General features: G+C 45.7%; 1 protein-coding gene across 5 annotated transcripts; it reads left to right on the top strand.

The window, feature by feature from the left end:
* The first annotated feature begins 34,887 nt into the window (after nucleotides 1-34,887).
* ETV1 (ETS variant transcription factor 1) lies at nucleotides 34,888-132,153 on the top strand. Of its 5 annotated transcripts, none has more exons than XM_078150645.1 (13): nucleotides 34,888-34,967; nucleotides 36,490-36,670; nucleotides 37,642-37,729; nucleotides 39,505-39,552; nucleotides 49,414-49,467; nucleotides 81,554-81,683; nucleotides 84,894-85,082; nucleotides 89,883-90,130; nucleotides 112,368-112,436; nucleotides 114,239-114,307; nucleotides 118,038-118,207; nucleotides 127,662-127,763; nucleotides 129,315-132,153. In XM_078150645.1, the coding sequence occupies exons 2-13, from the start codon at nucleotides 36,626-36,628 to the stop codon at nucleotides 129,534-129,536; spliced, it is 1,434 nt and encodes a 477-aa protein (XP_078006771.1). In that variant the 5' UTR covers nucleotides 34,888-34,967; nucleotides 36,490-36,625; the 3' UTR covers nucleotides 129,537-132,153. The 5 variants fall into 5 exon arrangements, with proteins under 5 accessions (XP_078006771.1, XP_020855653.1, XP_078006770.1 ...); XM_020999994.2 differs by lacking the exon at nucleotides 34,888-34,967 and adding an exon at nucleotides 35,877-36,034; XM_078150644.1 differs by lacking the exon at nucleotides 34,888-34,967 and adding an exon at nucleotides 36,111-36,359.
* The last annotated feature ends 12,026 nt before the right edge of the window (nucleotides 132,154-144,179 follow it).

Genomic DNA, 144,179 nt, shown 5'->3' with positions numbered 1-144,179 from the left:
ATGGCTTCTCTCCTATATGTCCCCTTCTCTCCTTTCGTACAGCCACTATCACAGTTTCAGCCCCCATCCCCTCTCACTTACACTATTGCAGTGACAAAGTCCCAAGTTTCTGCCGTCTCCAACTCATCATTCACTTCCCAGTCAATGTGATTTACCCAAAGTGAGGGTCAGAGCATTCACACCATGCTAACAAACTCAGTGGCTCCCTGTTACTTCTAGGATCAAATAAATGTACTGTTCTTTAACCTTAAAGCCCTTCCTACACTGGCCACCTTTCTAAACTTCTTCCATTCTAGCCCCCTTCCCCCTCACTCTCTGGCCCTGTTAAAGTGGACAACTAACTGTTCCTTCCACATCTCCCACCTTTATGCCTTTGCCCAGCTTTCCTCCTTCCTGGAACGTTCTCTTTCTCAGCCTCTGACTTTAGAGCCCCTGTCTTTATTAAGACTTGGCTCCAAGCCTCCTCCAAAAGGCCTTTCCTGGTCCTCCAGGTAGTGGGGCCTTCCCATCTAAGGCGACCTTCCCTCTGTACATTTACCCTGTGTGTTCTGATGATATATGCTGACTATTAGAACAAGCATGGGAAGTGGGTGCTATTATCATCCCCATTTTGAAGTTGAGGAAACTGGTGCAAACAGAGGTCAGATTTGAACCTGGGTCTTCCTGACTCTCGGCCAGGTGCTTTTGTCCAGTACACCACCTTGCTACGCCACCTTGCTATTTAGGGGGAAAGATGGTGAATTTGGTTATAGACATGTTGAGACTGAGGTTTGTTCATTCATTCATTCAAGATTGCAGTTTATTTAGTCAACAACAAAGCCCCATACTGGAATGGATGAGTGTGAATGGATGGGCAATTGGAAATTGGAAATATGGAGTGGGCATGAAAATGTATTTGAGACCCCAGGTCTAGAAATGTCAACAGATTGTAGAGCCATTTACTTAAAGGTGAGTTGATCCCATAAGGATGGATGAACTCATTAAAGGCCTATGTGTTAAGCAAAGATATTACAAGGTAAAAAAAAAAAAAATTAAGAAAGAGTCTGCAAGAGTGCGAAAAGCAGAGGAGCCAGCAGAAGGGAAAGAGAAGTAGAAGGAGCTGCTGGAGATGTGGGCAGGATACCAGGGAGGTTGGCCTGACTCCCCAGGGTGGCACATCTTGTCTGCCTGAGTAAAAATATACATCTAGAAGAAATAGGGGAAAATAGATATTCTGAGCACAGAACAAATCTATTTTTCATTTGAAATTCCTATTTGTGAAGTTATTACTTATTTTAGAGTTATTCAAGCTGAAATGGCTCCCTCCTCTCAGACTTCTCTCCATTTATAACGGTAGCTTACTAGTACATCTTTCTTGGGAGAATTACAGCAGTTGTGCGGATGTAATCTATGGTTCCCTTCCAGGGTTCTACATTTTAACTGGGCTTATTTTCCAGCCCTTTAGAAAGAGAAATGAGAGACGGAAGAGGTTACTGCCTTCCCTAATCTGATGTATGTTGTAGAGAAATAGACGAATCCTAGGTGGACAAAGCAAACAGGATACATTGAAAACCTTTTCCTCCTTTCTCCCTCTCCCCGCTGCATTCTAGTTCCCTTGCTGAGCCTGGATGGAGAAATTCATGAAACAAAGTTAATTTTACTCACTACAAATATATTAATTGCATAACCTCGGTGAGGTCCTGAAGATGGCTGGACAATCTTTACTGGGGGGTTGGGGGCAGGTACAAGAGAGCAGTAATTCTTTCACCATCATGAATACAGAAGAAAAGGAACTTAGTATCTTTCATTCCTCATACCCTGCTCACAGGGTCTAGATCCAGATCATGGGGAGCTTCAGAAAAATGAAAGCTACCATGTGAGAACAAAGCAAACTTTTATTGAGTAGAGATAAGCTCACATCCCTAGCAGCAAAGACACCAGTGAAACTGACTACTGCTTACTTAATTAGGGTGGTCTCTTTTATTCCGATCCCCCCTGTGCATCCGCCCTAGAGAGTCCCATCGGTCTCCAGGGCAGTTATTGCATTAGGGGGTTCCAAAGTCTTGATGGGTTCAAGCTAGAGTCACTCCCTGGCTGAGCAGATGTTGATAAGCCTTGTTTTGTGACTGAGTTCAGACAGCAATTGTAGTTGTTGCTGAAACCTACCTTGTGCTCACTCTGTGTTTCTATATAAAGTTTCTTCAGATTCCTTGTCTCCTACCTCCCACCAAAGGCCATTCTTGCTAAGCAGAACCGACCAGTTCTTTATAAAAACTGAGATAAGAATCGGAAGTTTAATAGGAATTAAACAGAACTTTCACACCTTAACTGGAGAAGTGCCCCTGAGGAGCTGGGTGCCTCAAGGCTTCTATGGGTGAGGGTCTGAATCACAAAGGCAATTCTGAAAAGATGGAAGGCTGTGGATGGTTCCAGTCTTCCTTGGTGGATGGAATTTCGACCTGGGAGGTCCCCACCCTGATGACATCGCAGGTCTGGATCAGAAACACTCACTCCAACATATATTCCACACCTGCTATGTAGAAAGCGCTCTTCTTGGCTCCAGGGAGACAGGGAACAGCCATGGAACAGTCCCTGTCCTCATGCGGTTGCCATTCTATTGAGTAGGGCATGAAATGTGCACAGATTTTATTATTGATTTTTAGTGATCTGTTTTGTTTCTAGATCACCTTGACATCTCAATATAGCCATCCTCTCCCAATCCTCCTTTCAGAGCCACTGCCTGTAACAAAAAAGATCAGCAGAATTAACCAGCGTCTCCCCAGCTCTGCCCTTTCATGTAGTGTTCTGCACCAGTAGCCCCCCACCCCATTCCTATCTCTTCCTTGGGGCCAGGTCTGCACATGAGAATCTGCCTGTTTCGCTTCAATTTCTCTTATTGTTCTGTTGCTCTTTCCATCTCTGTTATGGTCATTGCACAAATGAATTTCTTAGCTTCACTTACTTCCCTTTCTGCCAGCCGATAGGTCCACATGCTTCTCTGTACTCTTCACAGTCATCATTTCTTGTAGTACTGTGATATTCATCACAGCCACGTGACCCCATTTGTTTAGCCATCCTCCAGCTGCTGGGCATCTCCTTTGTGTCCCATTCTTTGCTCCCACAAAAACGGTGGATATGACCACCTGAAGTGCCCAGATGTGAAAATTCTCTGGCTGCTGTTTTGGGTGTTGATTTCACTCGGCTCAAGTCAGAGGTAACATCGAGCTGACAGACCATGGACACCCTTACCTTGTTAGCCAAACTGTGTTGGGTTTAGAGTGACCCTAAACAGGTCCTCGGGCTTGAGAAAAAGTCCTCAGGCCAGGGTGGACTCCAACACCTGGGAACATACTTGAGAAAGCAAACATTTCCATGCAACATGACATGTTGAGGCCCAGAGAGCTTAGATCACTTCTGAAGGTCATACAGCTATGAAGTGACCGAGTCAGGGTTTGAAATGAGACCTTTCTGATGCCCATGCAGGTTTCTAGCCACCATGCAAACCTGCTTATTGCTATGTATTATTACTGTGCCCACTCATGAGCTCAGTTCTTAAGACCTCATTTTCCCACCTGGGGTAGGACTTGGGCTTCTCTCTAATGGACTAACTCATCTTTTCTAAACTGTTTCAACAGCTCTGTGCCACCCAGACCATAGAAGGCTCAGTGTTTCTTGTCATTGAGGTGAGCAAGCAAGGACAACCTTCAAACAAACAGGTCATGGGGCCACTCCACGCCAACCACAACAACAAAGGTGCAGACCAGGGGCTAGGAAACAGCCAGCGTTGGACAGCTTGGCAAAGGTACCACATGAAAGTCCCCTCTCGTCCCCTGGATTAGGTTACTCTGGCTGCCCACTGATCGTCCCAACACATGGTGAATGGACAGCCCCTTCTCCCTGCAGAGTGGAATGGCCTCTGAGGAAGGGGCTGCTCATCCCTGCTCTTGGGCCTCCCTGGGTCTGATTCATTAGGGACTTCAACTGCTTGCCTTCATGAGAAGGCTTCTCACCTTAGAGTCAAGAAGACCTCAGTGGCACACTTATGGTCACAGAGCTGAGCTGTAAGGAAGCTCAGAGGCCTCCTTGTTCGATCCCCTCATTTTACCAGTGAGGGAACTGAGGCACAGAAAAATGAACCAAAGTCGCACTGGTAGTGCCCCTCTCTTAAGCTGTGAACCAAGGTCCTCCTCCTCTATCTAATATACAGATTCTTAACCTAGGAACTTGTTTACTCTTGTTGTTTTGACATTTTGATATTTCAATATGATTGGTTTCCTTCATAATGTGAGGTATCTAGTTGGTGCAATGGATAGAGTGGGAACTCGGAGCAAGGAAGAGCTATATTCAAATCCTGCTTCAGTCACAGACTAGCTGTGTGACCCCAAGCAAGTCACTTAAATTCTCTGTAACTCAGTTCCTCACTTGTAAAATTAGTATCCAAATAGCCTCTACAAGGATCAGATGAGTCAGCATATGGAAAACAAACCTTTCAGCACCATCCAGATTCTAGCTGCTGTTTTTGTGGGTTGTGGTTGTTGTGGTTGTGTGCATTTACAAGCTTGATTGTGAGAAGAGATCGGTCCATAGTATTCATCAGACCATAGCCAAGAGGGGTCCAGGACATCCCAAAGGTAAAGAATCCCTGCCCCCTCCACCCACGTGTAGTACCATTCCCACTGTGTTACACAATACCACTACAGACAATGAACAGCTAGGTGACCTTCAGCCAGTAACCTTCATTGTCCGCCTTAACCTTTGTCAGTCTTCATTTCCTCATCTGCAAAATGGTCACAAAAATAAGTGTTTACCCACTTCCCAGGACTACGGTATGGATCAAATGAGGTCACAGACAAGACTGACCCATGTTCCAATTTCTCTGTGGGTCTGTGTCCACTCAAAGTCATAGCTCTCAATCCCCAACCTGAGCTCCCTGGGTGAGTTTGGGATCTGTGGACTGAAGGACCTTCCTGGCGTTTCATATGTATATGTAAAGGCCACAATTTTTCTTGGTGTAATGGGAAAATTTGGAGCCAGAGGACTTGACTTCAAATACTGACTGTGCCCCTTATTCCCTGGGTAACCTCAGTCACTGCCCCTCTCTGGCCCTCAGCTTCTCAACTGTAAAAAACGACCTAGATGGCCTCAGAGTCTTTCCTGCTGTAAATCACTGGATCCTCCAAGCCCACCCTGCATCTAAAGTGCTCTGCAAAGCTTATAGGATTATAAAAACATCCCTTATTATATTATAATATTATATTATTATATCCCTAGTCATTTTTTAAAGGCTCACAGACCAGTCTGTGGGGGAATAGAGAAGCCCAGGTATATGTGCTCATCTGCTCTTCCTTTCCAGCCTTAGACAAATGACTCCTAGCATCTTTACTCCAGTTTCCTTTTCTCTAAAGCAAAAATCTAGGCAACTAGGCTTCCAAAATCACTATTCCATTTTGCAAAGATACTAGGATGAGACTGAAAGAAAGGTATGACATAAATATCAACTCTTAAGAAATATAAATTCTGTGATCACAGAATTTTTAAAAATAGTGCAGGGCAAAGCCCTTTAAAACATTGAATATTGCTTGCAAATTAATGTTAAATTTTACATAGTCCATATTTATTTGTGGAGAAAATGAGATATTCTGCACCGTAGACAAGTCTTCTGAGATAACGCTACCATGTAATATCAGTGTGAGGTTTCCCAGTGGAGAAATGTTGCTTCATGAATAGTAATGGGAGAGAAATTTGAATGGTATATCATCCTCAAGGGCAGCTGGTTCCATGAAACTGTCCCTGCGGACAACACTCTGTACCCTACTACCCCCAATGGGAAGTGCTGCCTTCGCAGGTGGAGCACAGCAGTAGAAGCAAGTCTTGTAAGGCACCTGCAAACTCAGGTAAACAAGATCCAGTAGGCAGGACTCAGAACGTGGTGGATGGGTGCATGGGTGCTACAGATCTAAAGAATTACCATTTCTGCCTTTATCTGCAATCTCCTCACACTTCCTGCTATGCAGAACCCGGCAAGTGCAAAGGTTGGATCTGAGACATTTTAATCATCTGGTTTGACACTGTGTCATTCTCTTTAAATTTCTCACTTGAAGTCGCCAGGGACTAACTGTTGTTTATTTAGTCTAACCAGGATCTTGAGAAACAGGCTCCTTTACCAAGGACCCAACAAAGCTTCATCCAGCCGGTGCTTGAACGTAGAGCTCCAGGGACAGAATCGCCCTCTGGCTAGGTCACAATGCAGCAGTGTGACTGCTCAGCTTCAGAGTTACCAAGAGCTTCCTTATTTACATAAAACCTTTTTTTTTCTTTTGAAAACTTCCATCCGTCACTTCTGGTTCTGCCCCTGGGGTTGATGGGAACCAGTCCAACGAGCTGCCGCAGTCTTCTTTTCTCCCCTCTAAAGTCTCCCCTGTCCTTCTACCAGTTTTCACATCCCGTGATCTCAAGTCCCTTCCCCATCTTGGCTGCCCTCTTTTGGACACTTTCCAGCTGTCCATTGTCCTTCCTAAAAGGTGGTGCCCAGTAGTGAAGACAGTACTCCGATTGTGGTCTGACCAGGACAGAGGAAAGAGGACAGAAAAATACACTCCTGGGCACTCTGCCTCCCTTAATGCAACCTTAAATCAACTTAGGCATGTTGTTGTTTTTGCTGCTGCCATATCACTGTTGGCTCAAGTTTCTCTTCCGACCCACTCGGCCCCCACCCCCAACTCTGTTTTTTTAGATCCACCGCTGTCTGGCTATGCCTCGCCATATTGTATTTGTGAAAATGATTTTTGAACCCAAGTGTAAGACTACATTTATCCCTATCAAGCAGGAGAGGAAACATTTATTAAGAACCTGTACTGTCTGTCAGACACCATACATAGCATTAGAAACACAAATGCAGAACACACCATTTCTGCTCTCAAACCACTTATAATGCATAGGGAAAGTGACATGCGTACATAAACACATAACTGTATGAGCAAGTATGTGCACTTATTAACACACACACACACAAGATCAGCTCTGTGAGAAGCCATTTGAAGCTAAGTGGAGGAGGTGCTGTGAGAGGAAACATACTTCTTCAGCTAAGTTTTGGAGGACGTTAGGTGGGAGACTCTAACAGGCAGGGAGCCGGAGGAGCTAGCCATGTAAAGTCATGGAAATGGGAAGGGAACACTGTAGGTGACTCATGACGGGCCATGATGCACCTGGAACCAGATTAAAATATGATTTGGGAATAATGAACAAAATTAAATAAAGGTACAGTAGAATATAGATATGTGGTTTTCTAAGTCAGTGTGCTGCCTGGCTAATGGTTTCTACTTGCATTCTGTACCACTGGGCTAAATTGTACAGAATGTGAGGAGGGACTGACAGATGATTGGTCTGGAAAGACAGCCCTGTGAAGTGCTTTCAATTCCCAACAGGGAAAGGAATTGGTATCTTATTCTGGAGGCAATGGGAAGTCACAGAAGCTTCTTAACATGGTTAGAACTGCATTTTGGGAAAATGGCTTTGGTCGCTTTGGAGAAGAAGCCATTGCAAAAGTCCAAGTGAGAAGGAAGGAGGGTCTGAACTTGAGTGATGTAGAGAACCAAGTGAGTGGAGAGGAAATGAACATACTCAGGGGATGTTTGATCAGACTTCTGTAGAGCATGAGGGTTCACAAGGAGGCAGCCTGAGCCCTGCTCTTACAGCTGTGGTGTGTACAAAGACTTGGGGAAAAGCCACCAGCATGTTGGTAAATCTTCTCCGGAGGAAGGAGAGAAGGATGTGGACAAGAAGGTCACAAGGTGAGAAAGTGTGGCAGATTGCAATCTATCTTGTCTGAAGGGTTCTTGTATGGCTGAGAACGTGGATGGGTCTGTTGGGAGAATTACAATGCTGTCCATGACTTGTTTGCACTTGAACCCCTTCACAACATGACCTCAGCCCATGTTTCTGGCCTTATCTCTCTTACTTAACTTCCTGAACTCCATGCTCTACAAAAACCATGCTCCTTCCTCCTCCTTATTCATGACACCACGTTCCCTGACTCCTTTCCTTTGCATGGGCCTGTCCCCACACCTGACATGCACTCCCTTCTCACTGTTACCTCTTAGCAGCCCTCATTTGGGTAGATGTTTTTATAAGACGTAGTTCAGATGTCACTGTCAATATGAAGATTTTCCTGATGCCCCCCAACTGTTAGTGCTCTCCAATGAATAATAACAAGGTGAAATTTAAATGGAACATCACACCCTTATGGTCAATTCCACAGGACTATCCCAAAGGGCAATACTTTCTGCCTTTCTTCATCCAGCGAGAAACTCTCCTTCACAGGTGGAGTATAGCATCAGAAGCATGTCATAAAGCACCCCATATATATATTTCGTATAGATTCATCTTTGTCAATGTTGTTCCAACGTCTACCACCCCCAACAGAATGCATATTCCTTGAAAGCAGGAGCCATTTTAGTTTTGTCTTTACATATCTGGCATCTAGCACAGTACCTGGCACACAGTAGGTATTTAATATATCTACAGCCATTTAATATTGTCTATAGTCATGTCACCCTGAATAAGCCCAATCTCATCTGACCTTGAAAGCTAAGTAGGGTCTGGTCTGGTCAGTACTTGGATGGAAGACTGCCTTGGAATACTGGGTACTGTAGGCTTATATTTGGGGGGTCTACAGAGCCACTTGCTGACCTCATTGCCGTATGCCTGTGAAACCTGGACAGCAAACCAGTGCCATGCCAGGAAACTGAATTGCTTCCGTTTGAATTGTCTTAGGGACGATTCTGAAGATCACTTGGCAAGATAAAGTACTGGATGTCGAGGTCCTTTCTTGAGCTGAACTGCCAAGCGAAAGTGCAACTCCAATGGACTGGCCATGTTGTTTGAATGCCAAACATATGTTTGCCTAAAAGACTATTTTATGGAAAACTCATTCAAGGCAATCACTCATGTGGTAGTCAGAAGAAGCAATACAAGGACACTCTCAAGGTCTCTCTGAAGAACTTTCAAATCAACTGTGAGACATGGGAGACACTGGCACAGACTGCCCAGCATGGTGTGCCTTTTTCAAAGAAGATGCTATGCTCTGAGCAAAGCAGAATTGTAATAGCTCAAAAGAAACTTGAGATGCTCGGATTCAGAGAAATCTCCTCCCCAAATGTTCATGCAGACTGTTTGTGCTTGCCCTGTGGTAGACCCTTCCAAACCCATACTGGTCTGATCAGGTACAGCAGGACATACTGTGCCTTGACTCCAACGTGGTGATGTCATTTTGGCCCTCGTTAAGCACAAAGGACAACAACCAATATGTCCATTTTCAATTTGATTGAAAATATTCAAAGGAAAGTCTATTTCAGAATGTGTCATGGAACTCTTTTAACTACTATGTAAGTTTTATTTTTATTTTTTGCCCCATCATCCTTTCCTGCCCATCGACAATTTTTTATGAACAACTGAAAACACCAGGACAGTCGGCTCCATTGATCCAAGCACAACTTGGTCCTGCTGTCCTGGTCTTCCTTTATCACGATGGCTGGACTCACATATATCCCATCATTCCAGGTTTTTTGGCTTCCTTTCCAGAAATTCCCTCTGCTTCTTACAACCCACTTTTTGCATCCCTGGGAGAATCCATCTGCTAGCCTTTTTATTTGTCATTTGTATCTGTCATGTTTAGTTCATTCTGAATGCTTTTCTTCTTTGATGGTATATCTTTTCTTCCTGTTCAACACTTCCCCTCGGACCAGCCTGAGTATTGTTACCGCCATGATTTTCTTTTGCACGTTAATGAGCCAGCCATGAGGTACTCAGAAAAACATCACCAACCTGTTAGTAAATTGTAGCTGAGCAACAGAGCCTCCAAGTTCACAAAGCCTTCCTAGTAGGACTCTTGGGCTACTTTCCATCAGGCATGCTGCTATAAATTCAGGATAATTTGTTATGCCTCCTATTCTCAACAAAAAGTACTGGAGGTAGGAAACCAACTGCTGACCAACAAATGGACACCCACAAAGCCAGCATGAAATCTCCCCAATCTAAATCATGCATTTTCTTTGAATTCAGGCAAAGCTCTTTAAAGATCCAAAACCTGCCTGAGATTGCAAACTCTGTGCTCGAGGCATCATCCCCCAGCTCAGATAATAGCAACTCTCCCCCCCAACACAAACACTCCCCGAAATAAAAGCCTTCAAAAAGAACCCACAATAGCAAACATCATTTCAAATTTTCAGCAGAATCAACATGTGGTCATCTATTTTGCCTTATTAATAAAAATATGGTGAACGTCTTCCCTTCTGTTATGAACATCTCTAGGCATAAGGGGGTTACACAGCAGTATGTTTTAGAAAGAATTTGTATTTCATCCAGTCTCCAAAACTTTGGCCACCAACAGATGATTCTGGCTAAAGTGGCTCATAGACACTACCAGCTAAGATGGGAAGGCCCTTGGCACCTACGCGGCTGAATGCCACGGCCACCCAGAGATCATATCACAGACATTATTAGACACCAACTCATTTAAGGTCTAATTTCATTTTTATGTGAAAACAAAATACCTCCACGTCCTATCCTTGAAGAAAACCCCACAGAGGAGATAGAAGCCAATGACTCTGATTGAGAGTATGGTGAGTACAATTGTCTCTGAAAGCCTCATATTCTCAGCATTTAAGCACAATTTACTCGATATTCATATTTCTATTATACCCAGGCATGTTCATGTCCATCACTTTAGTGTGGCCCAACACACAGGGGAAACTAACAATCTCCCATTGCAGAATACAACACGGATTCCACGGGTGTGTCTCTCACTTCAGAGGAATATTGACAAAAGCAAACCATGCCCTTTGGATCCTGTTAGAGTCTACTGAGGCTGGAGAGGACAATGAACTTATTTTTATTATATATACATATATGTGTATGCATATATATGTATGTGTGTATGTGTGTGTGTACACACACACACACACACACACACACACACACACACACACACACATCTGTATTTTTAGTAAAAACAAAAAAGACCTAGCCAAGGAGGAGGAGGGGAGGAGAAAGAAGAGGTGGTGATGATCAGAGAAGGCTTTATATAGGATGAAGAGGTGGAGTTGAGCTTTGAAAAAAAACAAGGATTTCTAAGAGGTGGAAGGGAGAGTGTTCCAGACCTGGGGGCCAGACTTGGTGCAAAGACTCAGAGGTGGGAGATGGGGTGCCATGTATGAGAAACTGCAAGTTAGCCAGCTTACTTTAATCTTTAGATCTGCAGATGTATATAGTATGAACTCATCAAAAGATGCCCAGAGAAATTTACTCACAGAACCAAGTAATTTTCAAAGTGCTTAAATTTTCTTTACAAATCGAAGTTCATTTGTTGAATATAAATGGATATCAGGGAACCAAACCACCAAACAGGAGTGACAGGAGGGCCAAGCCATGGAACATTTTCCATTTTATTGTGAGAATGGAAGAGGCGGGGATTGTAATTTGCTCTCTGTGTGGGGAAGGGAGCAGGCTTGGGTGGAGAACAGGCTTCAAAATTCTCATAACTATTTAATATACTTGTGCCTTTGCACAATTTTCCACAGCTTCTATGAATACAAGAGAAAAGTAATAATGTTTGTCCTTACAAAGGTTGAAACCCTATCTGTGCCCTTATTTACCTTTTTCTCCTTAGTTTGTTGCACCTTTACTAAGAGAGGATTAGAAAGTTTGCCAGAATGCTTCCCCTCTATGTTGTAAGTGAGTAATTTATAGTATTAGTTCACCAGATATTCTGAGAGAATTATCCTATTCAGAAATAAACTATGTCCCCTAATTGTCATTCTCTTTTCCAATTTGTCTGCATCTGACTTACAGACTTTTCATTAGCTCTTCTACCAGAAGGGAAGCTCATATACATTATTTTTTCAATTTGTTCCCTGAGTCTTTTATCTTTTAGATCCTCAGACCTCATGTGTTGGCAAATTGTGTGGCTGCCTCTACAATGACATGGAAAACACAATATGATCCCTTTTCCAAATAGATATTTTAACCATCTTATCACCAGGTCCTGAACACTCTCCCCAAGATTACCAATGATCTCCCAAACCATTCCTCTTCCAAACCCCCCATTTCTGTAGATGGCACCATCATCCTTCCAGGCCCCCAAGTTCCCAACCTTGGAGTCAGCTTTGATGCTTTCCTCATTTTCAGCTATCTATCTAGCCAGATCTATAGATAGATATGCAAACATATGTATTTTAACTGATATATTGGTTTTTTATACACCAACATTTCTCCTAGCATTCCTTTCTTTCCCTCCTTTCAGAAAAGTATCCAATATTATAAGTAATATTTTAATGGGAGAAAAAAGAAAAGGGAAAAGAGAGAAGAAAGAAAAACTTTGTCAAACTAATCAATATATTGAAAAAGTCTGGAAAAATAAATGCACCCTGCCACCCCTATGTAGCTCTCATCTACAGGAAGGAGGACGTCAGGAGTGGGTAGTCATTTCTCTTCTTGGGATCCCTGATCGTTCTTTGATGTTTCACAACATTCACTTCAAATTGTTGGGTTGTTCTTGCTCTTGCCATTTAAACTGCTTATAATGTGGCTTCTATTGTTTTCTTGGCTCTCACTTCACTATGCATCAGATTATATAGATTGTTCCTGGCCTGTCTGGATTCATCACATTTGTCATTTCTTACAGCAGAGTAAAACTCCATCACACCCATGTGCCACATTTTGTTTAGCCATTCTCTAATCTGTGGGTATCTACTTTGTTTCTATTTCTTTGCTACCACAAAAAGTATTATTATCGATATCTTGATACATATGGGGACTTCTTTTGATCAGTGACCTGCTTGGGGAATCAACCTAGTAGAGGAAGGTCTAAGTGTGGACATTTTAGTCACTTTATTTTCATAACTCCAAACTGCTTTCCAAAGTGGTTGCAGTGATTCTCAGTTCAGAGCTATGATTCACTAAGGCACAGTAATGCACCACTGTGCCCACCTTCTCACAAGCCCTCCAGCGCTGACCACCCCCTTCTTTTGTCATTTTTAACAATTTGTTGGGTATAAAGTGAGTGCTCCAGGCTTTGTTTTATGCATCTCTTTTTATTAGTGATTTGGAGCACTCCTTCATCTGGTTCTTAATAGTTCACACTTCTTTTGAGAACCGCTTGTTCCTAATCTTTGACCTCTTACCTATTGGGGAATGGCTTTCCATTTCTTGTTGACTTCCCCTCCCCCCTCCCCACATCTCTCACAGCTGTCACTTTCTGTTTTCTCACATGGCCCTCTTCCTAGTTCAGGTCCTCAATGTCTCTCTCTTGGACTATTACAACAGCCTCCTAATTAGTCTCCCTGGCTCCAGCCTCTTCCCTTTTCAGTCCATCCTCTATACCTGCCCAATGATAGTCCTAAATCATGGATTTAACTATGCCACCTCCTTACCCAAAATCTCCAATCATTACCTTTTACCTCTGGGATCATGTAAAAATTTCTAAGCCTGGAAATTAAAATCATCCACAATCTGCCTCCCACTTATCTTTCTAGTCTTATCTCACATTAGTCCCCTTCACACATGATCTGTTCCAATTAAACTCGTCTGCAAACTATTCCTGGGACCTAATATCCCATCTCCCGCAGTCTCATCTTTGCACAAGTGCCTCATGTCAAAAAATGTTCTTTCCTTCCTTACATCCACCTTTTAGAATTCCTCATGTTCTTCAAATGGTGTTCATATGCCCCCTTCTCTGTGAGTCCTTGCTGTATTTCCTCACTTCTTGGGACTCTACCTCTTGAACTGACTTTGATGTACCTCAGATGCATATATATACCCTGTGTTTACTTGTGTCCATATTGTATCCTCCCGCTCCCCCCCACCCCATTGACTACAGATGCCCAGAGGGCAGAAACAATGTCATTCCAGCACCTGGTGTAGGCCCTTGATCATGCTAGGCATTGTTGATTTAAGTTGAAATTCTACCATTAAAGTCATTCTTTTTGGTTAAGGCAGAATTCCCTCATTAGAATACAAACTCCAATAGAAAGCTTATGGACTTTCTTTCTGGGTTGTCTGAGTTCATCTAATCTACCCTCTGTCATTTTACTGATGAAAACACTGAGGCCAGGAAAAGTTGTGACTTGCTCAAGGCAACATGGTTACTTGTTCACTGGGACAGATCTGCTCACTGTGTAGTGGATGAATCCCCTTGACTCCATTCCAATGAGTGGTCATCTATCCCTGCTCCAGAGGAACAACTGGACTAAATAGGAACTCACTCAAGGGTGAGGTCATAGGCCCTATTGACAACTAACATGAGTCTGGATTAGTTCACCTTGAAAATTCAGGTCTTTTACCAGGAAGATTCTGGCTGTACACATTGAGAAATCCAGGAACGTATCCAATTACAAAGTGCAGGAATGAACTCCTCCAGACAAGAAGACATTCTGAAAAAAGGATAGCTGAGGGATCCAGCACCATGTTCAGCTCAGCTAATGCATCTGCTATATTTAAGAAATAAGAAAGAAATATTTGAAGGGCAGAGGTGGCAGGGGCCATTCTTCACAGCACCATGAAGAGTGACAAATGGGAGTCTAGAGTTAGTGAAGATACATGAAAGACACTCCACATGCCTACATCAACCATGCTTCTTTCACCTGTATCAATCATTGAAATCAATTGGAAATGACTCTATGCCTGGGGTGGAGCCATGATGGAGGTCAGAGGCAGGAAGGGTGTCCAGAAATTGAGGTTCCCAACCATGGAGTCTGTATGGGAAATCTTTTTGTAGTTATAGTGGAAAATGTGCTGGGGTCTCAGAAGACCTGGGTTCAAATCAAACTTCTTGGATAAAACATTATCTTTGTGTGCCTTATCTTCTTTATCTACAAATTGAGCAATTGAACACTGGCTTCCAAGGTCCATTTCAGTTCCAAATCTATACTCTAAAATGGGTGGTGCTATTGAAAGATAACCATTAGAACCTTGAAGCTGAGCTAAAGGAAGGGAGAATCTCTGTTCTGTAGAGGGCAAGCTACTTGAAGGCAGGGGCAGGTTTTCATTTTGTCTATTCATTCTCAACACCTAACACAGTGCTGGGCATGTAGAAGGTATCTAATGCACATTAATTGAATTAAATTGAGTAGATTTCTATCGGAAAGGCATAGAGCAGTTTAATTGGTCAAGACACAGCTATAGCTTAGGTGAAACATTATGAGGTGGGGGACCAGGCAGCTAGAACAAACTTGAGGGACCCTGACTGCCCGCATGAGAGGAATAGCATCACATCATAGGAGAGGACTCTGATAGCGCAGGTGGTAAGATATCAAAGACAAGTTCTGCTAGCTTCAGAATAAGTCAGTATCTTAGAGGCCACCTGACTAGGAATCTGGAAGATCTTGGTTCAAATAACATCTCCGATATTTATTAGCTATATGATACTGAGCAAGTCACTTAGCCTCTCTCTGCCTCAGTTTCTATATCTATGAAATAAGAAGTTTGATTCAATGGCCTCTAAGGTACCTTTAGGTCCATGATTCTAGGCCTAACTCCACCCAATCCTCTATGGCAGGCAGGGTAAGGGAATGTTTGAATTACATAGATTATGGCCCTTAATTATGTAGTAGGATTTAGAAGGATCTTAGAACCTCTCTTACTGAATCATATGATTTCAAAAATGGAGAAACTGAGGGCCCAAGAGGGAAAATGAATTTTTTGAGATTATACAGGCAGTCAGTAGTAGAGCCAGGATTCTACCCAGGTCCTCTGAATCTGTCTGCTCTGTCCCACTGTACCACATTGTAACAAGGCAGAGGAATTTGAGCCCCTTCCTTCATCTCTGGTTCTACCCTGTGTAATTTCAATATTTGCTCTACGGTTGGTGACATATTTTTAAAATGCGCATTCTAAATTTATAGCTAAACAGCTTTTTTTGTGGAATTATTAACTCATGTGTTGAATTGATCAGAAGATACATATTAGTTTGATGGCATGCGAGTCTGCATCATGGATTGAGGCTCCTACCCTCACTTGACATCATGATAATGTCCTCATGTAGACGGGATGGAAATGAGCCTTATTCAGCTTAGCTGTGGGCTTCCCATTTAGGGTCTCCAGAAAAACAACATTTACAGTATCCATGGAGCCATCAGATTGCTGGGTGAGGTGATGTTTATGTTATGGTGGGAAGACCACTGACTCAAAAACAAGAAGATCTGAGTTCAAAACCTTCTCCTAAAGCTTCCTTCCTGTGTGACCTTGAGCAAAGTTACTTCATCTAATCTCCCTGGTCCTCAGTTTCCACATTTGTAAAATGATTGAGTTAGACTCAAGACCTTCTTGTCCAGCTCTAGATCTAGAATCCAGGGACATTAGGCATGGAGCACAAGCCTTGGCAGTTTCTACCAGTCAGGAAGCGTAAAGAGTAGTTGGCCTAGCAATAAGGGGTCTGAGCACCAACCTAGCTAAGAGTTAATTGATGGTTTTTGGATGTGTCTGTCTCTCCCCGTCTCTCTCCACCCCGCTCCATGCCTCTCTCCCCCTCTGTTGATGGTGATCACGGAGACAGATATGGTTCATGTCTTTGTCCCTTGTCCTGAATATCCCCAAACACTCCCTTTGGCAATGAGGATGGCCAACAAAGGAAAATAGATGTAGAGATGGAAGGGCCTTGAGCATCCATGTAGTCTACCCCACAACGGATGCATGGAAGGTCATGAGTGCCTTGGATAAAAGCTCACATTTATACAGTACTTTAAGATTTGCAGGTCACTTTACATGTATGATCCTCACAACAAGCCAGTAAAATAAAGGTTATTACCCCCCATTTTACAGATGAGGAAACTGAGGTTCAGAAGATTTATGAGACCTGCCCAGAGTCCTGAGGTGGTATTTGAATACAAATCTTCCTGTCTCCAGATCTAGGGGTCCACTGCCTTGACTACACTGCCCTTCACTAGAGAATTTACAGAAAGACACGGATGAGAATCCCACAAGGGAAGAAGACATAAGGCAATTGCTCTTGGCACTGGTGAAGTGCATCCACACAGATCTGAAATCAGAAATCCAGCTAAACTTCTTTAGCTAATACTTCCACACTGATTCCTGGATCTCATCTATCAACAAGAAAAGGACATCAAGTGTTTCAACACCAGCACAGGTGCCAAACAGAAAGTTGAGTGTTGGGAAGGGACTGGGGTTTTAAAGTCACATATAAGCAAAAGAGAACCATCGTGGACAACAAGGCACCTGAAGGAAGTTAAGTAGACCCTTAGAAGTCCCAGGGCTATCAGGAAAAAAAAAAAGATCACTAGCTCCAATCAGAGAATCCTTGGAATGATCAAAGAACTTTTTTTTTAAAGTGACTCTGGTTCAAAGTCTTGATACAGTTCATTTTTCTTGTATCCTTCCCAAGCCCCCTATAACCAACTGGTCTCCAAATCCCATGGGTTTTTCATTCATAGCTTTTCTCTCATCATCTTCCTTTCTAAACTCTATGCCACCATCTCAGCTCATCCATCATTGTCTCATTCTCAAACAAAACCTCTTAGCCAGTCTCCCAGCTCCAGAGTTATGACTTGGCATCACCCCCACCCATATATCTGTTGGCTATGATGACCCAGAAGCATGACTGCTTGGGATAGCAAGGTTGTTGTTTATTAATTGTTGTTAATTAATTTACCTTTAGTTTTCAACATTCACTTCCATAAGATTTTGAGTTCTAAATTTTCTCCCCCTCCTTTCCGTTTCCCTCCCCAAGACCTTACAATCTGATACAGGCTATACATATGAATTCATATGAAACATATTTTCAGATTAGGCATGTAGCAAAGAAGAATTGGAACCAATGGGAGAAACCAAGAGAAAGAAGAAATGAGAGAGAGAGAGAATGGTATGATTGATCTGCATTCAGACTCTGTAGCTGTTTTTCTGGATGTGGATGGCATTTTCCATCATGAGTCTTTTTGAGCTGTCTTGGATCCTTGCATTGCCAAGAAGAGTGGAGTCTATCAAAATTAGTCATTGCATAATGTTGCTGTTACTGTGTATGGTATTCTCCTGGTTCTGCTCACTTCACTCTGCATCAGTTCATGTAAGTCTTTCCAGGTTTTTCTGAAGTCTGCCTGCTCATTTCTTATGGCAAAAATAGTACATGTACAAACACATTTATAGCAGATCTTTTTGTGGTGGCGAAGAATTGGAAGTTGAGAGGATGCCCATCAACTGGCAAATGACTGAACAAGTTGTGGCATAGGAATGTAATGGAATACTATTGTGCTATAAGAAATGATGAGCAGGCTGACTTCAGAAAAACCTGGAAAGACCTGTATGGTCTGATGCTGAGTGAAGTGAGCAGAACCAGGAGAACGTTGTACGCAATAATAGCCACGTTGTGCGATGACTAATATTGATAAAATTAAACCTTGTCAGCAATATAAGGATCTAAGACATGTCCAGAGGCCTCGTGATGGAAAATGCTGTCCACATCCAAAGAAAGAACTATGGAGTTGGAATGCAGATCTAAGCATACTATTTGCTATTTTTTTCTTCTGTTGAGTTTTGTTTCCTCTTTCTGGTGGTTCCTTCTATTGGTTCTAATTCTTGCTTACAACATTACTAATGTGAAAATATGTTTAATAGGAATGTATATGTATAGCCTATATCAGATTGTGCGCCATCTTGGGGAGGAAGGTGGGAAAAAGGAGAAAAAATTTAAACTCAAAAGCATATGGAAGTGATTGATAAATCAAAATACATTAATTTTTAAAAAGTGATTTAGAGCATTTTTTTCTTTTTTTAAATGCTTTTCTTTTTTTCTTTTTTAAAAATTTTATTATTTAATTTATTTTTGGTGAGGCAATTGAGATTACGTGACTTATTCAGGGTCACACAACTGGTCAGTGTCAAGTGTCAGAGGTCAGATTTGAATTCATGTCCTCCAGACTCCAAGGCCAGAGCTCTATACACTGTGCCACCTAGTTGCCCCTAGAGCATTTTTTTCATATGACTATAGATAGCTTTAATTTCTTCATCTGAAAACAACCTGTTCATATCCTTTGATCATTTCTCAATTGGGAATGACTTGCAGTCTTATAAATTTGACTCAGTTCTCAACATATTTTAGAAGTGAGGCCTTGATCAGAGATACTGGTTGTAAAAATTGTTTCCCAGCTTTCTGCTTCCCTTCTAATCTTGGTGGCATTGAACTTGTTCATGCAAAAACTTTTCAATTTAATGTAATCAAAATTACCCAATTTGCATTTTATAATATTCTCTATCTCTTGTTTGGTCATAAATTCTTCCATTCTCCATAAATCTGACAGGTAAACTATTCCTTGTTCTCCTAATTTGCTTATAGTTTCAGCTCAAAATTGTGTACCCATTTGGATTTTCTTTTGGTGTATGGTGTAAGGTGTTGGTCTATGCTTAATTTCTGCCATACTGTTTTCCAATTTTCCCAGCAGTTTTTGTCAAATAGTGATTTCCTATCCCAGAAGCCGGAGTCATTGGGTTTATCAAACAATAGATTACTATAGTCATTGACTACTGTGTCTTGCTTACCTAACCTATTCCACTGATCCACCACTCTATTTCTTAGCTAGTACAAAGTAGTTTTGATGATTGCTGCTTTGTAATACAATTTAAGATCTAGAACAGGTAGGCCACCTTTCCCTGCTTTTTTTTTTATCAGCTCCCTTGATATTCTGGACCTTTTGTTATTCCAAATGAATCTTGTTATTATTTTTTCTAGCTCTATAAAATATTTTTGGTCATTTGATTAGTATGGCACTGAATAAGTAAATTAATTTAAATAGACTTTTCATTTTTTATCATATTAGCTTAGCCTACCCATGAGCAACTGATATTTTTCTAATTATTTAGATCTGACTTTATTTGTGTGAAAAGTGTTTTGTAATTGTTTTAAAGAGTTCCTGGGTTTGTCTAGTGAGGTAGACTCTCAGATACTTTATATTGTCTATAGTAACTTTAAGTGGAATTTCTCTTTCTGGGTCTTGCTGTTGGGCATTGTTGGTAATATATAGAAATGCCAATGATTTATGTGGGTTTATTTTCTAGCCTGCATTGTCTTTCTTTTTTGAAGAGAACCAACAACATCATGGGTGGTCTTTTGACTTGTGGGTGAATTGGATTTAAGTGAGGCAGAGCTGCACAAAGTCATCAGCTTCACTCTCTCTTCTAGAGTCATTGAAGTCCAATAGCAAGACAAAAGTCAAGATGACAGGTGATGGCCCAGGATGCAGCAGATGACCTTGGTGTCTTCAGTGTCTGACCAAGCTCTAAGTGCTCCACATGGGGATGCCAGTCACTGTGAAGAGGAAGCACACTTCCCTCTGAAAGGAAATATGCCCTATTATCCCAGGTTCATCATTTTGGGAATAAGCACTAGTCCCATACTCTAATGACAATTCTATACCAGACCAACTCATGGGAGAAGTCAACAGTACAATGGAAAGCATGCTGGCTCTGGAATCAAAGGATTCCGGTTCAAATCCGGTCTCTGTTTTATTCTGCCTTTGCGATCTTGAGTAAGCTTTTTAACCTCCCTAAAACTCAATATCACAATCTCTCACATGAAGAGCTCGGAGTAAGATGGCATCTGATGTCTCTGCCAGCTCTACAATCTGTGGACATTCAGTCAGTCAATCAATAGTTATTATTAAGTGTTTGCTATGTGTGAAAGACTAAAGACACAAAGAAAGGCAGAACCATCCCTGCCCTCAAGGATCTCACCTTCTAAAGGGGATACACCGTGTAAACAATTATGTACGTATATACAGGCTGATATACAAGATAGATACAGGAAAATGTGGAGGGGATCTCAGAGAGAAGACACTAGCAATAAGCTGGACTAAGACGGGCTTCTCGCAGGTGTTCACCAAGCTTCTCCCCTAGTTCCTTCCTTTTCTCTTATATTCTCACTGTGACATCATCAGCTCCCATGGGTTAAATGATCATTTTTATGTCAATAACTCCCCAGATCTAGTTTCTCTCTGGAGCTTCAGTTCCACATACCAACTGGCCTGTTGGCCATTTCCACCTGGATGTTCCATAAGCATCTCAAACATGATATATCTTAAACTGAACTCATTCTCTTTCCTCCTCAAATTCTCCCCTCTTTCAACCTTCTCTCTTTCTTATAAAGATCCCATCATTCTTCTAGCCTTCTGGGTTCAATATTATACTTATATTCTCACTCTCTCTCAATTCACATATCTAATCATTTGCCACATTTCTCCATTTCCCCCCACAATATCTCTTACATGTTATCTGCACCAGTAAAGGGGGTCCACACAACCATGGGATCCCAGACCCAGTGAGCTATATAACAGCAAAGACTTACTTAAGGAGCTCAGGTAGTAGTAGATAGAGTGCTGGGCCTGGATGTCAGATTTGAACTCCAAGAAGATGAGCCTTCCTGACTCCAGGCCCAGCATTCTGTTCACTGTACCACCTAGCTGCCTTTAACTCACCCCACAATGGTTTAATGTGTGATCCTTTCCCCTCCAGGCATGAAGAAGGGGACAAGGGAAGATGGGTCAAGGAAATCTCTGGATCCTAGTCACTGGAGAGACATAGGGCCATTCAGATGTCTAACAGAGCAAGGGACAACTACTAGCCTACTCTCAGATGACCCTAGAGGCTGATCCATTGGCTGGCAGCCATATTCTTGCTACCCTCACCACATGCAGGGCTGCTCCAGGAGATGGGTGAGGGCCAGGGTTCGGGGTAAGGGAAGAGAGCTAGGGTCTCACTCAGGCAAATCTGACTCTTCTCACTTTTGAAGTCAGGAAAGGTAACAAGGATGGATTAACACCTCTCCCCACTCCCCACCTCCAGTCAAAGTGGGGCTAGAAGTTCTCAGCAGGAAAAATTTCATCTATAGAAGATTCTAGTGAGGGGAAAGTATGCTACAGAGGTGGAATTGTAGATGGAATCCTGTTACAAGCAAAGCTGGCCCCTGAAAAACAAAAACAGAGGGTCTTAAAACTACCTCAGTACTATAAGCACTGTCATTTCCATTTTACAGATTGGGGGTGGGAGTGAAGTTAAAGTGCAGAGAAGGCATGAAATTGGCCAAAGGTCACATATACAATATGAATGGGAGTCCAATCTGGTACACAGTTCTATTCATTGTTCTGTGTCCTCACAAACTAGGAAAGTTTGACATAAATGAATGGATTGAATACAAGATAAACTTGCCACTTTTCCATAAATAAACCTTTACCCTGCACTAAAATACCATGATTTTTAAAAATCTTGGCCATTTTCTTTATAAACAATGAAAATTTGTCAAATTCTATGGTTGCTATGGAGAAACAAAAGCTTTGCCACGGGACATAAGCTCCATACACAATTAGTGGTCTTGTGTTGCTATCCATCTGTCTTTCATCCAATTCATCAGAGATGAAATCAGAGAGAGAAGGAAGCCAGTGGGACCTTCAAGTTGTCATCCTTCTTCAATGCTCCTTCATTTCCCTTAAAGACACGACCTTATGGTCAAATCTATACAACTGAGGGGGGCATTGTCTATGCAGCCTAGACTAGCCAGTGTATGTATGTATGTGCAGTGCACATGTATGTGCATGTGTGTCAGCACACGGGTGTGTGCCATATATATGATTCTGTGTGCTCATTGACACCACTCTTCCAGCCCAGTTCTTTGACCACCAAAGGTTTTGTGTAAGACATGGGGACAGGAAGAGGAAGATAACTTACAAGTGATGATGATGTGATTTTTATGTTTTGTTCTATATAATTGGAAGGACCAGGAAAGTGCTGAAATCCCAGCTCATTCTTAGTTTTCCTTGCACAATTGAGTTTTTTTTTTCAGTGAGAGAAATTATTGTATTCCCAGCCTAGAGATCATAGAATGGAGATACTGAGGGAGGAAAGTGAAACAAAGATGAAAGGGGGTTAAGGAATGTTCCCCATCCCTTTCCTCTCCCACCCCAGCAAGGGGTGAGCAAGTCCTTTAATTTAATACTTTGTCTTGGCAAGGATAATTCATTCCTCTTAGAGAATCTTCCTGGAAACAGAGGAAAACAAGCAAACAAGTCAAGGGGGGGAGGGTAGAGAGAGCTGGATATTATGATGTGGCAACACTTTTGTGCCCAAAAGAATGTTAAGGAGTAGGAAAAATGAGACCTAAGGAATAAGTAAAGAACTAGCACATTTGGACTGTAATACTGTAGCTCATTTCCTAGAAAGGGAGCTTGCTCATGAACACTTTCACCCTCCATCCATCCATCACAAATCCTCTTCTGCAGTTCCAGGCACCACCTTTCCCTCTTTACTCCTGGCAGAAAACTTTGCTAACTACTTCACTGGGAAATCTAAGCTCTTCTGCCAGGAGCTCTCTCTTCTCTTCTTCTGCACTACAACCTCCTTCGACAGCGCCGCCATTTTCTCCTCATTTGCTCCATTCTCTGTGGAAGAGGTGACTCTTCTCCTTGCCCAGGCTTCTCACCAGCACCTCTGCTTGTGTTCCCCATTCCATCTTCCTCCATTATACCCTGAGGATCTCTCTCTTCGGCCATCCCTGCTCTCTAGTCTTCAATGTCTATCGATTGACTTCTTGCATGCTGCCTCCAAATGTGTCCAGGTCTCACCTTTCCTTAAAGGACAGTCTTCACTAGGTCATGACGTTCTGCACATTATTACCTAATATTTCTCATTTTCTCAGCAAGATGCCTAGAAACAGATGCTTAAACTCCTTGCTTCCACTCTCCCCCTCCCCCCATCATCTAGCTTCCATCCTTACCACTCGGCTGCATTTCCTCTCCCCAAGCTCACCTAAGCACCTGAACTGCTTGATGCAACAGCCTTTTCTTGGTCCTCCTCAAACCTGACTTCTCTGTAGCTTTGGATGCTGTGGACTACCACCTTCTCCAGGCCACTCTCTCCACCCTCAGCTTCTGTGACATTGTTTTATTCTCCCAGTTGTCTTCCTTCTCCATTTCCTTTTCTGGATCAACATTCAGAGCCCATTGCTGAACCAACAGTGTTCCCCTAAAGCTCTGTCTTGAGTCTTCTCCTTTCCACTTCCCCTTTCCCTCTTCCCCTATCCCCTCCACCATATCATCAACTCCCATGAGTTCAATTGCCTTCCAGTTCAACTTATCCAGCCTTAAATTCCCTCCTGAACTCTGGTTCCTCATCGCCAACTGCTTGCTGGAGATTTCTACCCTGACAGTTCAATAACATCTCAAACATGGTGCATCTGATACAGAAATCATTATCTTGCCCCTAGAGCTGCACGTCTTCCATGCTTCTCTCCTTATGCAAGGAAGACTTTGGAGTCCCCTTCAACTCTCCTCTCCCTCACTCCACATGTCTAACCAGGAGCCAAGCTCTGTCTGCTCTGCTGCTCCAGATCTCCCTCCTCTATCTCCATTCTGATACTCCCACATCCCCCATGTTGGTTCCAGTCCTCATCACCTCTCTGCTGGATGATTTACCACAGCCTCCCGACTGCTTTCTCTCTTCCTACTCTCTCCCTTGTCCAACTCACCGCCCACACAGACGCCAAAATAATCTCGATAAATCCTATGTGGGATCAAATCACTCCCCTGCTCTCTGGTGGCTCCCTGTGACTTAGGCTAAAATTCACATTCCTCAGCATCACCCATGAAGCCCTTCACAGTCTGGCACCATGTCTGCCTTTCTAGGCTGATCACATTCTGAAACACAGCCAAACTGGGCTCCTGGCTATTCTGGACATCTGTGCTCTGTCTCTAGCTATGTACCAGAGCAGAGACTGGCCTCCTGCCTCAGCTCCAGCTCTCATCATTCTTAGCTTCCTTCAAGTCTTAGCCTAAGGGAGCTGTCCCCAGAGTGGTTCCTGCAATCTCTGTCCTCCCATTTTCTTGTAATTACTCCTGTCTTTACATGTTATGCATTCCCTTGGAAATGGAAATTTCCATTTAATTTGGACAGTTTCATATGCAGCCCCTAACCGAGCAATACTCCCATTGGTGACACTTAGAACTGAACTCTATAAGGCAACATCGATGACCAAGCCAATTCTCTGATCAGATACTGTGTTAGACTCCATGACCCATAAGCACTGGAAGTACCATAGGGAGATGGGGGTAGGTGCAGAGAGGAGCCACAAAGGTAGTAAGAGACTAGAAAAAAGACCATGGGAAGATCAAGTAGTCAAGCTGGATTTTCCCTGCTGGTTAGAGATTCAGAGCTGGAAGGACCTTCAATGGTCTCCTCATCTAATACTGTCTTGTCATAGATGGGGAACCTGAGACCCAGTGAATGAGAGACAGGCCTAGGAAGTGAGTATCAAAGGATAAATTTCAACCCAGGTCTTCCTGACTATGAGTCTTGTACCTCTACAGGATTGAATACAAGTGTAGTCCAGTCTGGTAAAGGGGTAACTCACTGTTCCTGGTGGCTAGAAGGCCTTTTCTCCCACTTGTAGAACACTTAAGGAGGTCCGTTAGGTAGAATGTAGTTTTTTTGCTGGTCTCCTTGTAAGGCCTTGAATCATATCAATTTTGTTTTTTACTGTAATTACAGACACTGCTAACAGATAATCCAAGGATGCCACTGGGACACCAATGGGAAGATGAGAAGTTCAACATCTTCTGGACCCTGGGAAGTTCACCATGTCCTCCTGTAGCTAAGAGGCAAGGGAGGGGGAAGGAGCCCTTCTCCAAGTCTGAGGTCAATGTCAAGGTCTTTCCTCCCGTTCCCTTGCCCCAGCCATTTCCTTTTCATGGGTTTTACTGAAATTCTACTCTTGTTCCAACTTCTAGGATGACTACCTTCTCAACCTACTAGATAATTAAATGAACAGCACCTTGGGGAGGCAGGATCAAGTTTCCACAGTGTATCTAAACCTTCTTCACTCTAGTTCTAGGTACTTTTTATACTTTTTTTAAATCCTGTGATTGTTTTGAACTAAATCCTGTGACTGAGATTGATTGTTTTCAACTGGTAAATATACCAGGGCAACTTGTCACTGGGATGAGGTGACTTGATGGGGTAGATCAATCTAAACCATGCTCACAAATGGGAGCTTGGAGGATTTCAATCAGAAGGAAGCTGTGAAAGGAGCCAAATCTGCCTTGTAATCTAAGCTAGATTTTCCATAAAAAGGTATTGAAAGTGACTTAATCGGCTTACATTCATGAACTAAGGCTCAGACTATTGACATACCCCAGGTAAAGGCAGCAATGGTTCTCTGTTGGCTGGACCACTCCAACACTGAATATGTACTGTGTTCTCACTGACGATCTCTGCTCTGTTACTGATGAGCAAACTTCATTTGGTTTGGGTTTAATCTTAAAGTATATCATTTCATAGTGATTCTGAACCTGCTGGAGATCTCAACCAGGATACCAGCCCAAATCAGGCCCCTCCTACAAAAGAGACATTGTTAGACTATGGAAGGGCTGGTGTCCTCCAAAATGGCAGGGTGAGGGACTGGGACGAGGTACAAAGAAAGGTTATGGAATCCTCTTCTCTATAGATCTTTATATATAGGAGAGATTTAGATAGTGTCTTTGTGAGGCCCTGGGGAGGAGGGGGGGTGACCTGCTTGGTATATAGACCTCCCAGAAATACTTTCCATCACTTGGCTAGAATCCATATTTCCTGACTTCCCATCCAATGCTCTTTGAACACCCCCATGCTGCCTCCAAAAAGAGGCCAGTGGGAATCCAAAAGGCAGTGACCATCATCCCTCCATCAGGATTGCTTACACTTTTTTGTGTTCTGATCCCCTTTGGCAGGCTGGCAAAGCCTATGGGGATCTTCTCAGAATGATGTTCCTAAATACAGAAAATAAGATACATAGGATTACAAAGGAAAACAACTATATGGAAATACAGTTAACAGAATATGTTTTAAACAAGCTCCCAGGCCCCAGGCTAAGAACCTCAGCCTTAGAGCTTTTCCAAAGTGCAGACACTCCTTTCTGTGGTGTGGACAGACTTCTTGTTTAAGAAATCTATGTCTAAGGAAAGAAAGAGAGGTCCCATATATATGAAAGTATTTATAATAGCACTTTGTGTGGCAGCAAGACTGGAAACAACGTGGGTGCTCATCAGTTTGGGGCATGGTGGAATCCAGTGTGGTATCTGAATATAATGGAATACTAGCACACTCTAAGAAATGGAGAATATGAGAGTAGTGGGTCTTACAGTAGTTCCCGGCTGCCTAGCATGGAAGCATGCTACATCCTGTGTTCTCCTTCCATACAGTGGAAATAGCCTTTCTCGATGGGCTATGTGGCTGGAACAGGCTTCTTCTTTAAAAGCTGCCAACCTGGGGACAGGAGGCAGTCTCTCTCTCCTCTCTCTGTCTCTGTCCCTGGAGAGTGAGAGTCAAACACAGTTTACCCACCCATGGCATGGGTGCAATAAACTGAACTGGGGGGAGGAGGCACTTCCTCCTCCCCCTACCATTTTTTCCCCATGGCTCCAAATGAGCTTAGGGTCACCTTCTTTACTGTTTGTTCTTCTCAGTTTCAGGTGCAGGCTGCAGTCCCCACCTGACCAGAGAGCTCAAACTAAGGAGACCATGGACTTAGGACTCCAGGCAGAATGTTTAAGCCAGCACAGGAATCTTGAGAAGGAAGGGTACCTGGGACTCAAGCCTAAGTGGGGGGAGGGGACCGGACTTTAACTCAGGCCTAAGCTCCAGAAGAATGGACTTAACTGTGAACTTAATCCCCTTTTCTTTCCCAGAGTATGATGTGGCATAGAATAAGTTTGTATGCTAGTGAGTCTACCTATGAAGTAAACATTCTTTGTAAAAGTTCACCTGCCTGTTAGATAGAGCTGGAGTGCAGGGCACCATCCCCTACAATGGGGGAACCCCATCGATGAGAGTGGGGCCCAATTACAGAGCCTAGAACCGCCCCCTTCTTAAGGGAATCAGAGCACCCTGTGGAAGGCTGAAATATAATACACCTGGTCTTCAGATATATTACCTGGAAATACCCTTCTGGCTAGTGAAGACGATGTAGAAGCAAAGGGACAATTTCTCCTGGATTCAATGACATATTGGAGGCCATAGGACTGAGATGGAGGAAATCTCTACCTCAGGAATTGCAGCGAAGCCCCCTCCCTCCTCTTAGCAGAGAACTTGTGGGCTACAGCTGCAGAAAGAGGCCTGTTTTGTCGCATAGGGGTGAATACTGGGGTTGGCCCACTTCCTGTCCTTTGTTGTGAAGGATGAAGGCCTCAGAATTGACTGCAGCACAAGGGGGAAATTGCATCAGTCAAAAGCTAATGAAGAAAACCGCCCATTTCCCTAGTTAGATGTCCCCCTAATATCTGCACCCAGTCTGAGTCAGGGGCTCCTTTCTTTACAGAGTGAAATGGATGGTGGGGAAGGGCTGAGCCTAAAGAATGCAGGTCCCTCCAGGTTCAGATGGCCTTGCTTCCCCAGGGTTCCTGATGATGCAACCTCAAGTGCCCTTCCAGCCCAGAATCCCATCATGAGCATCTGGTCTGGCAACATGGAAATTCATTGGAACCTACATCACCTGGCAACAGCGTCCACAGACCAAGAAGAAGAAGGCCTTTTCCAGGCTGGAATGACTGTGTGGCCCTTTTGGTGAATGAGCAGCAGCTCCTGGGAGTCTATATTCTTTGACTGACTGCTGGCTGTCTGCTTCTAAGCTGCCCAGAGGAAGGGGTGACTCACTTATCCATCCTCCAAAAGGCTGCTCACTTGCAGGGTGCTGCCAGGAACCTGGGGATGAAACAAGGACCCAAGGTGTATGACACAATAGAAATGGGGAGTCATTTTAATATCATCTAAGAACCAAAGCTGGGGTGTATTTAGAGAGCTAAACAATCAGGCCTTGACAAAAGGGGAGGAGAGAGGCTGACGGCTTTTTTGAAGTATACATACAGTATACCCCGAGTCACCCAGCTATCTTTACCATGCAGAGGGAACCCAGGACAAAAGGAGTCTTTTAAATACAAGAGGCAGTCTGGGGGGCCCAGGCCTGAGAAAGCTGAAATCCAAGGTCAACAAATGTCAGAGAGGGACAAACCAGGAGCGGCTCAAAGGCGCATCATCCATGGAATAAGAATGATGGGCTTGCCCTGAGAAAAATGCAATGCTATTGCCTCTGTGTGCATACATAGAGACCCACATGTATGCAAACTGCATGCTCTGTGTATGTGTGTATGTATGTGGCTGGGTGTACAGAGATATACACACATATGTTAATCAACATAGACAGACAGCTTCAGACACAGGACAGTCTGGATTCAACTCCCACCTTTGAGACATCCTAGCTGATTTATCTTGGGCAAGTCTGTGGCTAACAGAATCTCAACCACGGTTCTAAGCCACCTCTTCCTCCCCTTCCTTCCCTTCTCTCTTCCCCCTCATCCATCTCTCTCTGTCTCTGTCTGTCTGTCTGTCTGTCTGTCTCTCTTTCTTCCCCCTTCTAAGAAAGGAATTTTGTAGACATGGGTGAGTGGACATGTAGGCTGGTCATTGTTAATATTCTCAGCCACTTTTCTTGGCTCTAATAAAGTGCAAGATGTTTCCATGCCTTCAGTATCTTCTCCTCCTTCAGATACCTTTTATGTTGGTTCTTTACTGCCCTTGGAATGATAATGCCTCCATCACAAACTTCCTCAATAAGCACTGAATGCAACCTGGCAGCCTTTTCTTTGTTCCCTTTGGTGTAGCACCTACTTCCTCTATTAGTATCTCAGGGATTGTGTGATACTAGGGCTTTGGGATGGTGACGGTTCCACTATCCTTGAAGGAGAAAGGTTTTGCAGATCTTTTCAATTTTTCCTCTGTTTGTCCTCCTCTTTCCATTTTCATCCTGGAATACCATCAGGATGACTTTACCTAGTTGGGTATCTTGTTAACCTTTATTTAAACTGGTTTTATCTTCCACTGCTTCTCTCTCCTTTTTCAGATGATACTGCTTATAATTGTCCATTGTTTTTAATAATATTTTTTGGATAACTTTTTATTTTAAGCTAGTCTTGTCTTTGGCAAACATTGCTCTCTGGTGAGTAAGTCATAATTCAGAGGTAAATATTCTTGACTGTCCACCATATCTTTTTCTTGTTATTTTTCTTATTTATTACAAATTCTCATCTTAGATCTGACAAGTTGATGGTCTAACTGAACACAGGCAGACAAATTCGGGCTAATTCTCATGTCAACAATAGTTTTAAATGGAATCTGTAATGTTTATAACATTTATATTGGGTCAGGTGGTGGCAAAGTGGCTAGAGTGCTGGAGTTAGGAAGACTCATCTCCCTGAGTTCAAATGTGGCCTAAGTCACATATTAGCTATGTGACCCTGGGCAAGTCACTTCACCCTGTGTGCCTCAATTTCCTCACCTCTAAAATGGCAAACTGCTTCAGTATCTTTGCCAAGAAAATCCCAAATGGGATCACAAAGGGTTGGACACAACTGAGCAACATTTATATCATATATAATCATATATCTTATAGCAGATAGAGCTCTGGATTTGAAATCAGGAAGACCTTAGTTCAAATAGTACCTCAGACATTTATTAACTAACTGGGCGAGTGACTCGACCCCCTTCATCCTCAGTTTCCTCATCTATAAAATGCTGTGTGATGTAGTGCAAGTTAATTAACCTCTCTGAAGGCTAAGCTCAGGCTCAAAGAAGATAATTTGTTTAAAAGACTTTGCAAACCTGGAAGTACAAGACAAACATCAGCTAATCCACAGACAGGCAGGTTAGGCTGGATTTATAGGGTGATCACCTCTGAGTCTAGATCGTGCCAGGTGAGAAGACACTTGCTCCAAGCTCCCCAGCCCTCCTCAGGTGGTGGTGCCTTCTCTCTGAGGTTAGGTAGCAGAACCAGGGAGCAGTCACTCTGGACGATAGCTAGATGCCCCATGGGAGATGGGTTGCACAAGAAGCATTGACCGTGGTCATCACTGATCCCCAGGACCATAAGAGCAGGAGGGAGGCAGGAATTCTGGGTCTGATGTAGCTTAAAGGGGGTCCCTGTCTCTCCTAACGTGAGAGGGAAGACACAACAATTGACGTTTGGGGACATGGCCCTAGCAGGCAGGACAATGGCATTTCCAGCCTGATCAGGCCCGAATGTAGGAAAGCCTGGGTTGGCCTTCCAAGCCATCTGAAAGAAAGCCAAGGAGCAGGTTGGACCTCAGCTTTAGTGAGGCAGTTCCAAAGCCTGGGGACCTGGGGTGGTCTCCTTTCCCTCTGGAGGAGTGCCTCCAGCCTGTGCGAAGGACTTGAACAAGGGATTGCCTCTCGAAGTTTCAGCTTTAAGAGCACTTGTATTTTGTGGACTGCTAGAGGAGCAGCGGCTGCCCCAGGGCTCCTCCTGCTCCCAAGGCCTGGGGCTCTAATGTCTACCGTGTCTGGGATCTTGGAGGCCATGAGGTAGTCACTGGGCATTTCTCTGACTCCACTCAGGTACCAACTCTTGCCATTCTTCCCCCCACAAGAATGTCTCCAGGCCTTCTCCTCTCTGACCACGGCCCTAGTCCAGACAACCATCTACCAGAACTCTGGGCTTCTAATTTAATCATTTAAAATCCTTCCTTCATTTATGGGTCTCTCCCCTCCCCACACCCCAGTGACCAAATAATCCTCTTAAAGCACATCTCCCCCTTCCACAGCCCCGGGTTGCCTTGTATCTCTTCTGTAACAAAGCATAAACATGTCAGTTTTGCATTTAAAGGCCTTCCCAGCCTAGCTTTGCCTGGCCTGTCCAGGTTCATTTTACCTTGTCCCCCTTCACACACGCTGCACGACTCTAAGCTTGAGCTCCCTTTCTCCTGCAATCTTTGATTTTGTAAGTGTTTCACAATTCGAGGGAATTAAAAAAAAATTGTGCCAACTGTTCTTACTGTTACTTTTCTAAAAGCTAATGAATACTGACTGTTTAACTCTATAAAAGCGCTTAACAGATGGGCCCTCATGACTAGTAGAATAGAAACCCTTCATTCCTCAGGGTTATTCCTAGAATCTGAGGGGAAGAAGTTAACCTTCTTTGGAGCTGGCCCACTGGTCTGAGTGGGAGGTAGGAACTGAGCCCCACCATTGAGGCTACACTGTGGACTTTAGGGCAGGGGTCATTTTAAGCATTTCTTCCCATCCCCAGCACTTCTCACAGTGCTTGGCCCCTAGTAGACACTCACTAAACACTTATTGACCTGACTGTTCAAGACTACCTAATTAATTGTATAACCATTTGTGAGTGTGAGGTTGGGGCTATCATATAATCACTCTGGGATCGGGGCTTTCATCATGGAGATTTGGACAAAATTTTCTGAAGGGACACAGAAAAATCTTGATGCCAACACTCACATTTCTTTGCAGGAGTGATAGAATGTAGCTGAGACAAATTTCAATAAACTTTGGGACTATTTTTCAAGCTTGACTCTGCTTGTGATGGGGCAGTATTTCTTCTAGGGTTCTCTGACCACTGAGTTTTCTACTAGAAGACAAAGACCTGCTCTTTCAAATAGGACACTTGCAGAAATATATTTTTTCATGTTATTTGTCTGACATATTTATTTTCTTAAGATAGACTTTTTAAAGCAATGTGTTCATCCTGCTTATCACATGACTGAAGCATCATCTCCTGGGATCATAGATCCAGAGCTGGACGAAGTCTCAGAAGACATCTGTCCTAACTCCCTCAGAAGATCTGACATTTGAGGAAAATGAGACTTATTTTTCCAAAAGCCAGGGTACATTGCTTTTTTAACAAATGGCAGAGGGGGATTTGAACCCAGGTCCTCAGACTCCAGGTCATACTTCTCTTCATTCTGTGGTTTTGTCTTTCTATTGGTAGTGCTTCAAAAATAACAGATAATTCATGAATATTTGTGGAATTGAATTCTCCACACTTAGAATAAATTTTTTTTTTGTAAAATTTCTCAGAATAATGGTCATTGCTATTGTTTCAAATGTGCTCTCTGTTTTTAAACAACTTCAGAGGCCCTTGGGTCAAAGGCCTGTAATATATTCCTTATTTTTACATCAGAACAGAGTCTCTGGACAAGACAGTTGACTGGAAACACTTTCTCAATCAGCAAGAGGTCGAGGATGGGCACTCACACACACACACAGAGATGACAACATCTTTGAGAGGGGCCCTGAGCCCTGGGCCACACCACTTTTCCCTAAAATCCGTCTTATATGGGTTTCTGTAACAGCTAAAGTGAGCTAAGTTTATCTGAGTCGATGGATTTTTTTTTAATGAAAATCCATTGCTTCATTTATTGATCTGTGCCATTTTGAACAAAATAATGGGCATTTTATTTTCATTAGTCATTAAAAATAATTCATATAACTTGGCTTAAAATTGAAAAATATGAAAAAAAAAATCTCAGCATCCCACTTTTTTTTTTTTGCTAATGCTCTGGCTTCCTAGTGAATACCATTGATAGTACTGTGTGAGCAGGTCCAAGATAGCAAAACCAAAATAACCCAAACAAAGCAAGAGCAAAGAAAGTTAATTTCCTTCTTGAAGGAGCTGAGGGACAAGTCCTGCCGGAATTCCTTGGAGCCTAAAGTGACTCCTCATCCTCTGGGCCCAGAAATGACCCTTTCCTGCTATTTTTTTTCCTCTCAAAAGTGTCTTCTTTCCAGTATTTCTCAACCCAAATGTGATTTTAAAACCCAAGCAAGTCATCTTTGTACGGCCACTGCGACTGAAAGCCTGCCAAATGGAAAATTCCCATTCACAAAGACGGGCATTTTTTGAACTGAATTTTAAAGACTCGTTTTCAAAAGTGGAAACTTTGGGCCAATCTCGCGGCCCCTCTGCGTAGCCAGAACAGCTGTCTCTGGGAGCCTTTCTCACAATGGCAACATTTTCTGAAAAACAACCCCCTAATTTGGCGTTCTCTGATGTCTTCGGTCCCTGGACGTCTCGGTGCCCTTCAGTGCCAGAGAAGGGACTAGAAAAAGGCCGGGCTCATGGAGGGCCCGCTCCCGAGCTACCAGAAACAGGAGGGGAAGCGCCAGAGGCAAGAACAGACCGCGGGCTCCCAATGGGAACTTCGGGGCCTCTCTGTGCCGTCCAAATGGGCTGCCGGCAGGCCCCCACCCGACTCTCTCGACTTTCTTTAAATGCCAGGGCAGCCCTTTCCTGCACCCTGGGGTGCTTCAGGATGCTGCCAAGGGGTCAGGGGAGTGCGCACTCATGCACGGAGCTGCCAGAGGCAGTGTAGACGAACTTCTTACTCTCTCCGCCCGCACCCAGTCCTTTCCGGGGTAAGATCCTTGCCCCTTACTCTACAGGAGGCCGCGTGGCCCCAGGCGAAGAGCACGGGGCGGGGAGGGGGGTGGTGTCTCACTCCGCAGCCTGCAGATACTGAGGCCTAGAGGTCCCCCCCGTCCCCTCCCCCCGAGACACGTGACCTCGCCGGACCAGGATTTTGTGAATGGGGCCTGTCCCGCCCCCGGCCGGAGGCGGCCAATAGGGGCGCGGCGCGCGGCGGGGAGGCTCGGAGCAGCCCCCGCCCCCGAGGCTGGGCAGCCCCCTCTCCCGGGTTTCCTCGGAAACCTGCCCAGCTCTGCCTTTCCCCGCGTCCCTCCCTCCAGCCTATGGGCCTCCTTGATCAGGAGCTCGGACGGGCAGCCTGCGAGCGCCTCCGATCGGCCCCTGGCCCGGACGGCTGAAAGGTCCGGTGCTGCCTTTGTCCTGAGCAGACTGTGTGCCTGCTGGGGGTGGGGGGAACCCCCAGCCTCCCCCCACCCCGGAAGCAAACTTTACTACTGGAGGTGATGGAGGGGAGGGGAGAGAACGAGCTTTAAAGTAGCATTCAGGGCCAAACTAGGGGCGACCCCGCGTGCCAGAGGGGTGAGAGTGGGGGGAGAGAGGGAGCCTGGCTCAAGGCCCTCCTCCTCCTCCATCTTCCCTTTTCCCCTTCCAGGAAGACTCAAAAGGGTTAAGGTCTCTGAAGGTGTTCCCCTCCTCTTTGGAGCATCCATAACAAAGCGCAGGAAATGGGCAGGTTCCGCGGGTACCCGACCCCCTCTTCTCTTCCTCCTGTCTGGCCCCTCCTCCATCTCTCTTCCTTCCAGATGTGCGTATTTTATTTAACCCAGCAGAGTTGGGGGTAGTGTGGTACTTCACATTTCCTTTGCCCCGCACCCCCCTCATCTTCGTGCTTCCTTTTCCAACCCCCCAACTTCTCGTCACCCTAAGCTTTGTAGCTTCTCCAGCCCTGCCGGGTCTCCCTCCGCAGGTACTTAGGTCCCTTTCTCGTGGCCAGCACTTTGAGAATGCTGGTCAGGAAGGGGCCCTTCCGCTAGGAACCAGTCACCGAGTCAGAGGGATGCAGGGAATGATGTTTGCAGCTAAAGGAACAAGAAACCAAATCCCCGTACTCGAACGTGTGGGAACACGTGCATCCCGGGCACAGCAAGCTTTTATTAAGCGCCTTTGATGTGCCAAGCGTTGTGCATAGCGTCGGGGAGGAAAAGAACAGTCCCTGCCTTCAAGGAGCTCACAATCTGTTGGGGGTAGATACACCATCCAAGCAGCTCTACACAAACAAGCTAGCGACCCCTACTTCGAGTTAGAAAGTAAAGCCGAAAAAACAAAACAGGTGGGAAACTGAGTCCAGAGCCTAGGCACGGAAGATGGGTAAGAGAGAGGGAGACAGGAGGGGCCCCCGGTCAGGGAAGCCCTGGAGAAAGGCAGCCGAGGGCGGACGGCCCCTGTGGGCAGCCTCTCCCCTGGGCGCCGAAGGATCCCGCGATCCCAGCATCAGGAAGAACCTGGGCCGGGCCGGGGGAGAGGACTAGGGCTACGGAACCGTGAAAAGAACGGGGGAGCCGGCCTGGGAGCGCCGCCTGATTGACAGACCGAAATCTGATCTAGTGAAAGAGCCTGAGAGCCAATGGGAGGCAGGGATCCATCAGTTTGGCTCGGAGGCCCCTGGAGGAGAAGCGGAGGAAGAACCGCCAAAGCCAGCTCTGGCAGAGGCGCTCTCGGCTTCCGAGGGGGAGGTGCTGGGCAAGGATTCATGTTTGGATTAAATTGGGAGGGGAGTGTTGGCAGACCAGCGCCTGGCACGGCCTTCAGGTGGGTCTCGCCCACAACTTTGCGCGTCTCTCCAGGCCCCTTGTGCGGTCGGGGGTGCAAAGGCGGCCCCCACAAAGGGGGGTGGCCAGATCGGGCCGCCTCTCCTGCCTCCCGTTAGGTGCAAAGCAACTCCTGTTGATCGCCATTACGAGGCTGGTCACGCCGAGGGGGGCGCACGCCCAGACCCCCGGCCCAGGGACTACGGGCTGCCCCCCCAGAGCGAAGCGCCCAGGGCCCGGCCCGGACGCTTTGTCTCGGCTCTGGCCGTGGGTCGCGGCTGCTACAAAGTAGCGAGCTAGGGCTGCGGGGCTGGCGGGGGCTCCAGGTGAAGGAGGCTGCGCAGGGAGGGTGCGTTTTGTGAATGGGACTGGAGCCGGGTAATTAGCTATGCAAATACCGGCTTTTCATTCACTGGCTTTGCCAGAAACTAAAAGCTGCCTTGCGCCCCTTTCTAGGTCGGGAGCCTCTTGGATCGCGAGGAAACCTAGTCCCCTATGCTCGGAAGGTAGATTGCTAAGCAGCTCAGCGTAGCCTTAGCAGCCCCGGCCCGGCCCGGCCCGGCCCGGCCACGGCCCCAGCCGCCGCCTCAGGATGGACGGCTTCTATGACCAGCAAGTGCCTTACTTGGTCAGCAACGTGAGTGAGCAGCGCCCAAGTGGCTGTTTATAAACTTGACTCCGACTTATTTCTCCTCGGGAGGGGGGGAGAGCTACGCGGGGAGGGGGGGAGGGGCGCCGGGAGGGAGTTGCTGGGCTCGTCCCTGCTCGATCGCTTCGTTGCTTGCCTCTCTAGGGCGACTCTCCCTGTAGGAGCCGAGGCTTCAGAATGAGCGTTCCTCCTTCCAGGGACTGGGATAAGGCATCGTTTTATTTTTAAGACTTCTTTTTGAATAGTTAAAGTGCACACGATGAGAGCAGGAGGAGGAGGAAGAGGAGGAGGAGGAGGAGGAGGAGGAGGAGGAGGAGGAGGAGGAGGAGGAGGAGGAGGAGGAGGAGGAGGAAGGCAGCAGCAGCTGCAGTCAAAGTTTCTGGCTGGGTTTGTCTGCCACATTGAACAGAATGAAGTTGAGACCAATGTTGACACTTTCTGTTTTCAGGATTTTGTTTTTGTTTTGCGTGTGTTTGTATGGGGGGGGGGACGGGGGCGGGTGGAGATGAAATAACTTCTCTTGCATTCACCGTCCTTTAAAATAGGGGAAAATGGATATATAGTAGAGCCCAGCCCAGCTGACTGCTAAATGCATGTCTTCCCCTTGGCTGGATGCTGGGGAGGGAGCCTTCCATATGTATCTCTCTCCATCAAGATGCGTCAGGATAAAATGCTGTGAGATGGCATCAGCCTCAGGCCACAGCAGCCGCCAGAGCCGCAGCAGCAGCGGCAGCAGCCTCAGTCTTTGAGGGCTCGGCTGCCCAAAGAAAGCCCATCATCGGCTTTGGCTATCAGCTGGATCCAGAAAAGGAGGACTCCAGAGGGTGTCCCTTGTCAGGAGAGGGGGAGAGGGCCCTGTAGACTTGTCTTCCCCCCTCGGGCTTGCAAGTGACTTTTGCATGTGACAATCAGAGGTTCCAAAAAAAAAAATTAAAGTATTTAATCTTTCCCATTTGTAGAGTCAGCGTGGGAGAAGCTGTAATGAGAAACCAGCAAATGCCAGGAAAAGAAAATTCATTAACAGAGACCTGGCTCATGACTCAGAAGGTGAGGTTTTGTCTTGTTCTGATTTCCCATCTCCCCTCCAAAAAAAAAAAGTATTGTCCTTTTGTTTTCTTTTAAGAAAAACAAAAACCTCCTACCCCTCCCCAAAATTGTTTGTATGTTAGAGAGAGAGAGAGAGAGAGAGAGAGAGAGAGAGAGAGAGAGAGAGAGAGAGAAGAGAGAGAGAAAGAAAGAAAGAAAGAAAGAAAGAAAGAAAGAAAGAAAGAAAGAAAGAAAGAAAGAAAGAAAAAAGAAAGAAAAAAAAAAGAAAGAAACACTATTTTGGCCCAGAATAATATGACTTTGTTACTTGGAGCCCTTTGCATATTGTGACAATCTGAACTTCAGTACTTTTTCCTGGTTGTGTCAGAGATTAATCAAATAGCAAAATGGAGAGTTAAATGTGCCATCCCTCCCTGACTCATCCATCCTTCTCCCCAGCCATAGCTGTGCTTCAAGTATTGCAGCCCATATGGTGTATCAATAAAACTGTGAAGGAAGGGAGAAAAAACTTGAAGATGTCCAACTCAGTGGTAGAAGCCAATGAGAGAGGTCATTCAGATGTTGACAGTTTTCATGCCCACTCAGGAGAAATTTCTTAATATATGGTTAAGATAGAACAGCTTCATAGGGTCTCAGACCACCCCCTTTTATGTATACCTGGATGCAGTTTTAAAAATACATAAAATGTTGAAAGCTGACCAAGTTCTTAGGGCATTAGATTGGTTTAGGAGCTTTCAGTTCGTTGTAAACCCTATTTAAGTCTTTAATAGATGTTAATTGATGTCACAGAAGCTTCCTTGGGCCCCCAGGGGGCAGCGGCTAAATATTAACCCTTTAGTATCTCTCCTGTAGTTTTTAAGAATATGAACTGAAATGCAAACTTTTCAGCCAGGTGAATCACCTCAAAGGAAATCCCTCATGCTGGCTTGCTCGACAGAGCTACTTAGCAAAAAGTTTGCTATTCTTGGCTGACTGAAGTTAGGATTTTGAGTTCCAAAGTTTCTCAAAATACCCTCCTGCATCAACCCACGTAGCCATTCAGAACACAGTCTACTGTGGATTTTTTTAATTCTCAGAGAAAAGCCAAGTTTATGCTCCTCTGCTCCTAAGTTTAATAGACATTGGAAATAAATAACAGTTTTCTTCTGATTATGGTCCCTTGACAGACTCCTGACAGCTGAATCAAAACTGGTAGATATGGTGACCAGTATGCCAGGGAATGATGCTTCTTCCCCAAGCTAGTTGTCACACGGAGTTAGCCTCTAGCCTACCAGTCCTTTCTAGGAAAGGTGTACCTCTCTGCCCCTCACCACAGCAAGGGCCAAGTCTCTCTGAAGACACAAGGATTGATACATGAAATGTTTTTCTATTTTTTGCCCTGATTTTTCCTCCACATTGTCTGTGAGAGAGATTGATTGATTGAAAGGTGTCTATTACAAGGGAGAAAGAAAGAATGGCTGGCCGGGGCAGTCCCTGGTGATGGTCTGTCTGTGCCTAGAGTATGAGCTGGATACATTCAAGGATTCTGGTTTTTATGCAAGGATTAATTACTTGAGTGCATGGCCCCCCTGTCCCCACAGAGCAAATATCAGGTATTGGCATGATCAGAATGAGAAACGATCCCCCTATCTAAGAGATCTCTCTTAATGGTATTTCCATATATAATATACATGTGTGTCAGAGAAAAAAATCAGATAACATTTTCATTTCATGAAGGATAAGATTAAAGGTTGAGTTGCCATATTATTTTATGTCTTCACCTTTTTTTTTTCCAGAACTCTTTCAAGATCTGAGCCAATTACAGGAAACATGGCTTGCAGAAGGTAAGGGGGGAAATGCTTGCAAAAAGGTTGGGGAGGGGGGGAGGGAGGAATGAAACTCCAGAGGAAAAAAAAAAGTCCTGAACTTGCTGTCTTAATGTTCAGACCAATTAATTGAGCTCTAAAAGAGCCACCTCATGTGTCATGCATACATTAGAGCTTCTGATGAGTTTGTCTTTGGGGACTCTGGGGCTGCTCTAGCCTGTGTCATCACAAATTACCAGGAGAAACTGCTTCCAGCTCCCAGTCACATCTGCTTTGGGCAAGAACTAATGCACCAGGACTTCCAGTTCGGAGCCTCGACTCCGATTTTAATTGCAATTGATCAGGTTTATATGATTGTACCTCAGGAGACCTCATCGAGCCAGCTCGGGGCTGGCTGTTTCCTCTGAAGCCAAGCGGAGGCAGCGCACACTTAGTTCCCCGTTGTCCTGTTGGAGCACTTTTTCTGATGGCAGAAATTAGTGGCTCTGGGTTCATCAGGACGGGATGCTTCAAGATTTGAGTGCGAGTGTCTTCTTCCCACCTTGTGCCCAACACAGAGCCTTGGGTGTGTATCAAGTGCTTCAGCTCTGAAGGGCTTGCTGAGGAAGCCTGGGGGAGCCGAGTCGGGCTTTTCCATACCTACCTTCTCCTTCCTTACTGTACATCAGGCAAGCAAGTGTTGGATGGGGATGGGGCTTGGCTAGTGCCTCTCTTGGAATTCCCCTCGGAAGACAGGGAGACTTTCGGAGGCATTTTCTCTTTAATTTTGATTAGGTGAAGCAATATTGCGATGCATTGGGATCTCACCTTCACCGGGTGATGCTGGCTGTATTTCATAGGGACAATGAGATAGTCTTTCTGTAAAAGTGCAGAAGTTCCTGCTGTTGAAGGGTGTTTGTTTTCTTTGGGGATGGGGAAAAATCCTTTGGCATTTTATCTGGTCAGCATAAAGCATAGATAGAAGTGGCTGGTGTTGTCCTGTCGGAATGGATTTTGTTTGAGGACTTGTGGGGAGAAGTTAGAGTTTCGGTGTTCTTTCAACTGAAGCCCATCTTATTGCAAATTGTGGCATTGGCTGGATGGGATTTTCTAAGGGAGTCGGGGGTCAGGCTTTCTTACTTTAAACTGCTTTGAGACAGAGGTCTTTTCCCCCGAGAGTTCTGCCTGGTCAAGTTGCTGGAAGCATGTAAAGTGAGTTTCTTTGTTTTGTTGACATTTCAATTCTCCAAGCTTGAATATTTGCTTTAGCTATTTTTGTAAATGTTTGTAACCCTAAAGCTCTCTTCACCATCTTATAGTAAAGGGATTCCGTTGAGACACTAATGAAGGTTAGACACTAATAAGGGATATGGGGATTTAGAAGCTGTCATTTGGATGGTCACTGAAAATAGAATTTCTTATAATACATCACCCATAAACCCAGAGGTGACTTTGCTTTATCTCTTTTGCCCTATTTTGTTACTGACCTCTAGCTACTGGTTTTGTAAAGTTGAAAATGTAACAGAATACTTATCAAATCTATGAGATAATTTCTTGCTGTATGGATTATAACTGAATATTCTCTTCATTAAGTTGGAACATTTTGTTACTTCTTACAGTGTTTAATGCTCACTGATTCCAAGTAAAAATAATTGTTGGCAGATTTTTGGGTGTGCATAGCAACCCTGTTCCTGGAATTTAAAAAATGTGGCATCTATAATTGACTTATAAATATTTTTATAGATATATAATCAGCTTTGGTGCATTTTTATAGTTTTGAGCTTGTTTCCTGTGGCTAAATGAATGAGTGATTTGAATGAGCCATCCAAGTTTTCCCTTATGCTCTTAAAGTTGGTTCTATAAATTCTTACCCAGGAATTAAAAAAAAAAAAGACCCAGCTCTATAAGCCCAGGCTGAGGGTATGGTTGCTATTTTTGAAATAAAATGGGGTTTTATGCAGAAGCATTTTAATTCTGAAACCATGAATATTTGTGCTGTGAATCCTAACACCTTTATGAATTGCCGGGAGACCTCTGGTAAAGAAATCCTCCCATTCTGGTACTTAAGGTTAGCTATGTTGTTGGAAACTCCCTGACCCTAATGCCTGTGTTGCTTTACTTTTTTTCAAAATAAGGACATTCTCTTATTTTTGGGTGGACTGCGTTGCTGCTTCTAACATGTCTTAATAAAGCTATAACAGTTGATGAAGAAGGGTTTAATTATCTCTTAATAATGAGGATTTGTTTCTTCATCGTTCGATTATTTGGTCCACCTTTTGTGTTATTTCTTCCTACTCACAGTTGAATGCAAGTTTGTGGGTGTGCAGTCATATTTGCCATACGCTGGTGTCAGAATGGCATACGCTAGCTTCACTTACTTGACTGTCTGGACTGTTCTAGCCAAGAACAGATCTTCAAATTCATCTTGTTTATCCAAGGGTGGATTTATCCATTTATGTCATTCTGGACCTCGCCAAATTGGCTGACTTTTTCATGTTTACATATTTCTTTTCATGATACTCTGTATCCAGGAAAGTGACCAAGAAAGTCTTGAGCCATCTTGACCTTCTTTAAAAAAGCAAAACAAAACGAAACAAAATATAAAGATCTTTGGCAACCAAACAGGCTTCTCCCTCAAGCGGAGAACACTGTGGGGGTAGTTATCAGGTTAGAAAATCTATTTATTAAGCATATATCTGCAGCAAATTCATAAAGAATGACTGACCAAAAAGCATAAGTGAAAGAAAGCCCTCTGAAGCCTTCTGCGTTCTTTAGCCTCAAAAACTTTTATTTGCTATTTCCTGTAAGAATTTTTATAAGTGAAATGCAGAGCACAGTCTGTTTATTAATTGGTCATTGTGGTCATTAAAATGGTTTACTAACTATATGGTTAATATGGGGGGGGATTTAAGCAAATAACTATACATTGTTTAAAGGTAGGGAGAAAATTTCAAACCCATGGAGATTTTATGAAAATTCACTTCCTCTTTTTAAGTAATCAGACTCAAAACATTTCAGGGTAGGGTAATTTTAGGCTGCTACTACTTCCATGATCCGAAACACTGAAAAGTCTTGTGGTCAAAATCTCCGGATGGCAGATTGATAACAGGTCTTGTCCAGTCCTGAAGAAGAAGATGGGTTCTTCGTTGTCAAGAGGCAGATGACAATGATTCTAACCCCCTCTGCCATGTACCTATGTTCTGTTTATGCCACTGCTGCTTCCTCTTGGCATTTTCATATGCAAAATGCTTTTATTGATTGTGTGTATTTTGATATTAGATTGCTGTTGGCAGATGGCAGTCAGTCAGTGACTTGAGGTAATTGGTTCAAATATTAACCCAGTGTCCTATCAGTCTGTCTTGGTGAAATCCCTTGATTTTGGAACAGATCTAGAGGGTGGGAAAAAAACTGACTTCTTGACCTTGCCCGTGTTATTACTGCCGCCAGGCGAATGTGCGGGGATCGAGCGTTGTGCAGGGGGCAGGGACAGGAGGAAACATGACCGACAGGGTTTGAACAGAGTAAGGCATTCACTAGAAATTTGTTTACAAATTTCATCACCTGAGGTCCAAGTGAAGAGGAAAACAAAGGACTTTTAAACACCCTGAAGTACAGCCCACTGACACTTAGGGAGGTGACTCTCAAGTAACTGGTGGAATTCTTTCCCAAGGGGAGTTTTCTCGCCCATCAGGCACCATAACTTTTCTTTAACTCCTCTGGCCTTACTAAGGGCAACTCCCTTGCAAAGGAGGGCCCCGGGGCAGGGCTTGGGGAGATTTTACAGTTTTTTTTTTTTACTTGCCCCTTCACTAAATAAGTCAGGGTGGCCTTGAACATTCTGGTGCTTCATCCGTGTTTCTCAACTTGTATCGAGAAATGATTTGGTGATATTCAAACAACAAAAATTCTGTATACTCTTGACGTGTAATGCATGCATGTCCAAAGATGGCGTACCTCTCGATTTACATGGGGTTCAAAATGACACCATCGAAATTTCAGTCAAACCAAGCATCGGGTTGATGAGTGTGTGTTGTTAATGCACGTCACAGTAAGAAAGAAGTGCTTTACAATTCAAAAAAAACCCTAGCAGTTTGTATAGTTAAGAGAACAAATACCCGAATACCCGTGTGACTGTGATTCCTCGGCATGGAACAAAAGAAGTTTCACTTTCAGGGGAGAGTTTCTAGAATTCAGAGACACTCTTGGACTCGTGGAGACATTTTCCATTTGGGCATCAGGCAAGTCAGGAAATTGCTGGGTTAGGCTAGCCTGGGAGAGGACTTGCCTTCTAGCTCCAGGGCCTTAGGAGCATCCCAGCAGGCTGCTTCCTGGGAATGAGATACTGCCACAAAAATAGAGGGAATTAAACCAGACCTGGGGAAGTCTTGGAAACCCATCCAGGTTCAAGGCCGCTGGACATTGATCCTCCCAGTGGGCCATTGACAAGAATGAGATAATTTGTCTTTTTTTTTTTTGGTGCTCTTTAATAAGGAGGTAGATAAAGTCTGGCAACCTTTTACTAGGGTCAGAAAAACCTAACAGAGTTTTTGAAAGTGGGAGAGGGCGTGAGGAGGAAGAGAAGAAAGGAAGAGATCTCTGGGTCTTCTTTCAATTTAAGCCTTCATCGCCTTTACAAGTCACAGCAGATCAGCTCGAAGATGAGAGTGGAGGCTGTTTTGAAACTGAAGAAGGCTGGGCGTAGAAAGTAGGGATGTGTTTAAGGAGCTTCTGCAGTGGGGGAAGTGCTTCCCTTTTGTCTCCTTCCCGTGTTTATGCTAGAGCATTAATTAATGCTTGTGTTTTGTGTGTTACCAGCGGATGTAGCCTTGAACCAGGCTTAGTGGACTCATGATGATTTTGTTCCATGGCCCAAAGCTTGATTTGGGGATTAGCCAAAGCCCTGCTCTGTGGGCTGGGGTGGGGGTGGGGGGAATGATTGTTCTTGGGTTTCATGACGGAGTTTATGGAGCAAAGTTTCTCCACCAGCCTGCCGTCTTCTAACCTAACTCGTACAGAGTCACATTGTTTCAGCTGTGGAGGAGGCCGCTTACCCACTGGGCAGGCAAACCTCCTGGCCACAGGGGCCTCTGGGAATCTGGCCTCCTGGGGGCAATTGGCTCTGTCCAGAAGGGGTTAAGCCTCCGGGTTTTCCTCCTGCTCCCTTTTTCTCAGACAGGCTGCCTCCTGGGCTGGGCCTGGGCTCCGTGGGGAGACAAAAGCCGTAAGCCTTGGGTGTTTATACTGCCCAGAGTTCAAGTTTCCTGACTGCAGCGCTCTGGCAGGGTGTGACAGGAGACGCTTGCGGCTGGCCCACATGGCTCAGCCTGGCCTGGCTGGGTTTTTGTGAATGGAGACCGGCCTCCAGTCCTGACTGCTTGTCTTGAGGAATGGTTGGGAGATCAGCTGTCTCATTCACTAGCAGAAAGAATGACTCATACATCTTCTGCCTCGTTTGGCTCCGGGTCATTGTTTCACTGCTTGGAGCTGGTTTTAATTAAACATTAACCCCTTTACTACTGGCACTGGTGGGGCACGGCCGTGGGCTCTGAGGTTTGGGGATTGTGCCCCTTCCCCTCCCTCCCAAAAAAAGAAAAAAAAACAGCCCATGGGTTCCTATTTCAAAAAGAAAACCAGGCTCTTACTCTTTTTCAATAAACAGCTGATTGTGTAAGATACTTAAATGCCAACTTTTTCTTAAGCACTAATTTCTATTCCATTTGGAAACAGATAGATCATGCTTCACATAACTGTTGGTTTTTTCTTTTTTTTTCTTTTTGCAAGAGGACATTAATTAAAAAAGCATTACTACAGAAAGAAGGGTTTGCTGCTGCTCCTGTGGTATGCAAATTCTAATTAATATTTCTGTGTGTTGTGCCTTCCTCCACCCCCATATAGTGCTGAAAGGGGGGGTAAGGTGTTGGCTTTTGGTAATAATCATTGAGGCTGAAGCAAATAGCTGAGAGTGCAAATTCTGATCATTTTGAGGAAGAGCTTCTGAGACTGGGTGGCTATTTGTCTCTTAATGTGGAATGTACTAATAGAGCTGCCAGGCTATTGCCAATAAAATCCACAGGCTCCATCTCCTTGAAAGCCTTTTATTGGTCTTTTGGTCTGTCTTTTCCCCCTTTGCCTTCCCTTCCTCTTCTCCCCATAATTAAGACACGAGGGGAAACATTTTCATCTTCCATGGGATCGTTGTGAGAACGTTTCCCATTGGCTGATAGCGAGGACCGTCTGGCGTCCATTCCCTGATGCTGCCCTGCCTGGTTCAGTTTCCAGATCTTACTGGTCTCATTGGACTTAGCCTAAGAAAGCTTCATTTTGGACCTGGCCTAATAGCGAAGTCTGGGCCCTACTGGAGAATGGGAAGGAAGTTCGTGCTTTCTTGCCCTGAGACTTATCAGATTTTCCTTGCTTGGATCCAAGTTATGGTTTTTGGTTAACTGCTTCCTTCTAATCCCATTAGAACTGGAGACAGACAGACAGACAGACAGACAGACACACACACACACACACACACACACACACACACAAACACAACAGCCCTTGTCTATTTCAGGAGAATGCTGGTTCCCTTGCTCTATTCACTTTCTTAAGATTAGCTCCTGTGAAAATGTGAGTCATATGTTTTTTGTTAGATTTCTGTGATGTGCTCAGGCGTAAGTGTGAGGCCTATTTATTTGGTATCTTCAAAAAAAGAGTTTGTACGCCACCATCAATTCTCCTTACTCCTTTTACAAACTGTGCGTAAGCAGCTATTATCTGAGAACTTGAATGGGAGGATAGAATTCAAGGCTTAGACTCGATTTTTCCCCCTGGGTCCCTAATTTCTGTCATTCTTTCACACACCTCTTCTCTGGCTCACGTGTACATGCCTGCCCCGTCCCCCAGCATACCCACGCACCAATGTTCCAATACTTTGTGTGCAATGTTGCAGATGTCACACCAAGGATGGTGAAGACTGGCCGGGAGATTCTTTTTGTTGGTACATACCAACGCAGGCAGTCCCCCATATGAGACTTCTCAATCTATTACTCACAGGTCATTCCTAACTCTTCTGGTAGAGGAATGTTGCATGTGTACCAGGTTCCTATAAATGCCGTCTCTTATAAAGCATGGCTGGGGGTGGAGTGCAGCAGATGACTTTCTTCCCCCTTTTTTACTCCTCATCAGAGGTGGTCTGAGACTCAGGATGATGGAGAAAAATATAGTTGCCACTTGACTCTGCTTTATGAGGTGTTGCTAAATTGTTATTAAAATAAACTTATGTTTGGGGTGTGATTTTTTAAAGCCCCATTCATAATTCATAAATCTAACTAATGGGAAAAAATCAACACATTTTAAACTCAGGTTTTATTGATGTATTTTTTTAATATTACCATGTTCCTCCTTTCTCCTCTCCCTCCTGGAGGGCCATCCCATATCACAAGTAATATTTTTTAAAGGCAGAAAAAGACGAGGAAAAAAATCAGTAGAATTGATCAATACATTGAAAAAGTCTGAAAATACATTCAGTCGATGTACAGACCCTGTAGACCCCCACCTCAGCAGAGCAGCGGCACCTTCCGTGACTCCTGTCCAGCGGGGCTTGCTCTTTATGATTTTGCAGCATCGGGTTTGATTTGTTTTGGCGGGGCAAGGGGGCAGGGTTGTTGTTATTGTTCACACTATTCTTGTTGTGGTATTTCCCTGTATTTGTCCCATCGGCCATTTCTCCCAGCTCAGTAATTCACAGTCGGCCACATTTCTGTACCATGGATTGTTGAGCTGGTCTCCGGTTGACGGGAGTCTTCCTGCTTTCTAGTTTTGAAATATTCTGAGGAGCTCGGAGGATGATGCTAAATTGGAATGACAGCCCTTACTTTCAAGAATAATTCAGGAGGAGATGACCTTGGCTTTGTTGGGTGTAGACATTCTCAGATTGGGCAGAGGAGGGAAAAGCATAAACTCTCTGGACGAGTTGTTTAATTGGGCAAGGATACAGGTGGCGAATAGAGAAGTGCTTTATGGGAAGGAGCTGTCTTGGACAAATCTGAATCTGAGATGGTAGAAGGCCAGATTAATCATTAAGTGGATCTATGTGTTAGGAAGTGGCAGGAGTCTCCAGGTATCCTTTCCTTCTCCTGTAAGCAGAAAGACTGTTGAGGATGGCAGATCCAGAGTTGAAAGGGACCTTCCAGGCCGCTCCTGGAACGCTTCACTCTTGGGACTCCTCCAATGCTTCCCCATCAGCCTTTCCACCTTGGAGATGGCGCCATTCTAAGGTCTGCCCTCTTGATCGTCCAGTGCCTAGACCAGACCACCATTTTCTGATCATTTTACTCTTAACTAATCTCATTCTTCTGGACATGGCCGCCTCTTTGCCAACAGCTCTGCACCTTTCTGGGCACTCTTTCCAGGCCCCTGACCCTACTTTCCAGATCTCCATTATCTGTTATCTTTCCCCGTTGGAATGGAAGCTCTTTGAGGGAAGGGGTTGGCCTGTTTGCTTTTATTTCCCTCCTCAGCACTTAGCACATGGGAAATGCCTATTAAATGCCTTATCTGTCCCCCATCTAGTCCAAACCCCTCATCCTCGGTGATTTGCCCATGGTTACGTGGCTAGTAAGTTTTTGCACTGAGTTTGGACCCAGCTCTTCCTGATTTCAAGTCTAGCTTGCCAAACATGGGGAAATTATGACAAGGTCTCGTCATATTCCCATGGTCTGGCCATGGGAACAAGCCCATTTTCAGTAAAAGCACAGGTAAGCAAAAATCACTTGAACTAAGGCCTGGGGCCCAATTCTTAGGCCTAGGAAAGCAAAGCAAATTAGAGAGTCGGGTCCATGCACAGGAGACGGCAAAGATCACGTAGGCTTTCCTGTCTGGGGTGTCTTCTGGGAAGACAGCAGTGGGGATAGGGTAGGGATGGGGGGCCTTTGACTTCTTGACATGTTTGCAAGGACAAGATGGCCTGGGGTGTGCTGGGGGGAGTGATAATTGTTATTTCACCTTGAAACCAGATCTTGGTGGAGGCACAGTCGATCCAGAAGAGGTCTGGGCAGTGACTCCCCGAAAGGCCTATGGGCATTTTGTTTTGTGAAACTTCTTGGCCTCTGGTGGGAGGTGGAGGCCATAGGGAAACGAGTCTCCTCTCTTTGAGGGATTGTAGCTTACTATGGCTTTCCGTGGCAGTGCTGAAGCACATCCAGGGCAGGGAGAGCAACGGCTTGGATTTTGATGGATGTCTGGGAAGATTTAGGGCCCGGAGCCAATGAGATCATATGTGTAGAGCGCTCAGCCCAGTGTCTGACTATATAAAGTCTTAGTTATTATTTGTTGTTATTATTATTATTGACAAATCCATAATCCCCAGCATTCCTCCTCCCCTTCCCACCTGCATGGACAGAATTTGAACCCAGACAGACTGCCTAGGCATTTCTGTTATAGCCTGGTGGGGTGTGGGCAGAAGAGACTTTGGTGAAAGGATGCAGTTGTTGGTGTCCTGTAGACAGAAGGGGCTTTTTATTTCATGTTGGAATCAGCCTTGGAGCACCTGTGGGCCAGCAACATCTGGGCGGTGAGCTGTACTCCTGACAGCTAGCTTCACCCAAGAGGCAGCTAGCCCCGAGGGTGGGATCCCAAGCCCTGGGGATGTACATCCGCAGGGTGGGTGAGGGTGTGTCCCTCTGAGTTCTGAGCCTGGCCAGTGGTCTCTAGGATTCTGGGCTGGTCCAGGGTCCCCTCCTTGGGTCTGACCCTGTCATGCCCCCCGAGGGTGGCAGCGCCAAGACGTCAGCAGCTGCCCATAGCTAGGCTTCCCTGCCCTTCCCCCACCCCCGCTGACCTTATTTCTCCATTATGCTTTGGTTGTTTGGCTCATTTTTTTTCTTTTCTTTTCTTTTTTTTTTCTTTCTTCAGCTCAGGTACCTGACAATGATGAGCAGTTTGTCCCAGACTATCAGGCTGAAAGTTGTAAGTACGGTGTGACTCATCTCTTGTGTGCTTCCTCCCCCCGTTTCTTCTTCTTCTCTCTTTCCTTTGCTTTTGTGGTCGGTCCCCATTTTCCTCCTGTTTACTCATATGTTTTGCCAGGTCTTTCCTCACCCCAGTTTGATGGTGATTTTGTTTGGTGGGGTGCCACAGCAGAGGGCTGCTGGGATGAGGGCACCCCTGCACTGCCCAGTGGTCAAGTTTGGCTGCTTGGCAAGCGTCCTGCCTTCCCATGGGCATCTGCTGCTGCAAGTGGTGAGACAGAGGGTCAGGGATGTGCCCACACCCAGGCAGGCTGTCGGGTACTCAGTAGAGCACCCAGTGAGGGGAAGAGAGACTGTAGCCGTGGCTCCAGGGAAGAGACAGAATGTTGCCCAATGTGGGCAGGAGGTCTTTGGGGTCCTCGAATGGCAATGCCAGTATTCTATTACAGTCACTAATGAACATCTAGCCCTATTTCTATTAATGACCTCAGTGCCACCTGCTTCAGGGACTTTGGTTTTTGTACGAATTTTTCTGAGTCTCTTACTCTCAGTCCCCGACTCAGGGACTCAGCAGCTGTTTGAAACTTTATTTTTCACCCCAAGCTCTGTGTGTTGGAGTTGACATGAGACAGCACGTGACCGGCTTCTGGCTGTCAGCTTTGTGCTCCTTTCCTGGGCCTGGCCCCTCCTTCGCCAGTGGCTGGTTTCCTTTACTAATATGGCGCCTGTCAGGGACCTGGAGTAAGGTATTATTTGAAAGCAGCAACGAACAGAGCGCTAGTACCAATAAATATCTTGTTTGGGAAAGAGATCACAGAAAGCCTTTTTTTTTGTGTATCCGAACAGGGTCAGCTGGGCCACTAGTGGGAGTTTCCCAAGACGATGGGCACGTGGCACCCGGGAGTGCTGAGTACTTTTCAGTTATGCGTCACATCCTGTGGCAAAGCCAAGGAGCATTGAGTGTTGGCAAGAATGGTTCCTCCCTCACCCATTCCCCACCCACCACTGTACCACTCAAGCCAGAATTCCGAGGATCATTGATTTGTAGGCTCGCATGAGAAAATATTTGTGAAGTGCTTTGTAAAACTTAAAGAGCTATAGAAATGTCCGAGGCAGCTGCTACTGTTTGTTACTCGAGCTCGCTCGAGAGACCTTAGAAACTTGCAGTTTTCAAGTGAGCGAATGGAGGTCCGGGGAGGGTGGGCCTTGGAAGTGGAGAGCCTGCTATGAAGTCAGGTCTTCCAGGCAATGAATTAAAAATCATTTACTAAGCACATACTATGTGCCAAGCATCTGCTAAGTTCTAGGGGTACGGAGAAGAGAGCAAAGACAGGCCCTGCCCTTAGGGAGTTTGCATTCTAATAGGAGAGTTGGTATTTTTGTTTGGAGAGTTACAAGATGGTGAATGGCCCAATGAAATGACTTTAAGTAGCCTTGATATGATTATTATTCGAGAACTGATGAGTTGGGGGAGGGGAGATCTGACTACAAGCCCTGGCATCACATTGCCTATTGGTAGTTTGGGAAGAGATTGGTGTGCCCCTCACGCCCCCAGCCTCTCACCCTAGTGCTTTCATGGGCACCTCAGTGAAAGACAAGAAAAGATGCCTGGAAGGAAGGAAGGGAACTAAGCCCCCTTCCAGCTGCCCAGGCATGGTCCTTTCCATGGCCCATGGAGGAGGAGCCGTGTCTGACCCTCTAGCAGGAGGGGTGGGGGAGGCTTCCTCTTCTGTCTAAGGGGTCTAAGATCTCCCCTTTGCCAGTCAGCACAGGTCCAGGTCTGTGACTTTCCCAAGGAAATCAAACTCATTATCTGCGTTATGCTGATGAAGAAATGGGGAAGTGAGCCACCTTGTCTTTTGTGCTGTCGATGGTAAGGGGCTCTTCTAGACTGCTTCAGGGTCCTGGCTTCTTGGTGTACCTCATCACCATTGAGGATCCCAAGAGTGAAGCAGATGTTACAAATGTCACCTCCATTTTACAGATGGGTAAACTGAGGCTTGGAGTTCAGTGACTTGCCTGGGTTACTCAGTAGCAAGTAGCCGAAGCAAGATTTGAATCCAGACCTTCCGGAGTTCAGTCCAGCACTCTCCTCATGGCATTTTTGCCACCTCTTTGCTCTAATGAATCATTCCTTTCTGTTGCCTTATATTCTGTTGGCTTCGTTTATTATAATGCTGTCCTGCAGGGGCTAGGACCTGGACTCAGGGGAAGTCCTACGTGAGGAAACTCCTTCCTAGCTCCAATCCGCCACCCTTCTATCAAGTCCATTTGTAGAGAATTGCCTGGAAGGCCCTCAGAGGTCACAGGGCTTGCTCAGGGCCACACAGCTAGAGTGTTCAGAGGGCAGGACTTGAACCCAGAACTTTCAGCCCTGAGGCTGATCTCTACCCACTGTGCCTAATTAGTGAAGCCTGGGGCTTAGTCGCAATTGCCAGGCAAGGTAGAGCTACTTTTCAGTTTTTCTTTTTTCACAACAAAACATTTAAAATATTTTTAGAGTCTTTTTGACTTGGAAAATATTTCATGTTTACACCTTAGAGCAATAGCCGTATGTTCGGTTGTTTTTTGGGGAAAAAAAATCCTTCATCTAGCCAGAGCAGTTTTCTGAGCAGAGTGCTGAGCCTGGAGTCAGAAAGACCTGGGTTCAAATCCAGCCTTGGACACTTACTAGTGGTGTGATCCCAGGTGAGTTATTGTCACCTCTCTCTGCCTCAGTTTCCTCATCTGTAAGATGGGCACTAAAAACAACCCCTCCCAGGGTTGTTATGATGACATAGCATTTGTAAAGGGCTATCTGAATGTTGTTTTGCTGCTGCAGCTGCTGCTGCTGAAATTGCTCAGACCCAGAGGCTCGCCCTGACTCTCCAGTATCCTCGGTGGGGGTCTCTGAGGCCCCTCAGTTACTTACTGAAGGAATCTGGAAACTCCTTGAAGGCCACTGTGGGGGAGGGGCCTGGCACACGGTGGGCACTTAGGGGCTTGTCATTTGCTTGCATTAATATCTTTTCATGTAAAAAAGAAGACGCTATTAAGGAGAGGGAAAAGGAGTCCAGATTCTTTAGCCTGGAGGGAAGAAGCTGAAAGGGGCGACTCGGTTCTGCAGTGGGGGGGGCTGGCCATCCTCGATGACTCTCGAACACAGAGAAGATGCAGCTTGCCTGGGTTCAGTTCATGTGCAGAAAGGTGATTTCCTTGTAGTTGAGATTAGACAGTTTGGGAAGCAACAGGGCTGTTTGTCCAGTGGTTTTCAGAATGGTGCAGCAGCTGATGGGGGGGAAGGCAGTGTGGTCGAGTGAGCGGTGCTGGGTGCCTGCCACCGTTGGGGCAGAGCCCAGTTCTGCTAATGCATTCTTGGGCATGCCACTGGCCTCTGTGAACCCTCAGTCTCCTCTTCTGTAATATGGTGGGGGTGGGGCACTTTGCTTGCTGTCCATGAAGACAGAGGAATGGATTTTAGCCCTTCCACAAATCCTGGGGGAATATTTTGAGGGAAGCAGTGTCACACTTGTTGGGATCCTGGCTATGTCACTTTCTAGCTGTGTGACCCTGGGTTAGTCACATGATGATTATGATGGTGATGACAATATTATAGCTAACAATTATATAGCACCTACTATGTGCCAGGCACTGTGCTGAGCGCTTTATCATTACTATCTCATTAGAGCCTCACAACAACTCTTAGAGGGAGGTGCTGTTATTATCCCCATTTTACAGATGAGGAAACTGAGGCAGGTAGTGGTGAAGTGACTTGTCCAGGTTCACACAACCAGTAAGTATCTGAGGCTGGATTTGAACTCAGGTCTTCTTGACTCCAGACCCGACACTCTATCCACTGTGCCATCAGTTGCCTGAGCCTGAGACTCAGTTTCTTTACTTGTAAAATGGAGATAATCACAGCACCTCTTTTTGGTGGTTTGTTGTAAGAAACAAATGAGATCATGTGTTATGTATGTATACATGTTTACACACATATGTGCATGTATGCACGTATACTTGCAGGCATATATTTGAAGGGTGGGGAACAGGAGGTCCAGGCCTGTGATTTCGTCAGTGAAGGCAACCCTTGGTGAGACACGTTTTTACCAATGTCGGTCTGTAGCCCTTTCACCACTTTCAGTCTTAGAAAATTGTGTTTCATACACAGCTGGTATGTACCATTTTCTGTTCCCTCTCTTTGGAAAATGCTGAAGGTCTGTATAACTGAGGACTAATATTATTACCATCATCCTCATCTTCATCCCCATTGATTTTTACTGAGCTCCTTTCCTACATAATGCTAAAACTACTGGCCAAGTGACTCCCCCCAAGGCCAAGGTCGTGGAATGTAGAATCATTTCCAGCATGTGTCGATCAGCTGTTTGTGGAGCAGAAGAGAACAGAAAGAGAGGGAACGAGGGAAGGGAGGTGCAGACTCTCAGACGGATGCACTTTCTGATTCTTCTCTTACCTTCTATGCACAGTAGGGTGCTATGGTTCATTGGGACAAGCTGGAAACAAGGGGTCTCTGGCACTTCTGGGGTGAGCCTCGTTCAGGGACAGGGGAGGCAGAAGGTGCAGCAGCAGCAGGAGGAGTGAGGTGTGGATGGGAGGAGGGGTGAGGTGTGGATGGAGAGACCGTTCCACAGGGGGAACCATGAAAAAGCCCCCAGAGGTGGAGAGGGCTAAGTGAGACTGGGGAACAGTCAGTGACTGAAGGGAGGGGTGGGAAGTGAGTCCAGAAAGGTCAGGCTGGAGCATCTTGCCAGGGAGCCTGGAATGCTCCTGTGTCTGAGGAGACTTGAGCCCAAGCTCTTGAGTTTGCTGTGCCCTAGGAGCTCCTGGAGGTGGAAGAGCAGCCTGTGCTTTGGGCCTATTCCTGAGGCTGTGAGCTCATGTGGAAGACAGACAGACAGGAGGCAGGGGGCAGAGAAGAGATTTCAGCATCATGACTTAGTGTTAGCCTAGGAGGTAGATTGTAAGCCTCTTGAGGGGAGGGGGCATAATTGGGGTTATATTCTTAGTGTCTAAGACAGTGGCTGTTACATGGTAGATGCAACATCAGTGCTGGCTCAGTTGACCAAGTGTTGATTAAGAATTTCCGATGGGCCAGAGATTCAAAATGAGGCCTCTGCCCCCATGTACCTGTATACCTGGATGCCAGGGAAGGCATTTCAGGATCATTTTGGGGAGGCACCCTAGCGACAGAGGGGAGCAGATGATCATTGTGTGATAGAATTGTCAGGACTTGACCTGTGATTGCCCGGAGGGGTGGCTGGGGGCATGGTGCAAGAGAATAAGAGATTTGAAGAGAGAAAGACTGGAGGGAGAGATGAGGGATGCTCCATGGAGTCAGGTCCCAGGTGAAAAGGAGGCACGGATTCTAGACAGTAGGGGGAAAGGGTATGCTAGCCCTGGAAAAGCAGATGACTCGAGGTGGAAAGGAGAGGGGAGGCGATGGAGGAAGACGGAGGGAGCTCTGGAGCTGTGGAGGGCAGACACCGTCTAGTAATAAAAAAGGAAGTCTAGTCACCCGTTGAGAGATGTGGTAGGTTGTAGGGGTGGGGTTTGCCTTTCACACCTTGATTAGCTCAGTTAGGTCTCTGGCTGTGCCGAAGGCCGGCAGGCTCCAGGTCCTGGTGACCCTGCGTTGGTGGGAGCTAAAGGCGCGGAATGCGCCTTTGTCCTCCATCTCTATGCGGATCCCAGCTGAGCGATAACTGGGGCTGAGGAAGCCAATCTTCCCAGGTGAGGAGGGAAGCCTGGAACAGTTTGGTTAGGGCCGGGACAGGACAATTTCAGCTTTTGCTTTGATTTGTGGAGCATTTAAGAAACCTCACATCCATCAGTATGTAGCTCGTTTCTGTCCTGGGTCTCTTCCTGCTCAGTAAACAAGGAGGGAGTGAAGGGCTGGGTGGGCCGGGCCAGGGCTGTACGAGCTCTGCGCTCCCATTGGAACATTCCTCGCTGCAGCCCCTAACCCCCCATGATTGCCTTATGTCCTTCTGCAGGAGAGGCAGTGCACCTGTAAAAAGGCAGGCACACACATGCCCACGGACACTGCTTTCTTTGTGGAGTAGATGTGATGCTGTCAAGAGTCAGCAGAACTGTGGCCAATCGGGATCCCCAACCCTCAAAATGCATGAGGGGAGCATTTGGCGGCCACCTTTGCTCTGTGATGGGAGCAGACTTGGGAGCCCAGCAGGGGTGGGGGCATTCCTTTCCTGACTGCAGCTCAGACTGTAATTCTTTCTAAGAGCTAATTTTTATATAAATTGGCATTTTTTTTGGATGTAAATGGAATCATTTCAAATGGGCCAGAGGAACTCACTTTCCTAAGGGCTGAATCTATTCATCATGTAAGGAGCCATTCCTTATTTTTTTGTTTGAATACACATATATGTGTATGTTATATGTGTGCATATATAGACATGCACATATACACATATGTATATATGTAATGTGTGTGTATCTCTATCTACACACACACACACACACACACACACACACACACACACACACACGGTCTTTTGAAGAAACATTTGCAGGAGATGTGTGCCTTCTTATAGCAGGTGCTGACTGTACATGGCTAGGCAGGACCAGTGCCCCCAGTGACACATCTCTGAGGGCCACCAAGGGTTTCCCCATGAGGACCTCACTCCTCTACCCAATGATGGCCTATGAATCTGCTTTCTACCACTCAAAACTGAGATATTCTGGTGCTGAGAAAGGATGCTGAATGTGGATTGAGAGGACCAGGCTCCAAATGTGGCGGGTAGGACCAGAAGACCCCAAGGACCTTTCGGCAGGTCTGCAGCTGTTTGCTGATGGCTTGAATGAGTTCTCTTGGGATGTATTTCTGAAATAAAATTAAATGTCAGCGGGAAAACAGGATGCTTTTGTAAAAGTGTCTTTGACAGCTTCACAGGAATGCATCCATTCTGTGAAGTGTGGCCCTCCCCCAAAGGCCTTGTGAGCCTGGTCGTGGCTCAATTTCCTCACTAGGAAGATGAGGATGTTGGCCTAGTTGAGCCTGATGGTCCGTCCCAGCCAGGAATTTCCATAAGTTCATTCAGTAGCAGCTCGTTAATAATTAGTGTGGCATAGTGAATAGAGAGCCAGCCTTGAGTCAGGAGGACTCGGGTTCAAATCCTGCCCCGATTCCTGCTGGCAGAGGAGGCCCCCAGACATCTCTCAAAGAGAGAATGGTGGCTCATCGACGTTGGCAGACAAACTTTCCTCCCCAAGAATTCCTTAAACCAAAAAAAAAAAAAATTCACAGATCCAGACATATAATAACGCACGCTTCTACAGCGCTTCAAAGCCGGCTCAGAGTTTTATCAAAGGCCATGCTCCCATCCTTACCACAGCCCTGCGGGGAGCACACTGCAAGCGTCCTTCTCCCTGTGTGTCACAGATGAGGGGCATGAGCCTTAGGAGTGTGAGTCGGTGATGCCCGGGGTCACGCAGCTTTCAGATAGCTGAGGCAGGATTCAAACCCAGGGCTCTCCTGATGCCCTGCTATAGCTCCCTCCTCCCTGCTCTCTGTCTGTCTGGCCAGCACTCGCTTATTCAGCTCCTGTTCTGCGCGAGGCACTGTCTGGGGGTACGAAGGCCCAGTAAACAGCTGCCCCAGCCCCCATCAGAGCACACCTGATCTTGCAGGAAACCACGTTTTCTAATCTATTCTTTGCTCAGCCCTGGCCCAGAGAGAGGCTTGGAACTCACCCCACGAGGCCTTGAGAAATGAGGGGAGATGTTTCATGGCGAGTCCTCAAGTCATGGCCTTGGGTGGATGGTGCTGGGTGCCGAGAGGGCCCAGGAGCCCCTCTGCAGACGTGGGGTGGCAGTGCCCTTGGGGCTTCTTACTGACGTGACTGCCATTCCTCCTTTTTGTAGCTGTAGTTACTGTCTCTCCCTTCTCATCTTCACATCCAGCGGAGCTTGGATAGAAACAGTCCTGGAATGTCAGCACTCTGCTCTTTCTACCCCTCACTGCCTCACAGGCGGCAGGCTGTAGTGTAGATGGGACGGTTTTTTAATTGAATAAAAGTGTCAGAATGCTAGTATTCTTTTAATTTTAATTTTTAATTAAAATTAAATTTTTAATTTATCTTTCTTTTATAATGAATACCACTTACTTGAGATGTACAATATATATTTCTTTCAGTCTGTTACTGAATTTTGACTAGATGAGAGTTCGTGCTAGGCTTGCTAGGTGGAATATGGTTTGTCACAGCTTTGGCTGGGATTGGTTTTGTCTTGTTTTGGTTTCAATTGTATTATTTTCTACCATTGGCCACTTTCCTTTGAGAGTGGCTCAGCTAAATGTTAATGCAAGAACTCAACTGGGGGGAATGCCTGCTTGCAAAATCCTATTTGCACAAGGTCATCTGATAAAAGGATGATGAAAAAATGTTTCGGTATTTATTTTCATGTGATCATTCTTTTCTAGTTTTTAATTTTCTTTTTTTTAAATACTTGATTTAGCAAAGAATTTTTTTGTCACCACAACAGAGGCTTCTTAAATTATGCAGGAGATGTGTTCCATGAGTGGTGTCTGAGGCCAGGTGAAAGCCTTTCAAAGCCAGCCAAAAGATGGGTTAGATTCTTCAGATGACTTTCAGGTAGCTGGGATTGGCCCTTTGGAGACTGATGTAATGAGAGCAAAGTAAGAAAAACATGATAATGCTTGTGTTTAAATTGATTATTTGCAAAATTGGATTTTTTAAAAACCACAAATAACAGCGAGGTCCATTTTCTTCTGTGCGGTGATTAAAAGGTGAATGCCTGATTACGCTCCAGCCTGTTTGAGCCATGCTGATTTTGCTTCTTTGGTTTTGGGTCATTCATTTTAAAAATTTACTCCTGGATTTTTTCCAAGTCTTTCTTTCTTTCTTTCTTTCTTTCTTTCTTTCTTTCTTTCTTTCTTTCTTTCTTTCTTTCTTTCTTTCTTTCTTTCTTTCTTTCTTTCTTTCTTTCTTTCTCTCTCCCTCTTTTTCATTCTTTCTACTCTCTTCTCTTTCTTTTTCACTCTTCTTTCTCTCTCTTCTTCCTTCTTTCTTTCTTTTTTTCCTTCCTTCCTTCCTTCCTTCCTTCCTTCCTTCCTTCCTTCCTTCCTTCCTTCCTTCCTTCCCTTCTCTTGAAGAAAGTGGGTAGCATGCTTCCTCATCAGTCCCTAGGAATTATGGTTGGCATTTCACTCATGAATTTTCTTCACTCTCCCAAAGCATTGTTATTGTATCAGTTATTCTTCTGGTTCTACTCACTTGACTCTGCATCAGTTCATAGAAGTCGCCCTAAGTTTCTCTGAAATGATCCCTTTTGTTATTTCCATGTATTCTGTTGGCTAGTTTGTTAGTTTCCAGTTCTTCAACACCACAAAAAATCTGCTATACATATTTTTGTATTTGTGGGTCCATTTCCTCCTCTGACCTTGCTTGGCCCTAGGCCTCATAGACAGGTGATCACTGGCTCAAAAGGTATGCACTGTATAGTGACATTGGGGACAGGGTTCTAGACGCCTTTCCAGAAGGGCAGCACTGTGTTGCATCTCTGCCTGCAGCGTGCCAGTGTCATAGTTGCAGTGTGGTCCTTCCAGTTATGGTCACTTTACCTTTCGGTCAGCTTTGCTGCTCTAGCAGGTGGGCTGTGGAACTTTAGAGTGGCTTCACTGAGCATTTCTCTAATTATTAGTGATTTTGGAGCATTTTTGAAACACGTTTATGGAGAACTTGGATTTCTTCCTTTGGACACTTCCTGTTTACATCCCTTGGACCCTTTATCAGTTGGGGATGCCCAAGGACAATCTGCCCAAGGGTGTTGAAGAGATGAATAATACTTTCTATCTCCAAAACACAGAATCTCAGAGTAGGAAGGGGAATCCAAAATGGATTAGTCCAAACTCTACCTGAAAAGGAAGGAAAAGGAAACAAACCAGTCTTACATAGTAACTTCAGCACACATGATAGAAACCCTAGTCAAGATTTGTCGCCAGGAAATCTCAGAATACAACATAGAAGCTGATTGCTGTGTGGGTGAGATTGGCCCTAATTGGTCATTTCCACTAAGCCAGACCCATCCACCATGAACTTACATTTCCCTCCTTTCCACGGCACATTTAGATCATTTGTACTCGCCATCTTTATGGCTCTTGGGGCAGGGCTGAAGACTAGCACTATCCTTGGGAATGTGGATGGGGTGGGAGGCAGGGTTGGGCCCTTTAAGTGGCCCAAAGAGTTAACACAAATACTTTGGTAGTGACTGAGAAGAAGCTGTCTGGTCACGTCCTAGGGATCAGTGTTTTGTCCCCCCATCTTTGTTATCATGCTTGTCAGGTTTGTAGTTAACCTTAGGTGGCATAGTTAGTATGCTAGATGGCATTAGGCAAAGGGAATCCCCCCAAAAGATCTGCACAGATTTGAATATTGGACCAAATTTCTAAGAAGACAACATTTAATAGCATTCCAGTATTAGGGTTCCAAAGATTAACTTTATAAATGCAGAGTGAGGAAGGCACGGTTAGAAAATGTGAAGCTGGCATGAGAGTTTTTGTGGCTTTTCAGCTCAATATATCAGCAATATAGCATGGTGGCCAAGAAGTTCAAAACACCTTTCAGTGACCTTAAGAGAAGTGGTACCCACAATGATGGAGTTGGAGGTTCCTGTCTTCCACCCTAGTCAGATCACATCTGGAGTCTTCCATTTGGGCCACCACAGTTTAGAAGAGATATTGACAAGTTAGAAGGCATCCAGAAGAAGACAGCCAGGATGGTAAAGGGCCTTGGGACCATGCCATGTGAGATCAGCTGGAGGAACTGAGCTAATTTTGTCTGGGAAAAGAAGAGGAGCCTTAGGATAACCTACATGAAGCATTTAAAGGCACTCCCACACAGAAGAGGGAGAAGAGGTACACTGATTGGCCCTCCCATCTAGAACTAGCAGTAATGGAGGAAATGTCAGACATATTTAGGCTAAATACAAGGAAATATTTCCCAGTGATTAGAGCTCTCCAAAATGGCTTGCCTCAGAAGATGGTGGGTCTTCCCTTGCTGAACATCTTCATGGAGGGGATTTTTGGTCACATATGGGAAGGGATGATTGACTGCTAAGATCCCTGTGGTTCTAATTTTTTGATCTAGCTTCTTAGGCCATTCTTCTGATGACACTCATGTGCACTTATATGGGCTCGTCAGTGACTCCACTGAGGTACATTGGCCTTGCAGATATGAGAAGGTTTGGAGCAACTTGTCTTCTTGATTTGCAGGACTAGAAAAGACAAAGAAGACAAAGAGGGATGACTTTGGCTGGACTGGTGTGGCAGTGTCTGTGTTAATTAGTATCCTCCATGCTCTCCTCCCCTTCCCCCGCCTTTCCCCAGCACCGAAGTTTTTATACTGTCTGCTACTGGCTTGTATATGGTGGGTTCTTCTTAAGGAAGGCTGCTGGGGATGTTCTTGGGAGCTTGTGGGGAGAGCAGAAAGCTACACAAGATGAAGATTGGGCACTGTACAGCTGGATGGTAACTATTAAGTCAGCCACATTTTCTGTTTGTGAGGTCTTAGCTTGAGCTGGACAAGGCTGTGTATCCCCCAAGGCTCATTCTGAAGGGGATACTCTTTTTGTGTACCTGTCTTCACTTATTTCTGAACAAGGAATGAATGTCTGGGTTGAGTCTGATGCTCTGTGATCAGCTCATGCAGACCCAGGATAACAGCTTGACAGTTTGGGGTTTGATTTGAGTTTTGAAAACCCCTTCTCCCCTCCTGCTCTTTTGATGTCCCCTGCCTACCTGCCCAGTATCATTCTGAATTGTAATCCCAACCTCTTTGTTCAGGGGCATGAAGAAGTATTGCTATAGATCCTTCTTGTGGGATTGCCCCACCAGGCAAGAATCCTGTAACCATAGCCTGGCCCACTGGATCCTCCTAGTGAGGGTGCTGCATGCAGACCCCTTGCTGAAACCACCATGGACTATGTGAGTTGGGGTCCGTGGGGCAGGGTTCCAGATTGCTGCCTTCCCCTTGTCTGCTGAGAAGCCCTGGTAACTTGACCCCTTCCTTGACAGTTTTTTCTCTCTCCAGCCCTCCCAGGTGCTTGTGTTGTCCAGGCTGGTCTGGCACAATTCTTCTTCCTAAGAGCTCAGCTTTCGTGGGCTGTGAAAAGGCAGATTAAAGGCTGGGCTGTCTCTCAGTCTCATCAACTAATCGATAGGCCTCAGTTAGCCCATCATCTTGTGATAAAACCACCCTCCTAGTGATCAAAGGGAAAATGTTTGGGACTGAAGCTTCTAAATGGTCATTTCAGCAAGCTGCTGTAGGATCAGGTTGGAGACATTTTAAAAATTGCGCACGTTCAGATTTGTACCTATATTTATTTCCATGAGTACCAATAGCAGACCTAGGCATACTATATTCACAAGCAGGTCCATGTGGGCACACACACATACCCTTTTACTAGTCCACATGGATTTCTGTAGTTTTGAGAGAGATGAGTTAAGTTCTTATCAGAGGTAATTATCATTGACAGTTATACCTGTATAGACATATGTGGATGGGTAGGGAGGCTATCTCTAACCCTACGGGCAAGGAATCCTGGGTTTCTGGCTTCCTATAATGAGGGCTGGACCATTGCCCTTAAGAATACAAATGCAAATATACCTAGATTCCATAAATCTAAATATTACGGACTGTCTCATTCGTGTGTTAATGCCCCTCGATCGCTTTAGTTTTCTAAGAAAATGTGGTTGATTTCTTCTCTTCCCTCAATTCTTTCCCTGCCTCTGACCCCCACCCCAGCCCTCCATCCTTTACCAAGTGGAATGCAAGCTTCTGGGGAGCAGGGACTGTGCCATTTTAAAATGGCATCTCCTTAGTACTGAGCCCAGGGGCACTGGGCATGGAGAGGGCATTGTGAATGTTTATCAAAGGTATAACTTTGTTTTCATAGATAATCCTACCATGAAAAGAATCAGAAAACAGTTTGAATTCATTTTCTTATGTCAGTTTAAGTAGGAAATCTATACAATATGTCTGGAGATTAAATTCAGGGTTCTTGTACATTTTTGTAAAGCATGAAATATTGGTTTGGCTAAATTTCTTTTTCTTTTTTTAACTGACCCATGTCTTCATCAGTAAAGGGATTCTAGTGAGGAAACCCTTCTACCAATGTCAATGGGCACCTGCACTGCAGCTTGTTGTCTTAGAGGGTTGGTAACATGCCTCTGATAATGCAAAAGTAATGAAATTCATAGAATGTTATGCTCCTTTCTAGAAATATATGCATATATGTATATATGTATATGTATATGTTTATGTCAGGGTATTTGTGAACAGGCATACATGGATACATACATATGTTTGGTTAGATCTGGACTTTTGATCTCTTTGTTATATTGAATTCCTCATCTGAAAACAGATGCAGAGTAACAACTTGCCTGCAATTTTTGGCCTTACAGTATGTCCTGTGAAACTTAATTCAGTGACTTGCCCAAGGTCACACAGCTGGTTGGTGTCAGAGGTGGGCCATACACTCTCTCATGAATAAATATATGAATCATGAAAAATATGTTCATGTGACATGTACATGGATGTTGTGTCAGGAGAGAGTTGAGGCAACAAAATATTTACAGAAAATAACATGGAGAGAAATTGTTAGACAATGAGTTGGATAATTCCCCCTATTACATGTAGGTCAGTTAAAAACAAAGTTGTTTCTAACATCATCACAGTGCTTGATGCTGTCTTTGACGGGGATCTTCAGAGAGCAGGGAGAGGGAGGATGACCACTTGTGAGTCCATGAAGGTTCTCATCTCCAGCTCTCCATGGGAGCAGATGGGTAAGGACTCTTTTCCTGGAGGATTCAAACTCCTGACTGTTTGTGATAGCTCAGAAGCAATGCGAGATGCCCAAGTTTAGAGACTTCTCCACTCCAGATGTTCACGTGGACAAGTGGTAGCACCTTCCCAGCTGAGCTCAGATGGGTCTGATAAGCCACGGGTGGGCACACTCTACCTTGACTGACACAGTGATGTCATTTTGGTCCTCTTTGAGCTTGAAGGACAAGGACAACAGCCAGACTGTTTGCTTGATAAAATAATGCTCCGAGAGAGGCTTTTTAGAGGTTCAGTTTTGGACGACGTTTCTCTTGGGACTGGCTATTTATAACCAGGCCAGGAATCTTAGTTGATCCTCCGCCTGATTCATTTAAGACTCTGGTGTTTGTCTCTCAGCCTGGGCTGCCTTAGCCATGATATACTCGCTTCTGCTCTTGGCTTCTGAGATGCCACTAACAGTAATACTCCGAACCATATTCAACCCATTGAGCATTTCTGACAAGCCTGTTGTGTGGCAGGGCTGGTGCCAGGTGCTAGTAGTACCAAGATAAAGTAAGCGAGCCTTGAATGTGAGTGTCTTATATTCTTGCGGAGGCCATGGTGTGTGTACCCCTGAGTCAACACAAAACACATAAACTAAGTGCAGAGCACATTTGGGATGGTGCTAAAAACCAGAAAGATCAGGAAAGGTCAGGAAGGAGGTAGGGAGAAAAAGGGGGGGGAAGAGAAGAGAGCATTATACATATACATAACTCTATCTAGAGCCCCCCTTTGGTATCCTAGGTAGGTAGGAATGTGAAATTTAGAGCCAGCATTTGATGTCTCAGAGTATCAGGATACATCACTTGGGTTTCTACCCAAATTATCTGTGTTGGTGCATGTTCAGATTTGCTGTGAGAGAAATACATTAATTTAGAAATTAAGCCGCAAATTTTACAATAAACAGGGATAACAATTATACTGTTCATCCAGCCTGCAAGATAATTTTACTTAGAACAGCAGGCAGAAGGAGAGCACTAATTTTATGATCATTTCTATTTCAATAATGCTGATAGACAAAGGAGTGCGGCAGAAAATTGAGGTATTCCGCCATCTTTGCTCCCTTCCTGTGGTGGCCATTCCCGAGCCTTTTTTTTTGAGACTTTGTTTTGGAGTCTCTTCTTTTTCCCAGAAGCCCCTGGCTCTGAGCGCTCTCTTCTCTACCGAGTGTTCGTGGGGTTTGGCCTCTCCTCTCTTAGTCCCCTCTCGCTCCCCAGCCTCCACCTCCTCCTGCTCATGTTGTATCCCCAACGGTAGTTCTTTGACAGCCACAGCCCTTGGTTTTTCTCATTGTATCTTCCCCACCAAGGCCAATGCTTTGCATAGGTTCTTTTGAAAAGTACACAGTAGGGGGCAGCTAGGTGGCACAGTGGATAGAGCACTGGCTCTGAAGTCAGGAGGACCTGAGTTCAAATCCGGCCTCAGACCAAACACTTCACACTTACTAGCTGTGTGACCCTGGGCAAGTCACTTAACCCCAATTGCCTAAAAAAAGAAAAGAAAAGTATACAGTACATGTCTGGCAGAGACCAGAACAAACCAGTCCTTGCCCTCAAGGGGCTTGCATTCTACTGTAATTGCACAGAGTGGCTGCTTCATAAATGGTTATTGAGCTCAATTCTTTAATTCACCCAGATTAGAACTTGGTGTCAAGGAAGCCCTTGTGAGAGAGCGTGCAGGGTTCAGGTAGCTGCTGACGTGCTTTAGGGTGATATTTTAAGGCGATGAAGTGTGACAGAAGGGGCACTCGCCTTGGCAGAGAGCCTAGGGCTCAGTTCTAAACTTTGCCTTTAGTGCCTGTGTGACCTTGGATAGATCTCTCCCCTTGGAACCTCAGTTTCCTCATCTGGAATGTGAGGGAGCAGGACTCACTGGTGCAGATAACATCGTGTTTGGAGTCAGGGACCAGGATCAGTGCTCTCTTCCCTCACCTCTTTGAGCCTCAGTTTCCTTATCTGTAAAATGGGGGATTTGGACCACTTGATCTCTGAGGTCATCTAAGAGACTTAAATCTACAATCCTCTTATCTCTAGGGGCTTTCCCCCTCCACTTAAAGTGGCTGTGACCATCCCCCAACATGAGTACTCTTGCCCAAGGTTCCTTCAAGTGGTCTTGGGGCGGCCTGTGCACCTTGCTGGGGAGGTGAGACCCTAAGGCGTGAGCACATACTGCTGAGGTAGACCAGGAGAAGGTCCCCCAGTCCATCCTGTGGTTCTCAAGGGCCATGCTCATCTCCCTTGGGATGGGTCAGGCACTGACCTCCGCGCTGTGGGAGACTGAGGACGCATCAAGGCTGGGTCTTTGCAGTTGGGAAGCTCAGCGCCTGGACTGCCCTTTCTCTTCTTTCTCTCTTTTCCCTTGAGGGTCACCTCATTTTGATTGGTTGTCATTCCCATTTCCACCTTTGTTGCATTTCCAAAGCTGTCTCTTGAACCCCTTCTATCTGCTCCTGGGCTTTCAGACAGCCATCCTACCAGCATTACAAGCCAATCCCACCCTCAGGAAGACCTGAGTTGGAGTCCGGCCTGAGACACCGGCTGGGTGACCTGGGCATGTTACTCACCTATAAAATGGGTATAAGACAGACTTTCTCAGAAGGTTGTTGTGAGGATGGATTCAGTCAGTCAGCAGTGAGCCACGCATGCATCTTAAACGACATCATAGCATGTCAGTCTCTCTTTCCCCACCTTCTCCAGTTCTGAACTTCCCTACACCATTGATGACATCACTACCCCCGCCTCTTGATCGCAGAGAGAACTCCGAATTTCTGGCCCTCTGTTCCCTCTCTCCCCAGGAGTCCCCTGTTTCTCTTAATTCTGTCTCTGGTACAGCTATCGGTGGCTCCTTTCTTCATCCACGTGGTCAGCCTCTGGGTGAGAAGGGGAACTCTCCCCTCCTGCCCAGAGCTCTTAACTGGTCCTCTAACTCCAGCCCGGTTCCCTTTTCCAATTCTTCCTTCACTTGGCCGCTCCCATCAACTCTGCAAGGTTCTATGGAGACGTATTTGGGGGACAATGCACGAGCGTGTGCATACATGGTGGCCTCCTCGGGAGCAGCTGCGTGAGCTGAGCACCGTCGGAGAGCACATCCCCTGGTGGCTGTGCCCCTGCCCAGGCTCCAGCCAGCTCCCCCTGCTCAGCCCCGAAAGATCTCCTGCAATACAAAGCCCTTGTCCACTTTGAAGGAGTGACCCAGGCAGCCTCATTGTATTTGTGGTCATCCATTTTTTTCTAGGCGGTCCCGATGTGTTCCTAAAAGCATATCTGCACCCCTAGAAGGAGTTTGGAGTTTCCTCTGCTCTCTCATCTTTGGAGTTTTCCCTTCTTTATTGTGTATTTATTTGTTCCCAGTTTCACAGAAGCCACAATGACAAAGGAGATGTGCTTATTCCAGGTGTGTTTGAGGGTAGCATGGCTGAGTCCTGAGCACAGCCGTGGTACCTGGAGTCCCAGCTGATTCTCTGCAAGGGGCCTACATCCTCCACAAAGGAGGAGGACAGTTCTGATCATGGGCAGGACGGCTGTGGATGCATCCGGGTGCATTGTTTGGAAGGACCGATTGTGTGACTCCAAACATAGTTATTATTTGTGTTCTGGTGTCTGTTGATTATCAGCTTCTGGGAGCCTGGGCACGTCACAGGAAAATGACAGGCCCTGCTATTGTAGGGAACACCTGTGTGAGCTCTGAAGCCACTCGCAGGTTTAGCCGGCCCAGTGCATTCACATGCACAGATGGCATGCGAGGGCAGAGCCTCAAAGAGGGGATTAGAAGAAGGGTCATGGCTCGTGGACGTGTTTAGGCCAAGTGCAGGGGAGACAGCCGAGGTGTCCAGTGCTAGCAGAGGGCGTCGACACAGCCCAGTCTCTCAGCAGACATGTCTCTGGTAAGCCTTACCTGCAGGCTGATTTAAAAGCACACAAAACAAAGACAACATCCGTGAACTTAGTATTTATCTAAGGCTGAGTCCAATTCAAAATAAAATCCTATTCAGCACTCTTTTCCTGGTACAATGCACACAGAGAATGTTGGATGGTGAAAGAGCCAGGCTCGACCGCCCTGCCTGGCCAAGGGAGAAAGATTGATTGACGCCCTTCCCAGGGGTGAACCTTCTGGCTGACATCTGAGTGCTCCAGAGGTGTGCACTGCTATTGCAGCGTGCTGGTGGGGGCTCCTCTGGGCCAGATACATGAGGCTCATTTTTCTGTCTCTTCAGTTACTAAGATGGGGGCAGTGTTATGCAGTGGAGAAAGAACTGGTCTGGGAACTAGCGAGAAGTGGGTTCACGTCTCACCTCTGACATTATACTGACTGTGTGATCCTCAGGAGAAAAACCACCACTCGCTGCTCTGGGTGCTTTTCTAAGATTTTGCTTTTCTTTTCAGAGGCAATGGGGGCTAAGTGACTTGCCCAGGGTCACACAGCTAGTAAATGTCTGAAATGGGATTTGAACTCAGGTCCTCCTAACTCCAGGGCTGGTGCTGTCTCTACTGCACCACCTAGCTGCCCTGGAGTGTACTTTTCACAGAAGGTACCCACCTGCATTGGTAAAGGGAGCTGCTCCTATCAAAGAAATAACAGCTCGGCCACCCAGGGCCACGTGAGATTCAAATGGCACAAAGCTAGCCGGCGCCTTGCCAAGCTTTAAAGCAAATGTGCGTGTCATTATTTTCTGATGAAGCGTTGGGGTCACAGCTAGCAGAGGAGGGTGTTTAGTCCAACTGCCTCATTTTGCAAATGAGGAAGCTAAGGTCCCGAGAGCAAGTGCAGATCGCTTGTGGTAGCAGAAGTAGCAAGTGCACAGCTGAGATGCTGTGCGTGACTTTTTCTCCTGTTCCATCCATGCCCAAATCCTAACCATTGGAATGCTTTCATACCTTGACTGACGCCCCTTACAATTAGCCGCACATACCATGGAGATGTGCCTTATGCTGTTGAAATTTTCAAGTGCGTCTCAAGGTTAATATTTTCTAATATTATCTCAAGGATCTTATTTGGCCCTTCCTACAGAATATAAAGGGCAGCTAGGTGTCACAGTGGATGGAGCACTAGGCCTGGAGTCATAAAGACCTGAGTTCAAATCCAGCCTCAGATACTTAGTAGCTGTGTGACCCTGGTCAACTTACTTAACCCTGTTTGCCTCAGTTTCCTTATTTGTAAAATGAGCTGGAGAAGGAAATGGCAAACCGCTCCAATATCTTTGCCAAGAAAACCCCAAATGGGAGTCACAAAGAGCTGTGGGACTTGACTACTACAGCAATAGTGTACAGACTTCTGGCTCTTAACTTTTTTTTAACATCTCTGGAGAGTGGCCCTTCAGGACATTCCTATCCTTATTAAGCGACCTCGTAGAAGGAGCGCTGGAGCTAGTGTCAGTAGAGAACCAAGTCTGAATCCTGAGTCTGCCACCTTCTAAGCTCTGTGGCTTTGGGCAAATCACTGGACTGCTGAATGGCTTCCCAGCCTCAGTCTTTTCTGAAAACTGGGGACAATGAAATTTATGGTACTAGCTATGAGGGTGTCATGATTTGGGGGAGGCGTAGTCCCTCTGTGAATGGTGGGTGTCCTTTGGAAGGTCTCTGGTGAAATTTGGCCGTCTTTCTGCCATCACAATTACCTCTTTCCTAAGTTTCCATTTCTCTTCCATAGCTGTCTGTAAAGCCAGTTTCTTCTGTGTTGGTCTATGTGAGATGGTGAAGAGACACTAGAGGGCCTTGGAGAGGCCACAGCTACAGACTCATTGCTTTTGGCAGCACTGACAGAGCTAGTGGGGCCACCGTGGCTAGCCCCCATGCCTTTGTCCAGCTCATCACATGTCTCGGTAGAGGGAAAGAAAATGGTGGACTGAGCCTACATTTCTTGTAGGCTTTTTCACTTTCCCCTCCCATCAGAAGTGAAGAAGGAAGCTTCTTTTCTCTTGCTCTCCATATCAATAATGGGTCAACATTTGTTGCCAAAGGTTTTCTCCCTAAATTCGTAGTTATCTTCTTCAGGCTCTTCTCCTTGTCCCATTTGTATTCCTGCTTCTTCATCTGATCCAAACAAGTCAGAGTAGATAACAAAATGGCAGCCCCATGAAATGAGGACTATTCTTACAGTCATAGGTTTTCTGGGAGGCTAGCCATGCCTCCCAGGAGCTGGCAATGTTGCCAATGCCATAGGATTACAGATCCCAAATAATTTAGAGATAGATTTGCCTGATACTGTAAATGTAGCAGACAAGAGAAGCCATGTATCAGATTAGCAATTGGCTTTAAAAAAAGGAGGAAGAGAAGAGTGTTGACAGACTCTCTCCTAGTGGTACCAGGGGCTCTAGAAGTGGAGTCTGGGGGACCCAGGTGACCTTCAGGTGACCTCTCCAGAAAGGTCTTTACTGTCAGGGCTAGGAAAGTGTTTTCCTTGTATTACTCCATCTTTATTATTTGGGCACCATCTTAAGTTCTGTTGGCATTGACTGAAAGCTTCCCTTCTCCTTTCTCTTTCCCTCTAGCCTGCTGGCTCCCTCCCTCCTGCGAGCCTTTGTAGTCTGGATATTCAGAACATACTCGCAACTCTGATTGGTGACTGATGGGGTCTTTCTGAACAAGTAGCCAAATGATATCCTCCCCCAGTGGGATGACATCAGGGTGCCATAGGTGCTGTGCTGCCATTTACACTGACCTCCCTCCCCTCCCCAGCATGTCGTTTGGGGCTAACGTGATTAGTTAACCTAGCTGCTCTTGTGGTGTGTAGGAGAGTGCCAGCCCCAGGGCTCTGGCCACAGAGAATAACAGTTCTAAGTAATGGAGCCCTAGAAAGAAAATGGAGGGGCCTTTTTAAGGAAATTGCCCTATTAAATAAGGAAGTAAACAGTACCTAGTTAAAGATGATGAATCAAAGATAGATAAAATCCATTTGATTTTTTGGTCGTGTGTTTGGCAATGATCACCTGCCCAGGGCATTTCTACCTTTGGATTAGTGCTTCAAGCTGTTTGGGGTGTGGTGCTGAACTGGGCACGGGGAATCCTCATTTTTCTTTAAATCCAAGGTTTTGTTGAACAGTCATCAAAAGAAACAACTGTTGGCCTAGTAACAAAGAACATTTAAATTAGTGCCCAATCTCATTAATAATCAAAGCAATGCAAATTGAAACTTCTTTAGGGAATCATCTCGTACCCATCAAATTGGCAAAAATAGTAGCAGGAAAGAGACTCTGTGTGAGTTATTTAAGAAACAAAAACAAACAAATTCCCAAACACAGGTATGTTTTATTTCTCACTGGTGCAACTGTGACTTGGAGAGTTATTCTGGCTAGCAATCTGGTAGCACGCAGCAAAGATTTTAAAATTCATCATACCCTTTGACTGGACCAGGTAACCCCAGTGAATGTAACCTGAGGGTGTGATCCAGAGAAATAGACCACAGAGGCTTACTCCAAACTTTGATAGCCCCATTGCTCATTTTGGGAGCTTCCTTTTGGTGTTAATGTTAGCTTGCTTTGTCTTGACTCTCCCAGGTCTGGTAGGTACTGAATTCTTGCTCTGAGGAATGGGGTCTTGGAGTGCCAGCGTGATATCCTAAGTCCCCGTCTCTCATTTTACAACAATTATTCTCACGGCCAAAGAGAGTGGTTCTGATGTGACTCCTGTGCATTTGTTCAGTTTGTCTTGAGCACATGCATCTTCTCGATTTTAATTCTCTCTAACGTGAAAGGGTTCTGAAATACGTCCTTTTAAGCAATTTCCTCTTTACCGTGAGGACAAAAATAACAACAGCTTGAGCTCGCTGTGTGGATGCCCTGTCATCTCAGCCTCTTGGGCCAGACTTGCCTCAGTTATTTTCAAAGTGTATTATACCTAGCTGGCTCTGCCTACATACTCCAGGATCCCAGTGGATTATCTGGGAGCTCTTCAAGGTGAGGAACCTCTCCCTAGACGTATACATAAATAATTGATTGAATGAAAAACATTTATTCCTTCTGTCCACATGAGTTCTCCTATAAGTTCGTCGCGGGGATTCGTCCAATGTGCTGGAGGCCTTTCTTGATATTGCAGGGATAGCAGTGGGCCGTGTGTGCCTTCCTCCACTTATCCCCCCATTGACACTTCATGACCAGCACATTGTCATTTCTCATGCTTGCATTTCCACGATGACTTCCTTTACAGATTTTCTCTCCTGGCCAAATGGAAATGTCATCACGTATGGGCTCAGCCCTTTGTAAAATTTTTAATTAAAGATACATTGTAAAAAGCATATTTTGGTAGGTGAGCTCATATATGCAGCTGTGGTTTTTTTTGTGGTTAATACTGGGCTGCAGCAAACTTTTTTGACCATGTATTGAGTGATTTTCTAACCCCTTTGAGGGAGACTAGGCCCCATAAATTATCAGAGATTTGTACTCTTGCATGTCAGGTGGAATGGGAAAGAAGAAGAAACCTTTTAACATGACTCAGCTCTGCCCCAGTTGGTTCCCCGCAGTTTGGCTTCTTTCCATGGGCCCAATGCAATCAGAATCCCTAGGGTTTCCTCAGGGGTCACTTACTTTGCTAAACCCTCTATCCCTTCTGCATCAAGACACATGAGTCCATAGACAACATCGTCAGGGAGTGCCACGGATCTGCACCCTGTCCAGCCTAGCCCAGTGTATGACTTGACAGAGAAACTGGGAGGGATGGAGAAGGGAGAAATGGGGAGAGCTTACTGATAAACCACTGAACCAAAAGGAGATTGGGACCCAGAGAGCAGAGAGGACTTGCTGTGCTCAGAGCTGTTCTGTTCTAAGAGCTGCGGACACTGAATCACTTGTCTACGGTGGCGGCGAGATCAGCCCTTTCTCGATGCCAAATGCTTTATTAGATCTGTTCCTCAAATTGCTGCATCTTGACTGCGGTCCCTTCTTGCCAATTGGCCATGGGATCCGCCTGGACGTTTGGGCTTCTTGGGCAGAATTAGTTTCCAAAAACAGAGTCTTGTGCATCTTTCTAGTTACCTAAGTGCTGGAGGCAGGAGGAGGGGGTGAGAAGCAAGGCAGGGCACTGAGATCTGGGCTGTTCCTACGCCCCGGAGGCCTCCCCTGCCCTGTTCTCCCTCTCCCGATGGCCAACAGAGCTGGTGGCCTCCCTGAGAGTTTTCTGTGTTTTCTTTCTCCTGGCACATAGACAGCCAAAAGAAGGAGCATTTAGCCTTCATGCCGGCAAGGACAGGGTTTTGTTAGGTTTGGATTTTTCATGTTTTCTGGGGGGTGGGGAAGTTGAGGAATTACCATCATCCCTCCTAGGAATGAACGGGCTCCTAATTCAGCATCTCTTCCCCTCTTTGTGACTGTGATGCTTGTGATGGACGCTCCACCGGGGTCTCCAGTCCTGGTTCTCCTGTGTTTGATACAGCAAGACCTCATTTATCTGACCATCTGGGAACCAGATCATCCCTGTCCATGTGCTGATCACTCACAGGAACATACATTTAGACCTGGAAGGAACCTTGGAGGGCATTTTACAGATGGGGAAGCTGAGGCCCAGGGAGATGCAGGGACTGGCCTATGATTACGCAGGACGTAAGCATCAGGGGTCCAGTGTCCTTCCCATTTGGCCACACTGAACTCCTGCTGTAACATTAATTTGATGGGAGTTCTTCTGACATATAATGCACATTTCCCCCCTCCTAAAGAGGGTTTGCTTTCTTCCTTCCCTCCCTGATCCTTGGGCTTGGCCGCACAGTTCAGGGACTTCCTCTTGGCCCCTCCGTTATGGGAGCCCCTTGAGGGTGGGGCATTGTTATCCCCAGCACTGAGCCCAGTTACTTCTTCACACACAGCAGGTGTTTAATAAATGCTTACTGATTTCTGGCTTGATTGTCAGATGAGCTTCGAGAGAGGCTGAGGCTGCCTGGGGTGGGGCCTTCCCAGGCCTCTCCTAGCAGCACACTTTTGGTGCTCCTGAGCTGGCCATGGGGGGACGTGTGGGGGACATCTCCTGGCAGGAAAGAAAGTGCTCCTTGTGGTCCCCAAGAGGACCTTTCTTTCTTACTAGTTCTCAGGTCTCTTCCCTCAGTTCAAAGCTGTGACCTCCAGATTAACAAATGGATAGAGTACCTTGAAAAATAACTAAAAAATTACACATGTGTATAGACATATGTATGCTTGTGTGTCACATATGTGATACATGTAATACAGCACACTTCATTTCAGTCTAATGTCTGCTTTTGCCATCTTATGCTCTGTGTTTTCTGCATTTAGCCTCAGATTCTGAGGAGGACCCACAGTCTTCCCCAGAGTGGGGAGGGGTCCAGACAAGGGCAAGAACTCCTGCCCCCCAGGTTAAGCAGAGAAGGCCTTGAGTGCTTGAGGAGGAGGCTGAATTTGGATTCCTGCCCCTGGGCCCAGGTCTACAGGCTGCCTCCCACTCACCACTGTTCTTCACAAAGATGAAAGAAGGCCCCTTGGCATGCGATGTGTTTGCCCGTTCCATCTGTGATGGCTTCGGTGTGGGACTGTACCGGGTGCAGGAGCAAACTCGTCACCATGCAGCCGTAGCAGGGAGAACGCAGGGTCCTGGTGCCCTCTTCAGCATCTTGTGCCTGAGCTGAGGACCAGCCTGGGGTGGGGGGACTTGCTCATGGGCCCCATCCTCAGTCCACCAGGGACTCATCCCCTCTCTTTCTCTGGGCCATCCTCAGGAACCGCCACATTCACCCAGCCAGACCCTTTGGGGAAGAAACAAGCCTCCTTGTTGTGTGACAGTGTTAATCCTGTCCTGGAAACGTGATGGGGAAGCTTCACCACATGCTGACAAGCGATGGAAAATCATGAAAACTCAAGTCAGGACTGCCCCCCCAATGTGTTTCAGTTTGCATTTTGAGAGCGGTTTAGAAACTTATCGCCCATTTTGTCAGAGACATAATTCACATCTTTCTCCAGGCACTGTAAACAAGAGAGATGGATTAATGGTCCCATAAAGGCATTCTGGGCTGATCGCTGAGATTAGACCCTTCAGTAATGGATTTGGGTGCGTGCGTGTGTGTGTGTGGTGTGTGTGTGTGGTGTGTGTGTGTGTGTGTGTCGGGGGAGGGGAGGGCAGGGCTCCACAGAGGTAAATGGACTGGAATGGGATCTCGGAGCAGAGAGGAGCTCATGTCTCTGAAGTGTGCCTGCTTTATCTCAGGCTCCATTGCAAGATAGATTGAAGGGGCTTCTGACACTGTCCTCTTTATCAGTCCACGGGCCTCCGCCTTTGCTTCTGCCATCTAAGTGAACACTAATTGAGGTCATTTCAATCCATTCATCACCTGAAATTGAAGTGATATTAGCTTAAGGGGAAGGCTTTTTTTCCTCTTTAATAGGGATGCATTCATCCTACCTAGACTGGCTATTTGTATAACAGCTCCATTCTGTGGACCTGTTTCAAGCCAGGAATCTGCTGTCTGTCTCTTCTTAAAAGTCAGCTTATTTGTGTATTTTTAAATGAATGTTTCAAAATCCTGGCCAAAGTAGTGAAGTTACTGCCGCGTGCAGGTTACAGTTCGGTTGGACCTCTCCTTCGTTTTCTCTCAGACAGCTGAAAAACACAAGGGGGAACATAACTGTTAGCCCTGACTCTAGGCCATTTGAACCCCTCAGGGACCCTGGAGCGCATGGAGGCTGACCCCAGCCGAAGCTCGGAGAAGCTATTTGAGTGACTTGTTCAAGGTCAGCTCAGCAGGAGAAGGGCCAGGTCTTGAACCTTGAACCCCACAGTATGTGGGACACCCAAAGGACGTGCACTTGTGTTTCCAGGGCTCTTTGTTAGTATTGTTGTCGTGCCGGTTCCTATAGGAAACCTATGGGAAGTAGAGGTTCTTGGGAGAACAGTAAGGCAGTGTTCCCTTGGCCTTTGGAGTCAGTCGATGATTAGTAGAAGACCAACACCAGGTGTTTGGTGTTGATAAGTTCAGCTCTCACCTGTGCTTAGAAGATTCCTAGAATCATTCCCTGGTGGGGGAGGGAGGGGTTCTGTTCTCCACACCCACCCTTCCTCCCCTTCCCCCAGCCTGGAGTGAGTAGTAAGGAAAGGGTTCGAGAAATCTCCTTTTCTTCTTCACTCCTCAACCCATAATTTATTTAATTTCATTTCTTAAATTTATTTTATTAATTTATTTTGATTTATTAATAATCATTTCCATATGATTTTGAGTTTAAAATTTTTCTCCCCCTTCCTCCCCACCACCCCAAGACGGCGAACACTCTGATATAGGCTACATATTTACATTCCTATTAAACATAGTTTCACATTAGTGATGTTGTAAGTAAAAATTAAAACTGATAGGAGGAACCATCAGAAAGAGGAAACAAAACTCAACAGAAGAGAAAAAAAATAGCAATTCAACTCCCATAGTTCTTTCTTTAGATGTGGATAGCATTTTCCATCACGAGGCCTCTGGAGATGTCTTAGATCCTTATATTGCTGGCAAGGGTTAAGTTTATCAATCTTAGTCATCACATAACATGGCTGTTATCGTGTACAACATTCTCTTGGTTCTGCTCACTTCACTCAGCATCAGACCATATAAGTCTTCCCAGGTTTTTCTGAAGTCAGCCTGTTCATCATCTCTTATAGCACAATAGTATTCCATTACATTCATATACCACAACTTGCTCAGCCATTCCCCAGTTGATGGGCATCCTCTCAATTTCCAATTCTTTGCCACCACAGAAAGAGCCACTATAAATATTTTTGTGCATGTGGGTCCTTTTCCCATTTGGATGATCTCTTTGGAATATAGCCCTAGAAGTGCTATTGCTGGGTCAAAGGGTATGCACAGTTTTATAGCCCTTTCCGCATAGTTCCACATTGCTCTCCAAAACGGTTGAATTGTTTCACAACTCCACCAACAGTACATTAATGTTCCAATTTTCCCACATCTTCTCCAATATTTATCATTTTCCTGTTTTGTCATGCTCAACCCATAATTTGAAGTCTGGTAGGTGAAGGCCTAATGTCCTAGGAAGACTCCTTTAAACACTGGTCCTCATGAGGGGCTTCCCGTTCCAGGGCTCTGTTCTGTGTGCATTAAAGCTGATACCTCCTCTGGACCTAATTAAAGGAGCTCCAAGGAACCCAGAGTCAAAGATCAAAGCAAAGACAGCTGATCAGCACATTTCCATCCCCTTGGCCAAGGAGACAGTGGGGTCGTCGATGCTGAGCTCACGTTTTGCTAAACTGAATCTAGATGGTTTGCCGCTTAGGGCACTGGGTTCAAACCTTGGCAATGCCACTACTTCACTGTCTGCCCCACGGTGGGTTATGCTCTTCTTTGGGGCTCAGTTTTCCTGTGCGTAAAATGCAAATAATCTGTGTCCTGCATGCCTCAGGATTGTTCCAAGGTAAAGTTCTTGTAACCTCTGCAGCTCTGTAGACACATGAGCTTTTAAGCTAACAGAAGCACTTTTCTAAAAAGACATTTTACTTCCTTTTTTCCTCTCCCAAACTGGACTTTTCTCATTAGTGTAATGTAGTAAGGATAATTTTAAAATATTTTTAATGATGAAACACGTTATTGGAAAATACTTAAGGGAAGCAAAATTATGCAGAAAGAGGATGAAAGAAAAGGGACAAAGAGATTTGTTATCAGCTTAGTACCTTGATGTACTCTGTACTATGTACCCAGAATGCCTTGCTGGTCCAGAGGCTGACTCCGTCCCGGCTGCCTTGGCCCCGGCTTCCCTGTTTCCAGCACTCTGGAGGTGACCGGGGGCCCTTCACCGCCATGTGCCCTTGGGTTCTGAAAACGGACCTGTCTGTAGGAGGACTGGAAGCAGGATTCCCATATCGCAGACAAAGAAGCGGAGATTCAGAAGGAGAGTGAGTTGCCCAAGCTCCTGAAGCAAGGAAGTGGGATCCTGGGAAGTCGACCAGAGATTTTCTGATCATGCCCATGTGTAGATAACTCTGCCTCCTGCCCTAGTTTGCAAGTCAGTGTTCCGCTGGAGGAAGCTTGGCGTCACAGGCGCGTCACTAATGGGCACAGTAGAAGAACACTGGGCGTGAGGGTAGGAAGGTCTGAATTCAAATACTGCCTCAGTCACTAGCTGTGTGGCTGATCAAGTCACTTAGCATGCATTTCCTCATTTGTAAAGTGGAGATAAGAATAGCTTTTGCCTAGCAGGGTAGTTCCCAGGAGCAAGTGAAATAACACAGAAAGCATTTGATAAATGCCAACTCTGATTGCCATGGAGGGGTCCACGGTCCAAGCATTTCCTACCTCTGAGTTGCAGGAAAGAGTATAAATGGAGTGCTACCTGCACTAAGGAAGGGACTTCCCCAAAAAGCCAAGTACTTCAGCGGTCATCACATTAGTCTGAGCCCTGGCTAGAGACTGCCACAGGGGGGCAGGGTCAGCCATCCATGGTGATCCCCTGGTTAGATTCTAGGGTTGATGGAAATGTAGGTGTTCCCTGTCCCATGTACTTGGGAGTAAAGGAAAGTGAGCCCCAGTATGTTTGGATTTCCTACCTTATGTTCACATTAGGCACCCGGCCGCAGGCAACACTTTTCCTTGTGGTTCTTCTTTAAATTAATAAAATGATTTTCCCTCACAGCATAAGAAGCCAAAACCTTGGTTCATGGATTAGGTCATTGTTGTACCCAGAACCAGAGTTAGACGATTCGGTCTACCCCGCCCAGCCTGGCTTCCTTTGCTGATAGCCTGCCGCCACTGGCCAGGATGGTATTTTCTATAGAGTTCATTCTCCATTCGTGAGTTTTCCGGGTAGTCTGGCCGTGTTTGCTTCTGAGTATGCGTCTCCCATCAGCCGGGGTTGAGGCTGGGCGCTAGGCTGCTTTATCTTGGAAAGTTGAGCAGATCTCAGTGTTACAGAACGAAGGGAGCCTTGTTCGGGCTTCATGATTTTAAAATGTGCAAAGTAGGGTATGTGAACAATTACAAAGCTTTAGAAAATGCTCTAAACAGTAGAGCCGTCACCCCAGGTGAACTCAGAAGGTAGATGCGGTTGGTTAGAGGGAAGGGGGACTTTTTTATGGCTTGGCATTTTGAAGTCCTCCAGCTTGACGATTAGAATAACTCAGTAATCATTAGTCAGCTCTAAGATGTGGCTGGAAAGGTCAAGCAGGCATCAGAGGAAAAAGGGGATGTTCCTTGATTCTCTTTCCCTAAAATATACCTTTGTGGAGGCCTGACGGGTGACAAAAGTCGGCTTGGGAAATGTGTCTGAGGCGAGGGTGGGGATCTATTTGGTGAGCTGCAGCTGCTGAAGGCAGAGAGGAGCATCTCTGTGGCCACAGGAAATGGGGGTGTTTGCCTGCTTGACCCCCTGCCCATGAGAAGGGAAAGGAAAGGCTGTCCTGCAGAGGAGGCCCGGAGGCCTGGGGCCTGTGGCTTTTCACCAGGGCGGAGAGGCAGGCATTCCTTGCAGCCTGGCAGCAGCAGGCTGGAGCCGGGCTCGGAGAAGTAATTTAATTAGTGTTGATCATGACTCCAGATGATGGTGATTTGATAAGGAATAATTTAGTACTTAACAGCCTTTTACATGCACCAACTCCATGTGGGAAGGTAAAGCAAATTGTAGAAAATGAATGTGCTGCTCTCACTCCTAGCCCTGCTCCCAAGCTGGAAAAGTGCCTGTTGTCAGCAGCTGCTTAGCCCTGGTGGAGGGAGGTGGGGTGGGGCTGGGCAAGACCTCCCAGGTCATAGGCCCAGAGCAGGGGTGCTTGATGGAACTGGAAGGCCAGCCGTACCCTCCTTCTACGAGGCCAAGAGGGCATAGAGTCAGAGGTGGAGGACTGGACCCAGTCTTGGAATTCATCAGATCAGAGGAATGGAGTAGTTGGGATTTCAGGGGCCTCAAAATTCCTTCTTTCTCTAAATGAGGAAACAGGCCCAAAGTGTTTAGAAGATCCAAGGTGGAGAATGGGATGAACTTCAAGGTCCTTCTGTCTGATCGTCTCCTCATACATGGAAGGAAACTGACGCTGGACATGCTACTGGCATAGGTGTGTGATTAGGTGGACACTTCCGGGTCTAGGCCACTCTCTGGAGGCATCAGGAGTCCCGCAGCCTCCTAACACACGGCTCTGCCTGGAGGAGGGGCTTGGTCAATGTTTGGTCTCATCTGAGTTTAGCAGAAGGAAGTCTAGTGTGTTTAGACTTCTGAGTGCACGTAGAAGGAACTGCTATGGGTTAATTCTCCAGCTGTGGGTCACGAAGAGTGCATCCTAGCACCGGTGCCTCCAGGCTATTGTACAAACAAGATCCTCCATCACTCACCTCTGGGCATTTTCTCTGGCTGTCCCCATGCCTGGAATCTCTGCCCCCTCCGCTCTGACTACTGAGCTCCTTGGCTTACTTCAGGTCCCAGCTAAACTCCCACCTCTTGCAGGAAGCCTTCCCCAGTGCACACCCTCTTTAATTATTGCCTGCTTATCGGTATATTACTCACTTTGTATCTAATTGTTTGCCTGTTCTCTTCCTCATTCGATTGTAAGCAGTCGAGGGCAGGATCTTTTTCTTCTTTTTGTATCCCCCCCTCCCAGCACTTAGCACAGTGCCTGGCACATAGTAGGCATTTAATACAATTTAATTGGTTAGCTGATTGGTGTGATTTCCTCTGGGTGGCCTAGTAGCAGCCCATGAAACCTGGGGCTTTCTGCTGTGCCCGCACTTTCCAGCATCTGCATTCTGTGTGCCCATCTTCTCTGTGGAGACCGCTCACTGGTGTGCCACTAACTTCAAGAGAATCACGATCCTGTATTCAATTAGTGTCTTGAAATGTTTAACTTGTGCTTAGACTTGGATAAAAATGGTGCCCTTAGGGCCATATTGGAAAGTTAACAGCCTGAGAACTTCTTAACGAAGGCATCCATAAATTAGGTGTCATCCAGCAGACACATAATAGAACCTGCTCCTTCCCTGGTAGGCATAAGGGGGTTTCTGGTGCATCCCAGTCATCCTGGTAAACACTGCATTTTCTTTGAAAGGAGGTTAATGCCTACAGTGGATCCCTACAAAGTGACAGCATGGATGGTGGCCTTGCTCAGGAGAGAGAGAGAGAGGGAGCTGCACGTGCAGGCAGAAAGACCTGGGTTCCAATCCTGCTTCAGGCACTGGCAAGGAATGTCTTGAACACCTAGGTTCCTCCTTTGAAAATGGTGATGACTGTGGCCCTTCCCTCCCCAAGGTTGGGCCAGATCCAGTGGGACAGTGTCTATAAAGTAGTTTGCACATCTTGAATGCTGAACCGTGTCAGCCGTTAGGCTTCTTGTTAATATGAAATGCTCTCGACTTTAGAATCAACTGATGATTTTATGTCAGCCAGAGACAACAGTTTGGATATGTTCAACTTTGATCCTATTTAAGAAATTAATTTCTCACTTATACTTGAAATTGTAATGTCTGAAATGAATTGTCATATTGTCAACCACCGGTTACTTGTGACATTTACGAGGAGAGTTTTTCTTCTTGGAAAGTAAGTGGAGTGGCCGGTTTGGACCGTTGTTTACTGTGGGGATGTCAACACCTCTGTGAGGGCTGCCGCCTTCTCAGGAATGATGAGATGGGGCTCGGGGTGTCATTCACTTGAACAGGAAAAGTGATGATAGATTAGACTAGGTTAAACAAGGGTTCGTTTCTTCCATTAACTTCCAAAGAAATCACTCCCTCTCCCTCCCTCCCTCCCTCCCTCCCTCCCTCCTTCTCTCCCTTCCTTGCTTTCTCCCTCTCTCCCTCTTTTCCTTCTGTCTTTTCTTTCTTTCCTCCCTCTCCCTTCCTTTCTCCTTCTCTTTTTTCTTTCCCTTTTCCCCCTTTCCTTCTCTCCCTTTCCCCCTCCATTCTCTCCCTCCTTCTCTCCCTTTTCTCTCTCTCCCCCTCCCTCCCTGTCTTTCCCTTCTTCCCTGTTTCTTCCCCCAATCTTCTCTCTCTCTCTCTCTCTCTTCTCTCCTCTCTCTCTTCTCTCTCTCTCTCTCTCTCTCTCTCTCTCTCTCTCCCTCTCCCTCCCTGCCTCCCTCCCTCTCTCTCCCTCTCTCTTGCTCTCTCCCTCCCCCTCCCTGCCTCCCTCCCTCTCTCTCCCTCTCTCCTGCTCTCTCCCTCCCTCCCTCTCTTCCTCTCACCTGTCTCTCTCCATTTTTTCTTTGGTGTATTCTGCTGGCTGAGCATTAGCTTTCCCATATTGGTGAGTCCTTGCCCAAGTGGAGGGAAGCACTGAGTGGTATGGTTTTGAGCCCAACTTAACCACATTTGCCTTCTGTCTGTCTGTTTGTTTCTCTCCAGTGGCTTTTCATGGCCTCCCCTTGAAAATCAAGAAGGAGCCCCACAGCCCATGCTCGGAGCTGGGCTCAGCCTGCAGTCAAGAGCAGCCCTTTAAATTCAGCTATGGAGAAAAGTGCCTCTACAATGTCAGGTAAGGCTTGGGATAAAGGGCTGAGGCCACCTCTGGAGACCTGAGAGGCTGAGCCGAGGGCAAGGTCAGCACAGAACCTTTGGCTGCGAGGGGAGTGCATTGGGCAGGGCACTTAGGAGCCCCTCAGTGCACCCTCCAGCCCTTGTAGACTGAAGGGAGAAAGCAGTCAGATTTTCACACACACACACACACACACACACACACACACACACACACACACATACACGCACATGCACGTGCACAAACACACACGCACACACATGCATGCACACATGCACACACACTCTGCCTTAAAAAGTGGAGAACGCCCTTTTCACGGGAGGGTGGGGGGTACTTGGCCTTTGATGGTGGATCTCATGGGCAGGGACAGCAGCTCCCTAGGCAGTGTGGAGCCACACTTCAGAGGTCTAGGAGTCCTGCCCATAGCCCCTAGTACAATGTAAAAGGAGCGTTGTTTCAGGAGTCCCTGGGAAGGCTGTTAGCTGGGGAGAAGCCAGGTGTTGCTGCTGGTCCTGAAGTGGGTGGAGCAGAGAAAGAGAGATGATGTGTTTGAAGCCATTTTGAGGATGGTCTTTTCATCACATTCATGGCATCTCCTGTGTAGGCTGTGGGTTTATTTTTAAATGAAGAACCAGAATGTTGCTATAGGATGGTGCAGTGGGAGGTGTACGGGGCTTGGAGTCAGTAAGATCTAAGGGTCACGGGCTACCACCTAGCTGGGCAAGTTGCTTGGCCGTTGTTTGCCTCAGTTTCCTCATCTGTAAAATGGGGATCATGACAGCACCTCTCTCCCAGCGTGGTTTTGAGCTTCAAATGATGGTCATTGTCCTCTGTTCTCTAAGAGGATGAAATGACATCACTGTTTGGGTCAAGGTTCAGTGTGCTGCCTGTGGCTGATTGGACCAATCCGAGCTCAGCAGGCTCTACCGCGGGCCAGGCACAAACAGTCACGGGACATTTGGGGTGAAGGTGGCTCTAAACTGGTGCCTCGTGTGGGATCAGATGATGGGATAATGAAGTGCTTAGCGCACTGTCTGACACAGAGTAGGCTCTGTATAAATGTTCTTTGTTCTTCGGTCTGGCGGTTCAGCGGCGTCTGACTCTTTGTGACCCTATTTGGGGTTTTCTTGGCAAAGATAATGGAGTGCTTTGCCGTGTCCTTCTCCAACTCATTCATGAGGAAACTGAGGCAAACAAGGGTAAATGACTTGCCCAGGGTCATACAGCTGGGAAATGCCTGAGGCCAGATTTGAACTGAAGAAGGCGAGTCTTTTGGACTCCAGGCCCCATGCTCTGTCTTCTCCTCCATCCACTTGCTCTATAAATGTTACTTATCATTATTAATTATTAATCTACTAGGGGAGACAGAGGTGCTCCCAGTATGTCTGTTTTGCAGATGAGGAAATGGAAGCTCAGGAAGGCTAGAGGATTTTCCTCATCTCTCACGACTGGTCAGCGTCTGAGGCAGGATTTGGGAGTCTGCCCCAGTTCCCAAGCCCAGCACTCTTGGCACAGAAGAGGTCAGGTTCTGTAGAAAGAACTCTGGATTTGGAGTCAGAGAAGCCTGGTTCAAGTCCACCTCCTTCCTCTTCTTTGGGCCATCGCTCGATCTCTCTGGGCCTCAGTTTCCTCATCTGTAAAATAAAGGCGTTGGGCTCATCGTCTTTGGCGACCGTTTCCAGCTCTGGATCCGTGACAGCGCCATTGTGCCTGCCAATCGCCACCCCGTGGGTTTGGAGGGTGCCGTCTTTGACGGCTTGGCCCCTGTAGGGCCTCAGCGCTCCTTCTGAGGAGCGTGGTGCTAATGAGGAGGAGGCGTTAGGAAGAGGAGCTTCCTCAAGGATCAAACACGATCAATAATGATAACGATGATGAGAGTAACCACAGTTTCTCAGTGCCTGCTGGGCGCTGGGCGCAGTGCTAAGCACTTTACAAATAGTATCTTGGTTATCTTCACAATGACCCTGAAGAGTAGGTGCTGCTGTGATCCCTGTTGCATAGTGGAAGAAACAAGGCAAGCAGAAGTTAAGTGACTTGCCCAAGGACACACAGCTGGTCGGTGTCTGGGGCCAGAATTGCTCTCAAGCCCAGCTCTATCCTATGGCTAACTGCATCTGAAGGTAATGATCTCCTTCTCACAGTAATTCTCACCTCCAAAAACATCTAAGAATTGGAAGCTTGGTTTGATTATTCTTCTTGGCCTTCGCGGTGCCCCATCTTTCTTGTCAAACATCACCTGTTTGTTAGGCAGTGGGGTATAATAGGTAGAATGAGGTCTGGCTTTCTGTCCCACCATAGGCCCTTACGAGCTCTGTACTCAGCCTTAGTTTCCTCATCTGTAGAACTGGCTGCCTCCTAGGGCCGGTACAAGCCCAGTGAGGTCATCTCTGTAGAGGGCAAGTTCAAAGCCAGAGGATTACAGGAGTGCAGCTTTGCAGCTGTTATTATCTTGGACATGCTCGGTGACCTTGTTGTGGAAAGAGGTTCCCATGAGGAAACCCTCTCAGTGGTCAGTGTGGATTGATATGGGCTTGACTCGGTGATGTGCAAGCTTAGACAGATGCCTGGGCTCTGAGAGGTGAGGTGCAAGGCCATTGTCTGTGTTGGGGCAGGACCTGAACTCAGCTCTTCCTGATCCAAAGGCTCCGTCTCTCTCCACTGAGCCACCCTGCCTTTTAGTAGTGGGAGAGAGTGGAGGTTAGGCTGTCGGATGTCTCTCCTGTGGACGCTTACTTTGAGAATGGCTGTCATTCAGGAAAGTCAGGACTGAAGTGGCATTGAGCCCGCCGAGGACCCTGGGCACAAAACCAAGGCCAATGGGGGTCTCCAGGAGTGGTTTTGCCTTGAGCTTAGGTGATTGAGACACATGCACGCACACACACACACACACACACACATACACACACACACTCACTAAGATAATGTCAAATAATCTCTGGCTTATATTATCTGTTGCACACAATACACTTCAAAGCCCTCAGCATAATACCATACGTGGACATGACAGAGAGAGTTTATTTATTTATTCGCAAGTTTTGATCTTGCCGCCGAGGAGGGTGTCAGCAGGGTGGCGCGGGAGCCCGTCCCTGCGGTCCTGCTGCCTCCGTGGCACGGCCTCGGCATTAGGAAGCCGGCTTTCCCTCTCCACAGGAAGCGTTTCCTTTTTCGATGTAGACAAGCCAAGTCTTGCTCTTTCTCATTTCCTGCCAGTGCCTATGATCAGAAGCCACAAGTGGGAATGAGGCCCTCCAACCCCCCAACGCCGTCCAGCACTCCGGTGTCTCCCCTGCACCATGCTTCCCCGAATGCAGCTCACACCCCGAAGCCCGACCGGGCCTTCCCTGCTCATCTCCCGCCATCCCAACCCATCCCGGACAACAGCTACCCGATGGACCACAGGTAACTGGCCTGCAGGCTTCACATGCCTGTGTTCTCGTATTCACGGCCCCGTCTGGTGGCTCGGGTGGGGGGGAGGGTGGTAGGTGGGCAGAGAAGGAGTAGGGGAGAGCCTCCTGGCCCACTCTCCTGATGCTGCATGCTGGCCAGCAAGATGACTTGTTGGCCATAGGCCGGTGAGCAAGGTGACCCTCAGATTTCTTGTGAAGGAATGACTTCCAATTCTACTAGATTAACTTCTTTTCCTTTTCTTTCTTTTCTTTCTTTTTTTAGCACTCACATTCTATGTATATACAAAATTTTCAATGAAAAGCATTTTTGAAAGTGACTCTTTCTCTGCCCTAAAATTGAATGACTTCATCTATCTTTTAGATTATCTTATTGAACTTTTTGATGCGTGTCTACACCTCTCTTCATCCGTGCCTGGGGGTCATGCAGCATTAGGTCTGTATCTGCATGTCAGCACACCACGAGGCTGAGATTATATCTGATGGATGTTCATCCACACATCTCTCAGCTTAGGGGATGGCTTGAGGTTCACATAGCGAGTAAATAAAGGCAGAATTGGAATACAGGGCTCCCTTCTGCACAGAAATCCATCTCCCACTTGTAGGCCTTTGCCCGGGTAGTCCTATGTTCCTGGCATGCACCCTCTCCTCACCTCTGCCTCTTAGCTTCCCTGACTTCCTCTAAGACTCAGGTTCAGACACCCTGTTCTTTCCTGATGTGCCCTTGCTCCCTCCAGTGTTAGTTCTGGCCCCTCTGCAATCACCTTCAGTCCCCTCTGCATAGATCTTGTCTATATGAAGTGGCTGGAATATCATCTCTGGCCTTAGAATGTAAGCTTCTTGAGGCCAGGAGGCCTTGTCCTGGGGCTGGCACGTAATCTGCCCTTAATTAGGGCTTACCGATTGCTCACTTGCTTAATTGCTTCCTCCAAGCCCAGCCCCAGGGCCATCGATTCCATTCAGTTGAGTGACATCATTACGCTCCCCCCACGTGCCAGACGCTATGCCAGCCCTGCCCTTGAAATTTATGCTCTCCCCTGTACATCACGGTGGAGGCGTTCAGTGACACAGAAATGAATGGCCGTACATCTTGTCTCTCTGTGGTCCCTGCACATGGATGCTGCCCTCTTTATTTCTTCCACCAATGGGCAGAGCAAGCCCAGGACAGCTTGGCCAGAATCTACAGGCAAGAGATGCTTCAGCCTCAGTCAGCCCAGCCCCACAATCAGCCTCTCTGAACAGAGCGCGTCCAACTGTTGGACAGCCACCTGTGCCTGCCTCTGGCCTGGCCCGTCCTACAAATGGGTCTAGCTTGGTTAGAATGTGGAGCGCCAGACTCTGAATCAGGAACACCTGAATCAGTCCTGCTTCAGAGACTTCCCAGGCCAGAAAGTGCCCTGGAGTTAGTCAGATGACCTGGGTTCAAATCTCAGCCCTTCCATGCATAACCGTTCTGACCCTGGGCAAATTACTCCACCTTTGTCTGCCTCCGTTTCCTTTTCTGAAAAATGGGGACAACAATAACACCTACCTTTCAGGGTTGTTGTGAGGACCAGATGAGGCAGCATAGTCAAGTCAAGATGCTAGCGTCATCATCCTTCTGGTTATTACACTGGATTCTCGTCAGGGACCCTGAGTTCTACAGCTGAAAGGACCCTTAGAGATCATGTGTCTTTACCTTGTACACTGGGGCCCAGAGAGGGTCGCTGACTTGCTTTGGGTCACACAGGAAGCCCAGGGATTGGAATCCAGGGCCTGTGACTCCATTTCCAGGCAGTGTCCCCTGCTGTTTTCCCTAGATTTCGACACCAGCTCTCCGAACCTTGTAATTCCTTTGCACCTGGATAATTTCCATTATCACAGTGACGTTCCCTAGCTTGGTTACCTCGGACAAGTCCCTTCCCTCTCTGTGCTCCCCCTTTCTCCATCTCTAAAATGACACAATGATAGTTGCATTAACCATCCATGAGACTGTTAAAAGCCATAAAATGTGATCAAAAGATGAGTGCTGAGCTAATGTGAAAATATGTTTAATAGGAATGCAAATGTAAAGCCTATATCAGATTGTGCGCCGTCTTGGGGGAGGGTGGGGGGGAGGAAGGGGGAGAAAATTTTCAACTCAAAAGCATATGGAAGTGATTGTTGATAAATCAAAATAAATTAATAAACTTTTAAAAAAAGAAAAATAATAGTGGGGGAAAGCACTGGAGATTTGAATCCCAGACATTTTCACATTTTTCAACTTGAGATTTTCTTAGTATTTTTTCCAAATTCTTAAAGATCTTTAATCATCATACTCCCCAAAGTCACAGCTTCTGGTGATTGGAAATAAAATCTGTTGATAACAAGCAATTGGAGAGGTGCTAGAGAGAAAAACAATTCTGAAAGCAAAGTAGATTATTCCCATTTTCCATGTGTTTTGATGAACAAAAATAAAACCAGTAGTTATAAAGCAAAAAAAGAAAAACAAAAAAAACGCAAACAAAAGATGAGTGCTGAGTAAGCCCTGCACCCCAGGAGAACCTCTTTATTGTACAGTTTGCTGAGCAGGCTTCTAGTTAATATTTAAGTTACCTCAGTGACAGCCTCTTCACCAAGTTCATTTTAGTATTTCTACTTGAAATTGAGTATTTGAGAGTGGGAACAGCTGTCCCGGAACCACCACGGTAGGTGCGGGGTCCTTTCCCTTGGCCCCTCTCTGTGTGAGGAGGCCGGCACCAGCTGCCAATCTCTGAGGCCGGATGTCTACTTGGAGGAGCTCTCGGGAGAGCCAGGGCCAGAAAGCAACAACCTCTCGGTCGCAAATGGCAAAGATGCTCTGGAAGCAGCCATTTTCCTTGGAGCTGTGTCCCCAAGCAGGCACCCTGCCCGGCTCTGGGAATGCTCAGTGGCCTGCCAACCAGCACCCTGCCTTCTTTCCTTGGGCCAACATCCTGGCACATTTCCCCAGCCCGGTGGTGCAGTCCAGACCTGGAGCCCTGCCTGGCCTGCTTTGTACTCCCCCAGCTGGCACAAGGATCTGAGGAACTCAGGAGTGTCAGATCCATGCCCGTGCTTTCCTTCCACAGTTAGTCTTGTTCAAGGAGCTTGAGGGCCTGTGTCCTTTTCTGACACACTCGTGGCTCTGGAGAAAGCATCCCTGAGAGCCCGAAGCTCCATCTGTACCAGAATACATGTGTTTGGGGTGGAGAAATGGTCCCTATAGTACCGACCTGAATTAGCTCTTCTTGCAGAACACAAACAACTCAGTTGTGTAAAAATCATTCTCACAACCAGGACTATTCCCTCCCTCTGAGGTTTCTGCACTGAACTAGGGTTCTCCTTTAACAATTGCAATCATCTCATTGTCTCCTTGACTGTTCTTTACAATTCCGTCATCTATGGGGGGCCAGTGAAGTAGAGATCAGGAAAGTTCAGAGTATGTCACTGATCCCCGCTGTTGGGGGGCATCCTGGAACCCCCCAGTTGTTCTGCTAGATGTAGGTCAGTTTGGAAGGCCTCTTCTGGCAGGGCACTCGCAGTGAAATGACAAGGGGAGTTCCCTTCCAAACATGGATTCTCTGGCCTGCCCCTTTCTTGGTTTTCTTCAGATTTCCATTTGACTCATTGGGGTGGCCATGCTAGTTTCTGAAATAAAGTCTCAATTGTGTTTCAGTAAAGGTTTATTCAATTTAAATGTCTTTGTTCAAATATTGGGCCCATTTTTTACTGCTTGGTAATATTTCCAAACACTTGTTGGTTATTTTTAAAGCAGCATTTATTAAGCCCCCACTGTATTCTGAGTACTGTCATGGAATACAAAGCTGACCTTCAAATTTAATTTATTTTTTCCAGATTAATAAAAATTTGTTTTCTCTCTTTTTCGCCTTTCCCCACCATTGTGGGGAAAACAAAACAAAACAAAATTAGAACAAAACCTTTGTAACAAATATGAGTAAAGTCAAGCAAACAAATTCCTGCAGGGGCTATTTCCAAAAAAGAGCCATCTCAGTGCACCCCGAGGCCCTCCCCTCTTGGTCAGCACGGTTTGGGTAACTTATTCCTTCATCAGCGGTCTCTCAGAGGCCATTGGTTTATACTCCAAAATCCTTCCTGACCTTTCCTAGTGTTCTCATTGCTAGTGTTTTCGATTCAAGTCAGTGAACCTTTATTAAACACCTGCTATGTGTTGGCCACTGTGTTAGGTGGTAGGGTTATAAAGACTAAAATGAAATAAATAGGCCCTGCCTTCCAGGAGCATTCTTTCTGCCATGGGAAGTAGCCCAGATAGAGGAAGCGATTGGTAAGACTGGCCAGAGTCAGGAAGGAAGTACATCCTGTCAGAGTGCACTTGAGTTGAGCCTGGGCTAGGCGTAGGGATTCCAAGAAGCAGAGGTGAAGAGGACAAGCATTCCTGGCAGGGGACCCAACCTGTACAACCTTCCTACATAGACGTGGGAAGCAGAATGCCACGTGTGGTAGATGGCATGGTTATTTTGAATTTACTTTGTACATATTTTGTAATGTTTGCCTTTTCTCCATAAATGTTGTTTCTCTGGGTTAAATGAAAGTTCTGAGAGGGGCTTTCGCATCCCCAGCATCTAGAATGTTGCCTGGCCCCCGTAGGTGCTTAATAAAGTGAATGGATTTGAATTTGTTCTTTGGTCAGTTTCCCTGACCTGGTTAGTTCCTGTCTCTCTTTTGTCTAAAGGCACGATGTTCATGGAATGATCCCAAGTCTCCCAGCGCCATCTTGCCAAATGCTCACCTGACTTTAATGTCCAGTGGTCTCAGTGTCCTCTGCCTTTTGTCCTAGATTTCGACGCCAGCTTTCTGAGCCTTGTAATTCCTTTCCACCTTTGCCTACGATGCCGAGGGAAGGACGTCCAATGTACCAACGCCAGATGTCTGAGCCAAACATCCCCTTCCCGCCCCAAGGTTTTAAGCAGGAGTACCATGATCCGGTTTATGAACACACCACCCTGGTGGGCAGTGCAGCCAACCCCAGCTTCCCCCCACCTCTGATGATTAAACAGGAGCCTAGAGACTTTGCCTATGACTCAGGTAAGCTGCTCTTTTTACCTTGGCGGCCCATGTATGACCATCACTTGTATGAAGGCCGTTAGTCCTGGTCTAAGTTGGAGTACTGTGTTTTTCCTGTGTGTATAGATGGTATATAAAATGTTCCTCCCAGTTTCGCACTGTGTAGGCCATGGGATTGTAGAATCACTAGGAACTTTCAAGATTTTCCAGTCTAATACTCTCCTTATACATTTGAACAAATTGAGACCCAGAGATGTGTGACTTGCCCAAGGTCATAGAAGTAGTAGATGGCGGCAGCAGGATTCAAATCCAGGTCCCTCATGCCCAGTCTCTTGGTCTTTGCAGTGCCCCTCACTGCTTCTCACACTTCAGGAAAGCCATGGCTGTAACACTGTGGGGTATTCCCTCCACCAATGCACACTGTAACCCTTCCACCCCTTGGTGCAAAATGGCCCCACATTCTTCTCTTGATGGCCAGTTCTGCTAATGGCCCTCCTGGAATATAGCTCAGTGGGTCGTCCAATGAGAAACACTGTGGGTGTCAATGGGTCCTCTTCCATCTTGGTGACACCTTCCAAATTGGACACTCCACTGGCAGAGAACCAGGAGTCCCCTCTAGGCCATGCTGAGGTATTGGAGCAGTACCTGGGGGTCAGAGGGCGCTGGACTTGAAGCCAGAAGCCATCAGTTAGTATGACCAGCTCCATACTAAAGGGTGACCTTGAGTGAGTCATACCACTTTGAAAGTCTCACTTAAAATGTAAAATGGAGGTAATGGTGCTTGGTGTGCACTGATGTGACCAGGAGGGAAGAATATCCTGAAGTGGGATCTGAAGGGCACTTTTTGTGATGCTTTGTTGTTTTGGGTGCTTCTCCTGTCTTCCCAGTGAAATGGCTTCATGGGGGATGCAGCCCAGGGGCTCTTGGGAGTGTTCTAGACATCTTTCTCAGGGTTCTCAAGTGTGTCTTTGATGAATAAAGGTTGTTTTCTCTGTTGATGCTTGAAATAGTGTCTGGAAGTCAAAGAAAGTAATCCTTGCCAATGACAAAAAAAAGTCTGTCTTTAGAGATGATGAAGAATCAGGTCATTGATGAGAATGTATATATGTGTGCACACATGTGTGCATGTATACTCATACATTCCTATCACGTGTATGGATGTATTACATATCTATAGCATATCTTTGAGCTTCTGGCCCCTCTAGTGGGTCAGAGTACTCTTCTCCCTGGTTCTGTATTTGTGTGCCCCGCCCAGACCACACAATCTTGCACATCATTTAATCATTATTGCTTGGTGGAAGGTTTGTGGCCTTTTTGGGGTGCACTTCCTCCTGATGTCTCCTCTTAGTGACCTTCTCTTCCTTCAGCTCAGCTCCAATGTCACATCCTCTGGGAAGTCTTCGGGAATCCCCTCTCCTGGGCAGGAGTCTCCCTCAGCTCACTAGAGACTCCTCATTTCTCAGCCTCCCACAGAATAGAAGCTCCCCGAAGGCACTGGCGTCATTTGGTGGGGCCCGGTTTCACCAGTGCCTACCATGATGTGTTGTTGCCCATGGTAGGAGCTTCACAGTATCTGTTGTATTGCATTGAATTGGATGGTGTGAGATTGACTGAGGAAGCCAAGGCTTCCTCACCTGTAAAAGGCAAGACTTAGACTAGATGGCCTTGAAGACATCTGGTGCTGTGCTCCAAGCCAGCTCTAGCTCGGATTTGGTTCCCAAACTGACTGTGCACCTTTGGAGAGTCACTTAACGTGGTTGGACCCCATCTCAAGTCAATCAGCCAGTCAGTCACACAGTGTTTGAGTGCTTATTACATCCCAGGCGAGGTGCTGGGGACACAGGGAGTGCCAGGAGTGAAGCAATCCTACCCACGATGGGATTACATTCAAATGGTGAGACTTTAGTGGGACACACACATGTACGTACCTACATATTGGAATGCATATGCAGTTAATAAATACAACTATGTGAAGTCATTGAAGAAGATAGTTTGAAATAAATGATATTAGCAATAATCCTACCTGTCTGCTGCGCCTACAATGAAGGAGGCTAGCTAGTGTCAGGATGAGAGAGTTGTGCCTCAAAAAGCCAAACAGAGAAATCGCAACTTCCTTTTCCCAGGATTATCTGATTTTACTATAGATTATATGACAGAGAGAGAGAGGGAGAGGGAGAGACAGAGAGACAGAGAGAGACAGAGAGAGAGAGAGAGAGAGAGAGAGAGAGAGAGAGAGACAGAGACAGAGAGAGGCAGACAGAGACAGAGAGACAGAGAGACAGACAAAGACAGAGACAGAGAGAGGCAGACAGAGAGACAGAGAGAGACAGAGAGAGAGAGAGAGAGAGAGAGAGAGAGAGAGAGAGAGAGAGAGAGAGAGAGAGAGAGAGAGCAGAAGCAATCCCTTGGGTTACTTTTATGAGAAAGAAAAATAAAGTTGTATTAACTTTTTTTATGTGGAATTTCTAGAGGATTTTCAGTTTCCTATTTACTTGAATGCCTCCTGGATTTCTAGTTGCTTATGTCCTCATGGCATCATACATTGTGGGTTAGACTAAGAAGAGACCTCAGTGGTTACCTTACTTAACCAATGTCCAAACAAGATTGGCCTCCACAAATCAATGTCTATCCAACCTCTTCTTGTAGATGTCCCAGGAGAGGGAGCACTGTTGCCCCCAGGAAGCTCATTCTAATTTCTCATTGTTAGACATATTGGACCTGTGAAGTCACTGGTCAGAACCAAAGAAAAAGAGACCTTAAATGCCTAAATGACCAGGAAAGAATAGTGGAGAATCCTAGGATTCATGGCTGAAAGAGACCTTACAGGGCATCTAACTCAACCATTCATTTTACCTTTGAGGAGATTTGTAAACCAGAGCAGGGCAGACTCTTGCTGCCCGCAAGTTAATAAGACACAAAGCCACCATTCTAATCCAGGTCCTCCAACTCTAAACCCAACACTCTCTCCCAGGCGCCACACTGCTTCAGGTAGGGAAGTGCTTTGGGAGGATTGTCTCCTACTTGGCAAATGCAAGGACTCAACTCTGGGAGCCTGGGGATGTCAGAGCATCTGGTAGTGTATGCTCTAAACCAGGCGTCTTCATCTTTGTGTGTGTGTGTGTGTGTGTGTGTGTGTGTGTGTGTTTGATGGATTCTCTTAGCAGTGTGGTACAGCTCTCTGAATCATGTTTTTAAATGCATTAAAAATTAAATTTAAAAGGAAACCAATTATATTAAGTCTAATTATCAAAACAACAACAATAGTAATGATAATAACACCAAGTTCATTGACCTCAGCTTAGGATCCCCTGATAATCTTTCTTCTGAATTATCTTTAGCATCTAAGGAGGGGCCATGACTACGCCCTGGACACTCCCCTTGGCCCCTTGCAAGGAACATTACACAGATTCTTTTTAGCACCATAATCATAAAATCATGTCTTTTGAAGGCAAAGAAATCTTTAAGTGTAGTAATGGTGCAGCCTAGGGTTATGAAAAATTAATCTGTGGGTACCAAATGTATTTTCCTGGCCACAGAATTGCTGCATTGAAGTTGACACATCTGTATATGCCATAAAATTGCCGTCAACAACTGTGATCCGCAGATATTTTGTCTGGTTGCCATCTGCTCTCTAGAAATACTCGTTTTTTTCCATCCTGGCTGAGAGTGCATTAAATGAGCCCTTAGGAAGCCCGATGGATTTATCACAGAAGCACTCATTCTCTATTGATGCTGAGCAAATCACATTGGAAAAATCTCATGCTTGGGGTGTCAGGGCCATACCAAAAAAGGCCTTATAAGCAAATTAGAAAGAGGATCTCATTATGTGCATGGCCAGGTAGTGGAAGGAGCTCCTGAACCCTTTGAACCTCTGGTTTCCAAGTCCACAAATGTCATGAAAGCATAAGGAACTTGGGAAAAGGAAAAGAACCAAGGATGGTACAACATGGCCTTTGCTCTGCTTGGAAAGATGGCAGGGAACCCGATGAGTTGGCTTGGTTATGAAAAGAATGCAGTTTCAACTGCATATTTAAGATAGTGAGAAAAATGTCATATTAATGGCCAGCAAGCTTAGTCTCGATAGGAAAGGGAGAATCATGGTTTCCCAGTTATGGAAGTTGAGTCAGCAAGCTAGCAAGCATTTATTAAACACCAACTGTGTGCCAGGCACTGTGCTAACTAACCACTGGAGAGATGAAGAAGGACAAAAGACAGTTCCCGTCCTCAGTGAGCTTAAAGTCTAACAGGGGAGACAGTGTACAGACAGCTCTGTGTGAACAGGATAGAGTCAGGGGAAACTGAGCTAACCTCATCCAGACCCCACTAAGACACCAAAGGAGTGAGAAAGGCTTCATGCAGAAGTTGGGCTTTTGGTGAGATGTGAAGGATGTCCGAGAAGACATGAGAAAGAGATGAGAGGAACGGCCAGTGTTGGGAGAGGGAGTGTTGTGTGTGAGGAGCCCAAGGAGGCTGGTGTGCCGGATCACAGAAAGAGATATTTTAGGACTGATTCCAGTGCTCCTGGGCTCTCCCCATCCCTGCCCAACTGCTCATTCTTGGGCTCCCCTGCTGCATCATCCTCTGTCCCCACCACTCCTCTCGGGGCGTATGCCAAGGCTTTACTTCTGTCTTCTTCTGTCTCGGTAACTTCACCAGGTCCCATGGATCTAGTGATCATGTCTGGGCTGATGCGTCTCAGCTCTTCATCTGTCTATCCATCAGCTCTCTCCCCAGCTCCAGTCCCCTGTCATCAGACATCTGTTCAACATTTCCAGCTGGGTATCCCACAGGGACCTTAGACTGGTGTATCCACAACAGAATTTAGGATCTTTTCCCCTCTTCCAAACTTCTTTCTCTCCATTGAGGGCACCCCTGCCCTCCCAGACCCCTTGTGAGCTGCCACAGTGAAACCCCCGACTCCTCCCTTTGCTGTGTACTCTGTCCAATGAGCTGTACTGTCTGGGCTCCATCTCCTGCCTCCCCAGTGTCTCTCAGAGCTGGCTCTGTCTCTCGCATAAACGCTAACCTTGGTTCATGCTATCGTAACCTTTTACCTAGATCACTCTATCAGCCTCCAATGTTATCTCTTTGCTTCAAGTGTCTACCCAGATCCACTCTGTTGTCCATTCAATTGTCAAAGGAATTTCCCTGGAGTGTGGGCCTGACCATATACTCCTCTGCTCCAGGAGCACCTATGGCTCCCTACTGCCTGTAGGGTCAGATGCAAATGTCTGCTTCTAATGCCCTTAATAGCCTGGCTCCCTCCTACCTCTCCAGGCTTTGTGTTCTGGGACTTTTCCCACATGTGGTGTTTTCCTTCCAGTCTTTGCCCCTCTTGCCTAGAATGCACTGCCTCTCAGCTTGGCCCAGATTCTGCCTCCCTGTGCCATCCCAGCAGCACCTGCCCAACCTTCCCTGCCACTATTCTGCAGAGTTCCTGCCTTTTCCTGGATCCATGCCTCTCCCCCTGTGCTCCTCACCAGTTTGAGGCCTTGGGGCCTTGGGCTTGTTTGGGTAGCAGGAGGGAGCATTGGTTCTATGTCGAGAGGGGAAGGATCCAGCCCTCTGCCCAGGAGATCCAGTTTGGGGGGCGGTCATCAGAGCAGGGGCCTCAAGTAGACTGAGAGTAAGATAAAGAGAGGACGAGAGCAGAGACAGGTGTTGGGAAGGCAGGTTGGAAGGTGCTGATGGAAATTTTCCCTAACCAGTTTGCCTAGCATCAAGTCTATTTGCATTAATCAATCAACCAAGAGATGGCATATTAGGTGCCTGACACAGTAGGAGCTTAGCAAATGTGAGCTTATGGACTGATTGATGAGCATGAAAGAACTTTGGAAACCTTGGAGCTGTAAAAACACTTCCTGTTACTTGGAAAGTAACGGGTGGAGGCCAGAACAAGATTTATTTCTGCCCTTCCATGGAGAGCACACAAGAGTGATTTATGTGTTTACAGACAATGAGTCACACTAACAAGCAACTAAAATTATCTCTAGAGTTTGCATAAATTGTTAAAAAAAACCTCACTCGATCCACAAGCTTGAAGCCAGCTTCAATCAGGGAAATAATTGTTGTTTAGCTGTTTTCAGCCATGTGCAACTCTTCGTGACCCCTTTTGGAGTTTTCTTGGAAGAGATACTGGAGCGGTTTGCCATGTCTTTCTCCAGCATATTTTACAAATAAGGAACTGAGGTAAAAAGGGTTAAGTGACTTGTCCAGGGTCACACAGCTAGGAAGCATTTAAGGCAGGATTTGAACCTGGGTCTTTCCAATTCCAGGCCCGGCTCTCTGTCCATTGTGCCTCCTAGTTGCCCTGGGTAAGTAATAGGGCCAGAGAATAGCAGGAGGTGGAGCTGGAAGGACTCTGTGAACCCAGATGACTTGTGTTACAGATCAGGAAACAGGCCCAGAGGGATGGAGTGGCTTGCCCAGATCACCGAGGTTGTGAATGGCCGGACTGAGGTTCACCGCCAGGCCTTTGCCCTGAAATCTAGCCCCTGGCCCTCCTTGATGAGAATGCCCTGTGCTATCTGGCCAGGTGGCCAGGCTCCTTTGGAGATCTTGTCTTTGCTCCTTGGCTCCAAGAGAAGATGGCCCCTCTCAGCAGCAGTGGTGGGTTCATGATGAAGCTTGGAGAGTTCATCAACAAACTGGCAATAGATGCCATGCAAGCTGGGAGCCAGCCGAGGGGAGGGATGGCAGAGCCTGCTGCCATCCTTGTTTGCCCATCCGTCCAAACTCAATCAGAGGCATTCACTTGGCTGCATCCCTGTGGCTCTCTCCCTCTGCCTACTTCTTCCCCTGCAGAATGGCAACATTGCCCTAGGTTAGGAGGCATCCTTGGCCATCAGAAAGGGAGGGGGTCACCATTATGTCATATGAGAACAACAGTGTTTTGTGGAGTTTTTTTGGTATGTATGGTTATTTTTTTTTAAACATCTTCCCTTGTTTGGTTGATAGAGTTCATATTTTCATTTAAATATTTTTTTGGGAAAAAGAGTAAAGACTATTCAGAACCATTGGGTCTAGTTCAGGTGATGGTGTCTCTTCCACACTCACCCATGGAAGAGTTTCAGGATAAGCTCTTTGAAGACAGGCCTGCTTGACTTTGTCTTTGTAACGACAGCGCCCAATGCATAGTAGGTGCTTCCACATGGGAGGAACTTCTCAGAGGCAAATGAGCAAAGACGGAGATGGGAATCTGAGGTTTCAATGAGAGCTTTTTGTTGAATTGAAACAGATTATTATTATTTTTTTTTTCTGCACCAAAATTTCCAGTCTTGAGAACTCTCTACCCTTCACCTGTCCTTCCTGTTTTGAGCTCCTTACCTGGGCACAATCCCCACCTAATTCATTCCAAAGTCAGCAAAATTCTATGGAATCTATTGATTCTTCAGTATAGAGCTGTGGATTTAGAGTTGGAAGGGGTCTTACAGGCCATGTTGTCCAGTCCCTCCTTTTTACAGATGAGGAAACTGAGTCTGAGAGAGATTCAGTTCAAAGTCAGACAGGTAGTAACTGGAAGATTTGTAATTTGAACCTGGTCCTCTGACACCCAACCCAGTGTTCTTTCCACTAAGGAAGGTACCTCAGGGGCCTTCTGGTCTAGCCTCCTCATTTTACAGATGAGTAAACTGAGGAAGATTGTGCAAGGTCACTCAGTGAGTGGCAAAGGTAGGATTTGGGCTTCAGTCCTCTGGCTGACTTTTGGCAGCCTCACTTTTCTGCTCACTGTAGCAGCAGGTGAGGGAGGGGAGGGAGGCGAGGTTAGGAGACTAGTGTCCTTCTCCCATCCCCTCCCCTGACCTTTGCCAAGGAGGACCACCTGTTTCTACTTGTTACCTGCCTGGCACTGCCAGCCAGAGCTCTCTCTCCAAAGACCCTGAGCCCTCTCATACTGGACTTAGCATGTAGTGCTTAGCATGTGTCTAGTATAGAGTAAGCACTTCATTCATTTTATTGACTGACTGACTGACCTCTTGGGGCCCCCTGGAGCCCTTGCCTAGAACATCCCACTCCCGGGGTGACCAGTGCTATTCTGTTCTCACATGTGTGATGCATAGCCCTGTCTGGGCTGCTGGGCACTTCTAAAGGGGGAGTTATCACCGTGAAATTCTTGGTCTGTTCCTTCTTGTAAATCTCCTAGAATTTGGTGCTGCTACCCCCGACCAGGGTTGAGGGAAGCCCTGGAGGCCTCTTGGGCCGACAGGTTTCTCCTCCTTCCCATCCTGGATTCTCCTTGGAGAGGCTGTTCTGAGGCCTGGCCCATAGGAAATACTCCACATAGGGATGCTTATTGGAGTCTCTTTGCTTAGCTGGGTTCCATTATTTCCTTGTAGATTTCCTTGAACCCTTTTGAAAAAAAAATTGCAGCTGTTCCTGAAACTAAGCTTGGAAATCCCAGAGATTCATGGATTCACAGGAGAGACAGGAGAAATTCTGATCCTAGACCATGATGGCTCCTAGATATCAGATTGCCCACTTTCTCCTCCCCCCATGATGACCTAGTCCCCTCTTCTAAGCCTCTAGGACAGGGGCCCTTAACCTTCTCTTTGTCAGGTACTCATGGGGCAGCCTGTGGAAGCCTCTGATCTCCTTCTTATGATTAAAAATAAAACATGTAGGATTACAAATGAAACTAATTCTATTGAATTTATTTAAAAACAAACAAAAATAAAATCAATAAGCTTAGGGCCCAAGGTTAAGGTTTCTTGGCTTAGATCTTCAAGAGCCAGGGATGAGATTTCCCACTTTCCTTATCTTCTCTGGCAAAGTTTTCCTCCCAGTCTCCTGCCATCCCTGCCTGATTTTCGACTTGTTGGGGCTGGAGTAGAGGGGGAGGGGGAAGGGTGGGGAATGGGACTGAGTAAATAACCACCATTCTCAAACCTACTTTTGTTTGACATCCTCCAAAGAGCTTGGACCTTCGTGCCCTCACCTTCACCTCCTCATTTTTCAAGACTGCTTCCATCCCCCCAGCCCCTCTCAGATTGGCTTCCCTTGGACATCTCATATGCCAGCCTTCAAACGTGAACTTGTTCAGGACAAGAACCATGTTTCTGCCTTTCCTTGGATTCTCAGCACTTAACACAGTGCCTGGCACATAGTAGGTGCTTTATAAATGCTTGCTTACTGACTGACTGACCTGACTGGCTGCGCTAACACTTCCTAAAAGCCTTCTTAGAAACTCTTACAGATGGGAACTGGCCAGTAGTTGTATCTTGATAGCGCAAGGCCACCTGGGAGACTGTGAATGGGTGGGAAAAAGGGGGAATGAAGAGGCTGGAAGATTGAATCGGTCCATTTGATGAGCATTATTAAGTGTTAGGGAGGGTATAGCCCTTGGGCTAGGGGCTAAGCATACAAAGGGAAAAACAAAACAGTTCTTGCCCTCATGGATCTTATACTCTATTGGGTAGCTCAGTGTACCTATGCAGAGTGCTAGACCCAGAGGCAGAAAGAGCTGGGTTCAAATACTGCCTCAGACACTTACTAGCTGTGTTAACACTGAGCAACTCACTTAACATGTCTCTGCCTCGGTTTCTGCATCTGTAAAATGGGATCATAATAGCACCTCCCTCTGAGGGTTGTGGGGATGATCATTTAAAGGTAATGTTTGTAAAGGGTGTGGAAAACATTAAAGTGCTAGGTCACTGCCTGCTAGCTATTCAGATGAGGATGATGTTGGCCCTGGGGAACAGCACCTGCCCAGGGAAGTAAATACAAATGCATAATAAATGTCCAGGAGGGAGGGGTTCTAAGGACAGGGGTGGGGCCCAGGAAAGGCAACGTGTGGGGCTTGGCCTTCCTCAGGGAGGCAGTGAAGAGGGAAGGTATAGCACCCAAGGCAGGGCAGCCTAAGCAAAGACACAGGAGAGTGATGGGATGGCGTGTGCAGGAAACAGTGAGTGGTCCATCCTTCTGGAACATGGGCAGGCATGAGGGACAGTGATGGGCCACACACCTGGGAAGAGCCCTTGGAGTGCCAGGCTGTTAAAGGCTCCAAATGCCCATTGGAGGCATCGAGCTGTGGCAGCTTCTGCAGCAGACCTGTTCTTTAGGGGTATTGATTGTGGGCAGCTGGGCGGAAGATAGTCTAAAGAAGAGGGAGGCTGGAAAACAAGGGTTTTCTTTCTCAGAAAGTCAGGAAATGTGCTTCCATTCCTGTCTCTGAGGGCAGGGTGGCCCTCACCCTCCACCCTGTCTGGAGATCTTTGCCATCTCGGCTCTGTCACCTGCCCTGATTCCACCGCTGCTCACACGCAGCAATTTTATCTGTGGAGAAAGCACCCGAGGGATGTTTGTGGATTATCTGTGCAGGCTGAGGTTTCTTTGTGACCCAGCCTGAGTTCTCTCTAGCTTATGTTTTTTTTAGCCCATGCCTCTCCAACGTCCAGCCTTGGCCCCACTCTCCGTGGCCCAGCAGCCCTTTGCACAGATGGTCTCCATCCCGGGGTTGTGGCAGGCATCTCATTTCTCTCCTCATCTGAAGCCTGCAGCCTAAACACAATTGGGGGTCGTCCAAAGCAACTCTGGCCATTCCTGACCACTCCCTCTGCCATGAACAGAAGGGTTTCCAGCTCGAGAACGGGGTGCCCTCTCTGCTGGTCAGCTGGGAAAGGGAGAAGGCTTCCTGGCTGGGATCCCTTTCCGAAAGGTGCCCTGCCTGCTTCCTCAGTCTCCTGGGTCACGTGTGCTTCCCCCATTTGCCCTAGAGCAGATCCATGGAGCTGGGATGGGCCATCTCCCGTTTTTTCTAAGAAATGCTTAAATACCGTCTAAATCTCCAGTTACAGTAAGTGGCCCGGCCCAGTGATTCGATTTGAGGATTGGGAGCCCCTTCTGGATTTGCTCTTGGTGCATTAACCCAGGTCCGATGGACAGCGGCTGCATTTTAAGTCTGTAATGGGCAGCTGAAGGCTGCCTTAAACCAATCCCGTCAGCTTTTCCCAAGACTGATTGATCTCGGCCCCCCTCCTGAGCCCTGGAAACACAGCTGTCCATGAATGGGATCAGCTCTGCCTGAAGGTTCATTCATAAAATGGAGTCTGAAAGGGAAGGGAAAAACAACACCCAACCCACCCGGGAGCCTGGAATGTCCATTTACCCGGAGCTGGAGGGTGTAGGGTTTCATCAGCTGTTGCCTCCTCTCATTGGCTGGACCTGCCTGTAACCTGAGCCGCTCCCTTGCCTCTCTGGCCTCCCAGTGCATGGTGAATGAGCGGCTCCATCCTCTGATTCGAGCTATCAACAGGAACTGGTTGGTCTGAATTCCATTCAAATACGTCCCTCCAACCTCCTCACAGAGTTGGGTCTTTGGTCCAGGAAAGGGGGTGGGGGCAGGGAGAGGCTGCAGAGGCGGCCAGAGTCCTAGCGCCTGCGTGTCTGTGTGCTGCCTCGTGACTGAGCCGAAAAACCCCTTCATCATAGGCTTTTAGAGAGACTGGCGATGGTTTCCCAAACCCTAAACGATTCTTGGAAGTATTCAGTGACTTGGTGTAGTGGATGGAAGGCCAGAGTGCTCGAGTCGGGACGGCTGGGTTCAGATCCCGAGCTCAGTCATCACGAGCTGTGCACCTCCACTCAGGTCAGGTTACCTCTTAAGCCTCAGTTTCCAGTACATGTGTGCTGTACTTTTTGGCTTGGTTTCGTTTCGGATGCCAGCCTGCCGTCTCATTGGAGCGGAGCAATCTTGGCAGGGCAAGTCCCCCCATTGACTTGTAAAGGCAGTTCTTCTGGGACGTCCAGTCCTGGGGAGCTGCCTGAGAGGCAGGCTCAGCGGCGGCCATTTCCACAGTGTCCTTATTTATGGTACGAGGTGGCTCTGAGACCGTGTCCGGCTCTAGATCTATGGCGTTTAGTCATGATAACGCACTGAATTTTGGAGCAAATCTCAAAATATTTTCACTGAAAGTAAGAATGACTTAATTGCGGCATTTTCCAAGAGCCTATTTTTGCCCAGTGAGGTTGGTTATAGTTATTGCTAATTATTATTTTTTTACTGGAGTGTGAATCTTAGCTGGACTGTGACTGTGAGCCTGTCTCCTTAATTGTATCTCGCTTACGATGTGGGTCTCATTGTAGAGATCAATCAGAGCATGCACACACTTACATACAAACATGTCTGTGTACTATATAAATATATATATGCCTCTGACTCTAACCCCAGCCTATACATATATATATATATATATGCACTATATATACATATATACACACATGTATACACACATCTGTAACATCGTAATGCATATACAATATATAAGATAGTATATGCATATACAAACATAATTTATATATACACACATCTTTTATATATGAGCATATATATGCATACACACATGCATATATGGGTATATATTATATATACACTATGCAATATATGTATGTATATATATCGTGCATATACCAGTTACAATGCATATATAATATATAAGATAATATATAGTTATTTATAAACACAATTTACATGTGTGTGTGTGTGTATATATATATATATATATACATACATACATACATATATATATATATATATATATACATACATACATATAAAAATACATACCTGTGCACACGGGTATTCATGAAGGAGGAAGATAAACCTTAAATAAGCACAAAACCTGAGCCTGCACACACACACACACACACACACACACACACACACACACACACACACACACACACACACACACTTCCCCCCACGTGTCCATGAGCCTGAGAGCTCTGTGGAGAAAGCAGGTGGCCAGGCTGGGTAGGGAGGCCCCCTCAGGGTGATGTCACCCTGGCCCCCACTGGTCAATGTTTCCCTAGAATGTTTCAAAGGAGACAAGATGCCATTCTGCTCCCTGTCCCTTTGTGAGAAGATTGTGGGGATCTATTTCCATTAGGTTATTGTCCTTTTTGTCTGCATGTGATATGAATTTTATCAACCCCACGGTATGGGTCATAATCACAATCTCCAATAATCGAAATATTCAGTTTTATGGAACATGTTAGGATTTGTAAAGCAGCACTCAGACATGAGCTTGTTTGCTCTCTGCATGGGGAGAGGCAAGAGGGTCCTAGGAGGGGAAGAGGGCTGCTGAGACCCCGCTTCCTGTAATCTGGGCTAGGTTAGCATGCAGGGTGTTCTCTACAGAGAAGGCATCGTGTTGTTGGGCCAGATAACAACGTTATGGGAAGCTGTTTATTAGGGTTATTAATGTTGAAAGCAGATAGGCAGGTGGAGATGAATGTGGTGGGGATGGAGGGAAGGTGGGAGGCAGCAGAGGAGGAGGCAGGGCCTGAGGCTTTTGGTGTGATTTAGCAAACAGAAAATCTCTGGCATGGCAGGCCCCCGCCTGGCTCCAGCCCAGCCAGGGAGCAGCAAAGAGGGAAAGATAAGCCTCAAACAGACAAGCACAGACTCCTCAGGCCGGCTTCTCATAAACTGATCTTTGTGGGCTCCAGTGTTCGCATTGTTAATCATGTCTTGTATTTCCCCCCAAATCCTTGTGAGGTGCACAGTGAATTTCCCCTTTCAGGATACGCTTTTCTTACATTTTCTGTCCTTCCAACTTGGTGAGCTTTGGACTCGAGAGAATCCCGGGAGATGCTGCACACCAGCATAGTGGCACCTCATCAACGAGGTCGTAGAGGCCATCTAGCACCAGCCAGAGGCTCCTGACAAGGGGCGTGTGTGTGTGATGCAGGAGGTAGAAGAGAGGGGGTTTGGTGTGGGGCAGTACAGAGCACAGGGAGATCTGAGTGCCAATCATGCCTTTGTCGATTAACAGCTGTGCAGCCCAGGGCAACTCGGTTAACTTCTCTGACCCCTGGGTTACCTCATCTAGGAAACTAGAATAATCACCAGTAAAACGGTGATTCCTGACTCCAATGTGATAATGTAGAGAAATGCTTTTTAGACTTTAGAGCTCTCTCCTTCCCTCTGCCTTGTGCCGTGTGTCCCGAGTGGGCCCTGCTTCTGTGGGAGCCGAGCTAGGGGGCAGGTATGCCTAGAGCATGGGTTCCTAACCTGGAGTCTATAGACTTTTAAAAAAACGCTATTCAGTTATTTTTTTTTCAGTCATGTCCAAATCTTCATGACCTCATTTGTCTTGTTTTTGGCAAAGCTGCTGTGGTCATTTTCTTCTCCAGCACGTTTTACAGATGAGGAAACTGAGGCAAGCAGGGTTAAGTGACTTGCTCAGGGTCACACAGGTAGTGAGTGTCTGAGGCTGGATTTGAAATTGGGTATTCCTGACTCTAGGCCCTGCTGTCTATCCACTGCACCACGCAGCCACTTCCTAAAAACTCAATTTCAGTACATCTGGCTTTACTGATAATCCTGTGTATGTGTTATTCATTTAAATACATGATTCTGAGGTGGGGCCCACAGACCTCATCAGCTGATGGCCAACAAGGCTGTTGACCTCAGGGACGTGGATAAGATATCTATGCTGGGCCACCACACCCAGGAAGAGATGATCCTGAAATGTCGTCCTGCTCCTGAACACTCTGTCCATTTGGAAAGCCAAAGCAGTGCCAGTACCTTTCTTATAAATATTTGTGCCAGTCCAGGCAGCAGTGGGAGGGAAGCAGGAGAGGCCTGAAGGGATGTTCTGGTAATCCCTGACATTTATACTAGGCTCTCAAGTTTGTAAAGGTCTTTAACTACATTCACCCCCCTAAGCCTCACAACAAACCCAGTGAGGTAGACAAAGTGGGTATTATTAGCCCCATTTTATTGATTAGGAAATTGAGGCCTACAGAAATTAAGGGACTAATCCGAAGTCATTCCATTAGCTGGAGTCAGAAGTAGGGTCTGAACCCAAGTCTTCTTGACTCATCAAGGTCAAGCACACTCTACCCATTTTGCTATACTGCCTCATTTCTAGACAGAACCATTTGCTGGGATGAGTTATTGTTCAGGCACTGAAAGAGAGAAAAAAATCCTTCAGTGCTATGAGCTGAGTGCATTTTCCCAGATCATTTTGTGGATCAGGAAGCTGAGGCTTGTAGGAATCAATATTTGCAAAGCCCTTTCCTACATTAAAAAAAAAAATCCCATGTCCAAGGGGAGAATGAGGCTGGTGAAGCTAGGCAGTAGTTCATATGAAAAGGCCTTGGAGGTGAGGGGGCAGTCCGAATGAACTAACCATTTTAGCTCTGATATGAGCTAATATTTTTTTTTAAATAAATAATTTATTTATTTTTAGTTTTCACCATTCACTTCCATAAGCTTTGGAGTTTTAGATTTTCTCCCCCCCCCACCCAAGACAGTGTGCAATCTGATGTAGGCTCTACTTATACATTCATATTAAGCATATTTTTACATTATTCATGATGTAAAGAAGAATGAGAACCAATGGGAGGAACCACCAGAAATAAGAACCAAAACAAAACAACAAAAGAAAAGGAGAGGAAACAGTCTGCTTCCATCTGCATTCAGCTTCCATAGTTCTTTCTCTGGATGTGGACAGCATTTTCCATCACGAGACCTCTGGAGATGTCTCAGATCCTTGTATTGCAGAGAAGGGCTAAGTCAATCAACGTTAGTCATCTCACAATGGTACTGTTACTGTGTACAATGTTCTCCCGGTTCTGCTCACTTCACTCAGCATCAGTCCATACAGGTGTTTCCAGGTTTTTCTGAAGTCAGCTTGTTCATCATTTCTTATAGCACAATAATATTCCATCACAATCATATACCAGAACTCGTTCAGCCATTCCCCAGTTGACGGGCATCCCCTCAATTTCCAATTCTTTGCCACCACAGAAGAGCTGCTATAAATGTTTTTGTACATGTGGGTCCTTTCCCCATTTTTATGATCTCTTTGAGTTGCAGACCTAGAATTGCTATTGCTGGATCAAAGGGTATGCATAGTTTTATAGCCCTTTGGGCAGAGTTCCAAAGTGCTCTGTGAGCTAATATTTGACACAGCAGAGAGTTTGGGGCTTGAGACCTCCTGCCGTGGGGACTATCCCTGGAGTGAGCTCTCAATGACCAGATGTTGAGAGTGAAGGGGCTTTTTCAGCTCAGCCTATAGAGTTGACTTAGCTAGTAGGTGAAGATGTTTTCATTTATCCTGAGCCAAACCAGGGCTTTGAGGATCTTCAGGCTGGTGGGGTCCCAAGGATGGATGCCTCCATTGATGAGGCAAAATATTTTCTGTCTCCCTGCTAAGCCCTTGAGAGCAAATCTGAGCCTCCAGCAAAGACATGAACCTTGAGGGAAGATCCCGGAGCCTTCATGCTTTGTCTCATAAAGCCACAAAGTACAGGCCAAGGAAAGAGGAAACAACATTATGCCTCCATCTATTCGCACTCCCTTCCCTCTCCACCTACACACATGATGTTTTAGTAAAAATGACATGTTTGGGCTGGCAGATTGCAATGGGAGCCTCTCTTGCATGTTCAGTACACCGGAAAGACATCACCGATGGGGACCCCAAAAGCTTGCAGCTTTGCATTCCTGTGTAACTTAGGGTTCTGTGCATTCCTGACCAGCTCATCTGTGACAAGTGATAGCTCTGTGAAGCCCGACACAGCCTCTGTGGGCTGGGGCTGGAAGGAGCCAAGGTTGGCCCAGTGGGCAGAAAAGTGAGAGCCACACATGGAACCACTCACTCACATTCACTGTAGAACAGTGATATCCCCCACCTCATATGTCAGGGTTTATTGCTGTGAGAGTGGTGTCCAAGTCAAATAGAAATGGGGATAAAGATCCCTGTGGGCCTCATATTGACTTAGAAAAGCACACATTAGCATTGTCTATGTTCTGCTATATTTGCATTTCTTTTGTTAAATATTTTCCAATTACATTTTGTTCTGGTTTAGCCACACTTGGAAGTGTTGGGAGCTGCTGGCCACATGTTTTATGCTTCTACTGTTAACAGTTGGCATGACCAGGCCTACGTTTTCCTCAATTTTTTAAAATTGAAATTCAATGCAAATGCTTTTTTACATTCTGCAGGCCAGACCTCAAGTTATGCAGTTTAAGTAGCTAAATGAAGTGAGAGGTTGCGTGAACAGACAAATAATCATTATAATCTTCGTTGGTATTTACATGGCATCTTAAAAGTTTGAAAAATGTTTTACATCCATTATCTAGTTTGGATAAGATGAATGGATCCATGGATCATGAGATCATAGATGGAGGGATGTTTGGTGAATTGAATTGGATACGTAGGTAGATAGCTATCAAATATGTGGATGAAGACAATGAATAAATGGATGAATAAATGAATGAGAGAGAAAGCCTTTGTTAAGTACTAGCATGTGCCAAGTTCTGGCATAGAAATACAGAACCAAAGACAGTCCATTTCCTAGCTCAAGGAGCTTACCTTCTAATAAGGGAGACCACAGAAATTGGGATATTTGTCATTTGAGGACAGCTTCAGTAAGAAAAAAACAATGAGTTAATTCTGGATTTAATTAATCTTAGTTTGAGGTTGCCATCTCCCTTGTCATTTTTTTTTAAATTAGAAACTAGTCTTCCTAAAAACTCTGCTGTTACATGGTATGTGTGGGGGGAGGGGTTGCACATGGACACAAAAGAAATAAAGGCAGTGAAATTCAGATGTCAAGCCAGGCCTTGGGAACCTAGCTGTCCCAAAGCCCATCTCTTGTATTACCGTGATTTAATCAAAAGAAAATGCCGATCTTCAGCTCGTGTGACGGAAGGTTTGCTTTTGAAGCAGCTGCTGAACCAGTTAAAATACTTAGAAGTTATAGCTGAGCGTTTGGTCCAACGTCAAGCGGCCAGGCCAAATTTCATTGGCTGGATTTTTTATTCGATAAGGTAGACTTGAAAGCAGCAGGCAATTTAATTAGCCGTAATTCTTCTGGGCAAGTCATTACTTTGATGAATTTCAGAGCAATGTTTATGGCTCCTAATTAACCATGTTAGTCATTTGATTGAATAATCACTTTGGAAATGTTTCTACAATCTGATTAGAGTCTGACCCACTCTGAGAGTCATAAATTAACTGATCACACTTTAGAATAACAAGACTAGTTACTTCATGGCAGATAAACTCTCCTTCAGTCTATTTTTCAGTTGTCTCTGGACTGGTTCAAAGGTCTGAGTTAGGGAGAGAAATGATTGTTAGCGTAGATGAACCTGCAATTCGAAGACATATCTCCACATCCCACCTGGGAAGCAGAGTAAGCTTTAGAGGGGAAGGCTCCTGGTGAAGAGTGATGGGCCATAGAGCACTGACCATCTCTTGCCTCTCTTTGTATCCCTAGTTCTTAGCATAATGCCCAACACGTAGTAGGCTCTAATACGAGCTTGTTGATTGATTAAGATGCTTGACGACTGATAGCCTGATGTAAAAAAAAAAGGCCTCCTGGATGCTTTTCCTCCTGAGCTGTGGCCCATCCCTTTGGCAAGTGCACATCCCCCAGGCCTGAGGGACCTGGAATGTGGGAGACAGCTCCTGAATGGAGGAGATGCAGAGCCATTGTTCTGGGAGATTCTTTGGTGTTTCAGTAACTAAGGCTCTCGGTATTGCTGAACACCAGGGCTGCATCACTGAAGTTTCTCCAAGGAAATACAAAGGACAAGATGTACTCCAAACAGTGTCCTGAACATGTGAGAGGCATTTAGAAAGGCCGTCCTTTATGCCAGGCACTGGGAGGAGCTGATCTGCCCTATCTCACTGAGCCATGTGGCATCTGTCCAGCTTAAACACACACACACACACACACACACACACACACACACACACACACACACACACATGTACACGCACACTTATCTTTTCATGCCCCAGATCTCAGACTTCTGGTGTTCTTGACATCTGCCCACCTCTTTTCAAATAATACTGGTTCTCAAATGGAGCTTCTCAATGAGGTCTAGTGTCTCAGAAATCTTCCAAAGCTTCTCTCACGTTCATCCCCTTCTGACTCACCTGCTCACTTATTCTCAGTGGGCCCCCTGAACATCCTAGGGACAGCCCCATCAGCAGGAAGGGTGCCAGGCCTGATATGGCTCTCTTCTACCCCACCCCCTTATTCCCCCAGTTTGGTCGCCTCTCATCTGGACTACTCCAGTTGTTTTCTCCTTGGACTGCCTGCATCATCCCCTTCCCTGTTCGACTCGTTCTCCACCTGGCTGCCAACGTGACAGTTCTAAAGTGTAGTCTGGCCGTGTCACAGCTTGGCTCTAGGATTTTCAGTGGTTCCCTAGTTCCTCTGGGACCAAATACAGACTCCTCATACTGGCATTTAAAGTCCTTCACAATATACCTTCAGCCTGCCTTTCCAGGCTTATTAACCTGTCATTCCACTTCACTCTACATTCTAGAGGAGATTACTCATTCACTGTTTCTCAGATGTAGCATTTCTTCCCCACCTCTGTGTCTTTGCAGAGGGTTCTCCCCATCTCTGAGAATCCCTGGTTTTCTTGAAGGCTGAACTCAGATGCCACCTGCTCCTGGCAGACTTCACTGAAATGCCGTGTTGTTAGCACAAATACCCTCCTCCAGTCCTGTTGCATTGACTTTTTGTGGCTGTACGAAACCCCCCAGTAAATAGCCTTTGGGGTCCTGAGGGCAGGGGCTCCCTTGTTTTGTCTTAGTAACTAGCAAATCTGTTAAACTAGGTAGGGTGCACAGATTTCTCCTTTCTTCTGTGGAAGGATGAAGTCTTTGTCCTCCCAGGCAGTGAGAGACACGTCCTGCATCCTTCTTAAACTGGACAAGAGAATTGGGCAGCTGTTTAGCCAGCCTCACTCCAGCTGGGTGGCGATTGGCATAATTATCTTTGTTGCATCGTGTTATAATGAATAGAATGAAGCCATTGCAGGCCAGCAGAGATGACAAAGTCATTCAGGCTGCTTGTGCCCAGTCTTTAGAGGGGGCCTCTTGGCCTTGCCACAGGAACTCGCTGAGATCATCACCATCCAGCCTTTGGGAGATCACTGACCTCAGCTCTTTGGGGACTCAAAAGAGAATCAAATCCCCTGTAATTCTGTTGTGCCAGGAATGCCAGGGAGCAGCGACTGTGGCCAGAAGGGATGTTGTCACCCTCATGCCATGAGAGATGCAGCCACAGGGTCACCAGATCTGGGCATAAGCAGCTTTTTCCGAAGGTTCCACTTCCCATGAGGAGGATGGTGCTCAGCTTATCTTTGGATTGGCTGACACCATTTTTTGTCCACTAAGCTGATTTTGAGGATTTTTATTTTGCTTGTTTGTTGTTTCTCTGTGAAGAATCCATGTTATCAATTTGCAAGGCTGAAAACAGGGAGACAAAGGTTTCAAACTGTGTACAAAAAAAAATATTGAAATCCTGTCCTGAAATGGGCATGAGTTGTATTAAATGAGTCAAATTCTTGAAGAAGAGACAACAGTGAGTATAGAGACAACTGACATCAGAGCCAGGAAGACATGGGTTCAAATCCCGCCTTCCTTCCACATAGACTTGCCTTTTGACCTTGAGAAAGCCATTTACCCAACTCCCTCAGTCTATCATTTACAGAATGCATGCCATCCTACATTGGTAGAGAGACTTTATTCACTGGGGAGTCACATTTTCTTATGAAATTGTAGGTTTAGTCCATGTTTTTTATATTATTATGAACCTCCATCAATGGAGTAAAAATTCAGAGTGGACTTCAGAATGGAGGATTTTTAAAACCAGATAGAGATATTTGGGAATGAACCAGTCAATTGGAATGAATTCTCTTAGCAAGATTCTGATTGATACTGGATGTTTAGCTCTTGTTAAAAAGTACAAATTCATCGCTCTTGACCTGGAGAGAAGCCATGTGGCTCATTGGGAGTGGGGCAAGGCAGCTCCTTTGGAAATGGATACATTTTCATGTTTTAATAGCAATATTTATGTTCTTCCATCTTTGATTACTTAAAGAGTTGTTAGTGAAGTAGAGGGTAGAATTATCTCAATGACATTTCCTTGAACATAACTGAGGTGCCTATATGATAAGCGAGTAAACATTTTTATATGGAATTAATGCCTGGGGGGTATCTCTAAGACCATCGAATTCAAACTCATTGTGTTATAGATGAGGCAGATGAAATTCAGAAAGGTTTAGTGATTTGTCCAAAGTCACACAGAGAGTGAATGGCAGAGTGGAACCAGACATTCCTAGCTGCCAATCCAATGTTCTTTCCATGAACTATGCTGAAAAGAAAGGCAATCATTTAATATATTGGTATAGAATTTTAGTCTCGGGGCAGCTAGGTGGCCCATGGATAGAGCATGGGCCCTGAAGTCAGGAGGACCTGAATTCAAATATGGCCGTAGACCAAAACACTTGACACTTAACTAGCTGTGTGACCCTGGGCAAGTCACTTAGCCTCAATTGCCTAAAAATTAAAAAAAAAAAACTAAAACAAATAATTTTACTCTCTAAAAATTCTTTAACACAGGTAACTAATAAATGCTTTCTGAATGAGTAAAAATGTGGAACAATTTCACTGCGACCCTGGCAGATGCCTGCCGTGGTGGTGGGTGTGAGGTAACTTGGCTCATGGGCCACAGGAAGGCTTTGCTTAGCCACATGTCAAAGACAGTGCAATATATTCATATAGAGGAGTCTCATTAATCAAAGGGCTCCTCCTGATTAAATTGACTTCATTAAGGCTAACTGCTGCCTTGCTGCTCAGTTGTCCTTCCTACCATTGTGTTTGGGTTGGAAATTCCATGAGAGGATAATACGGTGTCTAAGAGAGAAGACAGTGCAAGGAGTTGGGAGGGCTGGCCTCTCATCTTGGCTCCACCACTGCGACCTCCTCAGGCTTCTCTTTCCTCACCTATAAAGTGGGCCTTCAGGCCCAGACTAGATCATGACCAAAGTCCCTTCCAGCTCTCATTCCTATGAGAACTGTAAAATGAAGAGGCTCGACTACAATCAGTAAGCATTTATTAGGCACCTACTGCATCCAGCTCGGTGATGTCTTTGGGATGGGGGTGCGCCCGGGTAGTTAGGGGCTGATGCTTCGCTCTCCTCTTGTACAGCGCAGAGCCACTGTTGTACCATAAAGCCGCCATCGTCGGAGCTGGGTGGTCGTGGGAACTGGCCAGTAGTATGGTTGCTCTGTGATGAGCGCTTGGCGTTCCACATCTCTTGTAGAAGCTCGGCGTTCCTCCCACTCAAGGTGCCTCCCGCGCCTTGGGTGTGTTTGTGATGATCATGATGGATGAACGGAGAATCAATTACATTGCTCACTGTTGCTCCTCCATCTACAGTTGTGGCTAAGCTAGTGCCCGCTGCCTTTCGGTGCCCTCTGACTAATGCTGTGTTCCCTTTCAGAAGTGCCTAGCTGCCACTCCATTTATATGCGGCAAGAGGGCTTCCTGGTGCACCCCAACAGAACAGAGGGTGAGTCTGCTCATTCTCTGGCCCCGCCTCCAGCCCCCAGGAGAACATAGAGCATTTCCTCCATTCTCCAAGAATGGCTCCAGGATGAGGGGACCTCACCCATGGACCTGCTTTAAAATAAAAGTAGTTCTCAGCTGGACCTTGGATAGTTGAATGGGCATTTTAAATTTGGGCTCTGGTATTGCTGGTGGTGTTGCAGGGCTGGTCTGGGTCCACCACCATGTTTGGCCTTTGGCCCTGCCAACATCCACATTCTTTGAAGGCATGGTGAGTGAGTGGTAGGCACACCTGACCCTCTGCCCATCCAGATCTCTTTTAAAGGAATCTTCCCTGGCAATTCCCAGCCATTGCTTTCCCCCAAGACATTGACGTGGATTGACATATACAAGTTTTCTCCTCCCCTCCCCTCCTATCCCCTCTCCTCCTCTTCCCTCTCCTTTCCCCACCTCCCCTCCCCTCTCCTCTCTTCTCCCTCTCTCTGTCTCTGTCTCTCTCTGTCTCTCTGTCTTTTTCTCTGTCTCTCTCTCTCTCTCTCACTCTCTGTCTCTGTCTCTCTCTGTCTCTCTATCTCTCTGTCTCTCTGTCTCTCTGTCTCTGTCTCTCTCTGTCTCTGTCTTTCTCTCTCTGTCCCTCTGTCTCTCTCTGTCTCTGTCTCTCTCTGTCTCTCTGACTCTGTCTCTGTCTTTCTCTTTCTGTCTCTCTCTCTTTCTCTGTCGCTCTCTGTCTTTCTCTCTCTCAGTTTTTTCTGTCTGATATGGTAGAAAGAGCATTAAACTTGAAGCCAGAAGCCCTGACCCTCAATGCTTTTGTGACCTTGGACAGGTTGCTTCACATCCTCATCTGTAAAACAAGAGGGGGTGAAGTAGATGACCTCTGTGTGCCTGGGCCCTTATTAAATTCTCCCTGTGGTGCCACTGGGGAAGGTGCTTCCAGTGGGTGTCTGAAACTCCTATAGGGATCTCATCTGCAAAGGAAGCGAGGAAAGTGCTTTCTTTTCTATCCATGCATGGCAGAGAGGGTGGACACTGGGCCAGGGAGTCAGCCCCCAAGTTCTCATCCAGACTCTGCCACTGGCTTACCCTGGGTTAGTCACTGAATGACCCTGACCCGCAGTTTCTGCATCTGACAAATGAGAGGTGTGTATTCCTTGGCCTTCAAGGTCTTGTCCTGCTCTAAGTCTATGATCCCAAATGGACAGGCCCATGGATCAGGTTGTCCCAGGCCTGGGTTTTCTAGGGACCTTTCCTTTAGGCATCAGGGCCATCTCTGGAGAGATTTACTTATTTCTAAACCCAGGCACAGGTTTCTCAAGCAGATTCTGGCTTTACCTTAACTGTACACATCAAGTGAGATGGTATGTGTAAAGTGCTTTATAATCCTTAAAGCCCTAGCTACTTGTTATTATTATTGCTGTTGTTGTTGTTGTTATTGTTATGTCACCCGAATAGAAGCTTAATAAGAGCAGGTCCTCAGTAAATAGTTGTTGATTGATTGAATGAGTTAATAATGTGATGATGGGGGGATGGTCATTGAGGCCGTGGTGGAAAGCCCCTTGGAGGCCCAACCCTGCCCAACCTGGCAATATGCCAGTGAGGAAAGAGGCCCTGGCCTGGGCCTCACAGGTGTGAAGTGCCAGAGCTGGGATGGGTTTGATGCCCTTTCATCAAGGCCTTTATCAAGGACCTCCACCATGTAGTGCTGGGGATGCACAGACAACATGGCAGCCATGCCTTGCCTTTGAAAGTTGTTCATGAAAGCCCTTCCTTCCTGAGTCCTTCACCTATCTCCTTTTTCTCCTGCAGGTTGCATGTTTGAAAAGGGCCCCAGGCAGTTTTACGATGACACCTGTGTGGTCCCAGAGAAGTTTGATGGTATGTTTTTCACTTTTGCCTTCTGGAGAAGGGGCATGGGGACAATAGCAGTCCAGTAATCCTTCAACAAGCATTCATTCAAGGCCTGTTGTTCCCAGCTGCTGGAGATGCAGAAACAAAAATGGAAGACCCACTGCTCACAAGGGGCTTACGTTCTAGCAAGGGAAACAGCATATGCAGCTCTGAAGGCCACTGGAGTGGGGAACAGTGGATAGGGCCCTGGACCTGGGGTCAGGAAGACCTGATTTCAAATCTGACCTTGGATACTTATTAGCTGTGTGACCCTGGTCAAGACACTTTACCCTGTTTGCCTCAGTTTCCTAAACTATAAAATGGGGATGATCATAGGACCTACTTCATGGGGCTGCTGTGAAGCACTTTGCAAACCTTAAAGACAGATATGAATGCCAATTGTGATTATATAAGTGTTTACAAAACCATACACCAAAGAAAGGCTAGACATTTGGGGAGGAATACATCCGTGGCTAATGGGAGAAGGAGAGGTGGATTCCAAATGTAACCTTTGCCCTGTACCCCCCATCACTTACCTTCAGGAATTCCAACGCAATCCTCTCCTGCAAGCCCCCAGATGGAAGCTCTGATCTGTATAATTAGCTCATGGGTCCACACCTGAATCTGTGACAGGAGAGGAAAGGTCTTGCTGGCCTGTTGTGGTGGGCAGGGAGCTGGGTACAAGTGCCCCTAATAGCTGTATCCAGCTGGTTATTTGAGATTTATTGGAAGCTGATCCCATAATTAAGAAGGCCAGACTGAAAGCTTGCTCTTCTGGTATTAATGGGGACTGAAGAATTCTCCTAAGCTCTTGCATGTCCCTGGAAAGATGAGCTATGGAGCATACAAGAGGAAGATTCACTTTTCTGGGGTTTGGGGGGGCCTGGGGAACTGTGATCTGCTAGCGTGTCTCTGAGTGGTGTTGGGCAGGCATTCTCTCCCAAGGAGCCCTGGCTCTCAGGCCTATCCTGGCAGGGCCACCATGGCTCTGCCAGCAGTCAGAGTCTCTGAGTGAGCTGGGACACAGGAGGGCCAGTCAAGGAACAGTACATTTCTCTGGAGAGGCCTTCGTGTTTTTACTTGATTGGCAAACAACAGGAGGCAAGCAAGGGCCCTCTGATTAGCTGATTACAGTGGCTTCAGGAGGCAGGGCCGTGATGAGTTGGGGGCAGCAAGTGCTTTTTTATTACTGTTAATTTGTTTTTACAAATAGCCCGATGTACGTCCTGGTAGCTGCTAATGCCTGCTCTGTCCTTCCTCCTCTAGTTCAGATCTTGATTCACTCAAACCTTCTCATTGATCCTTAGATCCTTATTCCCATCTTTCAATAATTCCTTCAGGGGGTCACATAAACACAATTGAATGCAAATTGTGAATAGCATGAGTATTTGGGGACTGCATGCTTTGAAAAGGAATCATAACAAATTTGGTGATGAAAGTATAGCATAACATTTTTTAAATGAGAAATGTCATTTGCCACCTATTGAGAAAATGGTCACTGAAGCAAAAGGGTAGAAATGGATAATAATCTCCTGTGTATGGTAATTCATGACATCCTCAAGGGACTCTTATACCCACAGGATTTGTGTACTATGCATTAACCCATGTGATTTGACTGAAAGTCTAGCTCCTGCTCAAATTTGCCTCCTGAACATCTGCATAAGAAAAGTCCCTGCCATGTGTCATGTCTTGTATTAGTCAGTGAAGAAATCCCAGATGGCATCCGGGGTGACACTTGGGGATAAATACCATCGCCAAGCTTGCAGCATCTCTCTCTTTCTCTTTCTCTTCTGTTCTCCTTCTTCTTCTTCTTCTTTTCTTCTTCTTCTTCTTCTTCTTCTTCTTCTTCTTCTTCTTCTTCTTCTTCTCTTCTTCTTCTTCTTCTTCTTCTTCTTCTTCTTCCTCCTCCTCCTCTCTCTCTCCACCTTGCCCCTTTGCAGTGAGGCTGTCAGACAGGTTGGGGGCAACACTTGGCAAAGAATCAACTGAGATGCCAGCACGAGACCCAGAGGGAGCCAGGAGGTAGCATGAGTGTACACACACACACACACACACACACACACACACACACACACACACACACACAAACGTCATTCAGAATCAGTGAATCTCAGAGTAGCAGAAGGCAGTGCAGTCCAACCATACGTCAAAAATAAGCACCTCCACGCTGTGCTCTGCAACAGGGGAATCTCTGCCCTCCTGAGACAGTGTATCCTACTTTTTGATGGCTCTCTGTGTTAGGTAGAGGGAGGTTTTCTCCCTTAGATCAAGCCTAAATTTGCTTCTTTGTAACTTCCATCGGTGCCCCTATGTCTGGTGTCAGAGGCCAGGCAGAACCAGTCTGGTTTCTCTCCTGTATTTCAGCTCTTTAGATAATAGAAGATCACAGTCAGGCTTCCTTCATCTTCTTTCCTTTTGGCTAAACATTCCCGTTCCTTGGCACCAGCCTCTGTGAGGTGTAGCCTGGAGGCTCTTCCTAAGCACTGCTTGCCTTCCCCTGGAAGTTCTCCAGCTGATCAATGTCCTTCCTAAATATGCTTTCAAACCTGAAGAGCACTCTCCAGGTGGGCTCTGGACGTGGAAGAGCTTGGCAAGAATGACCACATCCCTTGCCTTGAATTCTTGACCACTATTTATGGTTCTTGCTAGTTCTACATTGTCCTCTTAACTCATGGGGCCTGAAGTTCAGGATATAGTCACTCTATGGACCAGAATTTCTTAAACTACTTTGAAAAACAAACAAATATATATGCATATGTTTATATTCTGTATGTACATATATACATAAATGTGTATGTATATATACATATATAACTATATTTAATATAATTGATTTCCTTTGCAATCCTATGCATTTTATTTTATATATTTAAAATATTTTTTGGAGAAAAGGTCTATACCCTTCATCCTGCTGCCAAAGGAGCCCATCTCACACACACACACATACACACACACACACACAGTTTAGAACATTCAGACATTTGTCAGATACACCGTAAGTGCCCAGCACGGTGTCAGGCACATAGTATGAGTTTCATGAAAGTTTATTGATTTATTGAGTGAGTGACTGATTGAGTCTGGCAGGGGGAGGTGGTAGCGGTTGGACGCTTGGGGAGGCTCTCCAAGGCAAAGGTCTACCAGTGTTAGCAGGCTTAGAAAGCTGCGAGTATAGACGGTACAGAGGATTGTGTCTGTAGACCTGGCTGGCCAAGTGTGGAGCTGTTCATCACCATGCTGTAGCCTTGAGGGGATGACATTTTGAGTCGCAGTGAGCTGCCAGACTATCAGCTCAGCCATTTGTGATCTTTTAAGCCAGTGTTTTGCATAGTGCTTGGCACATACATAGTAGGCAATGAATAAATGCTCACTGACTAATTGACTGACTGATTGATCTTGTCTGGTAGAGGGAAGCCACACTGATGACATTGTGGATCCCTAGAGCCGTGAAGTGTGATATTAAAAAGGCGTTGCTCTCTTCCCCTAGTGTTCCAGGCCACCTCCTAGAGCCCACCCTGCAGAGGGCATCTGTACTCATGCCTGGATGATGCTATTTCTGAGCAGAACATCCCCGTCACAGCTTCTCCCGCTGCTTGGAGACCCCGCTTCTTCCTGCCCACCAATCCAAGGCTGTTCAGATGCCCACAAGTAATGACGGGGCCATTTTCCTCCTTCCTGATTCTTGCTTACCGAGGCTTGTTTTTGTTTGGTTCGGTATCAGGAGACATCAAACAAGAGCCAGGGATGTACCGCGAAGGCCCCACTTACCAGCGGCGGGGGTCCTTGCAGCTGTGGCAGTTCTTGGTGGCCCTCCTCGATGACCCCTCAAATTCCCACTTCATTGCTTGGACTGGCCGTGGCATGGAGTTTAAACTGATTGAGCCCGAAGAGGTGAGTTTTGAAACACTCTAATTAATAAGTGAGGGGTTCTTGTTTGGGGGCGGGGAGGGAGTCAATGGGCTTTATTGAAGGCAGTGAGAAAGGCTTGTTGTTGTTATTTTTTTCAGTGCTCATTGGGTGACTCTGTGTCATGAAGTGGCAAAGACACAAATGAATGCCATAGAATTTGTGTTAGGTGTGGGTAAGAGAGCCCCTCTCCTCCAGGGTTTACGTACCAGGGCAGAGATGACACAGAAGAGAGTGTAATCAGGGAAGATGGGTCCCAGGGATGCTGAGTGGATCCCTAGGGTATTTAGCTGCCATTTTCTTTCTAGCAACAATGGATTTGGGTTCCTCTGTGCCCAGAGGAAGGGGCTAAGAGGGGGCAGGGACAAGGGGAGGAGAGACAATCCACAGAGGCAGAAGCACGTGGTCCATTTTCCTCCATCACATTGGGGAGGCAGATGTTGACGGGGTGTTGGCCCCTGGCTACTGAAGGTGGCAGCTGACCCTGAATCTGCAAGCTTCCTTCCTAGTTTTTTGTCAGTGCCAGACTTCTTTGTCTCCTCAGTTGGGCTCTGAGTGCTTGTGGCCCGACCGGCTGGGCGTTGGCCCCTGGTGAGCTGGTATGCTGCCCTGGTGCCCAGGGAAAACATGAAAATCAGATGAGGCAGAGAGTGCTCTGGTAGCAGCTCACCCGTTTGTGAGGCCACCCATTTTTAACTAAAGCTTTTTGCTTACCAAATCACATAGAAGCCAAATCACAGAAATCAATTCCAGGTCTGTATGGCCAGGCTAGAAATAAACCTTTCCATCTGAAGTAACAGGTACCAGCAGACTTCGCAAAGCAGTTTTCCTCTAGGGTTCATCACATTTTTGCTCTCTTTATAAAGAGGGCCACAGCTGAGATCAGGCACAGACGTCACTGGGGCAACCAGTGGTTTGAAAAGTCTAAAGCTAATGCTTTCTGGGAGGGTTGGGGGGAGGACAACGGTCACTGACTATATTGCAGACCACTGGATTTCTCCTTCTTCACAGAAGCATTTCCAAGGATTCTTTTAGGGCTGGGCAAATATCTGAGAGCGGGGAAGAGTGTTTTGTTATCTGCTGTCTGGGATCTGCACTGATTTATTAGTCCCTCAGATTTACCTTTGGAGTGGTTCAGAAAAGGTTAGTGAACTACAAGTTGGCTCACAGGAGTGAGAAATGAGGAGCAGAGCCTTTGAGAGCTGGCAGGAAGGAAGAGAGGGAGGGAAGGAGAAAAGAAATGGAGGAAGGAAAGAAAGAAGGAGTGAAGAAAAGAAGGAAAGGAGTAAAGGAAGGGAGAGCAGAAGGAAGGAAGGGAGGGAGGAAGGAAAGAAAGGAAAGGAGGGAGGGAGGAAGGAAGGGAGACAAGTAGGGGGTAAAGGAAGGAGGGAGGAAGGGAAGGAGAGAGGCAGGAGGGTGAAGGAAGGACAGACCTCAGGGACTGTTTAGTCCTCACTTTACTCCAAGGAATCTCCAGCATGACATGTCCAATGACAAGGGCTCGTCTGCAGGCCTCGTGGCTGGAACCTACCCTTCTCCTCAAAGCTCCCTCCACCTTGAGCCAGTACTGATGCTCTTGGAAAGGTGTCTCTTGCCATCAAGCCTAGATTTGTTTTCTGTCACTTCTGCCCAAGATGAGGTTTAGCCCCGCCTGCATGTGACAGCCCACCCACCACCAGAGGTAGCTCTCATGGCCCCAAACTCCTTTTTTCTCCAACACGCCCAGTTCCTTCAACCAGGTGCCACTAACTCATGGACTTTGGCCTCTTCACCACTTTGATGCTTTGATTATCTCCCCTGGCTGTAGTCATCCATGTCCTTTTCAATATAAGGTGTCCAGAACCGAGCACAAGGCTCCAGCTGTGGCCTGCCTGGACCAGAGAGAGTAGTACCGTCATGTCTCTGTGCCTGGAAGCCATCTGGGCCTCACTTAATGCACTCACTCTTTCGGCTGTCATGACTACCTCCTGACTCAATTGAAGCTTGCAGGCCACTAAGTAAGCATTTATTAATCACCCACCGTGTACCAGATACCGATATGAGCAGATGGCCAAAGGCTGTGGGGGAGGAGCAGAGGTAGCCAGAGGCAGGTGCTTCAGAGCTGGGAGCAGAATCTGGCATGACCATGAGAAAGAATTCAGAACAAAACAACTAAGTAGAAAGAGCTGAACCCTGAGGCACCAAAGCTCTGGGGAAGGAGTGTGATAGGTGATGTGGATGTGGACAGATATCTTTGTACAATATGCATGATGTTATAGCTTCACTAGATGGACCCCACATTATCTTCCAAAATCATCCATGATGTCTAATCTGTTTTTTTTTTTTAAGGAAGTCATACCTTGTCTTAGGGGAAAAATTGATCAAAACATTATAATACAAATACATGTGTTCGTGTGTTTATATGTGTGTGCATGTATGTGTATATATGTGTTGCTGTTGTTCAGAAATTTCAGCTGTGTCCCACTCTTTGTGACCCCCTTTGGGGTTTTCTTGGCAAAGACACTGGAGGGGTTGGCCATTTCCTTCTCCAGCTCATTTTACAGATGAGGAAACTGAGGCAAACAGAGTTAAGTGACTGGCCCAGGGTCACAGAGCTAGCAAGCGCCTGAGGCCAGATTTGAACTCAAGTCTTCCTGACTCCAGGCCTGGTGCTCTATGCCCTGCGCCCCCAGCTGCCCATGTGTATATGTACAGATATACACATATACATGTGTATAGAGAGAGAGGAAGAGCTGTGGCTCTACTTGCTAAAAATAATAACGGAACACCTGCTAATGCCCCATTCGTGTTCTCTATACGAGACCATTTGCTATTAGAATACACATTCTGGTGTCCAGTTATCTAGCAAAGTCACGTATGTAGAACACCAGTTTCCATGCTGCTGTCTGACAAATGGGACGTGGGCATTTGGTCTTGTATCATATTTCTCAAGTGAAGACGCGGCCCTCATCTCGCCAAAGCAGTTCATAGAAATGGATGATTTTTCTTGTAGTTCTCAGTTGCGTTCCATGTTCAATGAGAAGCGAAGGTGACGGGTGCTGAGAGGGAAGCAATCAGGACCAGGGAGGACTGGGGTGATTTGGGTGAACTCTTTGAGATGAGCCACAGGATAGCCTTCTGTAATGAAGTCTAGAACTTGCTTAAACAAGGACCTTTTCTATTTTGAGTCTTGCTGGAGCATCGTCGGCTTTTCAGGATCCATTGGTTTCTAGGGGCAGCCTGGCCTGGCCCTGATGAGTCGAGCAGATGTCATGTGAACTTTGTACAGTCTTAGTAGAGTCGGTGTTTTCTCCAGGATGATTCAGAAGGCTTCCCTTTGGATTCCCCGAAGGTGCAGAGGGAGAGCCCGAGTTGCCTCCCAGGCATGTGAGCCAGCATTCCTCTCAGGGTCCAAGGCAGCAGAAGCTTGGAAAATGCAAGCCTTCCTTGCTCCTGCTGTGTGGTGTTTGAGGCCCTGCAGACCAGCATCTGTAATCTGGGGTGCCAGGACCACAGTGCTTTGACTGGAGGGGATGTTAGAGGTCTCCCAGCCCTTCACCCTCACTGGACAGTCCCCAGGGTTTCCAAGGACCGAATAGTAACCAGTGGCACAGATGGGATTCAGAGTTCTGTGAACGTCCTCTCTGCCCCTCCTCTTTTCATTGCTCCACGGAGAGACAACCCCAATGTCAGCCCAGTGGACGTGGCATTGAACACCATGTTGGTCAGCCAGAGAACCCAGGGGGTTAATGGCCATGAAGGCATCAGGCAGGACTAGTGGGCCAAGTTGGGCGGTCTGTATTCATAGATGTTGCCCACTAGTCTCTAGTGCAGAGAGGAATGCCATACTGAAGAAGGGTGACCAGGATGGCTTCCAAGTGGGAACAGTCAGCATGGATTAGTGACAGGTGACCTTGACCCCCAAGAGGTCACATCAGGGCCTCCTAGGACACTGTGCCCTTTCTCAGATGACGCTTCCCGAGCCCCAAAACATCCCCACAATGAGGGACACAGGAAGTGGAGAGTGGAGAGAACTTGGCAGAACTTCTGCTTGCTGCCCTTGTGATGCTGGGCAAGTGAGCTCTCCTCCCTGAACTTCGTGTCCTCAGCTACAAAATGTGCTGCCCCTTCCAGCTCCCGGCACAGGGGCCTGGGGCCTCTCTGGGCCTCAGCCTCCTCCTGTGTCTATCAGGAGTTTGTATGGCCCCTAACATCCGTTCCAGATCCAGACCACACCCTCATTTTAAGGGTGAGCAAATGCACAGAAGTTTGGGCCTTATTAGAGTCACCTGGCTAGTGAGCAGGAGGGCAGACTTGAACCCAGGTGGTGAGAATCTGATAACATATTTGTGAAGTGTTTAACACAGTGCCTGGCATATTAATTGTTTAGTTGTATTGACTTTTCGTGATCCCATATGGGGTTTTCTTGGCAAAGATACTGGAGTGGTTTGCTGTTTTCTTCTCCAATGGATTAAGGCAAACAGAAATTAAATAACTTGCCCAGGGTCACGCAGCTAGTGATTGTCTGAGGCTGGATTTGAGCTTAGGTCTGCTGACTCCAGGTTCAGCACTTTCTCTATCCACTGAGCCATTTGGCTCACTACTAGCACACAGTAGGCGCTTGATAATTGCTTGTTACCATCACCTTAGCCATTCCTCAGCGGCTCTTTGAGATGGGCTACCAAGTCATGGGGAGATTTGCAGTCTACACTGAGGACCAGGCCCCTTACTAACGAAGCCATAGAGTCTCAAAGTTGACACCTCTGTAACCCATTGTCTCTCATTCCCCAGGAGTGAAAGGTCTTGGTGCTCACCAGGCCCCAGAGCAGCCCAGGGGCCCTCGGGCTTTGTCCATTAGCTTTGCTGTTGAGCTCCACCAGGACTGGACAGGAGGTGGCTTACTCTCATTGGAGGTTAAAGCCCAGGCTAGAGGACCCGAGGTCAGGGATGTCCGAGGGCACAATAGTTTGGGCTAGATTCATGGGAGGTCTTTCTGGCTCAGAAGTTTTATGACTCTTTGTTTTGAATCCCCAATACTTGCTAAGATGAGGCTTACCCATTTTGCCAGAAACCTCAGTTTGCTTGTCAGTGAAGTGAGGGCTTCCAGCTCTCCCTTGAAGGTCCTGCAGCTGCAGAGGTTTGCAGGCAAGTGGTCAGCTCCACAAGTAGGACAGCCCTCTTCTCCTCATTCCATCTCAGCCAGCAGGAGCTCACTTAAGGAAATCCTTTTCTCCAGCCAAAGGAGTCCCTTTGTCTCCCAAGCTCACTTTGCACTTCACTCCTAGGATTCTCTCTCCCCTTTGCACTGTCTCCACCTAGTAAAAACCTTCCTATCCTATGGGTCCACCTCAAATCCCACCTTTTGTGTGATGCTGTTTGCCCTCTTCACTCATGCCCCTCGCCACCTGGCTGGCTACTGGGGTGTGCTGAATTATTCCTTGGGCATACGTCTGTTCCATCCACCTCAGGTCAAATCCGCACGAGGTTAGAGGCCGTGACATGGACATCCTGCCGCTCCCCAGTTCTCTCAGGCTCTTGTTTACAGTGGGCTTCATGATTGTTTGAAGAAGGCTGGCAATCAAGAGGGAAGGGATTGGAGCACAGCGCCTCTGTGAAGCTCCAAGTTGGCTTTGTCAATACCAGGCATATGGTCACAGAGAAATGTAGACACCCCACCCATTCTGTCACCCTTTGGCTTGAGGCAGGCATGGGTCCATGTTGGTGCCCCAGCACGCCAGTGATTCCTGCAGGCTTTGGGGCATGTTTTGGTGATGTATGATTTGCCTGGTGACTCTGTCGGCTCTCTCCAGGCGGCAAGGCAAGCTAGTCCCTCCCCATGGCTGTCTACAGCAGACTGATTTTGTTGTGGACCACAAACTACGCACCGTGTGCAATCAGACAGCTTCCACTTCCATCGCAGCTCTGCCGTTTGCTGGCCCTGTGATGTTGGACAATCTATTTGAACTCCCTCTTCCTCGTCTTTGTCATCTGTGAAATGGGGCAGTGATGCCTGCCCTGCCTACCTTAAAGGGGTGTTGTAAGGATCAAATGAGATCAGGAAAGAAGTATTGTCCTTGCTCCATTTAACCCCAGAAGGAAGGATAGACATTTCACCGACAGCTTTAGGCTTAATGTATGGAAAATGTAAAGACAAAAACAAAAACTTCCGGAGAGTGAGAGCTGTCCCAGGGTGTAAGGAGGCAGCGGATGGCTTTTTTTTTTTTTAAGGAGGGGCACTTTAAGGACAGCTGGAATGTGATTTGTTGGGGGTTCTCCAGAGGGGATTCTCAGGCAGCTCAGTGTTGGACAAGATCATTCTGAGCTCCCTCCGACTCGGAAGTTCTCTCTTGGCCTGTATCTCTTCTTCCCCCCCCCCATGTATTACATCTATCTGTGTCCATGGCTGTCCACCCCTCCCCAGCAGAATGCAGGCTCCTTGAGGTCAAAATGTCCTTTTCATATCTTTGTAGCCCCAGTGCTGAACCTAGAACTGTGTGTGGTGAAGTCCCTTAATAAATGTCGATTAAACTGAAATAAATGTTTTCCTTTAGCCCCGTAATGCAGGATATAAAAGACATTCACATGAATGTGTACCCCCACTCAAACACACACACACACACACACACACACACACACACACACCCTTATTTTCCTTTGATCAATGCAGCCGTGGCCACTGCTATCGCTGCTTAATCCCAGGATAGTTACATCTCTATTAGATGCCAGATTGCATCAGGACTGTACATTGACTGGCATCCCAGGTCACCCATTTGGGGTCTCTGTTCTTTGGCAAAGGGTTCCTCTCATCTCCCTCAGGGTCTGCCCCAGTCTGGGTGTTGGCTTTTTGGGCAAACATTTCCTATTACAGAAGCTTCCCATTGGCAGCCTCAAAAAGAAGCATTTAGCAGAAATATTTTATTCCAAATCGCTACTTAATTTAAAGAGCTATTAATATTTTTCTTCCTTCCACACCCAGCTTGCCTGTGTGTTAGCTGCTGGCGGCTTAACCATGTACTAGGGGCCCATGATTGGGGATGGTTGAATAACGTTTTATTTAGGGGGAAAATTGCCACGTGGTTATCATCATCCCTGTTCTTCTAGTGCTGAAAAAGTCAACATGAAACAGAAGACCCTCTTTAATTTTTTCCGTGACATTACAGTGGGCCTCCTGCAGGAACATTCCTCCTGGAAATAGATTGTCCCCTTTGCTACATTGTAACCTGCCTCTGTTGAGGAAAGTTACAGTTTTGTATGTTCCAAACCCCATTGTTCCTTTAGTGGGGAAAGATACATTGATAAGAGACAAAGTATCTAAGCAAGCAATAAAAAAGTCATTGGGAAATGTGCAAATAATAACAGGGAGAGAAACAGACTATTTTCTCTGATTTGTAAAACAAATACTGTTGTCAGCAACTTCTTGTTGAATGTGGGTGCCACCTCCAATGGGGAGCCTTAGCCCAGGAATCCTGCATCTGGGGTCCGTGAACTGTTTAAAAATACAGTTGGATAACCAAATAGCAGTAGAAGTGGTTTCCTCTGTAATCCTGTGCATTTAATTTTATGCATTTAAAGCCATCATTCTGAAGAGGGGTTTGTAGGCATCACAAGACTTCCAAAGGGACCAATGACACACAAAAAGGTTAAAAGCCCCTGCCTCACAGCTCTACTGAATATCTTGTATTTACTAACAACAACAACGATGATGATAATCACTAGCATTCATATAATAATTTATATATATATAATTTATATACGTTCTCATATAATTTATAATAATCGATAGCATTTATATAATAATGGTTCATGAAGTACTTTCAAATGTTATCTCATTTTGCCCTCACAACAATCCTGGGAGGTAGGTGCTATTGTTAACCCCATTTTATAGGTGAAGAATCTGAGGCAAATAGTTTAAGTGCTATGCCCTGGGTTACACAAATAGTAAGTAACTGAGGCAGGATTTTAACTCAGTTCTCTCTGACTCCAGCTCTGGTGCTCTGAGACCCTGCCCTCCAGGAACTTATAGGTTAAAGAATGAGACAGCTGATATGAATTAGGACATTCAAGGCAAAGTAGATGGGGGAGACATCCTTAGAGGGCATGGCAAAGGTTAGACCTTAGACACTATCAAAAGAAAGAAATCCCTCCACGATCTCCGCCCCCCACTTTCCCAGGCTTGTCTCATGTTGTCCCTCCGTCCTCCATGTGCTCTCTTTCTCTCTCTCTCTCTCTCTCTCTCTCTCTCTCTCTCTCTCTCTCCTGAAAGTGACCCATTAACTCTCCTGTCTCCTGGCTCTGTACTTCTGCACATGGGGTCCTCCCCTCACTGATGTTCTTTTATTCACCTCCAGCTTGCAGCTTTCCCAGGTTCCTTGGGAGCCCCACCTAGGTGCCACCTTCTGCTAAGGACTGTCTTAATCTCATCAGTAATTAACAGGAGCTTTTCCTAGCCTTAGAGTGCATTCCTCTGTTGTCTATTTTGTCTTTAATTAGGTACATGTTGTACCCCCTCCTGGAAAAACAGAAGCTCTTAGAGGTCAGGCGTTGTTGTTTTGTGGCTGTCTTGTGTTCTTAGGACCCAGCATAGGGCCTTAATAAATGCTTTCCGTAATTGAATTGGAGGAAAAGCAAACACCTCCCCAAGGAGCAGGGGGAAAGCATGTGGGCTTCTCCTCCATCACAGACTGTTTGTTCCCTTTGTAAAAGCCTTCTCTTATTTCCATTAAATCTTGTACCCAAAACATCTTGACAAAGGGCCCTATTGAAAAGTCCCAGAGAGGTGGCTGCATGCCTGGTTTAAAGAACACACCAGACCCCAGGAAATCCAGGTCACACTGCCCTTTGTTTTGGAACCTCTTTCTTCCTTGGCAAAACGGGATGGTGGCTGCTGGGATGGGGGCATGGTAAGTGACAAGCATGAGCCCTTGAGGTCCCGCAAGTCTGATTAGTGGATTCCTAGGGGGGCTCTACCTTAGTTGTGTGACTTTGGAAAATATGGCGTCAGTCTCTGGGCAGAACTTCCTTCTCATCCAAATGAACACACTAACATTTGCTCAGCAACATTGTTGGAAGGATCAACTGAGACCTTAAAGGCAAGAGGACAGGAGTTCAAGTCCTGCCCCTGACATATCATTTCCTCTCTGGTCTCAACCTCGGGAGCTCTTCCAGGGCTCTGCTATGACCCTGTAGGTGAAGCATCTTGCAAACTCTCCAGTGTATGTTATTTCTATGCAGAACCCTTGCAAACTGCAAAGCTACCTACATGATAAAAACTGATACCCATCAAAACATGATAAAGTGGCAATGGTAGTAAAGCCAATTAATGATGAAAAATAAACCCGTCCATGTCCGTTTTTAGCATTCCACAAAGTGCTTTGTGAAGTGGTCTCTGAGTGTAAGCAGAGCTCTTTGGAGGCGGCTCATGATACACATTTCTCTGCGGGTTCTTCTCTTTCTGTGGCAGGTGGCCCGGCGCTGGGGCATTCAGAAAAACAGACCGGCGATGAACTATGACAAGCTGAGCCGCTCTCTCCGCTATTACTATGAGAAGGGCATCATGCAGAAGGTGAGTGACGCCGTGCATCCAGAAGAGCCCCCGAAAGGTGCCCCTTGATATGCAAGTCAGGCCTGAAACACTGCATGTTGCGCTCTGGCTGAAGTGAGGCTTTTGCAAATTTTGACAAATGCTTAGCTCTTAGATTTAAAAATTATAAGCCTGTCTATTTATAGTCTCAGGTCTGCTGCAGCCCAGTGTATGTTCACATCCCCGAGATGCAGGCTTTCTGCAGCTCTGAGAGGAAACTTTCTCCGTTGATGGGTGGCATTGAGTTTTCAGTGAGTTCTTATTGGCTTGTCCCCATCACCGAGGGCCTCTGAAACACTCTGGGGAGAAGAGAAGGGGGAATCCAGGCTGCTGGGGCATCACTGGTGCTCTGTTCTTTTCTTCCTGGTATTGACAAAGATTCTTTGGAAAACTCTCCTATGCACCTTGGTTTCTTGCCTCTTGTTTTTATGAGCTTGGGGCTCACATCCTGAAATAGGTCCTCTTAACTGGAGGGAGCTATGGGAATGGCCACTTTCAGGAAGTATTTCATGTGGACTAGTGGTATAAATACTAGTGAAGGCATTGGATTGCTATTAAAAAAGATCTTTGTATGTTCCTTTTTAAACCAGGTCATGGTAGGCTAAGGGGCATCTTGGCTTGGTGCTTAAAGGCCAAGACCTGCAATCAAAAAGACCTTCCCCTGACCTAGACTGGCTAGGTCACCCTGAGCAAGTTACGATCAGCAAGCAAGCACTTAATCCACTGAGCTAGTCTGTGCCAGGCAATCAAAGGCCCAAATGAGCCATTGCTCTAGAAGGCTGTTTGGAGCTGTGGGGTTTCGAGGAGACAGGGGGATGGGTGCACACAACATGTACCCATGGAAGTCGAGTGAAGTCAACAGGCATTTGTTAAAGGCCTAAAGGCCTGCTCCATTAGGCATTATGCTAAGCCCTGGAGATCCAAGGGAAAAAAGAGGCTCTGATGTCACGCAGTATTAACATCTGTGCCTGTGTTACACACATACACATACACACACACACACACATGCACACACACACGCACACAAACATAATTTCTACACACAGCTCCCAGGATGTTTGTCTATTATTTAGGTTTTCAGACCTGCGTTTTTTTTTTTAATACATTTGCTGTCACCAGAGGGAACAGTACTCCTGCTTTATCAATGAGAAACCCTTTGGTACTCGTATCCACATGGCCAGCATGGCTGGTCTTCTCTGAGGCATTTCATTTTCCCAGGATCTCAGCCTTGCCCTGTAGGCATGTGGCAATCCATGGCAATACCTGTCCATGGGAAATAGCTTAGCAGCTCATTTCCTTGTCCAGGATTTTCTTTTCCCCTGGTGCAAACTTGCAAGGTATGGACACTAGAATCCTGGACCTGTAAGCAGGCAGATCTGTGTTCAGATCTCACCTCTGACATTTGGAACTGTGGGACCCAGGGCACTCTGAGCCTCAGGCAGACCGACCTGCTGAATCAGAGGTGGTCCAGGCTCTCCATTCTGGCGAACTAACTCTGTTGGGGTGGGCGTTTGTCTCCCATGTTATCTTCAGGTGGCTGGAGAGAGATATGTCTACAAATTTGTTTGCGATCCAGAGGCGCTTTTCTCCATGGCCTTCCCGGATAACCAGCGCCCACTTCTGAAGACAGACATGGAGCGTCACATCAATGAAGAGGATACAGTGCCTCTGTCCCACTTTGATGAGAGTATGGCCTACATGCAAGAAGGCGGCTGCTGTGACCCCCACCCTTACAATGAAGGCTATGTATACTAGCTACCAGGACAGCGTGGCTGGGAGATGGGCCCCTCCCAGGCCTTTTCCTCTTTCACGAAACATGGAGAAGAAAAGAGGAAAACACTTCATTCTGTTTTTTTAAAGAATAGTCACACACACACACACACACACACACACACACACACACACACACACACACACACACGGGTTTTTCCTGTTGCATCATCCTATGGTCTGCCATGGACAGAGCACTTTACTAGAGGTGGGGGAGGGGAGGAATCTAAACAATGATTTGGTGTAACAGGAAGAAGGTGGGGGTGGGGGTGGGGATTACTTTTTACGTAGGTGTGGGAAGGGGTCATACAGGTTTGAAGTACAATGAAGCTATATCACGTCTGTTTTGTTTCATATCAACATAAGATAATGTACATTTTCTCTGGGTATCCACAGTACAGTTAATTCTCGTTGTATGAATAACCACTGAGAGAATCTTGGCAGAGGAATGAAAATGCCTTGAGCATTTGTCTTGTCATGTCTACGAATCTGCAGGTGTCAGGGAGAAGCTCCCTTTGTACATGGCTGGGTTAGCTTGCTGGGCGTGGCTGGTTTTGTACCTCCTCCTTTTCAAGATATATTTAAATACTGCCATGAGCATCCTCTCTCTTTTTGACTTTGTTTTTGCACCTGGCTCCCAGAAAATCTATAAAGTGGGGAATTTTCCCAGAAGCTGAATATGTCCAGCACAGCCCATTCCTGACTCTGGCTCCCTGACAGAGCCACAGACTACTTAATAACAGAATGCATGTGTTTGGACACAGCCCATCGGATCTATTAGGTGCGGGGAAGCCCATCACAGTGAAATGAGGACGGGGGACTCTCTGATGCTCAAAACACTGTCAAGGCTGGGATGTTGGCAGGGCTTGGGGAGAGAAGGTTTGTTTATTGTCTTTTTCCTACAGTACAGAGAAAAGTTATTTAGCCAATAAGAATTAACTGTACCCAGTCACATATCTACTTCCGCTGTTATAGATGCGGTGTGCACTCCTTGAGAAAAGACTATCCAATACACTAACTAGGTACTTTAGTAATTTTTAGATACGGTACCCATGAATATGCATTTAAGCCTTTTTCTGCTGTGTTACGTTGATGACATATATAAACACTAGGTAACGCTAACGCTTCTGCTGCTGCCTTTTCTGTCATGTTCTCTTTGAGGCTGAATTGACAACGACCATTGATAAGCAATGCCATTAACTACAGGTAGCATTTCAGGACAAAATAGATGACTTGAAACATTTATTGCTTAGAAAATAGCTTACTCCATAGCTGGACTCTCGGCAGCTTTCTGTGCATCCACAAATGAATCACGAGCTTCAGCTTGCTGAGGGATGCTCTGCGGGGACTTTGGTCACTTTCGATGGAATGGGGACTCATTAACAGATTGTCCAAGAATACAAGGAAGTCACGGTATGACGTGGTGGTGCTGGCAGTGATGTTATCCATCACCTTGTCTTGGATGCGCAATGAAATGGGTTTGGAAGAAGATTTAAAGTTTTGGGGTGTTGGTTTTTCTTTTTCCTTTCTTTGTCCTTTTTTTTCTTTTTTTTTCCTTTTGGGAGAATCACGAAAGCTGGATGTTTATTCCACTTGTGTTGAAAAAAAAAGAGATATCAGAAATGTTGCATTTTACTATTTATGATCACCTTTCTCCAAGTTCCCTTTCTCAGTTCAAAGAAAGAACATGAGATTTGGGGGATTTGGGCAGATTGGAAAGCAGGGTACTTCTGAGGAAGCCAGTTGATCCTTGGTAACCAACTCTTAGAAGAATGTTTCTGATTGCACCACCAGAGTGATACCAAGGAGTCTCCCTGAAGAGCAGAGGGACATGAATTCTTTCCCACACATCTCCACTCTGGGTGGCCATTTAAAGCTCCAAATATAGCAGTGATGGAGAACCCAGATACAATAAATGAGACCCATACTCTGTACAATGGACATTCAATCCTATAAGTAACATATTATAGGCATGTGTTCTTATGTGCACGTGAATTGGAATACTGGGCTAATGGGGATATCTTGAAAATTAGTTTTATATATATATATATATATATATATATATATATATATATATATGTATATTTTTTTTGTCCCTCCTACCCTGAGCTCTTGTGGCCATTAACTTCACTTAAAATAAAATAAAGAAAGAAGACTCAGTATACATTTTGTTGGGATGGAAATTTGGATCGACAAAAGAAATCCACTTGGAAGGGCTTCATGGAAAAGTCTGTTGCCTGGAGCATTCCTGGCTAGTTGGGCCTCTTTATGTCAGTGTAGAGAGCAGCTCGAACCTGGAGCACGAGGGGATCAAACACAGTATCTGCATTCATTATGTGATTAATATTTAAGGATAAAAATATATGTTATGCTGTATAAGGTAGTGACTCACTGAATGAAACAAGAAGCCAGTCCAATGTTAAGTCATTTCCCAGCAAAAGAAGGAAAAAAATATAGAGAGATATATATTATATTTCATTGAACTTTCAACTCTTTTGAAAAAAAATGTACCTAAAGATTTATTTAAAGTTTTGTTTTTATTCCACTTCGGTTTGGTTTTGTTTTTGGGTAGATTAATAAACCTGGCAGCTGATTTCTGCAAGGCTGTGGCGTTTTGAATTTCTTCCTGACTTTGGCTCCTCCCACATGGAAGGTGATGATGGGTAATGCTGTCGTGCCATCCCGGAGACATGAAGCCTGCGGATGTCTTCAGTGGGTGGTTGTTGCCTCCTTATACATGGCTTAAAGGCAGGTTGGGAGCCATGAAGAAGGGTAACTCTCAAAACAATTATGAGAACAGAACCCATGCCATTGCGTGAAAAAGGCATTCTCTTAAAGAGCCACAAATTTGTCCCTGAAAAAAAAAAAGAGAGAGCCCTAGAATTTGAAGCCTGGGAATTATTCTTATTTTACACATGAGAAGGCTAACAGCCAGGCAAATAAGTGATGTGTGTGACGGCAATGGCCAGCTGGATGCTATGCCATGGATTCCCAATGCAGGGCTTCTTCCTTCTTCCAAGAGACCCCAGGACAGCAAGCGAGCCATGCACAGAGCATCTAATTTTATATGTGGAGTCTTCCTTCCATACATCACCTCCCATGGTGTCACTTGTCTGCCCTTCCTGCAAAGGTGCTGCGTAACACTTCCTTTTTTCTTTCCTGCTGTGCCTACACTCTATGGAAGCATTTGGTTACATTGTCATTTTGGGATATTTTTCAATATCTCTCCCCTTAGTAAGTACTAGGTAACAACAGGGCAGTGATCCCGACTCTTCCCAGTGCATCAGCCCAGGCACTTTTTTTTTCTAAGACATAAGATGGTTGCTTGGTTCTTTTCTTAGAGTGTAAAACTTACTACAAAAGTCCATTGGATTGGATTAAAGTATTGCATGAAATGGGGAATTTATGCAATTAGTTACTGGGTAAGCTCTGCCTAAATAAAGTGTCAACAACAAAAAAAAGATTCTAAAATTTGAATACATTCATCCTTAGTTTGCTATAATGACACAATTATTTTCTGGGTGTTTTTCTAGTAAGATGAGATACTTTGTCCAACCAGTGGTTAAAGAAATCTTGAAATGAGCCACTGGAACCCAATGACTTGCACAAAGCAGAATTGAATTTGGCTGTCCATGCTGGGGTATTTTCCCAAGCTTTTAGCAAGGAAATGCTAATGGTGATACTAGGTGTTCAAACATCTCCTCCCTGGAAGGCTTAAGCCATCAAAGCAACCTTTCAGGAATAATACGTAACAAAACTATTTTTCAGATACAGTTTGGTATGAAAATGCATGGAATCAAAGTCTATTATTGATAACAGGAACATAGGAGACACCAATATGAAGCAGTGACAAGATAAATCATAACAAGGCTATTCAATATCTATTATATATTGAGTTGGACACTGGATGGAAATGTTTGGTTGGTTACCTTTACATAGTGCCATCCTATCAGTGGGTAGAGAAATATTTCTGGGTCTTGGCTCCCCGGCATGATCAAGGAAGCAAGGCAAGGTGGAACAATGGAATATTTTGATACATTTCCTTTTGAGCAAAGTTGTCCTAACTCATCTTTGTCTAATTGTGTGGAGAAGGATAAAACAGCCACAAAAATGCCAGTGAATTTCAGTTCTAAGATCTTTTGGTAGGAAACAAGGCTGAGGGGCATGTCATATGGATGATTATGATTGTGAAATCTACCTGTTAGTCTGGACTATGTATGGAACAAATAAGTTCATGGACAAAGACATAGAAAGTGATTTTAAAAAAATTCTCTGGAATCCAATTCCCAAATTATATCCATTCAAAAATTACACATTTATGACTTTTTTTGGGGGGGAAAATCATGACAAGATGTAACGAAATTATGCTTAAGCTTTTTTTTTCAAATTGGCATAATATAAAAATAATTATTCTGATAAAATATAATACTCAAAATAGGTAAAAATAAAATGAGGAAACTGAAAATAGCAGAAAGTGTGATTGTTGTGAGGAGCAGATGAGATAATATGTAAAACTATTATTATTGTTGTTATCATCATCATCATCATCATCATCATCTCTGACTACATCCCAACCCAATCGGAGCAGCAGTGAATTGGGAAGCCTTCATGCTGTCTTGGCTCAGTGACTTTGTCCTCCTGACTGCTACCTTAACCATCCTCATTTGCTGTCAGGATCAATGATGCCTTCTCTTCACATTTCAGGTTCCATTTATTTGAACTAAACACTTTGTGGGCATCTCTTGTCCTAGGGAGACCTGGTAACTCCTCTTCAGGTTTAATCCAGTGGATCTTCACATTGGATGGAAGGAGGGTGGTAATGGGCAGCCCCCTATGGCCTGATCTCAGAGATGGTTGGCCAGGCTGCTGGGCAGGAGCGGAGGGCAGAGGCAGCAGCAGCCTCCTCCCAGTGTCAGTGAAACCACATGTTTAGTCTTTCATTCTGCTACTGGCATCAGAGAAGAACCAAAGCCTTTCTAAAGGAAGCACCATCCGAATTCTGTTGGAATGGAAGCTCATTGAGGGCAGGCACTATCACCTTGGGGGGGTGGGATGTGGCCCAAACACTTGTGTTCTGATCCCATCTCTGCCTCGATGACCCAGGGTGAACCAGGGTGACCCAGTTCTTCCCCGGAGCCACTGCTTCCATGTCTGTCTAATGAGGAAACCACTTCCTCCCCAGGCTTGTGAGGCACTGAAATGCTTCATAAAGCCCAAGGTGCTGGGCACTCATTCATCAGTAGAATTATTATCAGTGGTCTGATGTAATGCCAGCTTTGGAGTCTGAAGGAATCTAGTTCCATGACCTTGTTTTGTTGCTGTTCTTCAGTCCTTTTCAGTCAGGTCCAACTCCTCATGACCCTATTTGGGATTTTCTTGGCAAAGATACTGGAGTGGTTTGCCATTTCCTTCTCCAGCTTACTTTGCAGATAAGGAAACTGAGGCAAACAGGGTTAAGTGACTTGCCCAGGGTCACACAGTCAGTACCTGAAGCCAGATTTGACCCCAGGTCTTCCTGACTTCAGACCTTGTGCTCTGTCTACTGTGCCATCTAACTGCTTTCATTTTACAAATGGGGAAATGAAGGCCAAAAGGTTTATTAGTTTGTCCAGGGCTGTGCTGGAAGTAAGTGGCAGAGCCAGCATTTCAGTTCTGATCTCCTGATTTTGAACTCGGGGCTCTTTCCTCTGCATGGTTCTTGTCTATACAAACAAATATAGTTTAGAGGGGGAAAATCAATCCAAGCAAATCTCCACTTTAATGGTCATGTATGTTTTTAAAATAATTGCTTATTTGTCTGAATGTGGAGATTTTATAAGCCTCCTCTGCCAACTTAAGTAGTTATACATAATCAAGACTGATAAAACAGATTGTTTGGGCTGTTTGATGTTGGAGGGTCAAAAGACAGAACTGACTGCTCTGATCGAGACTGAATCAGGGAGGAGACATTTTACAAAGAATAAAACCTGAGATAGCTCCCTTCCTCTCCCCTCCTATCTCCCACCTAGAAGATGTGGGTGTGGGGTGGGAGGTGGGGAATACACCATGCATCGAACTTTTGTTTTCTACTTTATTATAAACTAAAGTCTGAGATAACAGTAAGTTTAGAAGCAAAAAATTCAGAGACAGGCAAATGTTAGGTTTTTTTAATTATATAAATTTTAAATTAGACCATAAAGTTTTTTTTCACATCTTTAGATTCAAATACTAAGACCTTCTTAAATTAAGTAAAAAGAACATGATATGTGGAGAAGATTGAAATTGTTGTGTTATAAATCCCTTTGAAAAAAATGGATCAAGCATACACAAGGAACGAATACAAATATGTAGGAAAAGGACACATTCCACAACAGGTACATTCATAAGATATAAAACAAATCTGTTCTTTAAAGAATTACAGACATTAACAGCATTATGAAAATTATTTCAAATAATTTACAAGGAGAGAAATGTAACTCAAAGTAATTCAGGTTTCACCTCACAGCAAACAATTGGCAAAGATAACAAAAGACAGAAGAGTTAATGTTGGGATGGTAAAGTGGCTTTGGAAAGATGGACAAAGTAAAGAATCTTTGGGGAAGCTTTGAAGTGGTCCAAGCCTTTTGAAATGATCCCCACCATCTGATCAAGATATGCTAGGCATAGGCCCCATTGTGATAGATGACCAAATCAAAAGTCTCAGATACACCAAAATAATCATAGCAATTTCTGTAGTAGCAGAAAACTGCCCACAGGGCAGTAGTTCAGCATTTGGGACATGGCTCATGGTCCAAGTTAATAAGAGCTTGTATTTATTTAGCACTTCATGAAAATCCCCTGGATCCTGACAATAACCTTGGGAGGGAAGTGCTATTATAATGCCCATTTTATTTCATAGAATTATACTGTTATTCCATTTTATAGATGAGGAAACTGAAACTGAGAGAGATAAAGTGATTTTCCCAGAGTCACACAGCTAGTAAGTTTCTGAGGCAGGATGTAAGACTTTTGAGTCTTTGGAACTCTAAGTGCTCCTCATGCATTGCACTAGCCAGCTGCCATAATAGTAAGAGCTAGCATTTACATCGTGATTAAAGATTTTTAAAAGCACTTTACAAAATGTATCTCATTTGATCCTCAAAACATCTCTCAGAGAAGGTGCTGTTGTTATTCCCATTCTGCAGATGAGGTAACTGAGGTTGAGAGGGAAGTTAAGTGACTTGACCCACAGGGTCACATGGAAGAGACAGACAGACAGACAGACATAGAAAGACAGAGAGGAGAAAAACAAAGAGATAGAGAAAGAGGGGAGAGGGAGAGGGAGAGAGAGAGAGAGAGAGAGAGAGAGAGAGAGAGAGAGAGAGAGAGAGAGAGAACAAAGGAAGGAAGGAAAACAGAGAGGGAGGAAGGAAGGAAACAGGAAGTTAGTAAAGGAAGAAGAAGAAAGAAAGGGAAGAGGAAGGATCACTGTCCTTAATAGGCTTATATTATATTAAGGATAATGCAACGTGTATATAGGTATATATAGGGATGAAGCCCAGTTGATACAATTATAAAAAGCAAGGGGTAGATTAATAGAAGAACCAAGATATTAATGTGTAAAATGGAGTATAAAGACAAGTTTATGTCCTGTTATCCCTTTACAAAGTCTGAAGAAATTCCCCTGAAGTAATTGGAAGGGCATATTAACTGGCTGGAGGTTGGCTACATTCCAGGTGGCCTTTGAAAAGCTAGGCTTTCCCCTTGACTCCTGTGACTAGACACAGTTGAGGTAAGAAAGTTTTGTGTAAAGTAATTTCTAGTGGTCTAAAGGGTAATCAATTATGGAGGAAAAATTCACATCTAGAGAGGAGATTCTTTTTCTTTCTGTTTCCTTACTAGAGGGCAGCAAGGAGGGAAAGGAGTTTTTTGTTTTGTTTTGTTTTTTTTCTCTGTTCTCAGCTTCCCACAGGGTTACGATCTTTTGCAACAGAATTACTCAAATCTCATGCATCAGAGAATAAAGAGATAGATGTAGAGAGTCGAGGTGGGAAGCACTTAAAGGAATATGACTTCAGGTGGTAGAGAAGAGACTGAACTGTATCCAAGAGAGAGTTAGTCCTGGTAATTGAACTCTGGCGAGATGCATATCCAGGAAGACCTACCTGACAGATGCTATGCCTTAAGCAGGTTTGGGGGTGGGAAGCAGAGCAACATGTGAAAAGAGAAAGAACATCAGGGTCCTGTATTATAGAAGGTACGAGTTGGTCTGATCACATTTTCCTTATGTGTGTGACTTAATACTCATGTACTATAAGTTTGTGTAGTTTTCCCCCTGATTTTCTGTGTATTTGGGAAAGTGCACACCTTGGGTTCATCAAAGAATGTTTTGTAATTATTGTTCTTACTATAACATCTTAGTAAATGTCATTACTTTTAAATAATTGTTTCTAGCAGCTGACTATTAAATGTAAACACTCTGATGGGGGCTCATGAACTACATATACTTTAAGGCATGCCATTCCATAGATCACTTTGAGTCTTGGAATAGTTGCCCTCCTCCTCCTCCTCTGGCTACTCACACTGGTTGACCTGTCAGTAAGTTGGGCTGTATAAATTAAATATAAAGCAGTTTTGGGAAGCTATGGGCTGGTGATCACTAACAGCTAGAGACATCATTGAAGTGTTGATGCAGAAGGTATTGCCTGAGCTGAACTTTGAAGGAATCTAGGGATTTCTGAAAAGTGGAGGTGAGAAGGGAGTGCATCCCAGGCACTGGGAGGCCAGCTGTGTGCTAAGGTGGTGCCTAGAAAGCAAGAGGAGAGGAAGAACTATAGGATCCCATGTACACACATGAGAAGGTGGATGAGGCAGTGTGTGTTGAGCACTACTTACCCTTGAAGCATCACCTAACAATTGCTTTTTTCCCTTTTTGTCATCTTTGCCAATTTGATGAGTATGAGGTGGAACCTCAGCATTATTTAAATTTGCATTTCTTTTATCAGTAAATTGAAATATATTTCTTTTCAATCTGATTCTTAGTAGCTCAAATTTCTTCCTTTAAGAATGGCCTTTGCTATATTTGATCATTTATCGCTTGGGAAACAGGACAGCTAAATGGTGCAGTGGATAGAGCACCAGGCTTGGAGTCAGGAAGATCTGAGTTCATGTCCAGATTCAGACACTTAATATCTGTGTGACCCTGGGCAAGTAACTTTACCTTGTCTGCCTCAGTTTTCTCATCTGTAAAATGAGCTGGAGAAGGAAATTGCAAACCACTCCACTATCTTTGACAAGAAAACCCCAAATAGAGTCAGACACGACTGAAATTACTGAATAACAATAACAACAAGAACTCTTGGGGAAAGGCTCTAACTCATAGGGTGCCCTGAAAGTCTGAGTTTTAAGCTTTAATAGATCATTATTAATACCAATACTCTATTTGTATAAATTCTCTATTGATCTTGGATATCAGAGATTTATCACACACATTTTCTGCAAAGATTTTTTTTTCCCTTGTTAATGGCTGCCATTTTAATTCTAACTGCATTGATTTTGCTTGTTAAAAAGCTTTTGAATTTTGTGTCAGTGAATTTTTCTCTTGTGATAATTTTATCTCTTGGTAATAATAAAATAGCCAGCATTTATATGCATTTATACAGTGCTTTCAGGTTTGCAAAGCACTCCTTATGTAATCTTTTTTGAGCCAAACAACTCTATGAAGTAGGGGCTACTAATGTCCCTATTTTTTTTTCCTGAGATAGGTTAAGTGACTTGCCTAGGATCGTACAGCTGGTAAATATCTGAAGGAGACCGGATTCCAGCTTGGATTTTCCTGATCCCTCAGTCAAGGGCTCTACACCCCAATGGAATGACTTTCCATTAGGCGTCTTCATGCCTTTGCACAAATTGGCCCCTGTATCTGAATGCAGATCTTCCTTGTCTCACAGGATAATTAATTTTCTTCCAAACTCAGCTCAGACACCCCCATCTCATTTCCCTAACAGATAATGACTCTCCCTGCCCCAAACAATCACATTGGACATGTTGCATGTTGAATTTTCTATATTCATGTTCTCCCTCAATGCAAAGTAAGCTCTTTGAGGGCAAAGGATATTTGGTTCTTTGGATTTCCAGTATCTCCTCCTTTCCTGGCATACTGAATGAATGAGGGCGTTTGATATAGTCCTGCCTGAAGGAAAGGCTCATGCCTTCAGTCATCCCAGCCAGGTTGTCCTCTCTTCCCCTTCCAAGGATGCCATGGTGAACCCTGATATCCCCAAGGCAGGGACTCCCTTCACTGACAGAGTGCTTAACCCCTCTGAGTCTTAGGATCATGCATACAGCATCTCACATTCCTTTTGTAATCAAGGAAAATCAGGTATGGGGAATTTAACAAACACATGCATCAAACTTTTCATTTGGCAAAGCACTTGCCTCACTTTTTCTCAATAGATCTGATTTCACAGGGTTTAAGGCTCAAGAGCTCACAGATAGTAAATAACCAGAGCGAGGATTTGAACCCATGTCTCAAGATTCTAGGCTTTAAAGTTGAAAATTATAGATGAGGAAACTGAGTCCCCCAATTCTAAATTTATTGCCCTTTGGACTGCACCCCAGCCCACTTGGTTACCCTGCACCACTCGTGGCCATGGCCTTCCGTAAATCCTCCATAGAGGACACACACCAAGCATGGGAGGCCCTTTCCTGTGTCTCCTGAAGACTTGTGTTTACCAACAAGTCTTCAGGCTATCTATTTGTATCTCTCATCTTTACTCAGTTGTTGGTCCAGCCCCCGCTTTCTAGGCATGGATCCTCAGGAGGATGTCAAAGCCGCATTGGGATTTTGTAGGGTGTTGGATTCATCATTTACTGAAACAGGGTAAGAATTGCACAAGCATGTCAGTTACATAATGTTCTGTTTGCTTGGCATTGGAAGCCAGCCACAGCACAACACATGGTACTGAGAGCATATGTAAGACATCGGTCTCCAGGAGCCAGGTTAGCATCGTACCTCATTAAAGAAAGAAATGAGGAGTAAAAGGTACTTTAATGGAATTCACAGTTACTCCCAAATTGGGAGGTGTTGCTAAAAGCAGTGAGGACAGAAGCATTTTAGCGATCAAAAGTGTGAAGCATGGATAAAAGAAATATCAAAATAAGATGAAAAGCTAATGGCATCTTAGGCTTCATTGATCATAACGAGGGAGGGAGGATTGTACTGCATCCTTCAGACAGTGTGTGGAGGACAGCATTTAGAGGCAGCCTCCTATTTCAGGAAGGACACTGCCAAGCTGGAGGGTGTCCAGAGAAGGACAGAGAGAAAGGGGAAGAGCCTTAAATCTGTCCCATATAAGAATGTTGAAGGACTAGTGATATTTAGCCCAGAGAAAAGAAGGCTCGAGAATAACCATATTGTTGTCCTTCAGTGGAAGAGGGATTTACCTTGTTATTTTTGTCCACAAAGGCAAGAAATAGGAGTGATAGGAGGCATTGTGTAAAAGAAAATGTAAGCTGGTTGTTAGAGAAACAACCCTACCAAAGGGAATTTGACCCTAGGGGATGGAATGCCTCTAGAGGCAGTGGGTGTTGGTGAGGAAACAGAGGGAAACCTTGAGAGCTATGGTTTGAGTCACATGGCCTTCAAGGTCCCCACCACCCCAAGTCTTTTCTCCCCTAACCCCCATATCCAATCCACCTCCAAGTCTTGTCTATTCTACCTCCACAACATCCCTTACATCTGTTCCCTTCTCTCCACCCACATAGCCTCAGGTGTACCTCAGATCCTCATCACCTTTCACCTGGACTATTGCAATCTAGGTAGCTCCATATTACATAGAGCACTGGGGTTGGAATCAGGAAGGCTCATGTTCATGAATTCAAATACAGCTTCAGATATTTACTATCTGTGTGACCCTGGGCAAGTCACTTGACTCTGCTTGTCTCAGTTTCCTAGTCGGTAAAATGATCAGGAGAAAGAGATGGCAAACCACTCCAGTAGCTTTGCCAAGAAAACCCCATGGCCAGTATTGGTGTGCTAGATGGTCCACAAGGTCACAAAGAGTCAGATATTACTGAACAACAACAAAAATAATGAAGCGTGTCAATGCTTATTCTGAAAATTGAACAAAAAGCTCTTGTGAATGAACCTATACAAGTGGTCTCCAGCATCCTCTGCCTGGTTCCCATTTCCCTAGTGGAATATAAGCTCCTCCAGGTCAGGGACTGTTTTGTTTTTGTCTCTGCATCCTCAACACTTTCAACAGAGCCCAGTGCATAGCAAGACATTAATAATGTGAAAAAGGAACAGGGGCGGAGCCAAGATGGCAGAGTGAAAGCAGCAACTTGTTTGAGCTGTTCCCCAAACTCTTCAAAATACCTATAAAAATGGCTCTGAACAAATTCTAAGGCAGCTTAACCCACAAAAACACAGAGTGAAACAAATTTCCATTCCAAGACAACCTGGATGATTGATCAGAAAGGTATATCTCACTGGGCTGGGAGCTGAGCGCAGCATGGTGTGGGTGCACAGGTGGCAGCAAACCTGGAGCAGGCCTCAGAGGACTGAGTGATTTCCAGACTCCTCCATTCACTAATGCCAAAGACAACTTAGAAGGTCAGTGGGAAAAGTCTGCTTCTGCGATGCTGAGAGAGGAAATCGGGGTCTCAGCTCCATTCCCCAAGAGCATGGCCCTGGGGTGGGCAGCTGCTTCCCGAGGTTCTGGCCCACAGACTGAGGGGGAATCGAGTGGCTTATCAGAGGAAGATTGCAGGGATCTCTCTGCTGGTGCTGAGGCAGGAATCTCTTGCCTTACCTGTGCTTTGATCTGGGTCACAGTTCTGGGGTGAAGAGGAGCACTGGCATGGTGGAGCTTGTAGTGGCTGTGAACAGGAAACCTTCTTCACAGTTCCAGGACAGAAAGGAGTGTTTGTGGTCACAAATAGACCACAGCACAGGCCAGGAAAGGAGTAAACACCTTGCCCCTTATCATACCACCTTGGTAGAACTGAAAATTTACAGGTCCCTACAAGTATCTCTGAAAACAGCTATATAAACCCCTGAAGCTTGGGACAGTACATTCTCCACATTGGAAGCAGACTCTTACCTTAACAAAGAGTTTGAAACTTAAGTAATTGGCTAGGATCATGAGCAAGCAGTGTAAAAAGAGTCAGACTATATTATCTTACTTTGGTGAAAAAAGAAGATCAAAATATACAACCAGAAGAAGACAAAAAGTCAAGCTCCTACATCCAAAGCCTCCAAGAAAAATATGAATCAGTCCAGGCCTTGGAAGAGCTCAAAAGGGATTTTGAGAAGCAAGTAAGAGAAGTAGAGGAAAAACTGGGAAGAGAAATGAGAGTGATGCAAGAAAATCATGAAAAACAAGTCAACAGCTTGCTAAAGGAGACCCCAAAAATACTGTGGAAAATAACACCTTAAAAAATAGCCTAACCCGAATGGCAAAAGAGGTCCAAAAAGCCAATGAGGAGAAGAATGCCCTGAAAAGAAAAATTGGACAAATGGAAAAGGAAGTCCAAAAGCTTACTGAAGAAAATACTTCCTTAAAAATTAGAATAGAGCAATTGGAAGTAGTGACTTTATGAGAAATCAAGACACTGTAAAACAAATCCAAAAGAATGAAAAATTAGAAAAATGTGAAATATCTCATTGGAAAAACAACTGACCTGGAAAATAGATCCAGGAGAGAGAATTTAAAAATTATTGGACTATCTGAAAGCCATGATCAAAAAAAGAGCCTAGACATCATCTTTCAAGAAATTATCAAGGAAAACTGCCCTGATATTAGAACCAGAGGGCAAAATAGAAATTGAAAGAATCCACAGATCTCCTCCTGAAAGAGATCCCCAAAGGAAAACTCCTAGGAATATTGTAGCCAAATTCCAGAGTTCCCAGGTCAAGGAGAAAATATTACAAGCTGCCAGAAGAAACAATTCAAGTACTGTGGAAACACAATCAGGATAACACAAGATTTAGCAGCTTCTACATTAAAGGACAGGGCATGGAATATAATATTCCAGAGGGCAAAGGAGATAGGATTACAACCAAGAATCACCTACCCAGCAAAACTGAGTATAATCCTTCAGGGGAAAAAATGGTCATTCAGTGAAATAGAGGACTTTCAAGCATTCTGATGAAAAGACCAGATGAATAGAAAATTTGACTTTCAAATACAATCAAGTGGAACATGAAGAGGTAAACAGGAAAGAGAAATCATAAGAGACTTATTAAGATTGAACTGTTTACATTCCTGCATGGAAAGATGATATTAACTCATGAGACCTTTGTCAGTATTAGGGTAGTTGGAGGAAAAAAATATAGTATGTATAGTAGATAGATAGATAGATAGATAGATAGATAGATAGATAGATAGATGAGGACAGGTGAGTTGAAGATTAAGGGGTCATATCTGGAAAGAAAAATTAAGGGATGAGAGGGATTATACTTGGAGAAGAAGAAAGGGAGAGGTAGAATGGGGTAAATTATCTCACAAAAAAAAACAGAAAAGAAAAGTCTTACAGTGGAGGGGAAATGGGGAAGGTGAGAGGGAATGAGTGAATCTTATTCTCATAGGATTTGGCTTAAGGAGGGAATAACATACACATTCAATTGGGTATGGAAATCTGTCTTACCCTACAGGAAAATAGGGG

Source organism: Phascolarctos cinereus, unplaced genomic scaffold, assembly GCF_003287225.1.
Source record: "Phascolarctos cinereus isolate Bilbo 61053 unplaced genomic scaffold, phaCin_HiC Scaffold_1;HRSCAF=81, whole genome shotgun sequence".
Classification (NCBI taxonomy): Eukaryota; Metazoa; Chordata; class Mammalia; order Diprotodontia; family Phascolarctidae; genus Phascolarctos; species Phascolarctos cinereus.
This window is presented reverse-complemented; position numbering and strand designations above follow the sequence as displayed.

What these genes read in the sequence shown, in the direction of transcription:
- ETV1 (XM_078150645.1), top strand. Translation starts at nt 36,626, where the DNA reads ATGGACGGCTTCTATGACCAGCAAGTGCCTTACTTGGTCAGCAAC. An exon ending in AAGTGCCTCTACAATGTCAG is followed by an intron (nt 81,684 to 84,893) that starts GTAAGGCTTGGG and finishes ATTTCCTGCCAG; the next exon opens with TGCCTATGATCAGAAGCCAC. An exon ending in AACTGATTGAGCCCGAAGAG is followed by an intron (nt 118,208 to 127,661) that starts GTGAGTTTTGAA and finishes TTTCTGTGGCAG; the next exon opens with GTGGCCCGGCGCTGGGGCAT.